This window comes from Elephas maximus, chromosome 5 (genome assembly GCF_024166365.1).
Source record: "Elephas maximus indicus isolate mEleMax1 chromosome 5, mEleMax1 primary haplotype, whole genome shotgun sequence".
Taxonomy (NCBI): Eukaryota; Metazoa; Chordata; class Mammalia; order Proboscidea; family Elephantidae; genus Elephas; species Elephas maximus.
Genome location: NC_064823.1, coordinates 151,408,407 through 151,552,585, shown reverse-complemented (window position 1 = coordinate 151,552,585; position 144,179 = coordinate 151,408,407). Strand labels below are relative to the sequence as shown.

Sequence of the window (144,179 nt, the reverse complement as noted above, 5' to 3'; positions counted from 1 at the left end):
CCATAAGGTTTTCTTTCTTCCTTTTTTTTTTTTTTTTTTTTTAAATTGTACTTAAGTGAAGGTTTATAATGCAAATTCATCTCCCATTCAATAGTTTGGTCAATGTTCAACCATTTCAAGAGGTAACATATAATCAGGAACTGATGGTACTGAAGGAAGAAGCCCAAGCTGCACTGAAGGCATTGACAAAAAATAAAAAGCTCTGGGAATTGACAGAATACCAACTGAGATGTTACAACAATCAGATGTAGCACTGAAAGTGCTCACTTATCTATGCCAAGAAATTTAGAAGATGGCTACCTGGTCAACGAGATCCATATTTATGCCTATTCCCAAGAAAGGTGATCCAACTGGATATGGAAATCATTGAACAACATCAATAATATCACATGCAAGAAAATTTTGCTGAAGAGCCTTCAAAAGCTGTCGCAGCAGTATATTGACAGGGAACTGTCAGAAATTCAAGATGGATTTAGAAGAGGACTTGGAACCAGAGATAGCATTGCTGATGTCAGAAGGATCCTGGCTGAAAGCAGAGAATACCAGAAAGATGTTTACCTGTGTTTTATTGATTATGCCAAGGCTTTGGACTGTGTGGATCATAACAAATTATGAATAACATTGCAGAGAATGGGAATTTGGGAATACTTAATTGTGGTCATGAGGAATCTGTACAAGGATCAAGAGGCAGTTGTTCAAACAGAAAAGGGGATACTGTGTGGTTTAAAGTCAGGAAATGTGTGCCTCAGGGTTGTATCCTTTCACCATACCTATTCAGCCTGCATGCTGAGCAAATCATCTGAGAAGCTGGAGTATATGAAGAAGAATGGGGCACCAGGATTGGAGGGAGACTCATCAGCAACCAGCATTATGCAGATGACACAACCTTGCTTGCTGAAAGTAAAGAGGACTTGAAGCATTTACTGATGAATATCAAAACCCACAGCCTTCAATATGGACTACACCTCAACATAAAGAAAACAAAAATCTTCGCAACTGGACCAATAAGCAACATCATGATAAATGGAGAAAAGATTGAAGTTGTCAAGGATTTCATTTTACTTGGACCTACAATCAACACCCATGGAAGCAGCAGTCAAGAAATCAAAAGAAGCATTGCGTTGGGCAAAGCTGCTGCAAAGGACCTTTTCAAAGTGTTGAAAAGCAAAGATGTCACAGTGAAGACTAAGGTGCGCCTGACCCAACCTATGGTATTTTCAATGGTCTCACATACATGTGAAAGCTGGACAAAGAATAAGGAACACCGAAAAACAACTGATGCCTTTGAATTGTGTTGGCAACGAATATTGAGTATACCACAGACTGCCAAAAGAATGAACAAATCTGTCTTAGAAGTACATCCAGAATATTCCTTAGAAGCAAGGGTGGTGAGACTGCCTCTTACATACTCTGGACATGTCAGGAGGGATCAGTCCCTGGAGAAGGACATCATGCTTGGTAAAGTACAGGATCGGTGGAAAAGAGGAAGAGCCCCAACGAGGGGGATTGACACAGTGGCTGCAACAATGGGCTGAAGCATAACAATGATCATAAGGATGGTGCAGGACCGGACAGTGTTTCGTTCTGTTGTGCATAGGGTTGATATGAGTCGGAAGCAACTTGATGGCACCTAACAACAACAACAACAACAACAAGGCTTTTGAATGTGCGGATCATAACAAGTTATGGATAAAATTGTGGAGAATTGAAATTCCCGAACAATTAGCTGTGCTCATGAGGAACCTGTACATGGATCAAGAGGCAGTTGTTTGAACAGAACGAGGAGATACTGCATAGTTTAAAATCAGGAAGGGTGTGTGTCAGGCTTATATCCTTGCACCATACCTATTCAATCCATAGGCTGAGCGAATAACCTGAGAAGCTGGACTATATGAAGAACAGGGCATCAGGATTGGAGGATGACTCATTAACAATCTGTTATGTGTTATGTGGAGGACACAACCTTGCTTGCTGAAAGTGAAGAGGACTTGAAGCACTTACTGATGAAGATCAAAGACCATAGTCTTCACTACGGATTACACCTCAACATAAAGAAAACAAAAATCCTCACAATGGGACCAATAAACACCATTATGATAAATGTGAAAAGATTGAGGTTGTCGAGGATTTCATTTTGCTTGGATCCACAATCAACACCCTTGGAAGCAGCAGCCAAGAAATCAAAAGATGCATTGCCTTAGTCAAATGGCTGTAAGAGATCTCTTCAGAGTGTTAAAAAGCAAAGATTTCACCTTCAGGACTAATGTGCACCTGACCAAGCCATGGTGTTTTCAATTGCCTCATATGCATGCAAAAGGTGGACAAGGAATAAGGAAGATTGAAGGAGGATTGACAGCTTTGAAATGTGGTGTTGGTGGATAATATTGAATATACCATGGACTGCCAAAAGAGGGAAAAATCTGCCTTGGAAGAAGTACTACCAGAATGCTCCTTGGAAGCAAGCACGGTGAGACTGCGTCTCACATATTTTGGACATTTTATCAGGAGGGATCAGTCTCTGGAGAAGGACATCGTGCTTGGTAAAGTATGCAAAATTATATATATTATAATATTTACCATAGTTATCTTCTTTTTTTTTGCATACCTCTCGGTGTCTTCCTTTGTTTTGGTAATGTTGCGCTGACTTTCCCCATATTGTGTGTAGCCTTTCTTTTTACCGATGTTAACAGATTCTTTTTACCGATGTTAACAGATTTGTACTCTGTGGTTAGTGATTTTCCCTCCCTCTCCCTCCCATCCTTGTTGTTTGTTGTTTTTGTTAGGTGCCCCAGATTTGGTTCTGACTCTTAGCGAAACGTACTATAGAATGAAACACTGCCCAGTCCTGCACCATGCTCACAATTGTTATGCTTGAGTCCATTGTTGCAGCCACGGTGTCAATCCATCTTGTTTAAGGTCTTTCTCTTTTTTTGCTGACCTGCACTTTACCAAGCGTGATGTCCTTCTCCAGGGACTGATCCCTCCTGATCACGTACCCGAAGTTTGTGAGACAAAATCTCACCATGCTCGCTTCTAAGGAGCATTCTGGTTGTGCTTCTTTCAGGACAGATTTGTCCGTTCTTTTGGCAGTCCATGGTATAGTCAATATTCCTCACGAACACCACAGTATAAAGGTTTTTGATTCTTCTTCAATTTTAGTTATTCATTGTCCAGTTTTTGTATGCAGATGATACAATTGAAAATACCATGATCTGGGCCAGGCACACCTTAGTCTTCAAGGTGACATCTTTGCTTTTTAACAATTTGAAGGTTTCTTTCACAGCAGATTTGCTCAACGCAATGCTTCTTTTGATTTCTTGACTGCTGCTTCCATGGGTAAAATGAAATCCTTGACAACTTCAATATTTTTTTCATTTATCATGATGTTGCTTATTGGTTCAATTGTGAGGATTTTTGTTTTCTTTATGTTGAGGTGTAATCCACACTGAAGGCTATGGTCTTTGATCTTCATCAGTAAGTGCTTCAAGTCCTCTTCATTTTCAGCAAATGAGGTTGTGTCATCTGCATATTGAAGGTTGTTAATGAGTCTTCCTCCAAACTGGATGCCTCATTATTCTTCATATGGTCCAGCTTCTTGGATTATTTGCTCAGCATTCGGGTTGAATAGGTATGGTGAAATGATACAGCCCTGACCCACACATTTCCTGACTTTAAATCACACAATATGCCCTTGTTGCATTGGAATAACTGCTTCTTGATCTATGCACAGGTTCCTCATGAGCACACTTAAGTGTTCTGGAATTCCTACTCTTTGCAATGTTATCCATAATTTGTTATGAGCCACACATTTGAAAGCCTTAGCATAGTCAATAAAACACAGGTAGACATCTTTCTAGCATTTTCTGCTTCCAGCCAGGATTCTTCTGACACCAGCAATGATATCCCTGGCTCCATGTCCTCTTCTGAAACAGGCCTGAATTTCTGGCAGTTCCCTATGGATATACTATTGCAGCAGCTTTTGAATGATCTTCAGCAAAATTCTACTTGCATGTAATATTAGGGATATTGTTTGATGCTTTCTGCAATTGGTTGGATCACCTTTCTTGGGAATAGACATAAATATGTATCTCATCCATTCAGATGGCTAGGCAACTGTCTTTCAAATTTCTTGGCATAGACTAGTGGACACTTTCAGTGCTGCATCTGTTTGTTCAAACATCTCAGTTGCTGTTCCATCTATTCCCAGAGCCTTGTTTTTCGCCAATGCCTCCAGTGCAACTTGGACTTCTTCCTTCAGTACTGTTGGCTCCTGATCGTATGCTACCTCTTGAAATGATCGAATGATGACCAATTCATTTTGGTCTAATGACTGTATTCCTTCCATCTTCTTTTGATGCTTCCTAAGTCATTTAGTATTTTCCCATGGAATCCTTCACTATTGCAAGTCATGCTTGAATTTTTTCTTCAGCTCTTTCAGCTTGAGAAATGCTGAGCATATTCTTCCCTTTTGGTTTTCTACCTCCAGCTCTTTGCACATGTCTTTATAATACTTTACTTTGTCTTCTCGAACTGCCTTCGAAATCTTCTGTTTAGCTCTTTTACTTCATCATTTCTTCCTTTTGCTTTATCTACTCGATGTTCAAGAGCAACTTTTAGAGTCTCTTCTGAAATCCACTTTGGTCTTTTCTTTCTTTCCTGTCTTTTTAGTGACCTTTTGCTTTCTTCATGTATGATGTCCATGATGTCATCCTACAATGCATTCGGTCTTCAGTCATTAGTCTTCAATGCCTGAAATCTATCCCTGCGATCATCTCTAACTTCAGGTGGGACATACTCAAGTTTGTACTTTGGCTCTCATGGGCTTGTTTTACTTTTCTTCAGCTTCAGTTTGAACTTGAATATGAGCAATTGGTGGTCTGTTCCACAGTTGGCCCTTGGCCTTGTTCTGACTGATGATATCAAGCTTCTCTGTCGTCTCTTTCCACAGGTGTAGCTGATATGTTATTGTGTATTCCATCTGGCAAGTTCCACAGGTATATTCACTGGTTTTGTTGCTGAAAAATTATGTTTGCAGTGAATAGGTTATTGGTGTTGCAAAATTCTATCAGGTGATCTCCAGCATCATTTCTATCGCCAAGATCACATTTTCCAACTTCTTTGTTTCCTTTCTGTTTGTTTCTAACTTTTGCATTTCCATGACCAGAATTTGAATGCATCTTGATTGCATGTTTGATCAATTTCAGACTGCAGAAGTTGATAAAGATCTTTGGTGTTTTTATCTTTGGCCTTAGTGTTTGGTGTATAAATTTAAATAATAGCCATATTAACTGGTCTTTCTTATAGGTATATGGATAATACCACATCACTGACAGAGTTGTACTTCAGGGTATATCTTCAAATGTTCTTTTTGAAAATGAATGTGGTGTGCTTCCTCTCCAATTCATCATTCACATCATGGGAGACCATATGATTGTCCAATTCAAAATTGCCAATATCAGTCCATTTCAGCTCATGAATCCCTAGGATACTGATCTTCAAGCATTCCATTTCATTTTTTAAAAATTCAAATTTTCCTAGATTCACACTGTGTACAGTCCATGTTCCAATTACTAATGGATGTTTTCAGCTGTTTTTTCTCATTTTGAGTCAGGCCGGATCAGCAAATAAAGGTGCTGACAGCTTACTCCATCCATGTCATTAAGGTCAACTCTACTTTGAGTATGCAGCTCTTCACCACTTGTATTTTGGGTGCCTTCCAACCTGAGGGGTTCATCTTCCATCGGTATATCAGACAATATTATGTTGCTATTCATAAGACTTTCACTGGCCAAATTTTTCAGAAGTAGATCGCTAGGTCCTTCGTCCCAGTCTGTCTTAGTTTGAAAGCTCTGCTGAAACTTGTTCACCATGGATGACCCTGTTGGCATTTGTAATACCTGTGGCATAGCTTCTGGCATCGCAGCAAAACCCAAGCCACCACAGCACGACAAACTGACAGACAAGTGGTGCAAAGCAATGTTAATTAAAAAGATTAATTGAGAAAAACAAGAAAGGGAAGCAATGTGGTATCACAGAAAGGACATTGGATTTTGTGTTGGGGCTGAGACTGGAATACATACTTTGATACCCATTTGCAGTATTTATCTTGTTTCACTAATCTTAGTTTTTTAATATAGAAAATCTAGATGAGAATAATAATAATCCTTACCTCACATGGTTTTCATGTGGGTTAAATGTTATACTGTAAATGATGTCATGGACAGGATAGTTTATACTGGCCATCACTGACAGTAATAAGTTCTCAATATAAGTTTAGTTACTTGATTACAGGCAAGTTCAAATCAACATTGATGGTATTTAGAAGAGGTAGAGCAACTACTTCCATCTTTTCCCTCAAGTCAAAGGGATAGCCTTCTGCAAAAGTCAGAAAGAAATGGAGCTATTTATTTATTTTTTACTGGATTAGTATTTTTGTAATATGTTTTGGGAGATAGTTTAGGGTCATTGGGCTCTTTTTTGTTTGAATCTCTGTATGTTGTTTGAAGCACTTTCTCCCTGGTAACCTCCTGTGATTTGGTAGGGCCCTCCCAGGCAAAAGGAAAAAGGAACTAGATGCTTAAGTCTAACTCAAAAGGAAAACTCTAGTCTCAAGAGGGAGAGTGAAAGGAAATAGTTAAATTTCCTTTTAGGCATGCTTAGTTCTGGAGTCAGATTCAGGGATTTAGGGTACTCTGTCTGTTTAGGGGAGGAAGGAACTCACATATATTATTATTTCTATTGTTGTTTTAATAGCAATGCCATCAACTCCACTTCCAGCAGCCATCAGTCAATGAGAACTTTCTAGATGCTTTATGCATGTATTTTATTTAACCTGTCCAATGGCACACACACAAAAGACAGATATTATTAGTATTTCAACCCATAAAAGAGAAAGTTTTGAGAAGTTGATAAACTTACTGAGGACACGCAGCAAAAATGAAACCAAGGTCTATTTGATTCCAAAATGCATTTTCCCTCTCCATTACCATACTCTATAACAACCAATGTACAATTGGTGCCAACAAATGCACAAAGGGTGGCCTGATTTATTAAATCCAGGACAAGAGTCTTATCAATAGTCACACTTGGAGAAAACAGAGCTGAAACATTGCTTTCCTTCCTTATCCTCTAGATGAGGGAAATGGTGTGGAAAGAGAAGGGCTGGATTTAGGGAGTAGGCTTGATTGCCAAGGGGGGATAAATTTGCTTCCAAGCTCTGAAACTGGAGTCCTGGGAACACTGATTTTTAGGCTCTGCTGAAGCTTAACTACCTACTTTGCCAGGCCTGAGAGACGTGTCAATGAGTCATTTTCATGACCTTTTACAAAGTTAAGCCTTTTATTTGGCCCTTCATGTTGGCTTTTTAAAAAGTTCCTGGTGGAAACAATAGGAACAACGTAATGGGTGTGGAAATCTTGGGTGCCTTCCTAACAAGAAGAGTTAAAGTCTGAGAAATTTCATAGTCAAAAAGCGGTAAAATACCTGGAATAAGCAAAGGTATAGAGATAAAGCTTAATAGTGGTTACCAGGGGCAGGAGGGACAAGAAAAGGGGAGGGGAATCATTGTTTAGGTTGCAAAGTGTTTTCGTTTGTGGGAATAGAAAATTTGGCAATGGGTATTAGTGATGGTTGTACAGCATGATTGATGTAATTGATTTTATTGAATTGTACACACGAAAAATGTTCAATTGGCAAATGTGTTCTTTATATTTTTACAACAATAAAAATTTTATAAAAGAAAAAAACCAAAAAGCAGTGGGTTTGGTTTTGAGGAACACTGAGCATTAAAGCAAAGTGGTGTGTGCTTAGTCCTATACTCTAACAGGGATTTCTATGAGGTTTGGAAATGGAGTTCCTAACTACCAGCACTTGATACCTGCTGCTGTTGAGCCGATTCTGATTCATAGCAACCCTAGTGCTGGAAGAAAAGAAAAAAAAATTTTTTTTTTTCATAGGCAGCCCCAATTAAAATGCATATCTGGCCAAGGGCAGGTAACACACTGTCCTATAAGGAATCATGACCGCTGTATCTGAGAACTGTTTCTTGGATGCCAGGAAGCCAGCAACCTGAGAAAAATGCTGAGATAAGCAATCAAGAAACAATGGATGCTGAGATAGGAGGGCTGAGTCATCAGATTGAAATCAAACCTGGTCAGGAAGTGAGAGGAAATGCCCAGTCAAGGGCAGGGGCTAGAATGTTGCCCTAGGGCAGTGGAGAATTTGCTTCCAGCAGGTAACATTTAGAAATGTTTGTCACAACTGGAGGAAAGGGCAACTACTAGCATCTAGTGGGTAGAGGGGCCAGGGATGCTGCTAATCATCCCACAATGCACAGGAGAGCAACTCCCACCCCCACCACCCCACCACCGCCACAACAAAGCATTATCCTGCCCAGAAGATAATAGTGCTGAGGTTAGACACCCTGGTTTAGGAGTACTAGGTGCTAAGTCTGGAAAGTCAAACTGGGTTTAGGAATCACCAAGGAGAGGTGCAGGACGAATGACTGGTGACAGAACACTGAGGGCAGTTCAATCTAAAAGAGAGTTACACTGTGCCCTGTGGGTGTATTACTGCAGCCGGAGGCCTGTACCCTGTTCTCTGCCACCACTGGACTGCCTGGCTGCGTATCCCACCTGCTCAGTTGTGTGTTTGCGAGCTTTGCCTGACAATATCTACAGAAGCTGACCTGAGGAATGGGGCCCAGATGGAAGCATTTTGTGGTATAATTTGTGGTGCTCCTTAGTTTTGAGCTTCAGTCATAAAGACTCATGCTCAAATTCCAGCTCTTCTACTTACTAGGTATCTTAGTGTCCCAGGGCTGCCATAACAAAACACCACAAAATGGATCGCTATAAAGAAAAGAAATTTATTGTCTCACAATTCTAGAGGTTAGGAGTCTGGGTTCAGGCTGTCGGCCATGGTGATTCCTTCTGAGGGCTCAGAGAGAGAAATTGTTGCATGCCTCTTTCTTAGCTTCCCTGAATTCCAGCAATCTTTGCATTCCTTTGCTGCTTGTAGATGTATCTTCATGTGGTGCTTCCTGCTGTGTGTAGCTCTGTGTCTGCTCTCTTCTTTTATAAGACACCACTCAGAAGGGATTTGGACCCACCCTACTCTGGTATGACCTAGCTAACCTAACTGATAACATCTGCAAAAAAATAATGTATTTCTAACCGAGGTCATTTTCACAGGTGCAAGGATTAGGACTTCAGCATATCTCTTTGGGGTCAAGATTCAATCCATAATGCTGGGCTTGGCTTGAAATAATTTATTTAATCTCTCTTGTCCTAACTTGTATCAAAACTTGTATCATGTGGGCAATAATACTGATATCACGTGGCTACATAGAAAATTAAGTGAAATAATACATGTAAAGAATCTAGAAAGCCTTGAAATTATTTAAAACATGATACATGATATTATGTGGTTTTAGTCGCCATGTAGGTAAGATAGAAAATGCTGGAGTGATGCTGGGGCATGGGGGAGGGTGCACTAATCTCTGCAGCAAGTGGACCTGAAGACCAATGAGCAACGTGAGGCAATGGCTTGTGCAGGGGTAGGGTATTCTGATGATTTTTGATGTTAAATAATCAGAATCAAAGATCACTCAACAGTGATCTGAAACAAAGCTGAATTTATTTACTTGTCAGGCAAGGGAGAACCACATCACTCAGATGCGAGTTTAGCAGGTCTCCCTGAGCAGAAATTTAAAGGGCTGGATGGATAGCAACATTGGAGAAAGTACACTGAGTAAGGCTCTCTTCTGAGTTCAGGGCTCTGGCTGGCTCAGGATTGTGAACTTTTCAAGTTTTGCATCATCTCTAACACCAAAAAACCTGGTGTCTGACAAGCTTGGAATGGACTATATAAAATTTCATTGCAATTTCAGTTGACAAATTTATATGCAAATGCTTAAAGCTTCAGAAGTTTATTCTTCAACAATGTTGACAATATCATTGTTTTACCTTTGTATTAGGAGTCCCTGGGTGACCATTAGCAGAAAGGTTGCTGGTTTGGACCTACCCAGAGTCTCCCTGGAAGACAGCCTAGTGATCTGCTTCCAAAAGGTCATAACCTTGGAAACCTTATAAGCAGTTTTATTCTGCACACAGGGGGTTATCAGGAGGGAAAATTGACTGGAAGACAACTAACAACAACAGTCTTTGTATTAAGGCTATGGTAGTTGGGTCCCCTGGGAAGCTGACTCAGATAGACTTCTGTGTGAAGGATGTTTATTCAGGTGTGTCCTTGGGATCCACATCAGTGAAAGGGAAAAGAATGAAACAGGAATGGGCAAAGGTAGAAGTTGAGTTGTGATGCAGGCCCAAAGACAACTTAGCCAGACCCAAAGGAACTAGCTAGAGTGACACTTTAGTATTATTCCTTCTGGGCTGAGATAGCCAGGACTTTATACTCCCTCAGCAGCCATTGGATGTGGGCCACCCTGGAAAAGCATGACCTTGAATAAGGTGGCTCTCTCCAGCTGAGGTATTTTTTTTTTTTTCTCCAGCTGAGGTATTCCCCAAGAGGCTGCCTGTTGAGGGCTGTCCACTCTCAGCACTCCTGGCTGTTGGACCAACACACCCTTCATGGGAAAAGGATCTGATGGCTTATCAACATGTTCACATCACCATTTACCAGTCTTTGCTCTATACTTAAAACAACTCTGTAAGGTCAGTTAGGGGGTAACAACTGGCTTCAGGAAGTCAAGAGGCTGAGCCTCAACTCATTGTTGGCATGGGCACAAAACTCACATCGGAGCTCTCTGGCCTCACTCAGTCTCTGCCTTAGAAGGAGAAGGGGTAGGGACAGAGATAGAGAACACAGGACAAAACACAGACTTGAGCTAGTTCTAGACAAAAACAAGATGTATCAGTTTCTTTACGTAAGGCGTGCATTCTCAACCAGGGTGTTATAGATTGAACTGTGTCCTCCAAAAATATGTGTTGTGAATCCTAAACCCTATACCTGTGGTTGGAACCCTGATGGTGCAGTCATTAAGTGTTCTGCAGCTAATCAAAAGGTCAGCAGTTCAAATCCACCAGTTGCTGCTTGGAAACACACTGAGATAGTTCTACTCTCCTATAGGGTTGCTATGAGTCAGAATCAATTCATCGGCAACAAGTTTGATTTGGTACACCTATAAAAAAAAAAAAAACACCTATAGGTCTGGGTATAGTTATAATCCCATTGGGAATGGGTTTTCTTTGTTATGATAATTAGACAGTATTAGTGTAGGGTGTATCTTAAATCAATCTCTTTTCAGATACAAAAAGAGCAGATTGAGCAAACAACCGAGCAAGGAGAAATGGGGCAAGATAGATGCCGTGCCACCTGATCACCAAGGAATAGAAGCTGAGAAGAGACAAAGAACTTCCTCCAGAGCCAATAGATACAGAAGGCCTTCTCCTAGAGCTGTCTCCCTGAATTTGGACTTTTAGCCTCTATAACTGTGAGAAAATAATTTTCTGTTTGTTAAAGCCACCCACTTGGGGTATTTCTGTTATAGCAGCACTAGATAACTAAGACTGGGGGCAATAAAAAAAAAATTGATTCTATGGGGGAGGTGAAGAAACCATATTTTTTAATGTACAAAACACACACACATCTATCTATCTATATAGATAGATATATATGCAGTACGTAAACAGATAACAACATGTATATCTATGGTATTGAATTTCGTGGGGGGGATGATTAGAGAAAAAAAAAGTCTAAAATGGCTCCTGGCAAGGGGTGATAATGAAAGAAAAATGTAAGGAATCATTGAAGAAAGGAAGAAAAAGAATCTCCAAGCTCCACACTTTCAGCATAGCCCTCCTGTTATAAGGACTAAGCCTGTCCAAAGTCTTAGAGAAAAGTCACCAACTGGTGGCATGTAGGCCTAGCATGATAATACAATGTTTTTTTTTTTTTTGTGTGTGTGTGTGTGTGTTTGCTCACTCACATTAAAATGAAACTGAAAAAGATTCTGCTTAAAGCACATCTTAAATATGAGAGATTTTACATAACCAAAAGCACATCTTAAATATGAGAGATTTTACATAACCAGGATATTCCACTTCTCTTGAATAAAGTACTATTTAGCCACCCTAGACCCCAGACCCACTCCCTACCTCCAGCTACCTGCATGGAAACAGTGGTGTGACAGTGATCTCTTGCTGCCGCTTCACATGGGTCATTCATTCTCCTCTGCATGTTGTTGTTGTTGCTAACTGCTGTTGAGTTGGCTTCAGATCCTGGCAACCTTACGTATAACAGAATGAAACATTACCAGATCCTGTGTCCTCTTCATGACCATTGGTATGTTTGAGTCCATTGTTGTGGGTAATGTGTCAATCCATCTCATTGAAGGTTTCCCTTATTTTTGCGGGCCCTCCACTTTACCAAACATGATGTCCTTTTCTAGCTACTGGTCTTTCCTGAAGACACGTCCAGAATAGGTTAGCTGTAGTCTCCCCATCCTTACTTCTCAGGAGCTTCCTGGTTATATTTCTTCTAAGACTGATTTATGCATTCTTTTGTCGGTCCACGGTATAGTCAATAGTTTTTGGAATTTGAGCATCATTTTTTCTTCGGTCTTCCTTTTTCATTGTCCAGCCTTTGCATGCATATGAGGCAATTGAAAAGATGATGGCTTGGGTCTGGGGAACCTTAGTCATTGAAGTGACATCTTTATGCTTTTTAGAATTGTAAAGAGGTCTTTTACAGCAGATTTGCCTGATAAATCATTTGAATTCTTGACTGCTGTTTCCATGGACATAGATTGTTGATCCAAATTGGATAAAATTATCAACAACTTCAATTTTTTCCTTCATTTATCATGCTGTTGCTTATCAGTCCAGTTTGGAGGATTTTATTTTTTTCACACTCAGGCTGTAGCTTTTGACCTTCAACAGTAAATGCCTCTCGGCATAAGCCCTGCTAATCACATTTGTGGCAGGTGTGCCTGCCTAACTTCATGCACTTGTATTACTTGCTTGGTCTGTGTAGAAATCTGAGTTTGCAGCCTTGTACTGAAACGTTAGAGCTGGAAGGGACTGCCTAGCCCCAAATTTCTCAGTTCTGGCTGCCCGTAAGGGGAACTTTTAAAAAATACCCACAGGGATTCTGATTTAGTTCTCTGGGACTGGACCTAGGTGTCAGCATTTTGTAATAACCCTCCAGAGGATTCTAATGCGTACCAGCGTTGAGAACATGGATCTAGTGTAGTCCCTCATTCTATCCATCAGGGAACTAGACTTAGAGGGGGAAAGTGACTTACTTAAAGCCATATAGCTATTGTTTGGGGAGCTGGAATTGAAATCATGTCTTGTGACCATGGTCTAGAGTATGTTCCTTTACCTCACACTCCCTTCTTGAAATCTGTGTGGGAAAGGATGAAGCAGCAGGTAACCTGGTAAAAACACTGGACTTGGAGTTTATTTCTGAGGTTAGCCAGTGATGAGCATTTGATGTCTTTAATTAATCTACAACCTAATAGTGCCTCCTCTTCCTTTGGTTTTATAACAAGATAGCGTGGGGTCAGGGAAAGAAACAGCAAAAGAGGAAAGAACACAGCTTACGTTGAGCTTCTGTACGTCAACATTGTGCCAGGTACTTTATTGTGGGGGTTTAGTTTATTTTCACAACAACTCAAAACACCAATGTGCTGTGGATTCAGTTAGGACTCATGGCAAACCCAAGTGTCTCAGAGTACAATGTGCTCCATAGGATTTTCAGTGGTTGATTTTTCTGGAAGTAGATCACCAGGCCTTTCTTCAAGGCATCTCTGAATGGACTCGAACCTTTACTCTTTCAGTCAGCAGCTGAGTGTGTTAAATATTTGTACCACTCAGGGATTCCATAATACCCTTGTTGTTGTTAGTTGCTGTCGAGTTGACCCTGACTTACGGTGATTTTACGTATAACAGAATGAAATATTGCTCGGTTCTGTGCCATCTTCATGACTATTGCTATGTTTGAGTCCGTTTTTGCAGCTATTGTGTCAATTCATGTCATTGAGGGTTTTTCTTATTTTCTCTGTCCCTCTACTTTACCAACCATAATGTCCTTTTCTAGCGATTAGTCTTTTCTGATGATATGTCCAAAATAAGTGAGATGAAATATCACCATCCTCCCTTCTAAGGAGCATTCTGGTTGTCTTTCTACTAAGACTGATTTGTTCATTCTTTTGGTAGTCCTGGCAGGTTGCTATTACTATCTCCATTTCAAGATGTAATAACATATCATTAACATAACAAAGACAACTTATTCCCAGTTGAGATTATAACCATAGGCATAGAGGTTAGGATTTACAACATCTATTTTTGGGAGACCTAAGTCAATCTATAATAGTCTATAACTGAGATACCTGAAAAGTCTCTGAGAAACTGATTCCTTGACCACCTTCCTTCTGCCCCCATGCAACATGACATTGCAGAGTCTTACACAGGTATTTATTATCTAAGATCTGCAGGCACATAAGACAGGGCTGCCCTGGATTCCCATGGTCTGGAGGAAACCTTCAGGGCAACGAAGAACTGCCTTGATCTGAACTTCTTGATCTCAACCTGGGCAATGTTTTTAACCTTGGCTGTACCCCAGAATCTCTTGGAAATTTTTATAAAGCACCGATGCCGATTTTACCTGCAGAAATTATGATTTAATATTCTTGATGGGACCTGGTATGGTATTTCCTGTACGCTCCCTGGGGGTTCCTCATGTGCGCTAGTGTTTTAGAACCACATCTTGCAGATTCATCATCTGCTGCTCCCATTCCCCAAGACGTCATGCCTTTTCCTCTCTGCGTAGCCTTTACCTCTGCCATTCCTGCTACCTGGTCTGTTCTCCCTTCCTTGTCTGCCTGTTTTTGTGCCATTGAATTGATCCTGAATCACAGTGGCCTTATAGGACAGAGTCACGCTTCGCCATAGGGTTTCCTAGGCTGTAATCTTTGCTTGAGCAGATCACCAAGTGTTTCTCCCTCAGAGCTACTGGGTTGGTTTAAACTGCCCACGTTTTGCTTAGCAGCTGAGTGCTTAACCACTGCATGCCGCCAGAGCTCCTTCTCTGCCTGGTGAGCACCAATTCACCCCTTAAGACCTGAATCAAGTATTACCCATTTGAATGTTTCAGAAAGCCTATCCACCCTGATGCTAGACCCTCATTTATGTTCCTATAACATTTTATGCACATTCCCTATCATGGCAGTTTCAAAGAATTATGGGTTTTTGTTTTCCAATCTGTTTGTTTGAGGGTCGTGACCTTGTCTTAGTCACTTTTGTCTCCCCAACACCTGGTAGAGTCAGTGCCTAGGACAGGATAAGCACTTGGTGATGATTTGGTTGTATTAAACTGAGGTACTCAAAAGAGCTATTATGTCACCGAGGTTGAAATATCCATTACCTATTATTCTGGTCTCTTTGTTTTGCTGGTGTGCTTACTGTTTGGCATACCAATGTGTCTCATTTGTGCAAGCACTGTATTCCCCCTTGAATGTTGAAGTATTTTTCTAATTGCAAGGATTACTTGTGGCCAGAGAGTGCTGTTTCTTGGTGTGCCAATCAAAATTTAAAATGAAGATTGCAAGGGCTATAATTAATGGTCTGTAACAAGTCTGAGTATAGTAGAATGCTAAAAAGAGTCTGGGGATAAATACATGCCCACAACACATATTCTGTCTTGTAGTCCTTTCTAAAGTCACACACCTTTTGATTTTTAATTAAGGACAACATCCATCTTCTAATTGGAATGTCTCTTTTTTTGGTTTATAGCAGAAAAAAAAAAGAATAGTAATACAATTTTGTCATATGAGAGGAATGAGTGCTGGACATCAGAGCAGGCAAAGGGCAGGACAGATAATCAGCAGGTAAGCACTAGGAGGGCGAGGCTGTTGTTTATGGCAGTGGCCAAGGTGGTTGCTTATGGCGGTGTCCATTCTGAGTACAGGCTCATTGCCTGTAACTTTTCTATTGTAAATATTTCTGCTGTTATTCCTGTTAACAGGACTTTGGAGGGTCCACTGTTGTCATGAGATAAAAAGCAACCAAATAAGAGAAGCAAAGCATTGATCAATGGAGTTATGAAGCTTCTGCCCTCTGAGGAATCTGAGAGGGGTTTTGTCTTAAAGGTCACTAGAGAAATAGAGCCAGTGAGAAATAGAGACACATACATATTGTGGTGGAGAAAAAAAATGCAGTCTCAATTCCAAGTAAAAGAGATTTTTATTAAGCAAAGACAAACACATTCATTCGAATGAGGACCTGCCAGCATGCACTGGACACAAGAGACTAGCAGAATCCACTGAACAACAGTCAAGGAGTAGTAAATATATTATTACAGGAGGAAGTAAATTAAGAGAAATTCTGATTGGCTCTTCATTGATACATCACTGTCAAAGATAGGGTAACAAAAAGGGGGACTTTACATTGATAGGTTCAAAGGGTTTCTGTTGACTTTGTTACCACTTTATGACTATAGGGGCTTCACAGACTGGTCACAGGACATTTGCCAGACATTCATTTCTGGATGTAGAGTTTACATTACAACTTCTTAGGAATAAACTGACAACATTTTTCTTGGTAGGCAGAACTCTCTTAACCTGTTCAGTTTTCTGGTCCTACAGGTTTTCTATACAAAATGGATTTCTAGGTCTGGACCCCACCCGGCCTTTTTTACTCTCATCAAGACCTCATATAGTTTTAGGGTCTCTATATCAATATCATATATATATATAGAGAGAGAGAGAGGGAGCCCTGATGGTGCAGTGGTTAAGCACTTGGCTGCTAACCAAAAAGTCGGCAGTTCAAATCCTATAGCCATTCCTTGGAAAATCTATGGGACAATTCAACTCTGTCTTATAAGGTTGCTATGAGTTGAAACCAACTTGATGGCAGCAGACTTTATGTATATATATATATATATACACACAAATAGAGGGAAAGATAAGAAAGAAAAGAACGTACTTCTATTAAGGAATTGGTCCACGTGATTGTGGGTTGGCTGGAAGGTCCAAAGGCTGTCAGTCAGGTGACAGGCTGGAGACCCCTAAAGGCTTGCATCCCAAAATCTGTAGGTCAGGTAATGAGAAGAGTGAAGAGCAAGACGCGTGTTCTGACAAAATGTCTATTTATAGTCTGGAGGAAGAACACACACTAGAGTGTGTTCTTAATGTCCTCAACTGATTGATTGAGGCCCACCCACTTTACGGAAGGTAATCTGCTTTACTTGAGGTCACCAAATTTAATCACATGTAATTATTTCATAACAGCAACTAGTGTTTTACTAAACAACTGGGCACCATAGCCTAGCCAAGTTGACACATAATATTAACCATCACAGGTTTGGTAACAAGTGTGGGTTGGGTAGAGTACAGACCATGTAGGTGACAGAAGTTGGGTGCCCATGAATTCCTAGAGGACAGGAGGAAAAGAGATAACAGTGCAAGAAATGTTTGTTGTTGTTGTTGTTTGTTGCTATGCAGCCAGTTCCCACTCATGGCAACCCCATGTGTGCAGGGTAGAACTGCTGTATAGGATTTTCAAAGGCTGTGAACTTTGTGAAACAGATCACCAGGCCTGTCTGCTGAGATGCCACTGGGTGTGTTCGAACCGCTAACCCTTCAGCTAGAAGTCCAACACTTAACTGTTTGCACCACCCAGGAATGTATGTCAGGCCAAGACTGGGCATAGCTGAAAGGGAATGGTGTGCTGGGGCCTGCTATAACACAGTCAAACCAGATAAAAGCTTATATTTCTCTTAGGTAACTGAGTTTAAGCACTCAAGGCTGATATGGGCCTTTCTTATTGCCCTGCCATCCTCAATATGCAGCTTCCATCTGGTGGCTTAAAATGTCTGTTCCAGCTCCATCATGTCCATATTCCAGCCAGGAGGAAATAGACAAGGGAAGGGGAGGGCACGCTTATTTCCTATTAAGGGTCTGACCCAGAAGTTTCAACTCAGTGCTTTCACTCCCAGACTCTTGACCAGAATCTAGGCACAAGGCTATACCTACCTGCAAGGGAAATTAGGAAATGAGCTCTTCTAATGGATATTCCTGTGTCCAGCTTTATTATTACAGGAGAAGGGGAGAATAGTTATTAGGGAAATAACCAGCAGTCTTAGTCTCCTAAAAAAAAAAAGTCTCCTAGTAGGTGCTAATCTGGCTGCTGCCCAACTCTGCAAAATACGGTGAAATTCCAGAAGTGCTAGGGGCAGGGTGAATTCAGAAGGTGGCATATCTCATTGTCTTATACACCATCTCAGGACAAGGAATAAAGCATCAGCGATTAAGCCTAAACATACTAACGTTTACAAGTTGCCTAGAAAATCTCAATGTTTATAAATAATGGAGACCTGGTGGCCCAGTGGTTAAGAGGTCAGGTTGCTAATCAAAAGGTTAACAGTTCAAATTCACCAGCTGCTCCTTGAAAACCCTATAGGGCAGTTCTACTCTGTCCTACATGGTCACTATGAGTCGGAATTGACTCAATGGGAGCTGGTTATAAACAATATTTTTTGTTAGGTGAATGTGTCATATAATGTTTAATATTAATTTAGCTTCTTAGTAAAATTTCATGGTGAGAGTGTTTGTCCATAAGTACTAGAAAGTAGTGCATGTGGGCAGGGGTGCAAAGAGGAGGAAAAGGGTTTTAAATTTCCATAAAATTAATTACCTGGAAGAAGACATAAAAATTGCATGAATGGAGGTGCTTTACGTATAATTAACAGTTCTTATTTTGAAAGCGGCTTCATGATTTTATATATGCATGAGGATAAATGATAAAAGTAAATATGACATATACCTTTCTATTTTAATTTGTATGTATTTAATATGATCCTAGTGTATTCATGTGATATACTCCAGGAAAGTGTCATTTCCATTTTGTATAATTTGGGGATTAGATGCAGAACTTGAGTCTGATCTACGCAGTATTAGATAGAACTGCTATGGGAGGGGTGACTCAGGAGAGGTTGAGGGTATTTTCCAGGTGGAAGGAATGTAAAAAAAATGTGCACCTAGAGAATGGACTTTGGTGGTTTTTAAAACAGATCTGCAAATTTTTCGACATTCTTCCCGTGAAGGAGTGTAGTCTGATTCTCCTCCCCTTGAATATGGGGTGGCTTTCGTGACTTGCTTCTAATGAATTGAATACAGCAACAGTGCCCCTCTATGACTTCCAATGTTAAGTCATAAAGGCTATGTAGTCTCCACTTGGCCGTTTCTAGGGATGGTTGCTCTTAGGATCCAGCCGCCATGCTGTGAGGAATCCCAGGCCACATGGAAAAGTCCAACTATGTATTTTGGCCATAGCTCCAGCTGAGGTCTTAGCCAACAGATGTGTGAATTAACCACGAAACATGTGAATAAGAAAGCCTTCCTGATGACTCCAGGTCTTTCCACCATTTGAATACAACTGCCTGAGAAACCCTGAGTGTGGGCGACTCACGTAGTTGGGCCCCGTCAACTCCCAACCTGGGAGATAATAATAAAAACATGATCATTGTTGTTCTATGCCACTAAGTTTGGGGTGGTTTGTTTTACAAAAATAAAAGTCGGAAACAGAGTTTGAAGCTCAGAAATAACAAAGGTGTAGAATCCCATGGCTGCTATTTACTGGCAGTGACATTGGGCAAATCACTAGATATCAAAAGCCTTCTCTATAAGATGGGGCTAATAATAGGTACCCTGGGGAGTTGGAGGATTAAATTGAAAGGATCCATGGAAGATCTCTTTGTAAGTTGTATGAATGTTCACTATGACTGTGCGATTTGACTAAATTATTCAATTTGCCAGTAAGTGGCAGAACTGGGGTTAGGGTGTTCTTCAAAGTGGAAATTTTAAAAAGTCATCTGTTCTCTTGGTTCTCAGAAAGTTTGGAGTCAAAGCTATGTTAGAGATTCTGGCAATGATCAGCGCACTACCAAATGCCCTTCTAGTCATGCTGGCAATCTCAATATCTTCAAGACAAGTTATACAATTTCCCAAACTCAAGCCTTTATTCATGCTGTGACCGTCTCCTGAAATGGTTTTCTTCATGTTCTTCCCCTCTCTGGCCTTTCAGGGCCTAGCCAAAAAAATCTCTTTCATGACTCCCCTATTTTCTGATTTGCAGGAGAAGGCAGGCCCTGCAGTATAGAGATGAAAGCAAAGGTTTTGGTGTTAGACACATATGTGAGTGTTAGTCCATGATTCCATGATTTATTAGCTTTGAACAAGTTTACTTTACCTTCCTGGACATCAGTTACCTTGTACTTAAAATGAGGATAGTGATGATGATGATGTTACCTTATAGGGTGGTGGTATGGATTAGAGAGAAGATGTGTCTGGGGTGGCCACGTCATGGGGCATTGACAATTGGTAGCTCCTTTTTATATCATTGCCACAATCCAGTGCAATTTCCTTCCTCAGAATTCCTTAAATGGCATCTTATCAGTTACAGTCATTGACATCTATCCTTTCACATTGAAGTCTATCCTAGACTAATGTTTATTTTCCATTCCCATTCTTTATCTAAAGTCATGTTGTTGTGGTTAGGTACCAGAGAATTGGTTTCACTCATAACGACCCTATGTAAAACAGAGCCAAACGCTGCCTAGTCCTTTGTCATCCTCATAAACATTGCTATGTTTGAGCCCATTTTTGTAGCCACTGTGTCAATCCATCTTGTTGAGAGTCTTTCTCTTTTTCACTGACCCTCTATGTTACCAAGTATGATGTCCTTCTCCAGGGACTGGTCCCTCCTGATAACATATCTTTATGTATCTAATGTTTTCTTATTCCTGGGAGATGATGAATGAGCCTTACAGCTATTAGGCAAGGCTACCTAATGAATGAATACCAATCGAGGGGAAAAAAAAATAAAGAAGAATGCTTAAAATATTTTAGGTATTGTGTGTGTTGTGTGTGTGCGTGTATGGAATCTTTGGCAGGTAAAATGGGTCTAATTTCCATGATTTTTAAAAAATTCTGCTTCCATTTTTCCATTTACCATTGAGTCTAGTCTGACTTATGGTGATCCATGTGCTTCAGAGTAGAACTGTGTTCCACAGAGCTTTCAAGGCTGTGACCTTTTGGAAGCTAGGTCTTTCTTCTGAGGTGCCTCTGGGTAGATTCAAATAACCATAGGTGGGTATTAAACATTTTCTGATTTTAATTAGTGAACTGAAGCTCTGAGAAACAATGTGACTTACCCAGGTTGACGCAGCTTGCACAATGGGGAAACAGGTGCTGAGCCTATGTATCACTGCCTCCCTTTCTCTCGAGCTGTGCTGACTCTCCTGAGAAAGTCCTAGGATATAATGGATGTGAAAGTCCTCCACAGGCTGCCGGGTGGAATATGAATGTAGGGGATTATTGCTATTATTTCTAGGGCAGGTGAGCTATAACCTGTTGTGGAATCATATATCAACTAGGAAATCCTATTGCTGTTCACTGAATTGTACCCCTGTGACCCCAAAGATAATGTATTTCCCAATGTACTTAACTTAATACTATGGGCTGACCTGTGCCTTGAACTAATCTGGGTGAGTAATATTTAAATGCAGCCCCTGACAGTTTATAACCCAAGGTGACTCACTCCCCCCCCGTGGCAAGCTGCCAAGCCTAGGAGGGAAGAAGAGTGGAAAGTGGGGATGAAGGAGATTCGGTTTGGGTGGTGTTCCTTCAAAAACAACCTATGGTTTAGATTTATTTCTGATAGCTTGGTGAAAGGAACACCTTTGTTCATTTTGATTATCAAGAGTGTTCTTTAGCCATCTCCCATGGCTGCCCTTGTATTGTCAATTTCAACTGTCTCCACTGGGTCAGAACTGTTCCATGTTGATTCAAAAACCCAGTGGGGGATCCTCTGATGGGCATCTGGTAATGTGGTTCAACGACCTGCTGGATCTTCCATGTGCCTGCAAAAAGGAACATGCTTGCTGGACACTTCTGCAGGCCAAAATCAGTAGGGAGAGGAAGAGTAGGGAGTTTATGCCTTAATCTCTTAGACACCAGACTGAGAATACATTTGAACCAAAGAGCTGGGGTGTGTTTGAAATAGAAGAGAGCTTAGATATCATTAATGCAAACACCCTAATTTTACAGACTCTGAAGAATGAGAGATTTGCCAAAGGTCAAATTATGCAAAGGTGTTATGCAGAAGTACCCAATGAATGAAGGCTACCAATCAGAAGAAAAAAATAAAGAAGAATATATTAAAACTAGTTTAGATCTACTCTGTGTGTATGTACATGTGTGTGCGTGCCTGTTTGTGTTTTTATGTTTAGGCTTTAGCAGATAAATTGGGGTTTATTTCATGATTTAAAGAAAAAAATTCTGCTTCTTTGGAGCACTACTAATAGGTAAGTGGGATGTTTCTTATCCCCAGAGCCCCATTCTTTCTGTCCAGTCATGCTGCCAACTACCAAGGGTGACATCTATCCAAGTGAAGAATGGCCCAAATGGGCCGTGCTTAGAGAGTCATGTCTCTTTTTAGTCAATCAATCAGAAAACACACAAGCTCACCTTTGAACCTGACGCAAAGCTTGGAGCTGTGAGTGGCACCTGCAGTGTGCACGGTGAGGTGGCAACTTCAACCGAGGTATGAAGAGCTAAGCTAAGGCAGCAGGCAACACCCTGCAGAACTGTTGAATAATGGGAAGAATGCACTATTTAATTTGGGGATCAAACTTGGGTCATTGCCTTTCATGTTATTCAAGGTTGACAGAAAACAAAACAATGCTCTAAGAATCCTTGACCTTTGTGTTGAGCTGAGGGTGCTAATTAATCACACTTGTTCCTCTGTGGGTTCTGAACCAATTGAAAAATAGCCCCAGGAACCAGATAATGATTAAAAAGAAATCAACTTCATTGCTGGTAATGCTTGAATTGTACAATAGGGCTTGACTTGGTTAGTGGAAATAGACCAAGCTACCCAATGTTGGGCCTTGAAAAAATCATATTACTTAGGGCAGAATGTGGAGACTAGAGTATGTGAAGCCTGGAGGAAGACAGAGATAGAGATGGAGTTAGGGTTAGAGACAGGGAGAGAGATTTTCCCCTGTCCCTCTGGTAGGGTAAGTCATCCCTTCTGGGGAGAAGTGTAAAAGATATGGAGAGGATAGACGTTTCTACTTTGTAGGTCAAGGAAGAAAAGATACCTCTATACCTTTAAGAAATAAAAGTAGATACAAGGAAAGCATAGGAGTCCCTGGATGGTACAAATGTTTAAAATGCTCATCTGTTGATGGAAAGGTTGGCAGTTCAAGTCCATTCAAGGCTCCTCTGAAGAAAGGCAACTGGTTTACAAGGAAAATACAGAGACATAAATAAAACTATTGAGGAGGCACTAGAATCCATGCTGCAGAGATAAAGAGAGGACACAGGCTTCTCAGTTTGGACAAAGGAAAGCTTGATGCTGCTAAGATTAAATAGAAGCCTGAGACCAGAAATCCAGGGGTCTGTGAAGTAAGGATGATGCTGGATCTGGGAGGATGAGGAGTGGCTTCCCTGGGAGAGGGACAAGGCTAAGGTTTTGAACAGCAATAAAGAAGAGTTAGGGGAGGATGTGAGTGTCCTGGTTATTTGCTCACCTCTGGAGGCTGTGAAAGGGCCTGGGGCCATTGATGGGAGGGAGAAGGGGTCCTGCCTCTCATCAGATGGAAAGAAAAGCAAATGTGGTGAGGACTCAGTTGGTACCCAGGAGTTATGTTTTGCCTTTGATTCTTATTCTAAATGGGGTATAAATTTGCTTGTAAGCGAAAACCCATTGCTGTTGATTCCAACTCAAGTGAAAAGCAGGGATAAATATGTGAAAGATCTTTTTTTGTTTGTCTGTTTAATGGAAACCCTGGTGGTGTGGTGGTAAAGGTTGGCAGTTCGAATCCGCCAGGCGCTCCTTGGAAACTCTCTGGGGCAGTTCTACTCTGTCCTATAGGGTTTCTATGAGTTGAAATCGACTTGACGGCACTGGGTTTGGTTTGGTTTGTTTCATACAAAGAGAGGAGGGGCCAAGTCTTTTATGGTTAGCTTTAAAACCCAAAATCTCAAACAGCTATAAAACCAAACAACAGCAACCACAAAATCCATTGCCTTTGAGTCCATTCTGACTTTCTGACTCAAAGCAAGCCTATAGGACAGAATAGAACTGTCCCATAGGGTTTCTAAGGAGAAGTTGGTGGATTCGAACTGCTGATCTTTTGGTTAGCAGCCTGAGCTCTTAACACAGCCATATTAGAAGTAAATCTGTTGTTGTGGTTAGCTGCCACTCATGGCGACTCCATGAACAGTGGAATGAAACCTGCCTAGTACTGTGCCATCCTCATGATCAGTTGTGGATCAGACTGTTGTGATTTATAGGGTTTTCACTGGCTGATTTTCAGAAGTAGATTGACAGGTGGGTAGTGGCTAGACATGGGTGCAGTGGCCAGGAATCTAACCTGGGTTTCCCACATGATGTCAAAAATTCTATCACTGAATTACCACTGCCTGTAGAAGCAAGGCACTCCCTCCCTAAACCCCACCTCCCACAGGGCAAAAGCGACCTGCAGAGAATGCCTGGTTCAAAGGAGGGGCTTCACTTAATTTCCACAAGGCTAGCCATGTACCCCTTATTTTAATTCTGTGCTGGAAAAAGACCGGTAACGATACCTGTCATTTGTCTAGAACAGTGGTTCCAAAGCGGAGATGAATTTGCTCCCCAGCGACAGTTGGCAAAGCCTGGGGACATCTTTAGTTGTCACAACTGGAGGAGAGGTGCTACTGGCATCTAGTGGATAGAGGCCATGGGTGCTGCTAAACATCCCACAATGCACGGGAGGGTACCTTCCTTTCCCCCCAAAACAAAGAATTATGTAGCCCAAGAAGCCAATAGTGCTCAGGTTGAGAAACTGGATCTCTCTCTCTTCTTCTAAAGGCATAGTCTATGTTTCCTCTTTGTACATGCGTATGAGAATGCTTACTGTTGCCTTATTTTACTGATCAGGAATGTGAGATTAAGAAAAGCTGAGTGATTTAACTGACTGTTCAGAAATTCAATACCAAGCCTGGTTGTCTGACTCCTAAGGCAATTTCTCTTTGTTCGCACACCGAAGAGTGTGTTGAAGTTACCAATAAGGAAGATGAAGAGAAGGAATGAGCGTTTATCCAGTGTCTGTTGAGTGCTGGGAGGTTTAGCAGTGGTAGAAAGTGAGTGGATCTGAAGGCAGATAGGTGGTGGCTTCTGATGTCAATCTGGTCGCTTACAAGTGGTATACTTTGGAAAGTCACATGACTCTTCTGAGCCTCAGTTTCCTCATCTGTAAACTGGAGAAAAAAGTACTTCAAATGGTGGCTGTGAGTCTTAAAGATAATCAAGTATATAAAAGCACTTTGCAAACTGACAAGCGCTGCTCAAATTTCAGAGGTTGTTACGTTATTTCTAACTAGTCAGTGCTGCTGTGGATTTTAGTTTGGTTGAAAAAAATTCTTCTAGTTCATATTCACAGTGGTAGCAGCTTTGAACCTCATGTTCTCACTCATCCAACACTTTAAAATATAGAGGCTCCTAGAAACAGAACCAAACCCATTGCCGTCACAGGAAAAAAATCCCTCATCTAATTCAAAGAGTCACCTTCTCAGTAGCTTATTGGCAAGGGGGTGGAGAGCATTCCTTTTGTTGGACTTGCTTATTTCAAGAGGAAGAAAGAGAGTTACAAATGAGAAGTGCAAATCTGAGAAGACACTAGCAATGTGCCTGGTTTTAGTAAGCTCTCAAATAAGAAAATCCAGTCCCTCTGCCTCCAACACTCACATTCACACAGTATTTTTAGTGTCCAGGTCTAGTTTAAAATGTTGCTGTCCAAGATTCAGCTCAAACCCTCCTCTCTTCCCCTCCCCTCCTCCCCACCCCGCCCACCCCACCCTATCCTATCCTACCCCACCCTATCCTATCCCATTCCACCCTATCCTATCCTACCCCATCCTATCCCATCACACCTCTCTGTTTATTTCCTTTATTGAGTCTATCACTATTTGTAAGTTATTTTATTCATGTGCTTACTTGGATTATTAACTTTTTCCCTGGATGATAAACTCCAAGAGGGCAGGTCTTATTCACCTCAATATCTCCAATGCCTAGCTCAGTACCTAGCACATAATGGGAACTTAAGAACTCTTTCAGAATAAATGAATGAATCCCCAGCTCCTGAGCAGTGTTGGGAGGCAGAAGCAGTGGTCATTGTTTGCAGGAGGTGGCAGCTGGGTTAGAGATGTTGGCAGCAGCAGTGTGCAGGGGCAGTGCCGCTGAGACAGGAAGGGCTGACAAATGAACTCACCAGGACTGTGGGAGGCTGAGGTGTTGTGGGCGTTAGTCAGTTTCACCTGTCCACTTGGCTAGGCTATGGGGCCCAGTTGTTTGTCAAACACTGGTCTAGATGTTGTTATGAAGGTATTTACATGAGATTAGCATTTAAATCATTTGACCTTAAGTAAATCAGATTACACTCCAAATGTGGGTGGACCTTACCTAATCAGGTAGAATTAAGAGTAAAAACTGAGGTTTTCCCAGAGGGGATTCTGCCTCAAGACTGGAATGTGGACACCCTGCTAGAGCTTCCAGCCTGTCACCTGGCCTGTAAATTTTGGACTTTCTAACCCCCAAAATCATGTGAACGAATTCTTTAAAATAAAGCTGTCTATAAATAAATTTTTTATTATAAATATGTATCTTATTGGGTTTTATTTCTCTGGAGAACCCGAACTGATACTAGGGGTCTCAACAACTACTTCCTGCGTGTGCCTGGGGCCACCAGCAGCACAGCTACAGGCCTTCAGGTCCAGCAGGCACAGAGGCCAAGAACACTGAGATCTCTGGCAAGTAGAACATGCCATAGTGCCTAAAGTGGGGTGTGGAGTTCCCAGAGAGGAGAAAAGGGTAGGAGGGATTCTGGAGGCTTCTAATAACAAGTCTGGTAAGAAATTACAAAGACCTTCTCAATGGTCTTTTCTTCAACTAGTGGCCTGGGAAATAATTCTCATAGAAGAAATCTTAAAACACAAACAAATGAGACCTTGTCTCCAAAGTCCTTTAAACCTCCAACTTTTATTGCTTATTAATATATTCATGTATTTGGCACTGGGCTAAGCACTTTGCCCACATTATCTCATGTGGTCCTCCCAAAAGAGTGTTGAGGTGCCTCCTACTGTTTTCTCATTTTATGTATGGGAAAACTGGAGCTCAGAGACATGAACTGATTTTCCCAGGCTATTAATAAAAAAAAAAAAAAAAATTTATTATTTTTTTATTAAGTGGTGGAACTGGGATTTGAGCCTAGTGAGTCTGACTCTAGATTTGGTGCTTTTAACCAATAAACTCTTTTATTGACAATTGGATATGAAATGTTTAACTTCGACAAGAACAAATTTTTAGAACCATATAAAAACATTGATTGCATAAAGCTCAGTTTTGTCCTGAGCCCATTTGTATTACTCTCACTCTACACAGCTAGCAAAAGGTTAATCATAGCCAGTCCCTTCCCATCAACTCCCATAACTGTCTCTCTAAGCTTTAGATCTCTATAGCTGGCTTTCAGATGACATCTTTACCTGGCCGTTCCACAGAAACTTCAAACTCAACATGTCCACAACCAAATTCCTCCTTTTCTCCCCTAAGCCTTCTTTCCCTCTAATGTTCCCTGTCCTAGTTAAACAACACCCTTACCCACACAGCTATCTGATTAAGAAATCTAGAATCATTTTTCCTAACACCTCCCTCCCTCCCTCCTTGTATCTTTTCAAGTCTCCTTCCCTAGTCTTGTTCCCTTAATGTTTTGTCCATTCCCACTGTCACTGCTGAAGTTTTTTTTGTTGATTGTTGCAGTTTTTTGTTTTTTTTTTTGACTAGTCTCCTTATCTGTGGTAACATCCCTCACAAGTCTACCTTGTTGCTGTTGTTAGTTGCCATGGAGTTAGCTCTGAGTCATATTGACCTTTTGTAGAACAGAACAAAATAAGAACAAAATATTGTCTGGTCCTGTGCCATCTTCATTATCTTTGGTATGTTTGAGTTCACAGTTACCAAAGATTTTTAAAATTAGTGTTAAAATGGAAACCTGACTCTATTACTCCCCTGCCATTTCTTCCTATTCTGAATTCCTATAGCCTTATAATCAGCACTTGGCAGACAGTTTCCCATTTTATAGTTTTAAAAAAATATCACCTGTGTATCTCGTCTTTTCCCTTTCTTTCTTTGCTTCTTCTTTTCGTTTTGCCCATGAGTTTTCTTTAGCCTTTTTTTACCCCAGCCTCTGAAACTAAAGTTATAATATAATATTTATCTATATATATACTTTTTTTCCTACATAATCTCATTTATTTCTCACAACACTACTGAGAGACAAGTAGAATTATCTGCATCCCAAGTGGGACATGGGATGAAATTCCAGCTTCAGTTGCCTTCAGATTGACTCTGCCTCATGGCAACCCCATGAAACTGTGCTCTGTAGAGTTTCAATGGCTGAATATTCAGAAGCAAATTGCCAAGCGTCTCTTTCAAGTCCCTCTTGATGGACTCAAACATCTAAACTTTCAACTAGTAGCTGAGCGTGTTAACTATTTGCACCATTGCCCAAATTCACAGGGCTAGGAAGTGCCATGGTTGGAACTGGGTCCTTGGCTTTCATGTCCTTTGTTCTGCTCTGCATCACTGGTGGTTGAAAGTGGGCATCCCTGGCACTTTGCATCTGCTTTCACTATTTCAACGGATCATAATACATGGTCAATAATACACTGCTCCTTCATTCAGTCTAATTGGGACAGGTGGTGTTCAATCAAAAGGTGGTAGAGGTGACAGAGAGAGGTCTACTGAGGCAAGCATTCAAAGTTTTTTGGGAATGAGTCAGTATATTTTATGCAGTTAAGGAACCAAACCAAAAAGAAAAAAAAAGGAGCCCCGGTGGCACAGTGGTTAAAGAGGTTGGCTGCTAACTGAAAGATCAGAGGTTTGAACTCACCAGCCACTCCTCAGGAGAAAGAGAAGTAAGGCCTTCCATTATTCTGACGACTTGTCAAGTGGAGATCAGTGAAAAGAGCTTCTCCTGTAATTGTTTGTGGGTTTACCTGCCTCCTTAGACTTTAAAAACCCCAAAGGCAAACACTGTTCCTCATTCTATTTGTTTCTACCACTCAGCAAGTAGTTATATAATATATGGAGCAACGAGTCCCTGGGTGGCAGAAATGGTTAAACACTCAACTCCTAGCTGATAGTTTGGTGGTTCAAACCCACCTAGAGGTGCCTTGGAAGACAGTCCTGGTGATCTTCTTCTGAAAGGTCACAGCCTTGAAAACTCTATGGAGGTTACGAGGGGGGGAGGGAGGGAGGGTGGGAGAGGGTTTTTTTTATTGATTAATCAGTAGATAAGAACTGCTTTAGGTGAAGGGAAAGACAACACTCAATACATGGAAGGTCAGCTCAATTGGACTGGACCAAAAGCAAAGAAGTTTCCGGGATAAAATGAATGCTTCAAAGCTCAGCGGAGCAAGCGCGGGGGTCTGGGGAACATGGTTTGCGGGGACTTCTAAGTCAATTGGCAAAATAATTCTATTATGAAATCATTCTGCATCCCACTTTGAAATGTGGCGTCTGGGTCTTAAATGCTAACAAGCAGCCATCTAAGATGCAGCAATTGGTCTCAACCCACCTGGAGCAAAGGAAAATGAAGAACACCAAGCCCACATGACAACTAAGAGCCCAAGAGACAGAAAGGGCCACATGAACCAGAGACCTACATCATCCTGAGACCAGAAGAACTAGTTGGTGCCCGGCCACAATCGATGACTGCCCTGACAGGGAGCTCAGCAGAGGACCCCTGAGGGAGCAGGAGAGCAGTGGGATGCAGACCCCAAATTCTCATAAGAAGACCAAACTTAATGGTCTGACTGAGACTGGAGGAATCCCGGCGGTCATGCTCTCCAGACCTTCTGTTGACACAGGACAGGAACCATCCCTGAAGACAACTCATCAGACATGAAAGGGACTGGTCAGCGGGTGGGAGAGAGACGCTGATGAAGAGTGAGCTAATTATATCAGGTGTACACTTGAGATTGTGTTGGCAACTCTTGTCTGGAGGGGGGATGGGAGGATAGAGAGAGAGGGAAGCCGGCAAAATTGTCAAGAAAGGAGAGACTGAAAGGGCTGACTCAAGACGGGGAGAGTAAGTGGGAGTAGGGAGTGAGATGTATGTAAACTTATATGTGACAGACTGATTGGATTTGTAAATGTTCACTTGAAGCTTAATAAAAGTTATTATAAAAAAAAAAAAAAAAAAAAACTCTATGGAGTAGTTCTATTCTGTACATGTGGGGTTGCCATGAGTTAGAATGACTCAATGACGACTAGCAACAAGAACATATGGAAAATTTAGAGATGGAAGGGCCTTTGTAGAGCATCTATCCAGACCATTGTTCCCAAACACCAATGCATGGTTTGCTACATATGAATATTATCTGTACTATCTACTATTTATCTACTATTTATCATTTGGGAGCCCTGGTGGTGCAGAGATTAAGAGCTTGACTACTAACCAAAAGGTTGGCAGCTTGAACCCACCAACTGCTCCTTGGGAACCCTATAGAGCAGTTCTACTCTGCCCTGTACGGTCGCTATGAGTTGAAATCGACTCCATGGCAATGGGCTTGGTTTTAGGTTTTATTTATCATTTGTTTACCATTATTATGATAAGTGATTTTACAGGTAAAGTAATTGAGGTAAAAAGAGATGAGGGGACTTTACCCCACAAGGAATTAGTGTCAGAGCTACGTTTGAACATCAGCAGTTGGATTTCAGATCTGGGGTGTGCAGCCAGCCCTTCGTGCTCCATACTGAAGGCTCTTTCTGCTTCTTGAGCAAAGGAGAGATGCTGTAATGAGATTATGAACAGGGAGCTAACCAGGTTCCTGCAGCCCTCCGTGAGGTGAATGCAAGAAGCTTTGTGGGGGAAGCTCCAGCAGTGCTTCCTGGAGGGAAAAAGGGAGCTTTGGAGAGAAAGAAATTAGAAGAGCCTCCCAGGAGCTGAGCTGAGGGATTGCAGCACCCAGGACGGACTGGAGGGGAAGGGATTTCTCTCTGAACCAAGCTGAGAACACTTGCCATCCATTTCAATTCTACATTTTGGAAAGGAAAGATAGAAGCCCTCTTCAAAAAGCTTTTGTTCTCTTTCCTTCCAAAATGAAGGACAGCAGGGGAGAAAAGTAGCATCTGAGATGCTAATGAAAGGAAGCCCGATGATTGCAGGAGCAACAAAAAGATTTGCCAGGATTTGTTGAGGCCCCCGTGTGTCTTCTACTTGCAATTCCTCCTCAGCAGTCTGGATGGGGAGATAAATACATTTTTTTTTAAAAAAAGTTCAACATTCAGGCACTTTTGCAACTAGGGAAAGCAGAACCTGGGAGGCTTAAAATATTAATCATGTATCTAGGCTTGCCAGAGAAAAGAGGTTGGCGTTCTGCAGGTGGAATGCAGAGAGAAAATCCCCTGCAGGAATGAGCGATATGGAGGTGGGTTTCACTCATGTGTACCAAACGCAGACATAAAGCTTGATTCATACTTAATGTGTACCTAGATTCAAAGGCTACTCCTTACAGAGAAGGCTGCAGGCCAAAGCAGTCCTCCAGGGCATTCCGAGACCTCATTAGACTATCATTAAACAGCCAGCAAGGTTCAGCTGAGGCGATAGGCTGAGTCCGGAAACACAGATGAAAAGCTTTAGGAATGCTGAATTAAGAACAAACCAGGAGCTTTCAGAGGTAAGGGTTTAATGGTGCAATCCTTGAATCTCCAGCCCAGAGCCCAGGAGAGAAGATCATCATGTATGGGCAATGATTTTACGGGTGTTATATCCTTGGAGGAAACCCTGGTGGTGTAGTTGTTAAGTGCTATGGCTGCTAACCAAAAGGTCAGCAGTTCAAACCCACCAGGAACTCCTTGGAAACTCTACGGGGCAGTTCTACTATAGGGTCCCTGTGAATCAGAATCAACTCGGCAATGGGTTTGGTTTGGTTTTGGTTTATCTCCTTGGAGCTCCACAGTGGCCCAAGGAGGTGGACTTGGCAAGAATTATTATCCAGGAGCTCCTGGGCTTATCCCCTGTTCATCCTCAGGGATCCCTCTCAAGCCAGATCTACTTCCTGTGTTCATCTTGGTTTCTTATCTCAGGCCTCAGAGGGTCAATTTCTTTCTGATTTTCTTCAAAATTGTTGCCACCCACCAGCTTGCTTTCCAAATCAGTTAAGAGTCTGTTTAGTTCCCTGTTTTTATGCTGCCAAGGATGAGCCCACAGGCTCGCTCTTTTTTTATTGTGATGAAAATGTACCTACATAACAAAACATACACCATCTCAGCAATTTCTACCTGTGCAATTCAGTGACATCAGTTACATTCTTCAAGTTGCACTACTATTCTCATTATCCTTTTCCAAATTTTTCTACCACTGGTAATATATACTCACAGCCTCTTAAGCAAAAACGCTCCCTTTTCCCCTCCTTCCCACCCTTTGTAACGACTAGTCATCTTTGGTTTCTATCTATTTGTTTATTTCATGTAAGTGAGATCATACAGCATTTGACCTTTTGCAACTGACTTATTTTTCTCAGCATGATGTTTTTAATTCTTAAGTTTCATCCATGTTGTGGTGTGCATCAAGACTTCATTTCTCTTTATGGCTGAGCAGTATTACATTGTGTGGGTATACCATATTTTATCCTTTCATCTGTTGATGGACATTTTTGTTGTTTCCGTCTTTTGGCTATTGTGAAACATGCTGTGATTAACCTTGGAGTACAGGTTTCTGTTTGCATTTCTGCTTTCACTTCTTCTGGGTATAGGCCTAGGATTGGAATTACTGGGTCATATAGTAGTTCTATGTTCAACTTTTTGAGGTACTGTACTTTTCCACAGTGGCTATACCATTTTCCACAGGATCTTTTTTGAATTAAAGATTTTAATTCCAATACCTACAAAGAAAGTGACAGAAAAATGAGACTAACAACAGTAAGAAGCAACTAATATTCTAGAATATTAAGATTCTTAGAATTTGGTTCTTGGTTTTTAGAGCCTATCTTCTTTTTGGGATATTTCCAGAAGCTCCCAAGGACTCAGTATTCTGGTTTTATTCCTGATTGTCCATAATCTTCTCCTATCCCTTCACCCTGGAACTTGCACCTTATTTTTTAAGTAGAATAAGCAGCTTGTTTTTCTTGACCTTGCCTGTGGCCTGTTTCAAACCTCTATGCCCTTATTTGCCTTGCTCACTCTGCTTTGAATGTCTTTATCTGAAACCTATCTTCTTCTCTTGAAGAAGCTTTTTCACTCTTCTCTCCATCTCTCAACCCTTCTGGAAGAATTCATAAACACCTGCCTGGGGTAGGTGTTTACTTCCTCCTCAGATCAATTACATTCTTCAGGACAGGGACTTAATCGCCAGAACCTAACATGATATCTGGCACACAGTAGATGTCACTTTTGAGAAAGTAATGGGTTATGACTTCATATAATATTCAAGTCCTCCCATGAATGCAACATGACTTGGTCTTGTACAAAAAGCATTGGACTTGAGGACTCAGATTTAAGTTTCAGCTTTGCCACCTGCTAGCTGAGTGATGGTGGATGCTTTTCTTAAATTTTCTGAGCCTTAGTTTGCTCACTTATAAGGTGGGGATCAAAAACATCTATCTCGTAGCTTTAGCTTTTTAAAATTTGTTTTCTTCCTTTCTCTTTCTCTCACTTCCTCTCTCCTCCCTCTCCTCCACCTTTTCTTTCTTCCTTTTGCCTCCTTATTTTATTTTATTTTTTTTGGATTATATGTTGTTTGTTACAAACAACTGCATCTCTGGAGCAGATAGGGAATAAAATTCTGGGGAACATTCCTAGAAACTATATATATTTGTGTACATTCTAGTAATGGTCCTGGCCTTTGGCTGGCTTGAAATTTCAAAGAGATGTACAGAGTGGTGGGATATCATGCTGGCAAAATGTTTTCTCAGTATGACACTGGTCACTATAGTACTCAACATAGTTTCTCACCATGCAGAATCAGAATCCTGGTTTGTCTGCAAGCCAACGGCAGAGAAAAGTAAATGAGAGATGCTAATTAATCTGTAACAGCTATAAATGTCTTTGTATTCTCAGAATCCCTGTATCACCATACTTTTTTTTTTTAATTTAAAATTCATAAAATTGGCTCAAGCTTTACCTATTGAATTGTTTCACTTGTCCAATTCCTTGTTCAGACTCTTTGGGTCTTTTGAAGGAGGGTGGCTTTGTTCCCCTTTATCAAGCTTGACTCTAGGAGCCCTGAACGTTGACTCCCAAGACTCTGGCTCTCAGGGTCATTCTCCTCCCAAATCCCTCTTCCTCAGAGGCACCACGCTGGGGCCCACACTACCCTTTTCATTCTCTAAGTCTCCAGGGATCCACCAGAAGTCCCAACAGTCTTACCTCCCCCCGACATCTGACTCCCCAAAGAAAATTCTGAAACATGCACACAGACCACTCTTCACATTTACCCACAGTAGGAATAGATGGCTATTAGGAAGGGTCCAGAAACTGGTAACCTAAAAGCTCTTATCCCACCATCTATAGTGTAGGTGGGAAATACCTTTCATTCTTTCATGATGTTAAGACCCACAGATCTGACATCCCACCCCAGGCAAGGTGCTCAGAGAAAATTCTTCAGCAGTAGTAAAGACACACACACAAAAATAAGAAAGCACAATTTCAGTTCTCAGTGGGTCATTTGTGCTACATGTTGATGAACAATGAGAAATACAATTGTCACAGGAAGACAGAAAGTTCAGGTCTGTATTTCTAGTTCTTCCTTTCCCTAGCAGACCTGTGTGAAAAGCCAAGTCATGATCAGGCTTTTGCCTGATGAGAATGCAATTGTGGAGCAAAGAAAATTTATTGGATTTGAGTTTACTGACATCATGGAATAGTCTGATATCTCCATCTTCAGAGTGCTTTTGCCAAATGGAAATGAAACAGGTTCCTCACCTTCCTTCCCAGAGATCCATGATTTTGTAAACCCCAGTTGGTGCTATCAAGGTCTCAGAAAATGAGAGATTAGGAGAAAGCAATTAAAAATTTCACTAAATATATTTAAAAAAAAAAAAAAACAGTGAATAAATATTCTAGAAGATATTCACTTCTTTTAGCGAGCCAGATTCGTAGCTATGAAACCCTGCTCCAATAAATAAGCCTTCTCCTGGATGAGTTCCTTTCCTTCTTCAGAAAATACTATAGCAGCATTGCAATCTGCCAAACCTGAATATTTCGGCAGCTTTATGTTGTGCAAAGCATACTTCTTTTTCAACTTTTGAAGACAGCCCTTTTTGGTATGGCATTTGTTGGCCTTTGCACTTGTATTTTCTCCTTTTTTCATAAGTCTTGGGGAAATGTCTGGCCATTTCACAAATTACAGACATGCTCTCTGGGCCTGACTCTCTGTTGGATGTAATTTAGATAAGGTGGTAAGTGAGGGGCTTTCTGTGGAAGTAAAATTTGAACAGAGATCCAAATGAAATGAAGGAGAGAGCCAGGCAAAATTTGGAAAAAGAAAATTCCAGGCCAAGGGAGCAGCCATTATAAAAACAGTAAGAAGGCAAGGGCTAGAGAAGACTGAGTAAGATGGAGAGAAGTAGGAGATGAGATGGGTTGGGCTAAATCAGGTAGAGCCTCATGGGCTGTGCAAAGATTTCGGAGGAGAGGTGCCTGTCCTCAAAGCGATTGCCATTATGGATCCCAGTGCATTGGCTAAGCTGCACAACCTTGGACAAGGCTTGGATCAGATTACACCCTTTGCCTCTGTGATTCTCTTTGTCTGTGTTTCCATGGTGGCCATTTGTCTTCTGATTAAAATATTGTTTTCTCTAGATATGCTAATATCTTCCTAGAGGTCAGCCCCCATCTTGCTGGCCTGGGACAACTCTGTCTTTGGAAGGTGACTCTGCAGCTGATTTTCTGGTTTCACTCTTTAGAGGGCAATTTTGCTGCATTTCCTAGTTCTTGGGGAGCATATCACTATTACTTTCCTACCCATGTACCAACTACATAGGCATGGTCTACACAGTTGCTTTAGGGATCCAAGCCAAAAAAAAAAAAAAAAAGATTTTAAAAAGAATGCTGTTTGAAGTCCAGGGATGTTGGGAGCTCTAAGAGCAGAAGCCAGACTGAAAAGAAAAAAAAAAAAAAAATCAGCATTCTCTGAGAGGGAGAGTTAGGAATAAACACTTACGTCATCCCTTCCCTCCCCTGCATTGATGCAGTCCAGACGGATGATGGCCCTGCGTTTTGGATTTGCCTGTTTTTCTCATTAATTCTCCTCTCATCTCTGCTTTTATTATCTACAATGACAACTGCATACTATCCCTAGGCAGCTTCTAAAGTCATCTAACTGTCATTAGAGCAATAAAGGCTCTCATCTTTCTCCACAGTAAACAAATTAAACTGCTCCCTGGTGTCTGAATCTCTTGATTAAACAACAGTGTCATTGTTGCCTATACTGCTTGTCCTTTCCACACCTACTGTGTGCCAGGTATAGTATATTGTTTTACATACAATATTTCATTTAATCCTTGCAACAACACTCCCAAGCTGAGAATTATTGGCCAGATATGCAAAAGGAGAAATGAGTCCCAGAAGTGAAGTAATTGTTCCTAGTCGAAGTCGGGTGAGAAGTCAACCCCTGATGCTAACCCAGACCGGCACACTCATAAACTTATGCCTCATCATGGTAGCTTAGGCTTCCCTGCTCCTCTTGACTGTTCTAGACATCTTGCTTCTCAATGACTTTCCCTCCTCATTGAAGAATATGCTCGTTGTTGCTTTCTCTTAGAGTATATCCTCAAAGTCTTGAAGGAATCCAACTTCTCCCCCCTTCTGGTTACCTAGAGTCATAGACTGTCATTGCTAGAGATCATTTTATTTGGGGATTTTCAGTCTTGAGTCTCCAAATGGTAGGCTTCAAGGTATTTTCAATATTCAGAAATATCTAGTTAGATCATAGTTTTACTGTTAGTTTTGTACTAGTCGAATATGAGAATATAAATATAAAACTATTAGATTTGTATGTGCAAATATAAAAATAACCAATTACTCTTTCTGAAATGTAATTTGTCTAAATAGAAAATTTTACAACATTGGTTTCATGTAGGATAAGTGGGGAAGACAGAGTTTATAACAAAGACTGTTGGTGAAAACTCTCAAAAATAATACCAATTTGGTCCCATGTTCTCTTTTACAGATGACTCAACCAATATCCAATGAGAGAAAAGTTGAACACAAGCTAACTTTGCTAGTTTGAAAGAGACTTTAAAGCTTATGCAGTCCAACTGTTCTATAAGTGGTAGACCAATTATTGATAGGGAATTTATTGCTGACCTCGGTGTTCTCTTCCAATTTAATAACACTGACTATTAAAATTTCTTGCTGTAGTTTTGGTCCTTCTATTCAAGTTCTCTGGAGCTCTGCACATTGATGTGGAGTTATGGCAAGTGTGGACTCACTGCTAGATATGCTAGTACCAGAAAAGTGAGTATAGCCTATCTCAACAGCACACATGGACCATGATTGATAAGTCAACTGTTTTCCTTTACAAGGCCCGTATGACTCTCTGTATTTTGAACTTTTGTTCAGCCATATGGAAGAACCCTGCTCCTGGCACAATGTTTAAGTGCTTGGCTGCTAACCCAAAGGTTGGAGTTCAAACCAGCCTGTGGCTTCATGGGAGAAAGACCTGGTGATATGCTCCCATACAGATTATAGCCAAGAAAACCCTATGAGGCAGTTCTACGTGAAACACGGGGTCACTATGAGTTGTAATCAACTCAATGGCACCTAACAACAACTGGCCACATGCCCTAGAACTTTGAACTGCAGATATACTTAACTACCGAAACTTCTGCCCATGATCTATGCTTCTTTCTAGAATAGCTTTTTACTTACTCTCCTCTTCAGATTTAGCGCCTCTGGGAAGCATTTCATGACTAACAGGACCAGGTGAGGCCCTCTGCTACCTGCTTGCATTGTAACTTGAGTGCTTCCTTGCCTAATTATATCCAATTAACCTTTTATTTCTCCTCCTCATTAGGTCTGTGGGTTCCTAGCGGCCGGGGTGATATTTTATTCACCTTCTTAGCTCCAAGGCTCAACACTTGATCGAGATATGTAATAGGTGCTCAGTAAAGTGAATAAATGGACAATTTTGATTATTTTGTTTTAATGATATCTCAACCCTCTACCTTCTTTCCTCCACTTACACAGAATTCTGGTGTCTGAGAGAATAGCATTGTGTGGGCCCTTTTTCTGTGCCTTTTCTAAGCCCATTCACCAACCCACAACTCATATTCTCTCTTTATTATAAGAAAGGAAAAGTCAGGAAGGAAGGGAAGTAGAATGAGGAGCAAGTACCGGAAAGAGTAACTGGGTGTACTGGGCTGATAGTGTACCTCCAAAATTCATGCCCTTCCTGGAACCTCGAAATGTGACCTGGTTCGGAGATGGAGCTGTTGCAGATGTAATTAGTTAAGATAAGGACATACCTGAGTAGAGTGAGCCTTTAATCCAATATTATGACTTTATGTCCTTATAAAAAGAGAAGAGACCCAGAGACAGAGGTACAGGGGAGGATGCTATATGATGGTGGAGGCACAGAATGGAGTGACTGATGTATCAAGGAGCATCAAGGATTGCTGGCAACACAGGAGCTAAGAGAAAAACTTGGAACAGAGACTTCCCTAGAGCCTTCAGGGAGAGCATGGCCATGCCAACACCTTGATTTCAGACTTCTAGTCTTCAGCACAGCAAGAGAATATGTTCTTGTTATTTTAAGCCACCCAGTTGGTGGTAATTCGTTACGACAGCTCTAGTAAACTAGTACATGAAGGAAGAGGTAATCATATTGAAAGCAAAAACTTTACAGATAAGAAAGCTGAGACCCAGAGAATGATGTGATTTACCTAAAGGCACTCAAAATCCAAATCGCATTGCCACCCAGTCCATCTCGAATCATACGTACCTGGGGAGGCTAAAATCCCAGTTTTCTGGCCTCTGTCTCTGTGCCTTTCCACTATATCATGAATATTGAAGCAAATACAAGAGCAAGAACAGATCTTTAACATACAGGCAAAAACATGCTGGCTTATTTCCAAAGATGACGAACAGTCTCACTGTCAGGGTAAAGGGGTCATAGCTGAAATTTTAAAAATCATTCCTAATTCAAACCTATCCTCTAACTGGAGCAATGACTCAGGCCAGTTTTGCAGGCAGCATGTTTTCTTTTGAGATTTCTCATCCGATCTGTTCTCTCTTCTCCTAGATTACATAAGGGGAATGATGAATTTCGTGACTGGATCCCAACTTCCCAAGGCCCAAAATAATCACTGTTCTGTTTTCTATGGGAGATGAAGATATGTATTAGGATTTTAACATTCTTTGAACATTCACTTTAAAAAACAAGAGACATCCGTGGCAGGTGGGGCTTGCAAATGATATTTCTAATCAGACGTTCATCCAGAAAGTAATTAACTTTAGGGAAGTGCCTTCCCTGTAAGGCCCCAGAGGCTTCAGAAAGCACTTCTTACTCTCGACAGTCTCTCAACATCCCTTTGTCTTTGCCTCCTCCTGTGCCCAAGAGCCCAGAGGGAAATGACAAGCAAGTCCTGCTAATAAGGGTGAGGATCACATTTCACTGACTTGGAGCTCTGAGGCAAGAATCCTTTCTTCTGCCTGTCCTCCCACCACCCCAACCCCAGTACCCTAAAGTTTGTGTTTTCTCATGTTTTCTAAACTGCTTGGAGCCCTGACAAGTTTTGCAGTGTTATCTGGTCTTTTGCCTTGGCTTATCTGCCACTCCTTTTAGGAAATCTAAAGGAGGAAAAACTAAAAGTCTGTGTTTTGGAGTTCGAATCCTGGTTACTGTATATCCTTAGAGGGGCTACAATCTCTGAGTCTCAAGTTCTTACCTATAACCTGGCATAATAAGCCAACTTACAGGGTTGTTATAGGACTGTTGAAATGACTTTTCAAAATAGTCTCAAGGAAGCACACATTTTGGTGCCTTCTTTCTGGAAGTTTCTCAGCAGAGCATTTATTTTCTGCCCTACTCTTTATTCTATCTCTTTTAGGTAAAACCAAGTTTGGGCATAGTTTGGGTAGGTACTGAATCATATGCTAAATTTATGTTAGTTGATTTAGTCACTACCTAATGAACATTTCTACTTTGATTTGATTTCTTCTGAGAAATTGATCTTAGAATCATAGTCTTAGAGCTAAAGGAAACCTTTTGTCATTTATTTCACTTTCTTTCTCTTCATCATCAAATTCCAGTCTTCCCCCTTCATTATGAGACCCCAGCCACCATTCTTACATCTCCAATCCATTAATGTCCCAATGCCCAAGTTCTCTTTCTACCATCTCCTTTCTAAAATACCATCTTTCCATATCAGTCATCTTGGTATTCATAGGACAAAGTTAAACTCTACACTTGGCACAAATTGCCCTTCAGTACCAGATCATCACTTACCAATTGTCCTCGTATACCTGAGATTGTCCTAGTTTTAACGTTGAAAGTTTTGCATCCTGAGATATCCCTCAGTCCTGGGAAAACCTGGACAGATGATCATTCTACTACCTCTCTACGTCTTTTGTCTACAGATACCATAGCAGCTGTCATCAGATTGACTCTGACTCATTGTGACTCCACATGTGTCAGAGTAGAAGTGTGTCCTAAGGGTTTTCAGTGGCTAATTTTTCAGAAGTAGATTATTATGCCTTTTTTTCTGAGGTGCCTCTAGGTGGACTTGAATCTCCAACATTTCAGATAGCAACCCGCAGCATTAACCATTTGCATTACCCAGGGACTCCTGTCTATAGATACTCTCTGGCTAGTACAGATTTAATTTTGTCTTGCTAATTATGTGTTGCTCTGGAGTTAGCTTTTTTTTTTTTTTGTATTATCAGGCCCTCTGGTAAATTATTTGTCTCTTAAAGGTTTTTTTAAAAAAAAAAATTTTTAGACCCAGATAAACCTGAGTTTGAGTTTCAGCTCTGCTGGCCTTGGTCAATGACATGTCTTATTAAGCATTAATCTCCTCAAAAGCAAAAGGGGACATAAAGCTATATATCCGTTGGTTGCTGTGAGGGTAAATTTGATATAAATAAACCATCTGACAGAGTGTCTGGCATATTCTAGGTGCTGCATAAATGGCAGATGTTTTTTCACTGGCAGGTATGTTTGTATACTCTGGAGTACGTGTGCTCAGTAAATACTTTGAAAGAAAGCTCAAGGCTACAGAGCTCAAATCTCTTGGGCCATGATCTTTCTATCTTGCCATTTTCTCTCTCTGACTTAAAAAAGGAATCAATTCTTTGAGAGGTTAGTCTTACTAAAAACTTGCCTTGAAGCCTTGCCAAGTAATGTAGAGTATGACTGGGGTATTTCCTATGGACCTTAACTACTGGAATTTTCCACATGTCAATAATTTTCTACCCTCCAGCGGTTTTGATCTGGTTGGATTCAGTGCCTGGTTGGTGAAAGGGAAAAAAGAAAATGAATCCTTTCTTGAACACCAGTTCTCAAGAACTCAAAACATAAACTCATTTAAAGTTGGTGTGGCATCATTAACTGAAGGCTGAGGGCCATCTAATGCCTTTCCCTCCATATCAGCTCCCTCAAAGAAGCAGAAGTTCTGTGTTTGGAGGAGCTGAGAACGAGTGAGGGTGTCACCCAAGCCCAGAAGGAAGCAGGGAAAATCCTGATTATGGTCAAAAGAATGTTGCTGACTCTTCGTTTTCCCAATGATCCTCATTGTGGGGGTCATTTGTTCTTTTTATCTGGTGGGTATTTGATGTCATGATGAGATTAATAATTCACAGAGTCTGGGAAGTACTTTTCCACTGAGGGCTGTGTGCAGAGGAGAGCAGAAGTGCTGGCAAGAGCCCGAGGGCTCCTGACAAGGTCGAATGCCTTATGCTTCAGCAAGCGCTCCGAATAGTCCCCAGTAACCCCTTCCTTGCTGTGACCGACACATAGAAAGGCAGACATTCTTGAAGGATTTCAGGTTTTCTTGGACAGGGTTTAAGTGAATTTAATCAAGTACACATCTAAGAGATGGCATGTAAATGAAAACAATAGCAACAAACATAAATAAAATTTTAATTATTAGTTCCAAGCAATAATTCAAGAGATGCTATGAAATTGTACATGATTCATTGCTAGAGGTGATGAGAAGGTTACTGTGGTTTGGTTAGCCAGGGGAAGAGAAAGAGTGATCTACCGTTAGTACTAGTATTAGTTTTGATTATTCATATCTACCTTTTTTTTTTTTTAGTTCCAGACACTCTGAATTATATTTAATATCTTCCTTGCTTTCTACACCAATCTTGTGAGGTAGACAACCTTAAACCCATTTTATAAATGAAGAAACCAAGGTTTAGAAGTCAACAGGCTTTTGCAAGGCAATTGAGATTGCAAGAGGTGGAGCCAGGGTTTTGCACCCTGGGTAGATATGTCTCTGGAGACTGTTTATTGTATGTGTTCTATCACATTTTGGTAATAATTAAAACTCAATGATCATGAGGAGGATTCTTAGAATTTTTCAGGGATTGAAGCTTTTTTTAAGACCATCCATCTCTATCATCCCGCTTGGTTCTCACAGCACTCCTATGAATGGATAGATTTGGGGTTACTATCACCCCCAGGCAAATGAAGAATTTGTACAGGAGGGAGAACTTGAGTGGCTTCTCAAGGTCAACAGTCAGGTGGTTAATAGCAGAGACACACCTGGAATGCAAGACTTTGAATTTCACAGATGGAGTTTGTGACATGTCCAGTAGAAGACTAAAGGGGTCACATCACTGGTAGCTGCCATTTTTGGATCTAACCTGACTCAAAAGAGAAGAGTTTGGAGACTGGTGTGAACTCAATGTTCTACCTTCCCTCTTAGTCTCCTTTACCAGCCCACAATGGCTTCCTGAGCAATAGGGAGCAATTAGTGGTGATAAGGCTGCCACCTTTGTTCCCACCTTTTCTAACTCAGACTGCCTAGCTGCCTGATGATATTAAGATCTTTCCAATAAACGTTTAATGAATTAATTTTCTACCTTAGTCCCCCAGGGTCAGGTTCTGCAGTTTGTAGCTGAGAACTCTGACAGATACAGCATTTCATCAATGCTGTGTTCAAAGCAGCTGCACAGTGCTGATATATAGGCTCACCTTAAACTAACCCTTACTCTTGCCCACTTCCCTTTTAAAAATTATAGTTTGTGAAAGTATAACCTGTAAGTTCTACGCTTTTGTTAACCCATCATTTCAACTATGTTTCATTTAAATACTTCATGTAATTACCTAGTAAAGATGGCTCTTGGTACTCCCGAGGAGGCTGCCTATAGATTTGCCCAAGCAGGAGAGGAAAACATAATAAATATGGAGAAAAGGAAAGGACAGGTCTTGGTGGCTCTTTGACCCATTGGGATTTCTTTGGCCAACACATTTTTTTTTCTCTTATTTTCTCATTGTTAATTTTCCCCGCCTCTATCTATTCCTATTCTTCCTCCCTGTCTTTCCATTCCTACTCTTTCATCCTTTCTCCAAGCAGAAGACAAATGAGGGGTACTTGGGTCTACCACTACCAGTTGCCATTGAGTTGCCTCCAATTCATGGAGATCCCATGGGTCAGAATAGAACTGTGATCCATCGGGTTGTCAGTGACTGATTTTCTGGAAGCAGATTGCCAGGTCTTTCTTCCAAGGTGCCTCTGGGTGTACTCGAGGCACTAATCTTTCAGTTAGTAGCTGAGTACATTAACTGTTTGCATTATCCAGGGAAGCAATCTAAATACCAGTTTGAGCCCCTTTGTCCTGAACTTGCTCTATGCTGTATATCATGCTACCACATGCATCACTTCATTTAACCTTCCTCAGATCTTTTGGAAGTGGAGATTATTATACCTCTGTTACAGGTGAGGGTACTGAGGCTCAGAACATGGTGGCATTTGCTCATGGTGAGTTGGCTGCTCAGCATGCATCTCACCTTTCCCAAGAGGTTGAAAGCATCAAATGAAAGGCAGCACAACTCAGGCATAAGAACAAGATAGTAGAAAAGTGAAAGCCTTTTGGAGTCCTTGCTCTGCTACTTACCAGTTGTGGATTCTGAACAAGTTTCACAAACTCTGTGAGTCTTAGACAACACTGCAGGAGTCCGTAGGTTGGAAAGTCAGTGGAAGAGAAATACAATTATGGCATTTCACTTGAAATATTTCTCTTCCCTCACATTCAGCTTGCTTCTCCACGCTGCCTCCTGCAATGCTTCTGTGAGCTGTGAGGTCAAGTTTTCTTCCCCAGCGGGTGGTGATGCCCAAGTTCCAGAGGGTTTATGCACCAGCTGGATTCTCATGGCCCCTCTCACAGAGAGAAGATGTGTGCCCAGAGCAGTGAGTTCTCTCTCTGTGAAAGCTCAAGTTACCCACGAATATTCCTCACTGATCACATTTCTTCATACAGGGAGTTGGAGTATTCATAAGAAAATTGGTAGAGGCCAGGTCAAAGCCCATTTTCAATAGTGACCCTTGACTTTGCCTGTAACTGGTGAGGACTGCGAAGGCAAGGGTAACCCTTCTACTCTGAGATAATCATTAATGACATTGTTGGGCTTTCAGGGAGATTATGTGGGGTTCTATTAAACAAAGCTGGCGTCTCTGGGTGGTACGAATGGGTGATGTACTCAGCTGCAAACTTAAAGATTGGAGGCTTGGAAGAAAGCCCTAATGATATACTTCCCCCAAATCAACCATGGACAAGCCTGTGGAGCACAGTTGAACTCTAACACACATGGGGTCACTGTGAGTCAGAATTAACTTGTGGAAAATGGTATAAACAGAATGGAACTTTGGTATCAGATACACTTAGTATTAACTATTAGCTCTGCTACTTACTCATTGGTGATCTTGGCTAAGTTTCCTGTATTAATCAGGGTTTTCTAGAGAAACAGAACCAATAGGGAAGAAAGAGAGATTAAAGAATTGGCAGTGATGCGATTGTAGGGGCTGGCATGTCCAAAACAAATAGGCCAGGCAGCAACAGGTTGGAAATTCAAGCAGGGTATCTGTGTCACAGTTTTGAGGCAGAATCCTTTCCTCTTGGAAACTTAAGTTATTGCTTGTAAGGCCTTCAACTGATTAGATGAGGCCTACCCACATTATGGAAGGTGATCTTTACATATAGAGTTCACTGATTGTAAATGTTAATCACATCTACAAAATAATTTTACAGCAACACTTAGACTAGTTTTGCTTGAATAACTGGGTACTATTTTTTTTTTTTTTTTTATAGCACCAGGTGCTTCTGGGAAGCCTTGTGAAGCAGTTCTATTCTGTTGTATAGGGTCACCATGAGTAGGAATTGACTCGACGGCAACGGGTTTGGTTTTTAAGGGTTATAGACTATTCGGAGCCCTGGAGGTGCAGTGGTTAAGAGCTCAGCTGCTAATCAAAATGTTGGCAGTTCGAATCTACCAGCTGCTCCTGGAAAACCCTATGGGGCAGTTCTACTCTGTCCAATGGAGTCACTATGAGTCGGAATTGACTAGATAGCACTTTTTTTTTTTTTTTAATTTAATAGCCTATCCAGGAGCCCTGGTGATGCAGTGGTTAAACATTTGGTTGCTAAACAAAAGGTCAGCAATGTGAACTCAGCCACTCCATGGGAGAAAGACGTGGCATTCTGTTTCTGTAAAGATTTACAACCTTGGAAACCCTATGAGACAGTTCTACTCTGTTCTATACAGTCAGTATGAGTTCAAATTGACGCAACGACAATACTTTTTTTGGGGGGGGGTGGTTTATGGCTTAGCCAAGGTGACACACAAAGTAAGCATCATATTACCTTAATCATTCTATGCCTCACTTTCTTTATCTAACCTGGGGACAATAATTCTAGAATCTTTCTCTTGAGATGGCTGTGAAGATTCAATGAGAAGATACTTGTAAAGCAGTTAGTCCCACCACTGGCTAACACTCAGTATTCAATAAACGCTTATATGATCAGTGCCCAAGACACAGTTGCTCTTGTTAGGTGAGGGTGAGTCAATTCTGACTCATAGTGACCCTATGAACAACAGAATGAAACACTGCCCAGTCCTGTGGCAACCTCCTAATCATTGTTATGCTTGAGTACATGGTTGTAGCCACTGTGTCAATCCTTCTCCTTGAGGGTCTTCCTCTTTTTCTCTGACCATCTACTCATCCAAGCACGATGTCCTTCTGCAGGGACTGGTCTTTCCTGATAACATGTTGAAAGTATGTGAGACGAAGTTTTGCCATCCTTGCTTCTAATGAGCATTCTGGCTGTACTTCTTCTAAGACAGATTTGTTCATTCTTCTGGCAGTCTATGGTACATTCAATATTCTTCATCAACACCATATTCAAAGGCATCGATTCTTCTTTGGTCTTCCTTATTCATTGTACAGCTTTCATATGGACATGAGGTGATTGAAAACACCATGGCATGGGTCAGGTACACCTTAGTCCTCAAAGTGACATCTCAGCTTTTTAACACTTTAAAGAGATTTTTTGCAGCAAATTTGCCCAGTGCAATATGTCATTTGATTTCTTGACTGCTGCTTCCATGAGCGTTGATTGTGGATCCAAGTAAAATGAAATACTTTACAATTTCAATATTTTCTCCGTTAATCATGATGTTGCTTATCCAGTTGTGAGAATTTTTGTTTTCTTTATGTCAAGCTGTCGCCCATACTGTGGTCTGTGGTCTTCATCAGTAAATGGTTCAAGTCCTCTTTACTTTCAGCAAGCAAGGTTGTGTCATCTGCTTATCACAGGTTGTTAATGAGTCTTCCTACAATCCTGACGCCATGTTCTTCTTCATATAGTCCAGCTTCTTGGATTATCTGCTCAGCATACAGATTGAATAAGTATGGTGAAAGGATACTACCCCGATGCACACCTTTCCTGACTTTAAACGATTCAGTATTCTCTTGTTTTGTACGATTAACTGCCTCTTTGTCTAAGTACAGGTTCTTCATGAGCATAATTAAGTGTTCTGGAATTCCCATTCTTCTCAATGTTACCCATAATATGTTAAGATCCACACAGTCAAATGCCTTTGCATAGTCGATAAAGCACAAGTAAACATCTTTCTGGTATTCTCTGCTTTCAGCTAGTATCCAGCTGAAATAAGCAATGATATCCCTCATTCTATGCCCTCTTCTGAATCCGGCTTGAATTTCTGACAATCCCCTGTCCATGTACTGCTGCAACTGCTTTTGAATAATCTTTAGCAAATTTGTACTTGTGTGTGAAATTAATGATATTGTTCGATAATTTCCACATTCTGTTGGATCACCTTTCTTTGGAATGGGTACAAATATAGATCTCTTCCAGTTGGTTGGCCATGTTGCTGTCTTCCAAATTTCTTGGCATAGATGAGTGAATACTTCCAGCACTGTATCTGTTCTTGAAACATCTCAATAATTATTCCATCAGTTTCTGGAGCTTTGTTTATCGACAATGTTTTCAGTGCAGCTTTGGCCTTTTCTTCAGTACCATTGGTTCTTGATCATACACTGCCTCCTGAAATGGTTGGATGTTGACCAGTTCTTCGTGGTACAGTGACTCTGGGTATTCCTTCCATCTTTTTTTAATGCTTCCTGCTTCGTTTAATATTTTCCCTGTAGAATTCTTCAGTATTGCAACTCCAGGCTTGATTTTTTTCTTCAGGTCTTTCAGTTTGAGAAATGCTGAGTGTGTTCTTACCTTTTGGTTTTCTACCTCCAAGTCTTTACATATTTCATTATAAAATTTTACTTTCTCTTCTTTAGCTGACCTTTGAATTTTTCTGTTCAGCTCTTCATTATTTCCTCCTTTTCCTTTAGCTACTTTATGTTCAAGAGCAAGTTTCAGAGTCTCTTCTGACGTCTGTTTTGGACTTTTCTTTCTTTTCTGTCTTTTTAATGACCTCTTGCTTTCTTCATGTATGATGTCCTTCCACAACTCAACTGGTCATCAGTTGTTTGTGTTCAAAGCATGAAATCTATTCTTGAGATGGTCTCTAAATTCAAGTGTGATATACTGAAGGTCTTATTTGGCTCTCGTAGACTTGTTCTACTTTTCTTCAACTTCAACTTGAACTTGCATATGAGCAGTTATGGTCAGTTCTTCAGTCAGCCCCTGGCCTTGTTCTGACTGATGATAGAGCTTTTTTATCATCTCTTTCCACAGACGTAGTTGATCTGAGTCCTGTGTATTCCATTTGGTGAGGTCCACATGTATATGCATAGTAGAGAATGATAAATAGGAATTCCATTTCCCACTGTTTGGTATTATTCTGTCATTTCTTAAGATGGCAAAATAGGAGTAAGATGTCCTAGCAGCTTTTCCTCAGAGTAAAGCTGGAAAATTTGCCCATTTGAATCAAGTTTCTGTATTAAGGGGCTTGATTTGCAAGAATAAGAGTTTTATGTAATATCTTCACTAAAAAATTTAACATCTATGAATTGCAATGTAATAAATATTGAGAGGTAGTCGGCTTTTCTTTTTCTTGTTTACAACGTGTTCCTGTGTACATCGTTGTTTTTGCTGTTGCTATGTGCCCTTCTGAAACCCTGGTGGCATAGTGGTTAAGTGCTACTGCTGCTAACCAAAAGGTCGGCAGTTTGAATCCATCAGGTGCTCCTTGGAAACTCTATGGGGCAGTTCTACTCTGTCCTGTAGGGTCAATATGAGTCAGAATCAACTAGATGGCAGTGAGTTTGCTTTTTTGGTTTTTATGTGCCCTTTGGTCACTTCTGACTCATAGTGACTTTATGTACAACAGAACAAAACACTGCACAGTCCTGCGTCATCCTCACAATTGTTGCTAGGTTTGAGCCCATTGGTGCAGCCAACGTGTCAATCCATCTTGCTGAGGGTCTTCCTCTTTTTCTTCGACTCTCTACTTTACCAAGCATGATGTCTTTCTCCAGGGACTTGTCCCTCCTGATAACATGTCCAAAGTGCATGAGATGAAGTCTCATCATCCTTGTTTCTAAGGAGCATTCTGGCTGTGCTTCTTCCAAGCAGATTTGTTTGTTCTTCTGACAGTCCATGGTGTATTCAATATTCTTCACCAAAACCATAATTCAAAGGCGTTGATTTTTCTTTGGTTTTCCTTATTTGTTGTCCAGCTTTTGCATGCAAATGAAGTGACTGAAAATACCATGGCTTGGGTCAGAAACACCTTAGCTCTTAAAGTGACATCTTTGCTTTTTAACACTTTAAAGAGTTCTTTTGCAGAAGATTTGCCGAATGCAATATGTCATTCTCTTTCTCGGCTGCTGCTTCCATAGATGTTGATTGTGGATCCAGGTAAAATGAAATCCCTGACAACTTCTATCTTTTCTCTGTTTATCGTGATGTTGCTTATTGGTCCAGTTTTGAGAATTTTCTTGTTTCTTTAGGTTGAGGTGTTATCCATACTTAAGGCTATACATTCAAGGTGGAAAAGAAACAGGAAAAAGGTACAGGAAGAGATAAGGTGTTTGAGAGGCATTTTACAGTGTATCCAGAAATAGTCCTATGATGACAAGCAGCAAGAACACGAACAACATCATTATTTTAAAGCTTAACAGCTTCCTGTGTGGAAGTTGGGTCTCCCTAGCTAGATTGTAATTTTGTCGAAGATACAAACTGAGATTCAAACCTCTGTTTGTCCCTTACAGGCATGTGTAGTGTCCCTTTGCACTCTACTGATGCTGTTGTAATTCTTTCCAGTTGGTTCCTCTGTACCTTTCTGTGCCTGGAACACTGGATCTCTCTCTAAAAAAAAGGCAGCTTAGTTCCAATTATGCAATCATAAAACCTCTAAATCGAAAAGGTCCTAAATGTAGTTTATCATGAAAACAGCCCATCTGCATCTGCTACTCCGTCTTTGTGGAAATGACAACTATTGTCAACAATAAAGGTTACATTTATGGAAAATATCATTTTTGATAAAGATCATTGCCAGTGAGAGTATTGTGATAGATATATTTACAGTAATGACAAAAAAAAAGAAAATAGTTACTGAGGCTGCTTATATACACCCTAATACTTCCTGAGATTTGGCTCCTTGATTTGGAAGTTTAGGGTCATGTTTTCATGAGACATCCCAGTTTAATTGACCTAGTAACATGTTTAGTGCTTATGTTCTACCTCTTAGTTTGTGACTTAGTACCTGGGGTCTGAAAAGCTTGCAAGTGGGCATTCAAGATACAGTGATTTGTCTCTATTCTCCTGGAACAACAGAGCAAGAAGGAGAGTCAGGAGAAAGAAATGAAATGTGTGGCTAATTGCCTACATGAATAGCTGCCTCCTTTGCTATGAGACCAGAAGAACGGGATGGTGCCCAGCTACCATTACTGAATGTTTTGGTCGAAGATTCTATAGAAGAATCCTGATCAAAAGGGGGAAAATGGAGAACAGAATTTCAGTTATCATGAACTCCATACTTTTTGGTGCCATAGAGGCTGGATGGATCCCTAAAACTATTGCCCTGAGATAATCTTTAAACTTTAAACCAAAAATACCCCATGATATTTTTTAGCTTAACTCTTAAATAATGTCTGCCTTGAGAATTGTGCTCTTTTAAGATCTATCTATATGGAATGATATTGACAAAACATCTCAAAAGATTAGGTAGAAAACCTGGGGGGCAGTGAGTTTATGTTAATGGAGAAGGAACAACTCAAAAAGGAGGGTGAGAATGGTTGCACAACTGGAAAAATGTAATCAATGTCACTGAATTGTACATGCAGAAACTGTTGAATTGGTGTATGTTCTGCTGTGCATATTCTCAGCAACAACAACAAAAAAATAAATTATATTAAAAAAAGGTATAATAGAAAATATGAATTTACGTGATAAACAATAAAAACAACACTACATGTATTTTTTAGAAGCAAAATAAATGTTTTAGAGGACATTTGATGGCAACCTGGATGGATGGGTGGAATTCTAAAACACATCTGATTTGTCAAAATTATGCTCTGGCTTTCCCCTCTATAGATGTTACTATTATCACAGTTGTATCAGTGGTGAAACTAAGGCTTAGAGAGAAAAAGTATAAGGTTCATTGTTTGCTTGCTTGATCTTCTTCGATGTTATCTATTAACAATAGTAGTGGGTTACACTTCAACATGAAGTAAACAAAAATCCTCACAACTGGACCAATAAGAAACATCATGATAAATGGAGAAAATATTGAAGTTGTCAAAGATTTCATTTTACTTGGGTCCACAATCAACACCCATGAAAGCAGCAGTCAAAAAATAAAATGACAACATTGCATTGGGCAAATCTGTTGCAAAAGACCTCTTTAAAGAGTTGCAAAGCAAAGATGTCATTTTGACAACAAAGGTGTGCCTGATCCAAGTTATGGTATTTTTAATTGCCTCATATGCATGCAAAACTGGAACAACGAATAAGGAAAACCAAAGAAGAATTGATGCCTTTGAGTTATGATGCTGGCGAGGAATATTGAATATACCAAGGACTGCCAGAAGAATGAACAAGTCTGTCTTGGAAGAAGTATAGTTAGAATGCTACTTAGAAGGTAAGGGGGCCAGGCTTTGTCTCACATACTTTGGACATGTTATCCGGAGGGATCATCACTGGAGAAGGACACCACGCTTGGACAAGTGGAGGGTCAGTGAAAAAGAGGGAGACCCGCGACGAGATGGATTGACACAATGGCTGCTACAATGAACTCAAACACAGCAAAGAATGCGAGCAGGGCCTAAAACTGGGCAGGGTTTTGTTCTGCTGTACATCGGGTTGCTACGAGTTAGAACCAGCTGGATGGTGCTAACACTAACAGTAGTTTGGGAGAACAATTTGAATACTCTTTGACATGCTATATTGTTTTTTGTTTCAAAGTTTCCAAGGGATCAATGCTGGGTTTGGGTGTTGTTTTGTTAGTGACTTGACCAGGAACAGTCAGACTTTGGCAGAAGACTCACGCAAGAGATAAGAGCAGAATGGAAATCATAGTGTCATGTTCTTTTTTAAAAGCAACAAACAAACAAAACCCTTTCATTTTGAGCTATTACTTAGAAGTAAATTGTAAAATAGTATGAAAAATTCCTTTGTGTTCCTCACCCTTTTCTCTAATGTTACCATCTTATATAATCAGAATGCCATCTTCAAAACAGAGACATTAACATTGATACAATATTATTAACTAAATCTTTTTTTGTTTATTAACTAGACCTTTTTTTGAAATTCACCAATTTTTTTCTATAGCATTCTTCTCTTTAGGATTCAATTCAAGGCCCCACGTTGCATTTGACTGTCATTTCTCCTTAGTTTCCTCTAGTCTATAACAGCTCCTCAGATATTTCCTTGTCTTTCATGACTTTGACACTTCTAAAGAATGCTGATCAGTTATTTTGTAGCATATCTCTCAATTTGGATTTGTCCAGTGTTTCTCTATGACTCGAGTAAAGTTCTTTTTTCCAAGGATACCACAAAATTGATGAGCCCTTCCCAACTGCAACATATCACGGGGTTCATGGTATTGATATGTCTTATGATTCACGATGCTTACCTTGGTTAAGCTGTTGTTTGCCAGATTTCTCCCTTGGAAACTTACTGTCTTTTCCTTGGTCAATGATAAATACCTTGGGAGAGATACTTTGAGATTACGTAAATCCCTTTCTGCTCAAACATTCACTCTTTAATTTTGGCAGCCATCAATGACTCTTGACTGTAATATTTATTACTGTGGTATTTGCCTAATGATTCTAGATTTTGCTCTTTCCTTCTACGTTTATTAATTGTAGTCCTACTGTGAGGAAGAACTCTCTCTTCTCGTTTATCTATTTGATTATTTATTTATATTGGTACAACTCATGGGCGTTTATGGAATTTCATGGGTTAAAATCTAATACTACCACTACTTATCTTGGTAAAGTAGTTCCCCTCAGTGTACAGGGAACAGCTTTGGAAAGACTGCAGTGTAAGCTGGAGGTGCAGTGTAAGCTCAACGCTTAAGTTAAAACTTCTCCATTATGAGTTGCAATATTTATACCAGCAATATTTATATTCAGGCTTACTGGTGGATACTGAGATAGAACATAACACCAGAGAGCAAGAGAGAGAGAGACTGAGTACCAACCAAAAGGCGTGTGGAAGCAGCAACGGGAGAGAACAGAATCAGCTCTGTCTAGAACTGCTTGTAGAGTAAAGGCAGGTGTCAGCGGACCTTCGTGCTCTTCTGGAGAATGTAAGACAAAGAATAAACTGTTTGTTAATTACCTATATTCCCAAGAAAGAGCACTTAGACTTTTAGCAAAATTGGTAACGTGCAAAAACAAATATTTATCAAGGGTTCTTTGGTGATGATATTTATCTCTGGCCAATAGGAGTCTTGTAGATGCTGTTTCGTTTCAAAGTAGATGGAACACAGGGTTGTCTAACATTTACTGAATCTGTCTTGTGAACATTTAAAGCCGGGAGAGTTTAAAGAAAACAGAAGACACGCCAATGCCCTGGAAAGACTTATACGTAATAGGGAAAAATGAGGGGAAAAAACCAATCCACAATGCTGGATTACCCAATTGCCATCAAGTTGATTTCATCTCATAGTGACCCCATAGGACAGAGTAGAATTGCCCCACAGACTTTCCAAGGCTGTGGTCTATTGTAGCCAACTGCCACATCGTTCTCCTGTGAAGCAGCTGGAGGGTTTGAACTCTAGACCTTTTAGTTAGCAGCTGAGCGGTTAACCACTGTGCCACCAGGGCTCCTTTGATGCAGGATTAGAGATCAGAAATTCAAGTTCTAGTATGGACTTTGTATCCTGCTTAGTTTCCTTATCTGTAAAATGAAGCTATTGTATTTGATGGTAAGGAGTCCTGGTGGTACAGTGGTTAAAGCCCTCAGCTGCTGACCAAAAAGCCAGGGGTTCAAGTCTATCAGTTGCTCTGTGGAACAAAGATGTGGCAGTCTGCTTCAGTAAAGATTATAGCCTTGGAAACCCTATGGGGAAGTTCTACTCTGTCGTATACCATCACTATGAGTGGTGATCAACTCGACAGCAATGGGTTTTGGTTTGTATTTGATGGTCTCTGAAATCCCTTCCTTTCAGTCAAACGTGATGCTCCATTCTCTCTAACGTGTGTGTATTTCCTGTTGGTAAGTGCATGGGTTGTATTAATTTATGAGGAACTCCTAGAATCTAAAGCACTGCGGCCCCAGGGCCCATAAACTGCGAGGTGCCCCCTGGAGGATCAAGGCAAAAGCAGAGCAATTACGGAGCTCAGCAATGCTCTGGGAATTCCTGAAGACAAATGCACCAAGCCATTCTGTGCTTGATGCTTCAGTTTAATTGTCCGCACTCAGTTGCTCTTGGGCATATGTGCTAGAGAGTTTGGTTTGAAGCCCAGCATATGGTGGCTTTGGAATAAAGTTTGGATCCTTGGTAAACACCACGGCTCATGAGTCTTTCCAGTTCTGGCAAGTGATAGCAGAGTAGAATAAGGGGACTATTCTAGTTAGGGGTATTACGTAAGTGCAGTCTGCTTTTCCCCACCAACTGAGAGGCTGACATTTAGCATTCAAAAGCTTGCATCTTGTTATCTACTTTTTAAAATTCTTTCTTCCTCTCATTTTCTGCTCTCTTACTCTCCCCTCCTCTTCCTTTCTTTCTCTTTTATTTATTCTAATGTGTTTTCTGGGGGTAATTTGGTAATTTGTGACCCAGAATATGAATAGAGATTTTAGAGTAAGATAAGTTTGTATTTACTGGAAAGCCATGAAAAGAAGAGAGATCACAAGCCATGTTAATCTTCCTGTTACTAGGCCAGAAGCCGGTCTCTGCTGAGAAGCTACCCCCCCTTGGGCATGCTCTCCACCTAAAGAAGAAAAAATAAATCAATTTTGCTCAGTAGAACCCAAGACCTCCGCCCTTTGCCTCTGTGAATTCCTCCATTCAGAAACCAGAGTCAGAAAGAATCTTACAGACCTGCTAGTTCAATGATTTTCCATATTGTGCCCTGAGGTGGGCTAGAGTTTTTGGAAGTACTTCCAAGTTGTTGGAGGTAGTAAGAGGCTGGATGGGTGGGTCTCTCAGTCCCTCAATCCCACCTTAGGTAACATAGCATGGTGGCTAAGAGGATGGACTGTGGAGCTAGGCTTGCAGGATATAAATCTTGGTTCCTCAGTTGTTAGCTATGAAACCTGGGGCAAGTTACTTAACCTTTTTGTGTCCACTTCCTTATCTGTAAAATGGGGATGATAATAATAATAATACAAAGAAAATGTTGAAGTTGTCAGGATTTTATTCTGCTTGGATCCACATCAATGCCCATGGAAGCAGCAGTCAAGAAATCAAATGACATATTACATTGGGCAAATCTGCTGCGAAAGACCTCCTAAAAGCGTTAAAAAGCAAAGATGTTACTTTGAGGACTAAGGTGCGCCTGACTCGAGCCATGGTATTTTCGATCACCTCATATGCATGTGAAAGCTTGGCAATGAATAATGAATATTGAAGAAAAATTGATGCCTTTGAATTATGGTGTTGGAGAAGAATATAGAATATACCAAAGACTGCCAGAAGAACAAACAAATGTGTCTTTGAAGAAGTACAGTCAGAATGCTCCTTAGAAAGGAGTATGGTAAGACTTAGTCTCACGTACTTTGGACATGTTATCAGGAGGGATCAATCCCTAGAGAAGAGCATCATATTTCTGAAATTGGAGGATCAGGAAAAAAGAGGAAGACCCTCAGTGAGATGGATTGACACAGTGGCTGTAACAATGGGCTCAAATATAGCAAGATTGTGAGGATAGTACTGTACTGGCCAGTGTTTCAGTCTGTTGCTCATAGGGTCTCTATGAGTTGGGATTGACTAGACAGCACCTAACAACAACAACAATAAGAAGAATAGTACTTAGCTCATAGAATTATGTGAAAAGTAATGAGTTAGTACATAGAACATGCTATGAACAGTGGATGACATATAATAAATGCTATATGTTTGCTATTATTATTAACAACGTCTGTATCATCATCATCACTGATCATCACTGCATACATCAGTTCATCTGATGAAAGAGTTGACCTGTTAAGGGAAACTAAAACACGCACACATACACAATGCTATTTTTCTAATTTTGTCCAGAGCAAAGAACTCTGTTTTGTAGTCAGCTAAGCTCTGCTTAAACATGCCTGGTGATAAAGAGCTATTATACCAACTTAAATGGCTGCCTGCTTTGTTGGTAATAAGCTCTTTCTAATGAGCTGAAATCTACTTCCTTGTAGCTTCTACCAACTCGTCTTACTTCACTTTGGAATCATGCTGAATTAATCTCTTTTACTTCTCCGTGACAGCCGGCCTTCCATCTGACCCAAGAATTAGCTGAACATGGTGGATGAGGTCTAGTCTTTTTCTTACATACTTCCAATGAAAAGTGTGGTCACTAGCTTCCAAGGCAAATTATCTGCTAGTTGGTCAACTCTGATGGTGAGAAAGTCTTCCGGCAGTCAAACCAACTTGTCTTTCCTTTTAACTCGTACCCATTAGCTTCCCTTGAGCTGCTTAAAATTCTAACTTTCTCTTCCAAATGTGCTGTAAGATAATACGAGAGGTGTTCTTCCCGTATGTTCTCCAGGCCAATGGTCCTTTTCGCTGCTCCTTATGGGGAATCTCCCCAGGATTCACCAAACTGGTCTGTCCAAATAAAGCTGAAGTAACAGTACAGACAGCTTCTCCTGTCCTGGCATTATTTGGAGGCCTCAGAGTTTTACATTACATGAACCCCTAAGCTCTCCCTTTCTCATTCATCTGCTTGGCTTCCCTTTTGTCAATGCCTGCTGTGGAGAAAGCACTGGACCTCCTGCCACAGCTGGAGACAGAACATTGATGCCTCTGCAAAGGCTGCTACCTCTTCAGAGGCCAGATGAGACATTTTCTCACTCCTCAAGGTGTCAGAGCACTACTGTGCTTTTTGTGGAAGTCGCAGCTAGCTAACACCACCTCCCCTGGGCAGCAAAGCAGTGATGCTTTTATCCCTGTGTCTCTGGGTCAAGTTGCGGCAGTCACTTTCTTTTAGGGCTGACACAAGTCCTAGGGGGTGGGGGATGAATAACTATGCAGAACACTGTGCTGCCCCTTTCGGCTCCCACCCCCAGACATATATGTGTTATGGATTGAATTGTGTCTTCCCAAAATATTTCTTGCAACCCTAACCCCTACACCTGTGGATGTAATGCCATTTGGGAATAGGATTTTCTTTGTTAGGTTAATGGGACTCTATCATTGTAGGGTGTGTCCTAAACCTAACCACTTCTAGTTATGAAAAGAGCAGATTAGTCATAGAAGTAAGCACATACTGGGAAAAACTGATGCCGTGTGAGGATTACCAAGAACAAAGAAAGCCTTGGGGCTACCAACAAGGAAGGAATTGACATGGCCGAGACCTCATTTGAACTTTTTAGAGTCCAAATCTGTGAGAAAATTAAATTATGTTCTTTAAAGCCACCCACTTGTGGTATTTGTGTTACAGCAGCACTAGGAAACTAAGACAATGTGGAAAAATACTTTTCTTGTTCTTTTATGCATAGGGGTTGCTGCCTGTTGCCCCATCACCTTGCTCATGGATATCTGACCCAGCCTGAGCTGCAGTTGGGAGACCCCATTACACATGACAAGGGTTCTGGGACTGTCACCATCACATTTCCTCTCTTTTACTTGAACTAGGAATTAATTCATATGAAACAAATGATGATGCAAATGTCCATGCTGTGTCCAATCTGTGTTAGGGACGGAACTGCTCCAGGAGAACATGAGTGGGGGCAGTCAGGGTGGGCTTCCTGGAGAAGGTGGCATTTGACCTGAGGAGGGTTTATTGAATAGAGAAGGTGAGCGGCAGACTCTAACTGTGTCTCTTTGGGATTCTAGTGAACGTGTGTATGTGTATATATTCAATATACTTTCCTGGGATATATGAATGCAATATAAAGTGATTACTTTGGGGAATAATTAAAATAATTTGGTTTTAAATTAGAACCATTGACTTGGAAGGCTATTTTCTAAAAGTGATTTACCCTAACATAAATAAACAAACAAAATCCATACTGTGTATGTAGTGCAGGTGTGGTGGTTAAGAGCTACGGCTGCTAACCAAAAGGTCGGCAGTTTGAATCCACCAGGTGCTCCCTTGAAACCCTATGGGACAGTTCTATTCTGCCCTGTAGGGTCACTATGAGTCGATCGACTCTGTGGTACCAGGTTTGGTTTTGGGTTAGTGCAATCTCATTCAAATTGCTATATTTAGTTAGCATTTCCATATCATTAAGGCTGACAGTGACTGTTTATTTTTCCACAGTGCTCTAGTTTCAACTAAACAATCTAAAAACGAAGCTAAGACCTTTGTTTTATCATTTTTCAGTGCACTCATTTTTGTTTTAATTGGATTAAATGTAGGCTCTACACTTTAAGTCTTTTAAAACATCCCCAAATACAACTAGTTGTTTGTTATATGTGGGGGGTGTCTTCTCTTCAAATCCATTAACTAATTCATTCATTTGTTTATTCATCCATTCATTCATTCATCTGTGCATAGAGAAAATACTTATTAAGCGCATAATATGTGCAAGGCAATAAGCTAACTTCAATGGGGTATGTCAAAAAAGATAAGATATCATCCGTGCTTTCAAAGAACAGATAGACAAGTAGGGGAGAAGCTTCCCTTGTAAATTGATAGGAATAAGTTATATTGTTTTAATGAAAGTATAGGGAAGACTTCATATAGGAAGTTTTATCTATGAAAAAGCCTCAGAGGAGAGTCTTCTAAGAATACAACAAGGCATAAGCCAAGACCTGGGAGCTTGGAAGTTCAACACATGTTCACAGAACAGCAGATATTTTGGTGCTTGTGAAGAATATAGTAATTTAGGAAAACTAAGGTCCACAGTGTGGCTTTTCCATGTTACCGAAGGCTTTAGAAGACAGGCTAAGGAGTTTTCCCTGTGTTGACTGCATTGGGGCCTCTGAGGAGTTTGGAGCAGAAGAGTGACATGATCAGAGCTGGGTTTCTGCATTTCCCTTGTGCAGCTCTCCTTCTGGGATGTGTATTCCAATCTAACGCATCCAGAACCACCCCGTGTCATAAGTGCTATTAACACCCTTACTTTGCAGATGACAAACCAAGCACAGACAGACCAAGTAGTTAGAACTTTACGCTAAAGATGGGTGCTTTGGAGAGAGTCCCACCTTCTGTTCAGCAGCATCTAAAGCTGTTTTGATTAGGACTCCAACCTCCTGGGGAAGGAAAAGAAATAGAAAAGAAATAAACCTTTTCAGGAATAGACTCAATGGCAATGGGTTTGATTTGGTTTTATGTTCTCCCATGGCTATGGCTCCTCTTGTGTGGACCACTCCTCCCTTCCTCCCTTAGGACTAAAACTCCATTGCCATCGAGTCAATTCAGACTCATAGTGACCCTATAGGACAGAGTAGAACTGCCCCAGAGGGTTTCCAAGGAGCGGATGATGGATTTGAACTGCCAACCTTTGGATTAGCAGCTGAGCTCTTGGCCACTGCACCAACAGGGCTCCCCCTTAGGACTAGCAGTTATTAACGACCTCTTGCTGTTGTTGGTGCTGGGATGCATCAACATTCCTTTTGGATTCCCTTAACCTGACTGACACTTATATAAACAGTTGCATCATTACAAATTCTCTTCTAAAAATCACAGCTCAGGGTTCTGTTTCCTGTCAGGAACTTGACTGATAAATGTCTAGTTTTAGGTACTGTTTTTTTTTTCTTACTTAGTAGTTGTATGGCCAAGGACAAATAACATAACCGTTCTGATCTTAACATTTTCATCTACAAAATAGGATTGCAGGAGATTACCATATTTATTGGGCACTTATCATATGCTAGGCACTTTATGTAAGTTACTTTATTTACTATTTATATTAACTTTTATGTGTTTCACCATTATATCCACAAGACTAAACAGGTACTTCCCATATGCTAGAAACTCAGTAAGTGTTTATTGAGCGCATGATGCAAACATCAGATTGGTCTCATTATCTTGTTGTTGTTAGGTGCCGTAGAGTCTGTTCTGACTCATAGTGACCTTATATACAACAGAATGAAACACTGCCCGGTCCTGCACCATCCTCATAGTAGTTATGTTTTAACCCACTGTTGCAGTCACTGTATCAACCCATCTGTAACTAAGATAATGAGGGGTCATTATCTTAGTTATAACCAAATTGATGCTGGGAGATGTCAAGTCACCAGATCAAGATCACAGAGTTAATGAATGGCTCAGCTGAAATTCCAAGCTAAAATTTGTTGCCGTGGAGTTGATTCTGACTCATAGTGGTCCTACAGGACAGAGTAGAACTGCCGTATAGTGTTTCCAAGGAGTGGCTGGTGGATTCAAGCTGCTGACCTTTTGGTTAGCAGCTGAGTTTTGTCCTAACTGCTGTGTCATCAGGGCTCCAGGATTGTAAGCTAGGCTGCCTAATTTGAAAACCTTTACTCTTGTCAGTGAGAAACCTGGCCTACCTGCCTAGCCAACCTTCCAGAGCTGTTGCAAGAGTTAAAGAAAATAATGAATGTGAAAGCTTGTTATGAATTCTGAAATCTCCTAAAACATACTGCATCATCATTATTTTTATGCATACGTTTTAGGTCCTCTTTCCTACTGTCCTGTGCCAGAGTTCCCTGCAGCCATTAAAGACTCAGTCCCATGTCAGTATTGTGATGTTGTTAGGTACCACGGAGTCTGTTCCAACTCATAGCGACCCTACAGTTCTATGTTAGTACTAGCCAAACCTAAATATGAAGGTTGGTTGCCAGAGAGAAAAAAAAAGAAAATTATTTAGGAGGTTTCTGCTTTTTATATTATTGTCACAACTGTAATCTTCTAATAACGTGGCTAATTGGGAATTAATTCTTCAAGATTCAATATTTAACATTAAAAGTAAAAATTATTTTGAAATGAAAATTAGGGCTTTAGATCTGGATATCAGTCAGAAAAGTATTCTGAGAATACAAGTTTAGAAAGGGTATAGAGTTGTTCTCTGATTCTCAAGTTACAAGTAAATGGAAGTCATGGAAGTCACAAGAAATTGTTCTTGGGACTTTGGGTATAGATTGAGGTTTTGAACCTTGGGACATGTTATTGACTGTTTCCATAATGAAATTTTGGTCTCCTGGTGAGTCTGCAAGATTGGCTGGAGCCAAGAGGCAATGCCCTCTTTGATGAGGAATTGGTTGAAAGAGCTTTATAGAAGTTATATACAACTTGGTATCCACGTCACTTATTCCTCTTTATGTTGCTTGTACATCACTTTAGAGAGTTCAAAGCATATAACATGGCACAACAATGGTGATGAGACAGATTTATACCTTAGATAATGTCCTTTGCCATTAGGAATATCCTTTTATTCGGTGGAGCCCAGACTTAATGACCTGTGGTTCCATAATTTTGGATATCTATGATTCTACTTACTACTTGTAGAGTAGTTGAAACAAAACAAGGTCACAGAGAAGAAAGTGACTCTAAATGATGAGACAGGTTTTAGCAAACACAACCAAGCTTCTGTATCAGTATTGTTACTTCAAGTGACTGCCCTGAGAAGCTAAGCCCTTACTTCACTGACAACTTTGGTGAACTACATTCATATCTGAAACTAATGAAACAACAATAATAAGAAAATCTTAAAGGTTATCAGAGTTTTTCTCCACAGCTGTAAAACTTCTTTTCTATGTCTAATATTTCGTGATGTTTCAAAGATCTCACTCTCAGTAACTTTTCATTCATTTTTTTTTCATTTATACACCCAAAAAATATTCATCCAGCACTTCTTAATGTGTCAGGTATTGCTCTAAACACTGCTGCTCAAAGATGGATGTCACAGTTCATTCCCTTGAGGAGCTCGCAGCTTAGCAGGGTGGACAAGAACACGTTAATGAAAAGGAATGGAAAATGCACCCAGAAGAATAAGTACAAGGTGTTTTGGAAAACAGAGAGGGGCACCTTGGCATTCTGGGGATCAGGAAAGTATAACCAGAATAGAAAAATATTTGGCTGAGTTTTGAAGGACACTCAGGAGTAACCCATGTAGAAAGGTTTGGAAATCAAGAGCAGCATAAAAGAAGGCAAGGTCAGGTCCTCAGCAGGGAGGAAACTGGCTATTGGAATCCCTTAGGCAGGTGCTGACAGATCTTCTAAATGGAAGGGTCATGAGGATGTGGACCTTGTCTTGCTTGCTGTTGCTCTCCATTGTTGGGCACACTGAAGTTGTTTAATATATATTTGTTGAATGACTAAATAACACCCCTGCTTTACAGTGGTATTTTTTTGGTAAGACTTGCAGCTCTAGGGTCATACATGACAAGATGTTATGGATTGAATTGTTTCCACCCATAAGTTATACTCTAGTATTAACCCCTATACCTGTGAATATAACCCTTTTTGGATATAGAGGGTTCTTTTTTTTTCTTATATTAATAAAGTCATACCAGAGTAGCGTGGGTTCTAAACCTAATTTCTCCTGAATGTTGTTGTTAGGTGCCCTTGAGTTGGTTCCCACTCATGGTGAACCTATGTGCAACAGAACGAAACACCGCCCAATCCCGTGCCATCCTCACAATCACTGCCATGTTTGAGCCCATTGTTATAGCCAGTGTGTAAATTCATCTCATTGAGGGTCTTTCTCATTTTTGCCAATCCTCAACCTTACCAAGTATGATGTCCTTCTCCAGGGACTGGTCCCTTTTGATAACATGTCTAAAGTACATGAGTTGAAGTAGACTTTTATAAAAAGAAAAAACAAACAAAAAAACACAGATTCATACAAAAGGAAGTAACCCATGAAGAACCATCTATAAGCCAAGGAACGGCAAACGTTACCAACAAGAAGGGACCTGCCCCTAGAGCTGATGTCCTGATTTGGACTTCAGCCTCCAAAACTGTGAGATATACATTCTGTTCTTTGAAGCCACCCATTTATGGTTTTGATGTTACAGCAGCACTAGATGACAAAGACAGGCAGTATAGCATCATAGTTAAGTGCATAGCAAGGGCCAGATAATGAAGGATTCATTGCTGTGACCAGAGGCTTCACATTTCATAGTAGGCTTATATTGAATCAGAATGCCCTTGCATGTTTTTTCCATCATTAGTGGAGTTGTTGCTAAGCAAACAACTTTCCCTGATCTCAGTGTTATACTATCCAAATGAATAATCTGAAATCTGTCTGTGTTGGGCATCAAGACTCTAAGGACAGGGAACAGAGTCACCAAGGATTATTCAGTAGGATAGCAGTAAAATATTCTTTAGCATGCAGTACTATTGAGCTTTATGGTTCATTTTATTCTTCGCACTACTATGTCTTCATTTGTAACTGCATTTTTCTTTAAGCTACTGCCTGCCAATTCTATGATTTCACTAGGATCCAGCCCCCAAGTGTCCCTCAGGTCCACACACATCAAAGCCATTCTGTCCCTTTCATGCCCTCATTTATGAAGCCCATCCTGACGCTCATCCATTTTCTGTGACACGATTTGTCGTTAATGGATTTATATTGCTCATCGCTCTCGAGTCCATCGTTTGAGAACTATTGAAGTGCCCTCAAGCTCTTCTGGTTGCTGAATTGGAACTTGTTCATCAGTCACTGTTGGCACCATTTAACTGGTCTGTTCATTTGCCAGGAAGTGTTTGAGGTCTTCATTTCCTCTTCTCCCTGAGAAATCTCACATTTATGGAGCAAGGTGGAAGGAAAAAAAGGTGAAATTGGAGGAGGTTGTGAGGAGCACGGAGTACCTGGGTGGTGCAAATGGTTAAACACTCAACTATGAACTGAAAGATTAGTAATTCAAACCTATCCAGAGGCTTCTTAGAAGAAAGGCCTGGCAATCTGCTTTCAAAAGTTCGCAGCCTTGAAAATTCTATGGAGTGCAGTTTTAGTCTGCACACGTGGGGTTGCCATGAGTTGGACTGGTCTGATGTTTGGTTTTGGGAGAAGCACAGGGGTGTAATTAACGCTTCTAGATTCTAGGGAGGAGGAATGTGCAGAAGTTGTTATACAAAGAAAAGGATGTAAGAGATCATTTAGTCCAAACTTCCCATTTTATAGATCACCCAGCATGCCTGTTTGCCCAAATACTTTTGTCCACTTAATAATCTGAGGATCAGTGAGGGGTGGAAGATGCAAGGGAGAGAAAATGGAGAGGAGAAAGGAGAAGAATAGAGGAAAGAAAAATAATAAAAAAAGAGAAACATAGAAAGAAATTAGGATGATTTATTTTAGATTCCATGGAAGTAACAGTCAAGAAATCAAAAGACTCACTGCACTGGGCAAATCAGAAGACTGAAGAAGAATTGATGCCTTTAAATCATGGTACTGGTGAAGAATATTGACTATACCATGGACTGCCAAAAGAATGAACAAATCTGTCTTGGAAGAATTACAACCAGAATGCTCCTTAGAAGCAAGGACGGCAAGACAACATCTCACATACTTTGGACATGTTATCAGGAGGGATCAGTCCCTGGAGAAGGACATCATGCTAGGTAAAGTAGAGGGTCAGCAAAAAAGAGGAAGACTCTCAACAGGATGGTTTGACACAGTGGCTGCAACAATGAGCTCAAGCATGACAACGTTGTGAGGATGGCACAGGACTGGGCAGTGTTTTGTTCTGTTGTACATAGGGTCATTATGAATCGGAACTGACTCGATGGCACCTAACAACAACAACAACAACAACAACAATTTTACATCTGCAAGAATTAAAAAATAATCAATGAATTTTATTTACATCCTGACTGTGAAAGCTGTAAGCATGAATAAAGGAGAATAGTTTTTTTTAATGAATCAGAATTTCAGAGCTGGAAGGAAACTATGACAATAGAAGTTTGAGCTCAAATTTGATTAAAAGCTTATATAGTAAGAACAACATGCTGGAGTTACTGGCAATGATAGGAATCTTGTCTCAGGGGTCTGAACTTCTGGAGAGGTCTTTCTCAATTGTTCTCTGCATCACCTTTGTATATATGTGGTGTGGCCACTAGGAACCTGGATTTTGAAATGAGAGGAGCTGGGTAGGAATCCCAGTCTTATACCTCTTCAGCTGTGTGTTTTCTGATAAATACCTCTACTCTTCTGATTTCTGGATTGCTGTTGTCTCTACAGTCAGCATTCTCAGATTTACTGCTGTGTTGATATTAAAGGAGCAAACTTAAATTTAATGAACACATAGAGAGGGATTTTTATTAGGCACCATCGAGTCAGTCCCGACTCATAAAGACCCTATGAACAGCAGAATGAAACACTACCCCATCCTGCGCCATACTTACAATCATTGTTATGCTTGAGCCCATTGTTGCAGCCACTGTGTCAATCCATCTTGTTGAGGGTCTTCCTCTTTTTCACTGACCCTCTATTTTATCAAACATGATGTCCTCCTCCAGAGACTGGTCCCTCCTGATAACATAAAGTACTTGAGACAAAGTTTCACCATTCTTACTTCCAAAGGGCATTCTGGCTGTACTTCTTCCAACACAGGTTTGTTCGTTCTTCTGGCAGACCATGATATAGTCAATATTCTTCGCCAACACCACAGTTCGAAGGTGTCAATTCTTCTTTGGTCTTCCTTATTCATTGTCCAGTTTTCGCTTGCATTTGAGGAAGTTGAAAAGATCAAGGTTTGAGTCAGGTGCACTTTAGCCCTCCAAGTGACATCTTTGCTTTTGAACACTTTAAAAAGTTTTTGGAACAGATTTACCCAGCGTAATGTGTCATTTGATTTCTTGACTGCTGCTTCCTTAGGTTTTGATTGTGGATCAAAGTAGAGAAGGGTACTGGGAATTTATTAAAACAAGATAAAGAAAAAAGTACCTATATTTATTAATCTTATTGATTTGAGCTTCTTTCTTGTTCCTCTCTGCTTTAGTTTCCTAGGGCTGCCATAGCAAACTGCCAAAAGGTAGGTGGCTTTAAAGAACAGAAATCTATTTTCTCATAGTTCTGGGGGCTGGAAGTTCAAATTGAGGGCATCAGCAGGGCTGTGCTCTCTCTTTATCGGCTCTAGGTGAAGATCCTTCCTTGTTGCTTTCAGTTTTTGGTAGCCCCCAGCATTCCTTGCAGTTTGTTGACTTGTGGACTGATCTTCATGCAGTGTCTCCCCTCACGTGTGTTTCTCTTTCTGCGTCTGTTCTCCTCTTATGTAAGACATGATTGGGAAGTGATTCGTTACTGGCAGCCATTGGAACAGACTTCTACTCTGACACATACTTACTGTAGTATAATTTAAGTGATAATGCCTTCAAAGAATAACCAATTTTCCCAAACAAAGTCACATTCACAGGCACAGGTGTGGACCGCGACATATCTTTTTGGGGGACACAATTCAATCCATAACACTTGTAGTTATAGCCAAACAATGGATGTGAAATCCTAAATGGTAAAGGTCTTTTTTCCTTCAATTGTGACTTTGTGCACTATTTCTTCTCAATAAACAACAACGACAAGAAAAAAAAAATTGAGATTACTTACAACCCAAATAAGTGCTGTCCATAAATGAAAATTAGAGCAGAAGCTTGCTCCTGTGCAAGAGGGCTTTATCTCGAGGTCCATGTCCCTATGGCAAGTTCCACATGAGGAATGGAATGCTCGGAGTTGAGTTTAAGGCAACAACCCTGGTGTGGTATGGGATTCAGGGCTCAGGAGGATTGGGGAGGGGATGGGATGCTGTTTGGAGGTTCTGCAGATGGAGGTTTCCCTAAACTCATAGCCAGCCAATGTGCAGAAGGCCCTGCTCCTACTTCTCCAGGGCAGGATGGGAATACCCCCAAAAGGTGTGGACTGTAAAGTATTCCTGGATTCCTCTGCAATTCTCTTACTTTGCTGAAGGTTGATTTGTGAAGGGTGGGCTCTATGCTCTGCAGGTACCCTGGGCAGGGCTCTCAGAGGTTGAGAGAGAGGCCCAGGCCATATTTTTGTGAAGCTCCCTTTAAATTGAAATAATGAAGAAATATGACAACAGGGCTATAAAAAATTGTAGCTTATTTTAAATGCTTTATATTGAAACATTTAGATTTTTATTTCAATCAAGCTTTTTGCAAGTACAAAAATACAAAGGAAGACAATAACTTACTAAATTACTAAAAATGTTAGTTCATAGGGAGGTATATACAATTTTGGAGTCCTTGGGTGGTGTAAACCTTGGTTCTCAGTTGCTAACTGCAAGGTTAGAGGTTTGAGTCCACCCAGAGTTGCCTCATAACAAAGGCCTGGCAATCTACTTCTGAAAAAATCAGTTACAGAAAACCCAATGGAGAACAGTTCTATCGCATCGCAGACGAGGTTGTCACGAGATGAAGTCGATTCTCCTGCAACTGGTTTTCGGTACAAGTTTACATTTTATGGTGAATGCCTTCCTTAATCCTGACCGTCTCTGGCTGTGAGTGTGTGAGTAACCTGAATAACCCCATCTGGGCCATGGTGATGTCCAGGCCTAGGTTAAAGGGCCGTTCTTGCCTCTGTCTCCTGCTTCCCCACTCCACCCTTGTTCCACTGTGGGTGATGGGCCTTGATCTTGGTGTCTGAAAAGAACTGTCTCCAACCAGCTAACTTGCTTCCAGTTGACACTTGGCTCACAGGGCAGCAGTAACGTGGGGAGTTAGCCCATTACATGAGCTCACAATTTAAAGTACCCTATCTGCTAAGTGGACTGGGCAGTGTTTTGTTCTGTTGTACATAGAGTTGCTATGAGTCCAACCAACTTGATGGTACCTAACAACAACAACAACATCTGCTAAATGTCATCCTTAATGATAAATGATAATAGCCAGATACTTACTACTTGGCTGACTCTGGAGGAGACATTCCCCTCTCCTTACGCCATCAACAAGTCTTTAATAACTCATCTATAAAGTGGGAATAATTAATATTTTACCTATTTGAAAGCAGAAACATAAGTCACCTGACCTCTTGCAATCCCTCCAGCTCTGAATCCCAATAGTCTGAGGAAGGGGCAGCATGCCATAGAGCAGAGGTTTTCGTAGTGTGGTCCTCTGACTGGCAGCATCAGCATCATTTGGGAACTTATGGGAAATGTAGGTTCTCAGGCCCTATCCCAGACTGAATGAATCAGAATCTCTGATGTGGAGCCCAGTAATCTGCATTCTAACAAGTGCTCTGGAAGATTCTGATGCATGCCCAAGTGTGAGAACGCCTGGTTGGGAGCAGGAGTCCCTGAGTATTGCAAACAGTTAACACGCTCAACTGGTAACTGAAATGTTGGAGGCTTGAGTCCACACAGAGGTGCCTTGGAAGAAAATCCTGGTGATCTAATTCTGAAAAATCAGCTATTGGAAGCCCTGTGGAGCACAGTTCTACTCAGACACATACGGGGTCACCATGAGTCAGGGTTGACTCGATAGCAACTTTTTTTTTTTTTTTGATTTAGAGTCAAGGAGCAGTTCCCCTTCCCTATGGGATGGATTAGTCATTTAACCTCTCTGCAATTCAGTTTCCCCATCCATAAAAGTTGGATAATTCTACATAATTCTACCTCTCTCAGAAGACTGGCACGAGTTTTAAGTGACCTAAGAGCACCCGAGACACAGTACGTGTTCGATAAATGCTAGATGAAATTGAAGGACCAGAAAGGTTGAAGAGGAGGCTGGGGAAAAAAAAAAAAAGCATGAGAACACCAGTCTTCGTTTTTCCTTATATAACAGTTTTTTCATTACATAATTTGCAATTTGCATGTAAAACATCTCACCCCGGGGCATCATAAAAAAAAATAGAAGCCTTGAAAAATCCAATATTATGCAGACAGCCAGGGATTCTGGTTGCTAAACCAGGCTTAAAAACGAATGTTCCCCCTTTAAGGAAGTTTCATTTGCATATTCAGCACAGCAGCAATAAATTTCGGCTTTCTTACCACCCCCTGCTGTACACGGGCTTATTATTTTTATCAATAGCAAAGCTATTTATTTTTGAGTATTTGGAGCCTTTTTTGAAAATCCCATTTCATCCACACTGTATTTATTATCAACAGAGTAAACAGCTCATTTAGAGAGAGAAAAAAACTAAAACCAATTTTAACGGTAGAAATGTGATTAGAGTGTCTAATTAGATCCCAGAAAGTACACTTTCCATTAATAATTGGGAATACTTTCTATGTCAATTAAAAAAGGATTAACAATGAAGGTTTGAAAATCTGAACTTAGACATAGCCTGAATTTTGATGTTGTTTTCATTAACAGGCTATGACAGCTGAAGTACTCAGAGAACACAAAAGCGATGCTTTTTCACCTTAGAAATTTTCCAGATATTCGGAAGGCCTCTTTGTGCTCACAGGTAGGGCATGGTTGGCCTGCTTTGAAAGTATAGGGGACAGACCTCTGAGCCCCAGGTGTGAGTTCAAAATGATTAGAAGACGCTATTCAGGTGGGATGAGAGAGTGAGTGGTTTCAATGCTACACCTTGTGTTGAGGCCAACCCTTTCCCAACCTCCTACCTCTTCAGCACTCCAGGGGCAGAATGTTTTCCTAAAACTCTCAGATACCAACTTGGACTAGAAATTTCTCCCTCTCTCATTGCCTGTTGCACAGAGTGGCAGAGATTCCTTTTTAGGGTGTGTGTCTGTTTGTGTGTTGGTTTTATACGCAAGCGTGAGTTTGAAGTGAGGGCAGTATTGTGGCCAAAATCCAAAAAGAACTTGAGTCCTACAGATAGTGTTGAAGGTCAGAAATGTCCACATCCCGTGGAGGAAGGAAGGTCATGAGAAAGGAGGCGATTTTTCTGTTCTTTGGACCGAGGGCACAAGTGTCTGGCTCTAAAAAGGACAAGGCTGAACAGTCAGAATCAAGGTAGGCCTGAGAATGGAAACAGTAAGACAGAGCAGTGTGAGTGGGACCAACACCACTGTTCTATTCAGTGGATATTGATTAAGTGCCTATGGTGTAGAAAGGCTGTTTTTTATGAAGCTGATAATTAACTCATTATAACCAACTGTAGTTGAGTCAGTTCTGATTCATGACAACACAGTATGTACCAGAAAGCAAGTGGGTTTTTAATGACTGATTTCAGAAGTAGGTGCCAGGCCTTTCTTCTGATGTACCTCTAGGTGGACTTGAATCTCCAACCTTGAGGCTAGCAGTCAAGCACTTTAACTGCACCATTCAGGAATTTCAATGACAGTATAAACGAAATAAACAAACCTGTTGTCATCTGGTTGGTTCTGACTCAAAGTGACCCTATAGGACAGAGTAGAACTGACCTACAGAGTTTGAAGTCTGTAATTCATACGGAAGCAGACCATTATATTTTCCTCCCAAGGGGCGGCTAGTGGATCGGAACAGATGACCTTTCGGTTAGCAGTTGAGTGCTTAACCTCTGTGCCACCAGGGCTTCTAGCAAGAACAGTATGTTGTTGTTGATGTTAGATACTTTGAGTTGGTTCCAACTCATAACAACCCTGATAACATGTAGGAAGTCTCACCATACTTGCTTATAAGGAACACTCTGGCTGTACTTCTTCTAAGACAGATTTGTTCATTTTTCTGTCAGTAAATGGTATATTCAACATTCTTCACGAATACAATAATTCAAGCGCATCAATTCTACTTCGGTCTTCATTTCTCATTGTCCAGCTTTCTCATGCATATGAGACGATTGAAAATACCATGGCTTGGCTCAGGCACACCTTAGTCCTCAAGGTGATGACATCTTTGCTTTTTAATACCTTAAGGAGGTGTTCCGCAGCAGATTTTCCCAAAACACTGTGTCGTTTGATTTCTTGACTTCTGCTTCCGTGGGTGTTGATGGTGGATCGAAGTAAAGTGAAATCCTTGACAACCTCAATGTTTTCTCCGTTTATCATGATGTTGCTTACTGGTCCAGATGCGGGGATTTTTGTTTTCTTCATATTGAGGTGTAATCCATACAGACGGCTGTACTATTTGATCTTCATCAGTAAGTGCTAAAGTCCTCTTCACTTTCAGCAAGCAAGGTTGGGTCATCTGCAGATCACAGGTTGTTAGTTTTCTGCCAACCCTGATGTCCCATTCTTGTTCATATAGTCCAGCTTTTTGGATTAACTGCTCAGCATAAAGATTGACTAATTATGGAGAAAGGGTACAACCTTGATGCATACCTTTCCTGACTTTAAGTTACTCAATACCCCCTTGTTCTGTTCGAACAAATGCCTCTTGGTCTGTGTATAGTTCCATATGAGCATGATTAAGTGTTCTGAAATTCCTATTCTGTGTAATGTTATCCATAATTTGTTATCATCCACACAGTAAAATGCCTTTGCAAAGTCAATAAAACAAAGGTAAACATCCTTCTGGTATTCTCCGCTTTTAGCCAAGATCCAGCTGACATCAGCAACGATACCCTTGTTCGTTCCATGGCCTCTTCTGAATCTGGCTTGAATATCTGGCAGTTCCGCATCAATGTAATTCTGCACTTGTTTTTGAATTATTTTCAGCAAAATTTTGCTTGTGTGTGATATTAGTGATATTGCTCGATAATTCTTAATGTTTTATTGCATTGTCTTTCTTTGGAATGAGAACAAATATAGATCTCTTCCAGCAGGTTGGCCAGGTAGCTGTCTTTCAAATTTCTTGGCACAGATGGGTGAGCACTTCCAGCGCTGCTTCCCTTTGTTGAAACATCTCAACTGGTGTTCCATCAATTCCTGGAGCCTTGTTTTTCGCCAGTGCCTACAATGCAGCTTGGACTTCTTCAATACTATCGGTTTTTGATCATATGCTACCTCTTGAAGTGGTGGAACATCGATCAGTTCTGTTTGGTACAGTGACTCTGTGTATTCCTTCCATTTTGTTTTGATGCTTCTGTGTTGTTTAATATTTTCCCCATAGAATCCTTCAATATTGCAACTCTAGGCTTGAATTTTTTCTTCAGTTCTTTCAGCTCGAGAAATGCTGACCACGTTCTGCTCTTTTGGTTTTATAATTACAGGTTTTTGCACATTTTATTTAAGTACTTTGTCATCTTGAGCAACCCCTTTGAAATCTTCTGTTCAACTCTTTTACTTCCTCATTTCTTCCATTCACTTTAGCTACTCTACATTCAACAGCAATTTTCAGAGTCTCTTTTGACATCCATTTTGGTCTTTTCTTTCTTTCTTGTCTTTTTAATGACCTTTTGCTTTATTCATGTATGCTGTCCTTGATGTTATTCCACAACTCGTCTGGTCTTAGATAACCTAATATAAGGGTAGGAGAGTGTGTTTTTAGTATTTACAAAAACCTGTCCATATTTTCATACATTTCACACTCATCTCAGCCCTGAGAGGTAAGCAAGGTAGGTTTTGTTACCCATATTTTAGAAATGATGAAACTAAGATGACTAACGCATAGACCCCCCTACCTGTCTGCCAGTTTATTGTACTGTGGTGGCTTGAATGTTGCTGTGATATTGGAAGCCATGCCACCACTATTTCAAATCCCAGCAGGGTCACCAATGGTGGACAGGTTTCAGTGGAACTTCCAGACTAAGACAGAGTAGGATGAAGGACCGGGCAGTCTACTGAAAAAACTGGCTTTTGTACATGCTGTCAGGAGGGACCTGTGCCTGTAGAAGGACATCATGCTTGGTAAAGCAGAGAGTCAGTGAAAAAGAGGAAAACCCTCAATGAGATGGATTGACACACTAGCTGCAACTATAAGCTCAAGCATAAAAGTGAGTGTGAGGATGGTGCAGGACCAGCTAGTGTTTTGTTCTGTCGCACATAATGTTGCTATGAGTTGGAACTTTCTTGACGGCACCTAACAACAACAATGTATAGACCTGAGAAACTAACCCAGATCTCTGGATTCCATTTCCAGTTTTCTTTATACTTTACCCTGGATAGGCCCAGACTATTTCACCTCCTCTTTCTGTACAGATATGAAAGTCAGAAAGGGAGTGCAATAATTTCCCAGGTTGCTGTAACAAATATGACAAACTAGGTAGCTTATAAGAATGGAACTTCATTGTCTCACAGTTCTGCAGGCTAACAGTCTGAGATCAGGGTACCAGCTGTGTTGGTTCCTTCTGAGGCTTTGAGGGAGAATATGTTCCCTGCCTCTCTCCTAGCTTCTCCTTGGCTTGTACTTCCAGCATCACATGGCATCCTTCCTCTGCCGCCTTGTCTCCATGTATTTTCCACTCTTTTATAAGAACCCCAGGTGTATAGGTTTAGAGCCCACCCTACTCCTGTATGACCTCATGTGAACCTAACTGATAATATCTTCAAAAACCTTATTACAAACGGGGTCATATTTATAGGCACAGGCATTAAGTCTTCAACATATGTTTTTGGGGGACACAATTCAATCCACAACAAGGAGTTTATGCCATTCCACTTTTCGTAGGAAGCACTGGAGCCCTGAGTGTAAACCTCACTCATTGATCATATGTTATTTTAAGAAACAGTGATAAATTAAAGTTCAAAACTCATTACTTTATTCAACAGTATTGTTAGAGTACCTGCCATGTGGCAGACACCATGCTTTTTCTACAAAGATGTATTAAAGTATGAGGTACCAAACCAGAAAAAAACAAATCCATTGCTGTCAAGTCTATTCCGACTCATAATGACCCTACAGGATAGAGTAGAGCTGCCCCATAGGGTTTCCAAGGCTGTAAATCTTTATGGAAGCAGATTGCCACACCTTTCTCCTGAGGAGCAGCTGGTGTGTTCAAACCGCTGAACTTTCAGTTAACATTTGAGTGCTTTAATCACTGTGCCACCAGGGCTCCTAATGTATAGCACAATACCACTTAAGTAAGAATGCAATAGCACTTACAGAACAATGCAATCCACAGTTCGCGTATGGAGGATGTTTTGAAGGACATGAGATTGGACACCTGAAGGGAGAGGAAAGGCTGAGAAATGGAATGGTGTTGCAGATTGAACTGTGTCCCCCTAAAAGGTTTTTTGAAGTTCTGTTGTGAATGTGACTTTGTCTGGAAATAGAGTCTTGGAAGATATTATCAGTTAAGTTAACATGAGGTCCTACTGGAGTCCGATGAGTCTTAATTCAGTATGTGTGGTGTCCTTATAAAAGGGAGTCCCTGGGGAGTGCAAAAAGTTAATGTGCTTGGCTGCTGACTGAAAGGCTGGAAGTTCAAGTCCACTCCCAGGCTCCTCAGAAGCAAAGCCTGGTGAACTACTTCTGAAAAATCAGCCATCGAAACCCCCCTGGAGGACAGCTCTGCTCTGACACACATGGGGCTGCCATGACTTGGAATTGACTCAAGGACAAGTAGATTTTTTTTGTGTGTGTGGTTGTTGTTATAAAAGAGACCAAACACCAAACCCACTGCAGTCAAGTTGATCCCAACTCAAAGCAACCACAAAGATCAGCAGTTCAAATCCACCAGGAGCTCCTTTGAAAATCTACGGGGGCAGCTCTCCTCTGTCCTATAGGGGCGCTGTGGGGTGTAATAGACTTGGTGGCAACGGACTCGCCTCTGGACTGTGAGATAAAATATTTCTGTTGTTTGAAGCCAACCGGCTTGTGGTGCTCTGTTATGGCAGCCCTGGGAGACTAATAGAGATAGGGATAAAAAGATAAAGAAAATTGTGGCAACACCTGGACTAATGTTGGCGCTGAACCACAACCTGAGGTAAATGATGCTATTATTCAAATTATGAGCCCCTGCAATTCAGAAAAGCACAGATAAATAAAGACATTCTCCTGCCCTCAAGGCTTTCATTCCCTCCTTGGAAGAAATACACAAATACTTGCAGTAAGTGGAATTCTCACCAAGCCTTGGATTTAAAATGATAGCGGTTCTTAAGCCCTCTGCCTGTGGGTGGAGTTGCTTCTGGGTGGGGGAGAGCTTTGTTTGGTGTTAGCACTGTTGGGCCTATTAAAGTGAAGTTGCAAACTCTTGGAGTTGAAGTGTGAACGTGCTCCCACTCTTGGCTGTGACGTGGTTTTGGGAGGAAGGCTGGCAGCCCCTGCTATTCTTGGCTGCGGGGACTCTCTCCTACATGAAATCTCCCGAGGAACATCATGTTCTAGCATGTTGTAAATGAAGGAAAGAGAGCATTTAATGGCACCCGAGACACCAATAACTTTGTCTTTTGTGCATAAGCAGAACTTTGGAGAAGGAGCGAAACAAGAGGGAACCAAGGCCCCTACCCCCAACCCAGATACCTGAGGGGGGAAAAATCTTCTTGGTAATGGTGATCATTTGAAGTGGTTCTTAAAGTGTCTCTTTTTTTGTTCCTCCTTGGAAATCTCTCAGTGGCTATGTCTCTTCAGCAGTTTATCACCTCTTCTCTTTCTGTTGCCTTTATCTCTGGATCACCCTGTCTCTGTCTCTGTCTCTGTCTCTGTCTCTCGTTCTCTGACTCTCTTTGCTTCTTCTCTTTCTGACTGATTTTGTCTCTTTTTCTATTCCTTGTTTTTGTCTGTCTCTGACTCTCTGTTATTCTCTCTCTTCACTTGTCTTACTCTCTCTCTCTGTTTCTGCCTTTCCGTGTCTCTCTGTGACTCTGTCTGCCTCTGACCCTTTCCCTGTACTCGGCTTCATTCTCTACCCACCCCCACCCCATTTGTCCTTTCTGTCCCATCTTGTTCTTTCTCTTAGCTGTGACAGGATTCTAGAAGAGGCTGACCAGCTGTCACCAGGGTCCCTAGAGATCGAAAAGAAGCAATATTGGTCTAGTGAACAATTATTGTTTAAAACCATGGCAGTACCATGTGATTTTGTTTTTGCTTCATCTGCTACCCCAGTCCTTTAAATGTTTTGATCACACCATATCTATGCATCTGTGTCAAAGCGCCCTAGAATGGCAGAGCTGAAAGGCCCCTTGAGTACATAGGGTGTCGTTTTTTTTATCTCTCAAATGGAGAAACTGAGGCCCAGAAATAAGGGAGTGACTTATCCAAGAGCATACAAATAATTTATCCCAGATATAAGACTGAAATAAGCATTTTGACTGTCTTCAAAGGTCAAACAAATATTTGATTCTTCAAGCTATCTACCAATCATCCAATAAATATTTGATAAAACTTACTGTCTGTAACATATTACACTAGGTTCTAGGACAATACAAAAAATATAATCCACAGTGTATACTTTTGAAATCCTATAATCTATATGAGGAAGCTATGTGATGGAGTGTTAGGGAACGTGTAAATAACTTTTTTCCCCTCCTAAATTTAGAACCAAGTGAGAAATGCTGTTGTTGTCATTAGGTGCTGTCGGGTTTGTTCTGACTCATAGTGACCTTATCTACAGCAGAACAAAACGCCGCCCAGTCCTGCACCATCCTTGACATCATTGCTGTGTTTGAGCCTATTGTTACAGCTACTGTGTCAATATATCTTGTCTATCAGTTTGTCATACCATGGTGGCTTGTACGTTGCTGTGATGCTGGAAGCTATGCCACTGGTATTTCAAATACCAGCAGGGTCACTCACGTTACGTGAGTTTCAGCGGAGCTTCCAGACTAAGACAGACTGAGAAGAAGGACCTGTTGCTCTATTTCTGAAAAAAAATTGGCCAGTAAAAACCTAAGTGAGAAATAAGACTTGGGAAATTGTCAGTTTTATTTTTGATGTTGGTAAATGATTGGAAAATGTGGCTTTAGAACTGGAGCCAAAGAAACTTGCTAAAATTCTCAGCCTCAGTTTATACTTAAAGAGCTTTCACTTGAAGGAAATTTTAGGCATACTGGGCAGACACAGCCATGTAGGGTCATCACCTCATATCAATTCTGGGCAGAAAAGAAAGGGGAGAATGAAGCTGCAAGGCTCGAAGATTCTTAATAGATGAGCTACAACAAAAAAAGAAATATGGACCACTGGATAGCAGACCATCATCATCACCCACCACCCTCCATCTGCTGGGGAGATAGGCAGGGAAGCTACCCCATGTACCTGTGAGACTGGGAGAAAGTGAAATCTTCCTATTTGTCCTGAAATCTTTCCAATCTTTTTGTTTTCTTAAACTATTAAGCTTAATCACAAATCTTGTGGTCAACCAGGGGTGAGGGGTCTCTTCCTTGTGGGACATCAGTAACATATAAACAGAGTAGAGCTGCCATCTCCCTGGCCATCTTTCTGCATTCTCAGTAGGAGAGCTATCAAACCCCATGGGTGAATCTTGAGGGTGTGTGATAAATTCCTCAATTTTACAATAAATTGTAGCCCTCCAAAATTCAACCCACCTGATGACAACGTAAGCAGGCATACTTTATATAAAATGTGGTATTAAATTGCAGGAGTGAGGGGTGAGTAGGATAAAAAAAAAATCTGAGGAAAGTGATATGACCCTCACTGAGATCTCAAGTTAGGGAGGTGGCCAGGAATATGGTAGCAATGAGGAAAATAAGATCAAGAAACACTGCCCTAATACTAACTTTGACTCTGCCCTAATACTAACTTTGACTCTGATACATATTCCCCTTGGTCCACCTGTGGACAGTCTAGCTCTTGCCCCAGATAGCTCTGAGTTCAGCAACAAAGAGAAAGGGAGGCACTCATATCCAGAGAACAGTATAGCCCTAGTTGTTCAAGAGAAGAAAGGGGGCCCACCGGAAATGTTATTTGTATTGCTGGAAGCTTAGCTGAATCTTCTGGGAAGAAATAGAACACTATACAAGGAAATGGTATACTAGTGGCTTGTCCCCCCAGGCAAGTATAGGAGGGAATATATGCAATAAGAAATATGACTGGAGGCCTGGAACTTTTAAAGCCTGGGGAAAGATCAGGAGTGGGACAAGGAGGTAGTGAGTGAGGTGCTGAAGGTATAAAATTTAAGGACTTGTCTTAGTCTTGGTTCTCTAGAGGAGCAAAACCAGTGAAGTGTGATAAATATACATAGAGAGATTTGTGGAGCCCTGGTGGTGCAGTGGTTAGGAGCTTGGCTGCTAAGCAAGGGTCAGCAGTTTGATTCCACCAGCTGCTCCTTGGAAACCCTGTGGAGCAGTTATAGTCTGTCCTGTATAGGGTCACTATGAGTCGGAATAGACTTTATGGGAATGGATTTTATAGAGAGGTTTAGGTAAAGAAAATGACTCACACAATTTTGGGGGCTAGTAAGTCCAAAATGCATGGGTCCAGTGGCAGGCTGGAGGGCTCTGCTGGCTCATGGGGCTCTGGAGGCTGGTGAACCCAAAAATCTGTAGGTTGGATGGCCAGCTGGAGACTTCTGGAGGCTTATGTCTCAGAAACTGGAAGTCAGGTGTCAGGAAAAGCCAGAAAAGTGCAGGGTCGAGAAAGAGATTTAGATTTGCTGGAACACCCATTTATATACAGAAGGTAGGCCACACCCCCAAGGAAACTTCCATTTCAACTGATTGGCTGCTCACATTAGATCACAAAAGGGGAAAGTATGACATTATGGAAGAGCACGTGCCATGCCACTAAGAATCATAGTCTAGTGTCTTAGGCTGGGTTCTATAGAGAAGCAAAACTAGAAAGTGTATGTGTGTGTGTGTATATATATATACACACATATGCATAGAGAGAGAGAGAGAGATTTATATCAAGAAATGACTCACGTGGTGGTAAAGACTGGAACGTCCCAAGTCCATGGGTCAGGTTGGAGGCTTCTCTTGATTTTCCTAGCCTCAGAGGCTGGTGAACCCAAGATTAGCCAGGTGAGAGAACAGGGCTCTTGCTCACAGGCTGCGAAGATTGATGAATCCCAAAATTGGCAGGCAAGACTGCAGGCAAGGTGGTATCTCACATCCCAAGAACCAGAGGTCAGATGAACAGGAGCCAGCTGTGGGGTCCAACACAAGCAAAAATCCCCCGAGTCTTGCCAGAATGTGCATTTATATTCCATTTAGACCACACGCCCCAGGAAACTCCCTTTCAACTGATTGGCTACTCACAGCAGATCCCACCATGGGGGTGATCACATATCAGACCTCAACAAGGAAGTGATTACAACATTACACTACTGCCAAAACATTAGATTGAAGGTTCAGCCAAGTTGACACACAATCTTAACCAACACACACATTTACAAAGCAAAAATACTCTTAACAATTACAGTCCTCAATTCTACAACTGGTCACATGGTTGTAGCTGGTATTTAGAACTACCTTTTTCCACCAACCATTCTGTATGCCCTCTGCCCTCAGCAAACACCTTAATTGGTTGTGGCTCTTTGTCTGGTGGAGTGACGGAAACCTTCATTCCTGAAGGGCCTGGGCCATTCGTAATCATGTCAGAATTGGCTTGCTGTAGTTTTTCATTGGCTTTAATCACGGGGCATTGTAGTACTAAGAGATGCCCTAAGGGATCTCTTGCATTCCAGACATACTCTTCTTTACCTCCATTATGTAATATCAATCTAATTTCCTTTTGGTAATCAGGATCAATCACTGCAGCCAGTATGGTAACTCCCTTCTTTGTCTGTTGATCCAGAGGCATGAGGAACCCAAAGTGGCCGAGTAGCATTCTTAACTTCCAGTTCAGTGGAATCGGTGATAAGTCTCCAGGTAGAAGCATTCTTCCCTTTGGAAATAAGACCTCTAGACCAGCAGAATATAAGGTCTCAGGGGCAGGAAGCAAAAATCTTGGGTGTGGGTCACTAGAAGTAATAGTAAGTGGTGCCACACCCATCTCTACTCCTCGATTCCTGGACCCATGAATCCTGGCTATGGGAGAGGCAGCACCATATATTGGATGCTGGTTTAGAACATATATAGCCTCCTGGAGAACATTGCTCAAACCCTGCAAGGTATGGACACCTAGCTGGCATTGTAATTGTGTTTTTAGAAGGCCATTCCATCCACATATCAAGCCAGTTGTTTCAGGATAATAGAGAACATAGTAAGATCAGTGAATTCCATGAGCTTGGGCCCATTGCCATACCTCATTTTCTGTGAAGAAAGTCCCTTGATCTGAGATGATGCTGTGTGGGATGCCATGATGGTGGATAAGGCATTCTGTAAGTCCACGGATGGTAGTTTTGGCAGAAGCATTGTATGCAGGTTAGGCAAATCCATATCCAGAGTAATTATCTATTCCACAAAGGACAAAACACTACCCTTTCCATGATGGAAGTGATCCAAAGTAATCAATTTGCCACCAGGTTGCTGGCTGATCACCTCAAGGAATGGTAACATATTGGGGACTCAGTGTTGGTCTCAGCTGCTGGCAGTTTGGGCACTCAGCGGTGGCTGTAGCCAAGTTAGCTTTGACGAATGGAAGTCCATGTTGCTGAGCCCATGCATAACCTTCATCCTTGCTGCCATGGCCATTTTGTTCATGAGCCCATTGAGCAATGATAGGAGTAGCCGGGGAAAAAGAATGAGTGGTTTCCACAGAATGCGTCATTCTATCCACTTGATTGTTAAAATCCTCCTCTGAGGCCACCCTTTGGTGAGCATTCACATGAGATACAAACATCTTCACTTCTTTGCCCCATTCAGAGAAGTCTATCCACATACCTTTTCCCCATACCTCCTTTTCACCAATTTTCCAATCGTGTTCTTTTAAGTCCCTGACCATTTAGCCAAATCATTCGCCACAGCCCATGAATTAGTATACAATTTCACATCTGGCCATTTCTCCTTCCAAGCAAAGTGAACAACCAGGTACACTACTTGAAATTCTACCCATTGTGAGGATTTCCCTTTACCTCTGTCCTTCAGGGAGGTCTCAGAAAGGGGCTGTAGTGCTGCTGCTGTCCACCTTTGAGTGGTGCCTTCATATCATGTGGAACCATCTGTAAACCAGGCACGAGTTTTCTCTTCCTCAGTAAACTGATCATAAGGAACTCCCCATGAGGCCACAGGTGCAGACTGGGAGATGGAAGATAATGTGACAGGAGTAGAGACCATCAGCATTTGGGCCACATCCTCATGCAACTTATTAGTGCCTTCAGGGCCTGCTCAGCCCCAATCTCGTATATACCACTTCCATTTAGTGATGGAATGGTGCTGTGCACATCAGGCAACATCCAAGTCGTGATGGCAGCTCAGGCTACATGGTGACTCATGGTTAAGCATTCAAGCTCTACTAAGGCCTAGTAACAAGCTGAAATCTGTTTCTCAAAAGGAGAGTAGTTATCTGCAGAGGATGGCAGGGCTTTGCTCAAAAATCCTAAGGGTCTGCACTGTGACTCACCAACAGGGGCCTACCAAAGACTCCAAACAGCATCTCTATCAACAACTGACACTTCAGGTACCACTGGATCAGCAAGATTATATGGCCCAAGGTGCAGAGTGGCTTGAACAGCAGTCGAAACTGTTGCAAAGCCTACTCTTCTTGTTCTGGGCCTCTGCTCAAAACTAGCAGCTTTTCGAGTAACTTAATAAATGGGTCAGAATAGCACACCCAAGTAAGGAATATATTGCCTCCAAACCCAAGAGGGCCACTAGACATTGTGCCTCTTTTTTAGTTGTGGGAGGAACCGGATGCAATAACTTAATCTTTACTTTAGAAGGAATATTTTACATGCCCCATACCACTGGACCCCTAGAAATTTCACTGAGATGCCTGGAAGTTTGTGGGATTAATTCCTACCAGAAGGATGACTATGCAAAGGCATTTGACTGTGTGGATCATAACAAATTATGGATAACGTTGGGAAGAATGGGAATTCCAGAACACTTAATTGTGCTCATGAGGAATATTTACATAGATCAAGAGGCAGTTGTTTGGACAGAACGGGGATACTGATTGGTCTAAAGTTAGGAAAGGTTCGTGCCAGAGTTGTATTCTTTCACCATACCTATTCAGTCTGTATGCTGAGCAAATAATACGAGAAGCTGGACTATATGAAGAAGAATGCGGCATCAGGATTGGAGGAAGACTCATTAACAACCTGCGTTATGCAGATGACACAATCTTGCTTGCTGACAGGGAAGGGGACTTGAAGCACTTACTACTGAAGATCAAAGACCACAGCCTTCAGTATGGATTGCACCTCAACATAAAACAAAAATCCTCACAACTGGACCAATGAGCAACATCATGATAAATGGAGAAAAGATTGAGGTTGTCAAGGATTTCATTTTACTTGGATCCACACTCAACAGCCATAGAAGCAGCAGTCACGAAATCAAAAGACACATTGCTCTGGGTAAATCTGCTGCAAAGGACCTCTTCAAAGTGTTGAAGAGCAAAGATGTCACCTTGAAGACTAAGGTGCGCCTGACCCAAGCCATGGTATTTTCAATCCCATCATACGCATGTGAAAGCTGGACAATGAATAAGGAAGACCGAAGAAGAAATGATGCCTTTGAATTGTGGTGTTGGTGAAGAATATTGAACATACCATGGACAGCCAAAAGAATGAACAAACCTGTCTTGGAAGAAGTACAACCAGGATGCTCCTTAGAAGCAAGGATGGCAAGACTGCGTCTTACATACTTTGGACATGTTGTCAGGAGGGATCGGTCTCTGGAGAAGGACATCATGCTTGGCAAAGTACAGGGTCAATGGAAAAGAGGAAGACCCTCAACAAGGTGGATTGACACAGTGGCTGCAACAATGGGCTCAAGCATAGCAACAATTGTAAGTATGGTGCAGGACCAGACAGTGTTTCAATCTGTTGTGCATAGGGTCGCTATGAGTCGGAAGGGACTGGACAGCACCTAACAACATAACAACAACAATTCCTACCCTCTAGCATACAAAAAATGTTTTACCAATTAAGCCCAGAGTCATTGACACTTCTTCCTTACTAGGTCCAATCAGCATAATATCATCAATGTAATGGAACAGTGTGATGTCTTGTGGAAGGGAAACTTGATCAAGGTCCCTGCAGACTAAATTATGACTTAGGGCTGGAGAGTTGATGTAGCTCTGAAGTAGGCAACTGAAGGCGTACTGCTGGCCTTGCCAGCTGAAGGCAAACTGCATCTGATGGTCCCTCAAAATAGGAAGGGAGGAAAAGGCGTTAGCCAGATCAATAGCTGCAAACCAGGTACCAGGAGATGTGTTAATTTGCTCAAGCAATGAAACTACATATGGAACAGCAGCTGCAATTCGAGTCACCACCTGGTTAAGTTTTTGATAATCCACTGTCATTCTCCAAGATCTTTCTTTTTTTTTGGACAGACCAAATAGGGAGTTGAATGGGGATATGCTGGGAATCACCATCCTGGCATCCTTCAAGTCCTTGATGGTGGCAGTAATGTCTGAAATCCATCCAGGAATGTGGTATTGATTTGGTTTACTATTTTCCTAGGCAGAGGCAGTTCTAATGGCTTCCACTTGGCTATTCCTGCTATAATAGCCTTTACTCCGTTTGTCAGGGATGCAATGTGGGGGTTCTACCAGTTATTGAATGTATCTATTGCAATTATGCATTCTGGAAATGGGGAAATCACTGTAGGATGGGGAAATCACTGCAGAATGGGTTCAGGGACCTACTGTGAGATGGACATGAGCTAAGACTCCATTAATAACCTGACCTCCATATCCTCCCACTCTGACTGGTGGGCCACAGTGACATTTTGCGTATCCTGGAGTTAGTGTCAGTTCAGAGCCAATATCCCCAAAAAGTCTAATTATTTCCTTTTCTCCAGTGAACAGTTACTCTCTTAAAAGGCTGTAGATCCCTTTGGGGGAGGCTGGAAGAAAGATTAACAGTATAAGTTTTTGACGGTGTATCAGAGTCCTTCCTCAAGGGACCCAGCCTTCCATTTCATTCAAGGGGTTGTTGATCTTTATACTCACTCAAGTCTGGAAATTGATTGAGAGTTCATGACTCTCTGTTCTGACGATTCCAGTTAGACTGCTGCTGACTTGATCTAGAATTCACCTGCTTGTACAGATCAAGTAAATATTTAGTAGATTTCCCATCTATTTCACTCCCAGGGACACCATGACTAAATAGGCAACATCATAAGTCCTTAGGAATCAGACTATTCTGATTACTGCTTTGACACCTCTGTCCATTATGGTAACCACTCCCACCTTGTCTTTATCGATTGAGTGCAGCCACTTTGTCCGTACTACCAAGGGGTCCAATCAACCCCATTGTAATGAGTTGTTGTAATTCAGTTAGGGCAGTTCCCACTACCAAATCTGACTTACATAACATAGCAATCACTGCAGTCTTCAAGGATGCTGGGACTCCCTTCACAAATTTATTCTTCACCATTGTGGTAAATGGTATGTCCTCTGGGTACTCCATGTATAAGTCTGTGGGTCTAACTTGATAAATCCACTCTAACATACCTATTTCCCTAAGCCTCTGGATACCTTTTTCTACAGTATACAAAGGCAGGTCTGTTACTTCAGCTTCATTTAGCATAGGCCGCTGTGTAATCCATGCTTTAGTGACCCAACCAAATAAACTATTAGATGCTTTCCTAATTTCTCTAGGTGAAACACTGAATGAAGAATCTGCGCTTAGTGGGCCCATGTCCATAAACACAGACTGATCCATCTTTATGTTTCTTGCACCATTATCCCACAACCTTGTTAGCCATTCCCGCACATATTTCCCAGGTTTCTGTTTGTACATATTAGAAAAGTGAAGCAGTTCTTTTGCAATGTATCATACCTCCTCCTGGGTCACACTTTGTACTTCACCTTTTGGGGGTCGCTAGGACTTAAGTCTAGTTATACGTATAGAAGACAAAATCAGTGGGGAAGTATTTTGTGGAATCTGTACATCGAGCAAGAGGCAAGATTTGAAAGGAACAAGGGGATACCGCATGGTTTAAAATCAGGAAAGATGTGTGTCAGTGTCATACGCCCTCACCATACTTATTCAATATGTATGCTGAGCAAATAATATGAGAAGACGGACTACATAAAGAAGAATAGGGCATCAGGATTGGTGTAAGACTCATTAACAACCTGCAATATGCAGACGACACAGCCTTGCTTTGCTGAAAGGGAAGAGGGCTTGAATCACTTACTGATGAAGATCAGAGACTACAGCCTTCAGTATGGATTGCATCTCAACATAAAGAAAACAAAAAACCTCATAACTGGACCAATAAGCAACATCAGAATAAATGGAAAAAAGCATTGAAGTTGTCAAAGATTTTACTGTACTTGGATGCACAATCAAGGCCCATGAAAGCAGAAGTCAAAATATCAAACATATTGCATTGGGCAAACCTGCTGCAAAAGGCATCTTTAAAGTGTTTAAAAGTAAAGAAGTCACTTTGAGGACTAAGGTACACCTGACCCAAGCCATGGTGCATTCAAGTGCCTTGTATGCTTGCAAAAGCTGGACAAAAAATAAAGAAAACCAAAGAACTGATGCCTTTGAATTATGATGTTGGCAAAGAATATTGACTATACCATGGACTGCCAGAAGAATGAACAGATATTTCTTAGAAGAAGTACAGCCAGAGTGCTCCTTGGAAGCAAGGATGGTGAGGCTTTATCTTACATAATTTGGACATGTTATCAGGAGGAGCCAATCCCTGGAGAAGGACATCAGGCTTGGTAAAGTAGAGGGTCAATGATAAAGAAGAAAACCCTCGACGAGATGGTTTGATACAGTGACTTCAACAATGAGCTCAAACACAGCAACGAAAGTGAGGATGGAGCAGGACTGGCCAGGGTTTCATTCTGTTGTACATAGGGTCACTATGAGTCAGAACCAACTTGATGGCATCTAACAACCATTTCTGAACCTTTTGATCAAAGATTCTGTAGAAGAATCAAAAGAGGAAAATGCAGAACAGAATGTCACTTTCTCATAGACTCCAGACTTCCTGGAGCATGAAGATTTGATGAACCCCTGAAGCTATTGTCCTGTGATAATCTTTAAAACTTAAACCAAAAACATCCTCTGATGTCTTCTTAAAACCAAAAAACTGTTTATCTTGATTATTTAAAAAAAGTCTGTCTTGAGCATCAAACTGTTTTGAAATCTATATGAGATCAAATTGACAAGGGTAACTTGAAAAAAAATTTTTTTTTTTTTTAACGTGATAGATTAGATAGGAACCTTAGTGAGCTGGGAATTTATGTTGATTGGGGAGAAAAACTCTGAAAATAAAGGTGAGAATGGTTGCAGAACTTGAAGAATGTAATCATTGTGACTTAACTGTACATGTAGAAATAGTTAAATTGGTGTATGTTTTGCTGTGTATATTCTCAACAACAACAACAAAGTAAATAAAGTAAAATTAAATTAAAAGGATGTGCTGAGGCAGATTGTTCAGATGAACAAACAGTCAGACAAGAATGAATTCTTCCCTAGGGTGCAGGTTTCCAGCCCAGAAGCAGGGAGATGTGGTCTCTTCATTTAATTAGCTATTTGGCTCTTCATTGGAAAAGTTGTCTTCCTTAAGGTGAAACTAACTGCAATGGCTGAAATAAAACCCGTCTCTCCTCTCCATATTATCTTTCCAGGTATATGGTGAGAAAATCGATTACCAAGCTAAGATGACACACCTCCTTTTGACGTGGCCAGGACTAGAATCCCCATCATTTATCTAAATCACCTGCCATGAGGTAAGGATTAATGGGCTCCTATTAAAGAAACTGGAAATCTTGGTGGCCTAGTGATTAAAAGCTGTGGCTGCTAACCAAAAGGTAGGCAATTCGAGTCTACTAGGCGCTCCGTGGAAACCTCTGGGGCAGTTCTATTCTGTCCTCATAGGGTCACTATGAGTCAGAATCCACTCGATGACAGTGGGTTTGGTTTTGGCTTTTGATATTAAAGAAACTGGCCAATGACGCAAAATGGTAGTGAGTGTGGCATGAAAGAGCGACTCTTTCCATGTGGAACTCAGTATTTTTGCATCAATGCTCTCCTGACATGAGTGGCTGTGATTATGTAGACACAGACGTGACTCTGTATGCATACGTTTCAGCTACGTGTGTGTGCATATGTGTGCATGCGTGCATGATGCTCAGCATATGTGTGAGTGGGTGAAGGTGATTTTGCTTAATTATATACCTCATTCAGCCAGACAGAGGAAAATAGAAATTAATGTCTATTATTTCACTAATTGTACCCCTTCTTCTGAATTTTCATAATGGCGTCTTTGAATATGCATGCCTTATAAACTGTAGCCATAATTACAGGGTCTCCTTCTCTGACATTCCTGTTTAGAGGAACGTTCATAAAATGCTCCTTTGCCAATTACCACGTTTCAGAAAACAACAACACTTTCCACAAAATGTCCTTCTGCAAATATGGCCTCCCCCATATAAAAATTTAGACAAATAAGGATGTATTTCCTTTGGAAGTTTCAAGTTGGTCTTTGTTCTTCCTTTGTATTTTATTAATAGGTTTCTTTTTTCAGGTACTTTAATGCATATTGCTAAGTGAAAGAAGTCAGTATGAAAAGCTACGTGCTATATGATTCCAACTATATGACATTATGGAAAAGGCAAAACTATAGAGATAGGAGTTCAGGGGGAGAGGAGGGTGAATAGATGAAACACAGGACATTTTATGGCAATGAAACAATTTACATTCGTCAAAACCAGTTGGAGTGTTCGAAGGGTAAACCCTAATATGAACTATGGACTTTAGTCAATAATAATGTATCTATATTGGTTCATCCATTGTAGCAAATGTACCATAGGAATACAAGGTGTTAACAATAGGAGAAATTGTGTACAGGTAATAGAGAGGTATGTGGGAATTCTGTATTTTCTGCGTATTTTTTTTTGTAAACCTAAAACTTCTCTTAAAAATAACATCTATTTAAAAAACTGGTTAGAAAAATATTTTTGGGACATGGAAATATGAGCCTCTTGAAGTGACTTTGAAACTGAAAATAACTGATGTTGCAGTCACTTAACGCCTCTCTAGAGGGTGCGTAGTGTGTGCTTAGACCTTTGCAAGGCTCTGTGAAGGGAGGTACCGTTGGAGGAGGCAAAGTCAGGCTTCTCAGCTCATTCTCTGCTCTGTGCCTCCTGAGGCCATACCCCTCTTCACTGCCTTTCTCTACCCTTTTCACCTGGGCCTCCCAAACCTAGCTTCCTTTACATCTTCAGGATTGCTTCCTTGTCAGGTTTATTTGCTTGAATTTGTGTGAGTGTCTTAACCTCTCTGTGCCTCAGTTTTCTTATCTGTATAACTGAGATAATCATGGTGTCTACCTCCTTGGGTTACATAAGGATTAAAGGGGTTAATATATGTCAGGCTGTTTAGATAGTACGTGGTGCTTTATAACTATAAGTGATTATTGTTGTTGTGGTTGTTGGTGGGTGTTTGGGGGTAGTGGAGAGAACAAAAATAAAAAGGGGGAGACAGAAACTCTCAAGTGAGTCAGAGTAGCAGGGAGGGGAATGGATGTCTTGGCGTCTCAGATTCTTCCCAGGGGCTGCTTACTGTTGGGGATGGGTGTTGTTTCTTTCCTCCACTCCATCCCCTCCTGCCCCTCACTTTAGCACAAGCCTAGGGTGGCAAGGCTTCTACTCACTTACTCTGGACACTTGATCAGAAAAGACCAACTGCTAGAAAAGGACATCATGTTTGGTAAAGCAGGGGGTCAGCAAAAATGAGGGAAAACCTCAATGAGATAGATTAATACAATAGCTACAACAAAGGATTCAGACATCATAAAGATGGTGCAGTACCCGGCAATGTTTTGTTCTGTTATGCATAAGGTCACTAAGAGTTACGGTCAACAGTAACTAACAATGTAGGGTGACAGCATAAGAAAACACATCCAATCCCTCTAAATACATCCCAACCCTCTTACACAGCTCAGAAGCTGTACCTGAGGGGACTAGAGTACAGAGCCTTTTAAAGCCACGGATGTGCTTTTGTTCTTTTGGCCTTCCTCCATCTTCCTCTTTGGTGTCATGTGTATTAAACACAAAATATAGGTCCTTTGGAGCTTCTCGGCTTCCTCATCCTGGAGGCAGTTTGCATGAGTAGACTTAGGGATGCTCTGCTGACCCAGCCACTCCTGTTTAGTCTAGAAGTAAGGAGCCTTGTTAGCAACCTGAGGCCTTAAGATCTAACACTGTTTTCCTGAGAAATCTGCACTGGAAGGAATTGGGGTTGACATTGGCTGTTTATACAGCTATGAAGAAAGCAGTACATAGTTTCTTATTTGGCGGTCAGTCTTTGTGTGCATGTAGCATTCTTGGTCAAGATTCCCAAGTTTCTACCTCTTAAATAAGGTAGTGAAAAAAGAGCTGTATCTACCTGTTTATACAGTGTCTAGGTTAATCCACTACACTCTAGTGACTACAGCAAACTACTTTCTTGTTCCCTGTGACTATAAAAAAAATTTTTTTTGGGGTCTGAATTTTTTTTTTAAATTGTGATCTAGGTGAAAGTTTACATAGCAAAAATTAGTTTCTCAGTAAACAGTATACGAATGGTTTTGTGACATTGGTTGCAAACCCCACAATGTGTCAACATGCTTTGTTTCTCCACTCCAGGTTCCGTGTTTCCATTTGTCCAGTTTTTCTGTCTCTTCCTGCCTTCTCTTCTTTGCTTTTGGGCTAATGTGCCAATTAGTCTGGTATACATGATTGACCTATGAAGCACGTCCCTTATGTGTGTATTGTTGGCCCTACAGACTTGTCTAACCTTGGGATGAAGGGTGAACCTCAGGAGTGACTTCAGTACTGAGTTAAAAGGGCATCAGGGGGCCATACTCTTGGGGGTTTTCCAGTCTCTGTCACGCCAGCAAGCCTGGTCTTTTATTTTTTTGCATGAATTTGAATTTTGTTCTACATTTTTCTCCTGCTCTGTCTGGGACCTTCAGCTGTGATCCCTGCCAGAGCAATTAGTGGTGGAAACTGGGCACTATCTCGTTGTTCTGCACTCAGCCTGATAGAGGTTGTGGTAGTTGTAGTCTATTAGTCCTTTGGACTAATCTTTCCCTTGCCCTTGTGTCTTTGGTCTTCTTCATTCCCCTTTACTCCAGTCAAGTATAAAAATTTTTACTACCTCTTCACTGGGTGACCCTTGCTCAGCCTTCAGCTTAGATGTTACTTCCCCTGGAATTTTTTCCCCTGATTCTTCAAGAATGGATTCTGTAACTCCAACTCTCTGGCCATGCCTCTCATATGTACCCACCACCTACAGCACACATCACAGTGGGTTGTAACTACCTGCTTACTTACTGAGTGCTCCAATAGGTTTGAGCTCCTTGAGTGCTAGGCCTGATCTTGTAAACTGCTGACAATTACCGCTGAATACAGAGCCTGGTTCATTGTTAGAGTTCAACAATTCAATGATTATTTGTTGACAAGATCTAATTCATGTACTGCTTCCATCTATAGAAAAGAAAGAACGACCCAGTTCCGCAAAAACATGAGGGGAAAAAAGTGTTCAAGGCAATGTAAGAGTAGGTGTAAAGGCCCTGAGATGGAAGCAAGTGGTGTGTTTAAGAAAGAATGAGGACCAACGTGGCTAAAATGTGGTGAACCCGAGGAAGAATGGGAAGAGAGGAGTCCAGAGAGAGGTAAGGACTAGGTCAGGTAGGGTGCTATGGGTCACTGTAAAGAGCCTGGAGTATTTTATAAATACAATGGAAAGTCTTCGGAAATTCTTGTCAGGGGAGTGGAGCAATCAGATTTGTGTCAGCTGAGTAGAATAAATCGGAGGACAAACATGGAAGCTGGGAAGCTATGGTAATTCTGATTTTCTATTTGGCGTCTTGATATTGGTGTGCTTCTATCAATTTAAGATATAACAAAAAAGAATTTTAGTATTAAATGGTTTATTTTCAACAATCTGTTTGTGAGATATTTTGAAAAACCAAAAAGCTCTTTTGTTGTACTCTCAGACTGGAAGTTGTGGCATTTCATAACAAATTTCTTTTCAGAGTAGGCTGTAATTTTCTTTTATTACAAAACCAGTATTGAAGAAACAAAAATGAAAATGAAGGTGAAGAAAGAAAACAATTCACATCTTCTTCCAGAAAATCGTTTGTTTTTTTTTCCTTTTTTTTTTTTTTTAATGTCTTTTATAGCCCTTGACCATGAACATAAAGAGTTTGGTTAAAGTTATAATCAGGATGGATATATACTGTATTGAATTCTGTTTTTTTCACATAATAGATACCATAAACTTTTCCCATGATCCATATAAATGTTCAGCTCAGTGTCTGACATTTAATAAGCAATAAATGTTAAAATGTTAGCTCTTTCCAATCCTCTTCCTGCTTCTATTTCTATTATTATGTTAGAATAAGGTCTTTGTGATGATTTTTTAAAAACAATTTCAAGGCATTTTATCAAGTGATTAATACATATTTTTCTGAATTTTTATACTCCGTTGGATATTCAGGCTGCTTACATTTTTTTTTTTTTTCCCAATCTTACACAAGGAATTACTTAGTTAAAATACTTTGTATTTTTAATCTTTATTCTTTTGGATTATTGCCTTTGAACTCTGGCTTCCAAAGAATAAATTTCTCTTTTTTGGGGGGAGGAAGAAAAGTAGGTTTTTTTTTCCCAAAGAAAATATTGCACAGATTTGTTGTTTGCCTTTAGGTTTCATGGAGTTGATTCCGACTCATAATGATCCTGTGTGTAACAGAAAGAAACACTGACTGGCCCTGTGCCATCCTCATGATCATTGTTATGCTTGATCCCATTGTTGCAGCCACTGTGTTGATCTACCTCATTGAGGGACTTCTTCTTTTTCCCTGATCTTCTACCTTTTTTTTTTTTTTTCTACTTTACCCAGGATGATGTCCTTTTCCAGGAACTGGTCCTGCCTGATAACATGTCCAATGTATGTGAGAAAAGTCTCGTCATCCTTGCTTCTAAGAAATATTTTTGCTGTACTTCTTCCAAGACAAATTTGTTTTTTCTTCTGGCAGTCCATGGTATATTCAATATTTTTCACCAACATCATAATTCAAAGGCATCAATTCTTCTTTGGTCTTCTTTGTTCTTTGTCCAGCTTTGTCATGCATATGAGGTGATTGAAAATAGCATGGCTTGGGTCAGGTGCACATTAGACCTCAAGGTAACAGCTTTGCTTTTTAATGTTTTAAAGAGGTCATTTGCAGCAGATTTGTCCAATGCAACGTGTTGTTTGATTTCTTGCCTGCTACTTCCATGGGTGTTGATTGTGGATCTAAGTAAAATAAAATCCTTGACAACTTCAATCTTTTCTCCATTTATCATGATGTTGCTTATTGGTCCAGTCGTGAGGATTTTTGTTTTCCTTATGTTTAGATGGAATCCATACTGAAGGCTGTGGTCTTTGATCGTCATCAGTAAGAGCTTTAAGTCCTTTTCACCTTCAGCAAGCGAGGTGTGTCATCTGCATAACACAAGTTAATGAGTCTTCCTCCAACCTTGATGCTGCATTCTTCTTCGTATAGTCAAGCTTCTTGGATTCTTTGCTCAGCATACAGTTTGAATAAGTATATGGTGAAAGGATACAAAGTGACACATGTCTTTCTTAACTTTAAACTACGCAGTATCCCCTCGTTCTGTTTGAATGACTACCTCTTGATCTATGTAAAGTTTCGTTATGAGCACAATTAAGTGTTCTGGAATTCCCGTCATCACAATGTTATCCATAATTTGTTATGATCCACACAGTCGAATGCCTTTGCATAGTCAATAAAACACAGGTAAACATCCTTCTGGTATTCTCTGCTTTCAGCCATGATTCATCTGACATCAGTAATGATATATACTTTGTTCATGTCCTCTTCTGAATCAGGCTTGAATTTCTGGCAGTTCCTTTTCGATGTACTGCTCAAACACTTTTGAAAGATTTTCAGAAAAACTTAGTGAGTGGTGGGTGTGTGTTATATTAATGATATTGTTTGATAATTTCTACGTTCTGTTGGATCACTTTTCTTTGGGATGGGTACAAATATGGATCTGTTACAGTCGGTTAGCCAGGTAGCTCACTTCAAATTTCTTGGCATAGACAAGTGAATGCTTCCAGAGCTGCATTCCTTTGTTGAAACATCTCAGTTTGTATTCCACCAATTATTGGATCCCTGTTTTTCACCAATGCTTTCAGTGCAACTTGGACCTGTTCCATTGGTTCCATCTCTTCTTAATCATATATTGCATCCTGAAATGGTTGAATGTCGACCAAATCTTTTTGGTACGGTCACTCTGTGTATTATTTCTATCTTCTTTTGATGCGTCCTGCATTGTTAAATATTTGCCCTGCAGAAACCTTCAATATTTCAACTCAAGGCTTATATTTTTTCTTCAGTTCTTTCAGCTTGAGAAATGCTGAGCATGTTCTTCCTTTTTGGTTTTCTATCTCCAGGTTTGCACATTTCATTATAACACTTTGTCTTCTCCAGCTGCCCTTTGAAATCTTCTTTTCAGCTCTTTACTTCATCATTTCTTTCTTTGGCTTTAGCTACTCTAGGTTAAAGAGCAACTTTCAGAGTCTCTTCTGACATTCATTTTGTTCTTTTCTTTCTTTTCTGTTTTTCAATGACCTCTCTCTTTCTTCATGTATGATGTCCTTGAAGTCACTCCACAACTTGTCTGGTCTTCGGTCATTAGTGATCAATATGTCAAATCTTTTCTTGAGGTGCTCTCTAAATTCAGGAGTGATATACTCAGGGTGGTACTTTGGCTCTCATGGACTTGTTCTAATTTTCTTCAACTTCAACTTGAACTTGCATTATGAACAATTGATCATCTATTCCATGGTCAGCATCTGGCCTTGTTCTGACTGATTATATTGAGGCTCTCTGTCATCTTTTTCCACAGATGTAGTCGATTTGATTCCTGTGTATTCCTTCTGGCAAGGTCCACATGTATAGTCAACATTTATGTCATTGAAAAAAAGCATTTACAATGAAGAGCTCTTTGGTTTTGCAAAATTCTATCACATGATCCCCTGCTTCATTTCTATCAGCAAGGTCATGTTTTCCAACTACCAATATTTCTTCATTATTTCCATCTTTAGCATTCCAATTGCCAGTAATTATCAATGTATCTTGATTGCAAGCTTGATCAGTTTCAAACTATAGAAGTTGGTTAAAATCTTCAGGTTCTTCATCTTTGGCCTTAGTGGTTGGCGAGTAAATTTGAATCATAGTCGTATTAACTGGCTTTCTTTGTAGGTGTATGAATATTTTTCTACCACTGACAGTGTTTTACTTCAGGATAGACCTTGAAATGTTCTTTTGATGATGAATGCAATGCTATTCCTCTTCAATTTGTCATTCCTGGCATAGGAGAACGTATGATTTTTTGACACAAAATAGCCAACACCAGTCCGTTTTAGCTCACTAATACCTAGGGTATGAATGTTTAACAGTGCCGTTTCTTCTATGATGACTTTCCTTGATTCATACTTCATACATTTTGTGTTCTGATTATTAACGGGTGTTTTTAGCTGTTTCATCTCATTTTGAGTCATACCACATCAGTAGATGAAGGTTCCAAAAACTTGACTCCACCCATGTCATTAAGGTCAACTGTACTTTGAGGAGATAGGTCTTCCCCATCTGTATTTTGAGTACTTTCCAATCCGAGGGGCTTATCATCTGGCACTATATCATACATTGTTCTGCTGCTATCCATAACGTTTTCACTGGCCAATTTTTTCAGAGGTAGACTGCCAGGTCCTTCTTCTTAGTCCGGAAGCTGTGCTGAAACCCTTCCACCAAGGGTGACCCTACTGGTATTTGAACCACTGGTGGCAAATTTCCAGTATCACAGAAACAAACAAGCTACCACAGTCCAACAAACTGACAGACACATGGTGTTACACAACCCTAGACTTCCTTAGGGAAACTTGAAAGTCTTGCTTTAGGATAAATAATCAGGGGTAGAATTACAGCTGTCAACTTGTGTATGTTTTTAAAAAGTAGAAACCATTTACCCTGCTTCCAAAAAACTATAAACAAACCAGTTTTACAACTGCATTGCCAGCAGTGGATATTATCACTTTAATATATTTTGCTAATGTAGTACGTATACATGGTATATCATTATTATTTTAATTGACCTATTTTTGAATATTAGAGAAGTTTATCATTCCTATGAATAATAAAGAATGATGATTTATTGGGCATTTACTATGTAGTAGATCATCTGTTTGTTTGGAGACCTGGTGGTACAGTGGTTAAGAGCTCAGCTGTTTGAATCCACCAGCCATTCCTTGGAAGCCCTATGGGACCATTCTACTCTGTCCTATAGGGTCGATATGAGTCCTAATCAACTCGATGGCAACGGGTTTGTTTCTTTCTTCTTCTCTTTTTTTAGATAATTTGTTTCATGCAGATTCTCATTTACTTCTCATGACAGTCCTTTTTGATGATGTTATTGTAGAACCTATTTTATGGGTGGAGAAACTGAGGCTGAGAGTGATAATGAAGCCAAGATTGAAACCTGAATCTGTTGGTACCTTGCTACTGATTGCAGGCCCTTTTGCAGGAATTGTATATGCATTGCCTATTTATCCATTGTAAAGGTGATGTTTTTCTCACTAATTTGGATTTGCTCTTGTTATGCTGTAGATGAATATTTATTTTCTTGATATAGTTAATGCAAACATTTTTCCCAAGGACTTTTAAGAGATTCATTTAGCAGGAAAAATTAAAGCTGAGGGAGCCATAAGTTGAGCAAAGTCGATGTCTAATTTCTTTAGGTGTGGGGTTCCAAGAAGCAAAAGGAGACATTTTTACAATATTTACTTATAAAACTTCCCTGGGATTTCAAAACGTGAGTGAAATTGAGAAAAACCTCATAATAACTGCAAGAGTTGAGAGATCCCCTGTTGATTGCTTTAGGCCCTAATAAAAATCTCCACCATGCAAATATTTGTCCTATTCCTTTCCTCTTACTTTCAACATGAGTATAATAAATATTGTTTTTGCAAATGAGAAAAAGATACAAGGTGTAAAATAAATTTGCTGACATCGTGTAGCTTTTAAGTAGCAGAGATTAAACAGATGCCTAGAGGAGTCCAAAGTATATGCTCTGTCTGCAATATTATATTAAATTGCTAAAGAGGAGTTTATTTAGCACAAATTATAGGCTAAAGAAAGCTCCCAATTGAGTGTCACAGGGAAGCAAGATATAGATCACTTCAACAGTAAGAGACAGGTTGGGAAATTAGATCTGTTTGTTGTGGGAGGGAGAGAAGGTTTGGGAGAGATTCACCCCTTCCTTTCTTCCTCCCTTCTTCCTTTCCTTCTTCTTTCCCATCTATTTGTCCACCCATCTACCCCTTCATCCATCCATCCATCCATCCATCCATCCATCCATCCATCCATCCATCCATCCATCCATCCATCCATCCATCATCCACCCATCCACCCATCCACCCATCCACCCATCCACCCATCCACCCATCCACCCATCCACCCATCCATTCATCCATCCATCCAATTATTCATCAAAAATTTATTGACTGCATTGTATTAGGCACTGAAGAGATTGAGACGAATGTACCATGCCCTGTCATTAAGGAATATACACCCAAGTGGGAAAAACACATAAACAAATGATTGTAAAGCAGAATGATATTGTTTGGTATTACTGTGATGAGAATACAGGGCTTGTCAGCCATGGGTACTAGTCAAGTGTTTGTTGAGTGACTATGAAGCTCAGAGGTGGGGTATCAGAATCTGACTGGGAAGGGAGAGGCTGCGGAAAGTTCTTGGTGGAGAGATTAAACTTGAATTGAACTTTTTGTTTTTTTTGGAAGGGTTCATAGAAGTTAATTAGCTGGAGGGGCTGGGAAGGGGGAGTGTACTATGCAAAGGGAACTGGAGTCTGAATATTTGGAAGTGTGAAATAAGATCTGAAAGTAGTCCCATAAGGATAGTGTGAACAGGATGGGGTAGGAGATGGGGACAGAAGGATTCCAACACTCAGACCAAGATTAGGTTAAGGTTACTGGTATTGGGAGGGACTTTCATCCACAGGAGAAAAAAAAAAAATATATATATATATATATATAGAAGTCATTTTTTTTTTTCTTTTTTAGATCACTTTCTCAGTCCTGCCTGAGAATTTCTCCCTTAGATGTACATTTCTCTCCAGATCAGTGACCGTGCTATGTGAAAGGTCTTCTGACCTGGCCCCACACCAATTGGAATCAGTAATTGATTGCCATGGCAGGGGGTAAACTGGTTTGTGGAGGAGAAAATTGGCTTCCAGGCTCCTAAATATAAAAATACAAGGCTGAAGAGGAGAGAGTTGATTTAGGGCTCTAGGGAGTCTGAGAAGAGAGTGACAGTCCCTCCCAGTCACACCTCACTGGCTCTTGATGACCTTCACTAACTTTTCACCTGAAAAGCCAGAGGGCAGTTCCTTTGACAGCCCTTTCAGCATCCTTCATGCAAGCTGTAGCTTCAGTGTTAGAAGGACTTCTTCTGAGGCTTAACTGGTGTAGAATCTGTAAAGAATACTGTTATTGTTGTGTGCTGCCCTGTCAATTCCAACCCATAGCGACCCTATAGGACAGAGTAGAACTGCCCCATAGGGATTTCAAAGCTGTAATCTTTACTGAAGCAGACTGCCACATCTTTCTCCTGCAGAGTGGCTGGTGGGTTTGAACCACCGACCTTTTGGTTAGCAGCCATCAGGTCTTCTTGTATGGAACATATATTAATAATAACAGATATTATTTAGTGGGCATTTCGTATGTGCCAGACTCTGTTCCAAACTATAAACATCACTGAACACATGTAATTATCACAATAGCCTTATATTGTCGGGGTTATTACCTCCATTTTACAAATGAAGAAGATAAATTTTAATGAGATTAAGTGACGCACCCAAAGACTACGATTGATCAATTCATTTCTGTTATGTTGCCAACTCTTTGGAGTGTCCCTTTATGTGTGTGTCTTCTCTAAGTCCCCTCTCTGACACCAATGGCAAATGTAGCACTTCTTCCCCTGACCCTGACTGTCAGCTCTAGGTCAGACTTCACAAGTTAAAAGGCATAGTCCTCCAGACTGCCAAGTCTGCCCAAGACTTTAGATGCTAGCAGCAATCATGAGGGTTCACGGGCCTCCCTCATTTTTGACCTGCCAGCTATGAATTTTGGTGTTTCCTCTAACCCTTCACAATACCAGGCACAAGCTCAAGTGTTCCCAGGAATCCCACGCTTCTGATCTGCTGGCTACAAATTCAGGGATTCTCATTATCATTTCACTTTGATAATTTGCTAAAATGACTCACAAAACTCAGGAAAGTGCTATTTTTATTAACACAGTTTTATTATAGCAAAAAGAATACAAATTAAGAGACACACAGGGTGAGGTCTAGGAGGGTTCCCAATGTGGAGCTTCTACATCTCAAAGGATGCACTGCCTTTTCCCACATGAAGTCTATCACCAATCAGGGAGCTCACTGAGCTTCCAAGCCCAGAGTTTTTATAATGAGTTCTCATTACATAGACACTGTCCATGTAGTCAAAATCCACATTCAACATTGCTTCCCTTAGTTCGGGCTAACACCACAAGGTATGTGCCAACCCATACTGAAAAGTCACCTCATTAGCATAAACCCTCAGGTGTGCTCTGGAGCCCTCAGAGATAACAAAGTTACTAATCAGTGGAGAAAAGTTGTAGTTGGTTGAAATGACGCATACTTGACTACAAACCTAAAACTTTATGTGTCTGCCAATTTATCATACCGTGGGGGCTTGCATGCTGCTGTGATGCTGGAAGCTATACCACTGGTACTCAAGCTTCCAGACTAACACAGACTAGGAAGAGGGACCTGGCCATCTACTGCTGAAAAGAATTAGCTAGTGAAAACCTTATAAATGGCAGCTGAATACTATCTGATATAGTGCGGGAAAATGAGCCCCACAGGTTGGAAAACACTCAAAAGATGATTGGGGAAGAACTGCCTCCTCAAAGTAGAGTCGACCTTAAAGACGTAGATGGAGTCAAGATTTCGGGACCTTCATTTGCTGAAGTGGCACCACTCGAAATGAAAAGAAACAGCTGCAAACATGCATTAATAATAGGAACGTAGAATGTAGGAAGTATGAATCTAGGAAGATGGGAAATAGTAAAAAATGAAATGGAACTCATAAATATCGATATCCTAGGCATTAGTGAGCTGAAGTGGACTGGTATTGGCCATTCTGGACCAGACAATCATATGGTCTACTATACAGGGAATGACAAAGTGGAGAGAAAAGGCACTGCATTCATCATCAAAAAGAACACTTCAAGAGCTATCTTGATGTACAATGCTGTCAGTGATAGAAAAATATCCATATGCCTACAAGGAAAGCCAGTTAATATGACTATTATTCAAATTTATGCACCAACCCTAAGGCCAAAGATAAAGAAATTGAAGATTTTTACCAACTTCTGCAGTCTGAAATTGATCAAACATGCAGTCAGGATGCATTGATAATTATTGGTGATTGGAATAACAAAGTTGGAAATAATAAGGATTGGTAGTTGGGAAATATGGCCCTGGTGACAGAAACTATGCACCGGAGGTCACATGATAGACTTCTTCGTTGCAAATTCCTTTTTGAACAACATAAACGGCGCTTATACGTGTGGACCTCACCAGATGGAATACACAGGAATCAAATTGACTACATCTATGGAAAGAGATGGTGAAGAAGCTCAATAACATCAGTCAGACAAGGCCAGCAGTTGACTGGAGAACATACCATCAATTGCACATATGCAAGTTCAAGTTGAAGCTGAAGAAAATTAGAACAAGTTCACAAAAGCCAAAGTATGACCTTGAGTATATCCCACCTAATTTAGAGGCCATCTCAAGAACAGGTTTGACACATTGAACTCTAAATGACCAAAGACCAGATGGGCTATGGAATGACATCAAAGATATCATACGTGAAGAAAGCAAGAATTCATTAAAAAGACATCAAAGTGGATGTCAGAAGAGACTCTGGCAGTTGCTCTTGAAAGTCAAGTAGCTAAAGCGAAATGAAGAAATGCTGAAGTAAAAGAGCTGAACAGAAAATTTCAAAGAGTGGCTTGAGAAGACAAAGTAAAGTATAATAATGACATGTGCAAAGACCTGGAGTTAGAAAACCAAAAGGGAAGAACATGCCCTGCACTACTCAAGCTGAAAGAAATGAAGAAAAAATTCAAGCCTTGAGCTGCAATATTGAAGGATTCTACAGGGAAAATATTAAATGAAGCAGGAAGCATCAAAAGAAGATGGAAGGAATACACAGAGTCATGGTACCAAAAAGAATTGGTTGATGCTCAATCATTTCAGGAGGTAGCATATGAACAGGAACCTGTGGTACTGAAGGAAGAGGTCCAAGCTGCACTGAAGGCTTTGGTGAAAAACAAGGCTCCGGTAATTGACAGAATACCAACTGAGATGTTTCAACACACAGATGCGGTGCTGGAAGTGCTCACTTGTCTATGCCAAGACATTTGGAAGAAAGCTATCTGGCCAACCAACTGGAAGAGATCCATATTTATGTCTTTTCCAAAAGTGACCCAATGGAATGTGGAAATTATCAAATAATATCATTAATATCACACACAAGCAAAATTTTGCTGAGGATAATTCAAAGGCTATTGCAGCGGTACATCAACAGGGAACTGGCAGAAATTCAAGCCATATTCAGAAAAGGACATGGAAAGATAGATATCATTGCTTATGTCAGATGGATCCTAACTGGAATGCTGTTTAAGTGTGTTTTATTGACTATCTAAAGGTATTCAACAATATGGATTATGACAAATTATGAATAACATTGTGAAGAACGGAAATTCCAGACCACTTAATTGTGCTCAAGAGGAAGGTGTACATAGATCAAGAGGCAGTTGTTCGAACAGAAAAAGGGAATACTGTGTACTTTAAAGCCAGGAAAGATGTGCCTCAGGGTTGTATCCTTTCACCATACTTGTTCAGTCTGTATGCTGAGCAAATAACCTGAGAAACTGGATTATATGAAGAAGAACAGGGCATCAGGATTGGAGGAAGACTCATTAACAACCTGCGCTATGCAGATGACACAACCTTGCTTGCTGGAAGTGAAAAGGACTTGAAGCACTTCCTGATGAACATCAAAGACTACAGCCTTCAGTATGGATTCCACCTCAACATAAAGAAAACAAAAATTCTCACAACTGAACCAATAAGCAACATCATGATAAATGAAGAAAAGATTGAAGGTGTCAAGGATTTCATTTTAATTGGAGTTACAATCAACATCTATGGAAGCAGCAATTGGGTAATCAAAGGATATATTACATTGGTCAAATCTGCTGCTAAAGACCTCTTTAGAGTGTTGAAGCAAAGATGTCATCACCTTGAGGACTAAGGTGTGCCTGACCTAAGCCATGGTGTTTTCAATCATCTCATACGCATGGGAAAACCAGGCCATGAATAAGTAAGACAGATGAAGAAAAGATGTCTTTGAATTATGGTGTTGGGCCACAGATATTGAACATACCATGGACCACCAAAAGAACAAACAAATCTGTCTTGGAAGAAGTACAACCAGAATGCTTCTTAGAAGTGAGGATGGCTTAGTCTCACATACTTTGGACATGTTATCAGGAGGGATCAACCCCTGGAGAAAGACATCATGCTTGGTAAAGTGGAGGGCCCACAAAAAAGAGGAAGACCCTCAAGGAGATGGACTGACACAATGACTGCAACAATAGGTTCAAATATTGTGAGAATGGTGCAGGACTGGGCAGTGTCTTGTTCTGTTGTTCATAGGCTCACTATTAGTCAGAACCAACTGACAGCAACTAATAACAAAAGCAACGTAGTAATACAAAGTCTAAGGACTGAAAAATTAAAAAAAAAAAAAGCTCCCCTGTGATATAAATTAAAAAACCAACACGTAACGGGTCAGAGAGGAAATACACCAAGAACCTTAAAGAGTCATGACAGCTATAAGGTCTGCAAACATTAGCCCCCCATCTTTTTCTTTTTTTGGTAAATTGGTGAAATTTATGACATTTTTCCAGTTGATGATAAAAGAGAATTACGGCTACTAGAATGGAAAGGGTGGCTTTTGTTTTACTCCATTCCTTTTGAAAAGTCATAAACAGCTTTGAAGAAGTTCCTCATATTTTGTTTCTTCTTTTCTTCATCACCTTCTTCCCCTTTCTTCTCCCAAGTCCATGGCCATGACTATCCATTCCAAGGGTTCTATCAGTGTTGAGGAAGGAAGAAAGATGAATGCAGTTCTAAATTCAGTATGTGCATACTGAGATTATACCGTTTTTGTTTTTATGCATTTCTTATTTAGAAGCTAGTTTTTTTTTTTTTTACCTAGTATGGATGGACATTGAGTCTGACTGCCCCGTGCTGTTCTCAGACAGCTTCGGTCACTTCTTAGCTGTGTGTTTGTGGTCAAGTTCCATTAATCCTCTGTGCTTAGGTGTCATCATTCATAAAATTAAGCTAATAATAATATGGAAGGCATAGTATTGTTCCAAGAAAAAGTTAAGTTCAAGTGTGAAAAGCATGCCCCCCACAAAATATTCAGTGTATGTATCCTCTGAATAGTTCCCAGTTAAAGCAAGAGTTCTCAACCTTGGACGCGCATTACATTCTCTCAAGGAGCTTGCTAGAAATACAAAAGTCCAGTCCTCACCCCTGATATTCTGATGAATAAACTCTTAAAGCTTGGGGGCCATATTTTTCCCCATAATTTTTTAAAATCTTTTAAAAAATTATTATACTTTAAATGAAGTTTACAGAACAAACTAGCTTCTCATTAAACAATTAGTACACATATTGTTTTGTGACGTTGGTTATCAATCCCGTGACATTTCAACCTTCTCCCTTCTCAATCTTGGGTTCCCAATCACCAGGTATCTTATCCCCTCCTGCCTTCCAGTCCTTGCCCTTGGGCTGGTGTGCCCCTTTAGTCTCTTTTTGTTTTGTGGGCCTGTCTAATCTTTGGGTGAAGGGTGAACCTCAGGAGTGACATCATTACTGAGCTAAAAGGGTGTTTGGGGGCCAGTAAGTCTGGTTTTTTTTTTTTTTGTGAGTTAGAATTTTGTTCTATATTTTTCTCCGGCTCTGTCCAGGACCCTCTATTTTGGTCCCTGTCAGAGCAGTCAGTGGTGGTAGCTGGACCATCTTGTTCTGCTGGACTCAGTCCGGTGGAGGCTGTGGTACTTGTGGTCCGTTATTCTTTTGGACTAATCTTTTCCTTTTATGTTTAGTTTTCTTAATTCTCCCTTGCTCCTGACAGGGTAAGACCAGTGGAGTATCTTAGATGGCCACTCACAAATGTTTAAGACCCCAGGCGCTTCTCACCAAAGAATGTAGAAATATTTTCTTTATAAACTATGTTATGCCAGTTGAGCTAGATATACCCGGAGACCATTGTCCCCGCAGCCTTCGGCCCAACATTTCGATCCCTCAGGGAGTTTGGATGTGTCTATGGAGCTTCCATGATCTTGCATTGGTCAAGTTGTGCTGGCTTCCCCAGTATTGTGCACTGGCTTACCCTTTACCAAAGTTACCACTTATCTATTGTCTATTTAGTGTTTTCCAACCTCACCCCTCCCCTCCCTCATAACCATCAAAAATTGTTTCTTTTTGCATGTAAACCTTTTCATCAGTTTTTATAGTAGTGGTCTCATAAGATATTTGTCCTTTTGTGATTGACTTATGTCACTCAGCATAATGCCCTCCAGATTCATCCATGTTGTGAGATGCTTCCCATGTTCATCATTGTTCTTTTTCGTTGCATAGCACTCCATTGTATGTATATATCATAGTTTGTTTATCCATTCATCTGTCGATGGGCACCTAGGTTGTTTTCATCTTTTTACTATTTTGAACCATGCTGCAATGAACATGGGTGTGCATTTGTCTATTCATGTGATGGCTCTTATTTTCCTAGGATATATTCTTAGGAATAGGATTGCTGAATCCTATGGTATTTCTGTTTCTAGCTTTCTAAGGAACCACCACATAGTTTTCTATAATGGTTGTACTATTTTGTATTCCAGCCAGCAGTGCATAAGAGTTCCAATCTCCCAACAGCCTCTCCAACATTTATTTTGTTTTTTTGATTCATGCCAATAATGCTGGGGTAAGATGGTATCTCGTTGTTTTGATTTGCATTTCTCTAATTGCTAGTGATCACCTACATTTCCTCATTTGTCTGTTAGCCTCTTGAATGTCTTCTTTGGTGAAGTGTCTGTTCATTTCCTTTGCCCTTTTTTAATTGGATTATTTGCCTTTTTGTCTTAGAGGTGTTGGATTTTCCTGTAGATTTTAGATATTTGACCTTTGTCAGATTAGTAATAGCCCCCAATTTTTTTTCCTGCCTGTAGGTTCTCTTTTTACATTTTTGATGAAGCCTATTGATAGGCATAAATTTAATTTTTAGAAGATCCCAGTTATCTAGCTTATCTTCTGGAGTTTTTGTGCTGTTAGTTACGGTTTGTATCCTGTTAATGCCATGTATTAGGGCCTCAAGCATTGATTCTATTTTTTCCTCTATGGTCTTTATAGTTTTTGGTTTTGTATTTAGGTCTTTGATCCATTTTGAATTAATTTTTGTGTATGCTGAGAGGTATGGGTCCTGTTTCATTTTTCTACATGTGGACATCCAGTTTTCCCAGCACCATTTGTTATAAAGACTATCTTTTCCCCATTTGATGTACTTTGGGCCCTGGTTGAAGGTCAGGTGAAGGTAGGTAGGTTCTCAATTCTGTACCATTGGTCAACATATGTGTTGTTGTACTAGTACTAAGCTGTTTTGACTACAGTAGCTGTATAGTAGAATCTGAGGTCATGTAGTGCTAGTCCTCCTGCTTTTTTCTTCTTCAGTACCTACCCACGGCCTCTTCTCTTTCCATATAAAGTTAATGATTAGTTTTCCCATCTCTTTAAAGAATACTGTTGGTATTTGGATCGGAATTGCATTGTATTTGTAGATTGCTTTGGGTAGAATTGACATTTTCACAATGCTCAGTCTACCTATCTGTGAGCATAGTATGTTTTTCCATTTATGTAGATCTATTTTGGTTTCTTGCAGCAGAGTTTTGTAGTTTTCTTTGTATAAGTATTTTACATCCCTAGTTAGATTTATTCCTATTTTATTTTCATAAGGGCTATAATAATTTTTTTTTTTTATTATAAATGGTATTGTTTTCCTGATTTCATCGTTCTCTTTATTGGTTTATAGGAATCTGACTGATTTTTTTATGTTTGTCTTGTATCCTGTCAATCTGCTGGATCTTTCTATTTGTTCCAGTAGTTTTCTTGTGGAGTGTATTGGGTTTTCTATGTATAGTATCATATCATCAGCAAACAAGGACAGTTTTACTTTTTCATTACAAATTTGGATGCTTTTTATTTCTTTTCTTGCCTTATGGATCTAGTGAGGACTTCCAGCACAATGTTAAATGGGAGTGGTGATAAAGGGTATCCTTGTCTTGTTCCTGTTCTCAAGGGGAATGTTTTCAGCCTCTTTCCATTAAGAAGGATGTTGGCTATTAGTTTTGTAGAAATTTACCTTCTATGGCTATTCCATTGAGAGTTTTTATCAGGAATGGGTGTTGGACTTTGTCGAATCCCTTTTCTGTGTCAACTGAGGTGATCACGTGATTCTTTTGTTTTTGTGGTGGATTATGTTGATTGCTTTTCTAATGTTGAACCATCCTAGCATACCTGGTAGGAACCCCACTTGGTTGTGGTGTATTATTTTTTTTGATATGATGCTGGATTCTATTGGCTAGAATTTCACTGAGAATTTTTGCATCTATGTTTATGGGAGACAATGGTGATTAATTTTCTTTTTTTGTAGTGTCTTTACCTGGTTTTGGTATCAGGGTTATGCCGGCTTCAAAGAATGAATTTGAAAGTATCCCTTCCTTTTCTCTTTTCTGAAATAGTTTGAGTAGCACTGGTGTAAGCTGTTCTTTGAATGTTTGGTAGAATTTTTCAATAAGCCATCTGTGGCAGGGTTTTTTTTTTTGTTGTTGCTGTTGAGACTTCATTATTATTATTACCTTTTCAATCTCTTCTCTTTTTATGGGTCTGTTCAGATTTTCAACATCATTTTGTGTAAGTTTGGGTAGGTAGAGTGTTTCTAGAAATTTGCCCATTTCCTCTAGGTTTTCAAATTTGTTGCAGTATAATTTTTCATAGTACTCTGTTATGATCCTTTTTATTTCAGTTGGGTCCATTGTAATGTCCCCCATTTCACTTCTCATTTGGTTATTTGCCTCCTTTCCTGTTTTCCTTTTGTAAGTTTAGCCAGTGGTTTGTCTATTCTTTCGAAGAACCAAGTTTTGGCTTTATTGATTCTTTCTATTGTTTCTCTATTATCTATTTCATTTATTTCTGCTCTGGTCTTTATCATTTCCTTTCTTCTGGTGGCTGTGTATTTCTTCGGCTGTTCTCTTTCTATTTGTTCAAGTTTTGTAGCTAGTGTTTTAATTTTGTCCTTTTCTTCTTTTTTGTTGTGTGCATCTATTGCTATAAATTGACCTCTGAGGACTGCTTTTGCTGTGTCTCAAAGGCTCTGGTATGATGTATTTTCATTCTCAGTTGATTCTAGGAATTTTTATTCCATCTTTGATTTCTTCTATTACCAAGTGATTTTTAACCAGGGTGTTACTCAGTTTCTATGTCATTTTTTCCCCTTGCTTTCCCTGTTGTTAATTTCTACTTTGATGGCATTTTGATCAGAGAAGATACTTTGTATTATCTCAATTTTTTTTTGGATTTTGTTGAGGGTTGCTTTGTGGCCTAAGATGTGATCCATTCTGGAGAATATTCCATATGATTTGGAAAAGAATGTGGATTTTGCAGCTGTTCAGTGGGCTGTTCTATGTATGTCTATAGGTCAAATTTGCTGACTGTGGCCTTTAGATCTTCTGCATCTTTGTTGACTTTTTTTCTAGATGTTCTGTCCTTTATCAAGAGTGGTGTGCTGAAGTCTCCTACTATTATTGTGGAACTGTCCATTTCTCTTTTCAGTGCTGTTAGAGTTTTTTTTAAATGTATTTTGGTGCCCTGTCATTGGGTGTATAGATATTTATTATGGTTGTGTCTTCATAATGGATAGTCCCTTTAATCATTATATAATGCCCTTCTTTGTCTTTTATGGTGGATTTTGTTTTAAAGCCTATTTTATTTGAGATTAGTATTGTCACTCCTGCTCTTTTTGGGTTGTTATTTGCTTGACATATTTTTTTCATCCTTTGATTTTTAATAAATTTTTGCCTGTGTTTCTAAGGTGTGTCACTTGTTGACAGCACATTAATGGATCCTGTTTTTTAATTCATTCTGTCTCTTGCTGTCTCTTTATGGGTGCACTTAGGCCTTTTATGTTCAGCATAATTACGGTAGGTGTGAGTTTATTGCTGTCAGTTTGTAGTGCTTTTTTTGTGGTGCTGACATTTTCTTTGTTCCTCTTACTCTCTTGTGCTGAATTCCTTTTATTTGTGAATTTTTTTTTCTGTTTCTTTTGTTTTTGTAGATTTTGTTTTTATTGAGACGTTATGTTTTTCTTTCTTATTTTGATAAGTAGGCTTGTTAACTTTCTTTTTGGTTACCTTGAAATTTAGCCTTATCCTCCTAAGTTTGAACCAGTTTTTATAACTTGGTATAGCCTTGCCTTCCTTTCCAATAGAAAGTTCTATACCTACACCACTTATTCCCTCTTTTATTGTTCTGATGTTCCTGTAATTTACAGATTAACCTCTCTGGTTCCCTGTTGTAAACCTTTTAGTTTTGATTAATCCTTGGGATTTCGTTACCTAGGTTGTTATGTGACTGATTCAGTCTTGTGTCCTAGATTCAAGCTGTCATCTGATGTTGTTTGTTCTCTAACTGAAAGATTCCTTTTAAAAATTCTTGCAAGTTTGGTTTTCTTTTTACATTTTCCTTAATTTCTGTTTATCTGGAAATGTCCTAATTTCACCTTCATATATGAGCAGAGTTTTGCTGGATATATTATTCTTGGTTGGCAATTTTTTTCTTTCAAGGTTTTATGTGTGTCATCCCATTGCCTTCTTTTCTGCATGGTTTCTGCCAAGTGATCAGAGCTTAGTCTTATTGTATCCCCTCCGTATGTGACCTCATTTTCTTGAGGTACTTTCAAGATTCTTTCCTTGTCTTTGGTTTTCAGGAGTGTGATTATGATATGTCTCAGTGATTTTTTTTTTTTTTTTTTGGTCTATCCTATTTAGGGTTCATTGAGTTTCTTAGATAGTCAGCTTTTCATCTTTTATGATATTAGGGAAATTTCCTGTCAGTAATTCTACAATGATTCTCTCTGTGTTTTCCATTTTCTTTACCTGTTCTGGAATTCCAATCACTTCAAAATTTTTGCTTTTGATTGTATCCCACATCATTCACAGAGTTTCTTCATTTTTCTTAGTTCTTTTCTCTGATTTTTCCTCAAATAAACTGATATGCATGTATTTGTTTTCAATTTCACCGATCCTGTCTTCCATTATTTCAAACCTGCTCCTCAGACCTTCTATGACACTGTCCATTTCTGAAATTTTGTTGTTTATCTTTTGGATTTCTAATCGCTGTTTTTGTATTATTTCTGGTTGTGAATTTATTTTGACGTTCTGTTCCTGTATTATTTTCCTTAATTCTTCCATGATTTTGTCGAATTTTCCCCCATTTTTGTCTTCATTTTCGTTCAGCTCTTGGATATCTCTGAATATTAGACATTTGAATGCCATACCAGGTACTTCCAGTGACTTTTTTTTTTTTTTACTGGAAGGTCATCTGGTTTTTTTTTTTTTTTTTTGATGCCTACTGGGACCATGTTTTTTTTTTTTTTTAATATGTTTTGATATTGTGTGCTGTCTTCAGGACATTCAGTAGTGATTTTCTTCATTTATTGAGTGTAGATTAGTTTGTTTCATCCTGCTTTTTTGTTTTATTTGCTTACGTCTGAGCAGGTGAACTGGGCATTCTTTGTTGTTTGCTTGTCTGTGGGCACAATACTTCTCACCACCTTGCCCAATGGGCTGGGCCAGTTGTTCAGCTATGGTGCAGCAGTGCAGGTCCAGTGGAAGGAGAGGGGCTGGAATAAGTTGTTTGTTGTATGTACTGGGGTCAACAGGATGGGGCCATGTGTCAGTGCAGGCAGGTTCCAGTAGACTGTGCTTATGCTGCTTGGGGGTGTGGTGTTCAGCACACAGTTTGAATAGGCAGGAGGGAGGGGAGGATATGACGTGTGGAGCCAAGTAGTTGTGGGAAGGAAAAGAGAAAAACAGAAGCCAAAAAAAAAAAAAAAATGCTGTGGGAGCCTGCTGTTGGAGTGGCACAATCTTGTGGAAAACCTGTGCCTGTGGCTTTCCAACCAGGTGGTGAGGCACAGCCCATGAAGCAAGGACAGATATGGCACATGCAGCTAGAGGGGTGGTAGAAGGGGAAGGGAGGAAGGGAGGGAGAGGCAAGAAACTAGACAAAAATAAAAAAGTACAAAGAAAGGCACATGCTGCTATGTGGTCTGGAGAAAAGAATGAAAGGAATGTAGAGAGAGACAAGAAACCAAGAAAAAGAAAAGAAGAAAGAAAATGCCCCAAGGGAGCCCACCAGAAGTAGATCCCCAGCCAACCAGAACTTTACAGCTCATCCTGAAGGAGTGGAGATGGCACACAGTGCAAGGTGTTCAGAGGAAGGGTAAGGAGGGGAGGTAGAGACAGACAAAAAAAAAAAAAAGGAAAAGAAAAAAGATATTAAGAAAAAAAAAATGACCTAAGGCACCCACCAGAAGTGGGTCCCTAGTTGTATGGCACTGTACAGCCCATCAAGAGAGAGTGGAGATAGCACTCATCACCAGGTGTTCAGGAGAAGGGTAAGGAAGGAAGGTAGAGGGCGACAAGTAGTCTAGAAAAGAAAAGAAGAGAGAAAGAAAGGAAAGAATAGGTGCCCAAGGGGAGCCCACTGGTGTGGTGGCTCAGCCTGGGCAAGCGACTCCCCACCCAAGTGACACTGCACAGCCCATCTAGAAAGTCCAGAGATGGCAGGTTTTCAGGGGAAAAGAAGGTAAAGATGGTAGAGAGAAACAGGGAATTGTGAAAATAAAAAATGAAAAATCCTCAAGGGAGCCCACTGACTTGGCAGTGCAGACAAGGGAAGTGGCTCCCAAGCTGCTAGGCACTTCCCAGTCTGTCTAGCAGGGGTGGAGATGGCACACAGCACCAGGTATTCAGGAGACAGGAAAAGAAGGAAGGTAGAGACAGAGACAAGAAATCGAGAAATGGAGAAAATTAAAAAAAAAAAAAAAAAGGAGAAAACAGAAAAATGAAAGAAAAAATGCCTCCAAGGATCCCACTGGCATGGCAGCTTGGACTGGGGAAGCCATTTCACAGCCTGTTAAGAAGTGGAGATGACAGACCAAGCCAGGTGCTTGAGTGAAAGGAAGGGAAAAAGGTGAGAGAGAGAGAAGAAGCCAAAAGAATTTAAAAAAAAAAAAAGCAACAACAGTTACAAAAAATGGTACCGTAGGAGCTGGCCAGCAGGATCAGGGTGAATCCAAGTGGCATGGAGCTGATGCCTACTCAGTTGAATGACCTTGGCCCACTGGGAACAGGTGGAGGCAGAGCAGAGGGAAGAAGGGTGGGGGTGGGAAATCATGTACTGCTGGTTACCGGGTGCTCTGTTTCCTGCTGGGAGCTCCATGAAGCTGCTTTCCCGTACTCCCTGTCTGCCTATCTCCGACAGGAGTCCAAGATTGCAAATCTGTGCTGCATTAGCTGATAGGGGACCTCTACTCCATATCTATCCTATTTCTCTGCCAGCTTCTTATTCCATTCAGTGCTTGGTTGAGTTATTTATCTCTTTATTCGACGTGTAGCATTCCCAGATTGATGTTTTTCTGTGTTTTATTTAGTTTTTCAGGTCTTTGCCATGGAGGGACAGCATGGTGCTTCTGTCTATAGCACCTTGCTGGCTCTGCCTCCTTTTCCCCTTAAGTTTGATTATAGAACTCTTATTGGTTAATCCGGAAACATTAGAGAATGTATAATATTACAATTAAAGAGAAACATGATTTTTTACTTGACAAAACATGTTATTTCATGGTAACAAATCAATTTTGATGACTACAGAGTATATTTCATGTCACTCTCACCTTGACTTTGGCTGACAGTCTCAATATATTTAAGGAGAGATGTGTCTGTTAGAAAAGTCCCTGGGTGACACACAGTTACTAAACGAAAAGTTGGTGGTTCAAATACACTGTGAGAAACCTTGGAAAAAAGACCTGGTGGTCTACTTTCAAAAATATCAGCCACTGAAAACCCTGTGGAGCACAGTTCTACTGTGACACACATGAGGTCACAAGGAATTGGCTCAACATCAACTAGTTTGGTGTGCATGTGTGAAAAAGGAGAGAAAGGCATATTTAGCAAGCCTTACTGGAGTCTGGTCTTGGGGAGAAAATCATCCAGCTCTTTAACATACCCTTTGGGGAAGTGGATAGTAATTACATTAACCGTAGTCATAATGATGGCCAACACATATCAGTCATTTACTTTTCACCAAACTTTGTCTAAGTGTTTTTACATACAGTATTTCATTTTGACTTCACATCAGCCACATTAAATGTATTTATTATCACCACCAAACACATAAGGAAACTGGAGTGACTTCTCCACTTTGACACAGCTATATATGTCAAATCTGGGATTCATTCAAACTGAGATCTGTTGGAATCCAGAGCCTGAAAGGTCACTTTATCCTGGGGCCCTACTCTTCCTGAATCTTTTAAGTAATTCCCTTTGTTATAAACCTATGCTTACCAAGCAATCTTTTAAGTATGATTTAGTTTCCCACATAGCGAGTCTACAGGGATAGAAACTGCTGATCAGCATACATGAGTTTGTTCTACTTGATGGCTACATTTTTCACTACAATTTAACAAATGGGCATCTGTTTGATATATTGGCTTCATAAGCTTGGTTAATGCGATCCCAGTCCAGGGAGCTGACAAATCAAGAATTTGAGCTTGTGCATCTGAAGTCAGACTATGGATTGTGGTGAAATGCCCCCTGTGTGGATTTGTCTAGTAAGCTATCTAGCCTTATATGGATGATACTTCATCTCTTTTCAGACTTTCTTGGAACCGGATCTCATACAAAACAAAATAATACTCACTCCACATTTTTTATTTATCAGGGGTCCTGAATAATTTTACCATCATCCTGAGGGCATGTTTCCTCTAAATCCACATATCCCACATTGATGCTTTTTTCACTAATTAGACTAGCACTAGTTGAAGTTAAAAATAAACTCAAATCTCATAAGAGAAGTTTCTTTCTCACTCACATAACGCCCAAAATGAGCATCACTGATTAGAGGGATGGATCTTCTCCAAGTGCTGATTCAGGATTCAAGACCTACCATATTGGATTTTTGCCGTCTTCAAAACAGTGCCTCTAAGGCCAGCTAGAAAGAGTATGCAGGATACCATGAAGAAGATTTTTATTAGTCAGTTTTGGAGTGGTGCCTATCACATTCCCTCACATTCCATTGGCGAGCATTCAGTCACATTTGAATGCAATGGAGGCTAGGAAATGCAGTCTAACATAGTGCCCAAGAGGAAGGAACAGGCTTGAAGAGCAGCTAGTCAATTTTTGCCATACTCACCAGTTATTATTTCTAGTTGGGATTCCTCCAGACCTCTAACTTTGTATACCAAACTTGCTTTTGTACATCTCTTATCTGTGTGACTCATAGAATATTCAGTTTTCAAAGCTAAATTCATTACTTCCTCCTCTTAACTCTAAAAACATCTTTGCCTTTTCCGTAATCTCTCTTTAGTGTCCTTTTAGGACACTATCATTCTCCAAGACATATGACCTGGAAACCTGGGAATCAACCAAAATCCTCTTTTCTTCCCTCATTGTCTTAATCAGTATTAAAGTCCTGTAATTCTTTACACTGAATATAGTTTGAATGTCTCGTTTCCAGCACCACTACTAGAACTTAGTATAGCTTAGTGGGTAAGAGTGTGGTGTCTGGAGTTAGGCTGCCAGGGTTAGAATTCTGAATCTGTCACATTTTAGTCTTGTGACTTGAACAAGCTACTTACATTTTTGGTGATTTGATCTCCTCATTTGTGAAATGTGGGAGACTATAAAAAGGAAGCCTACCAAGGGACTGAGAAGTAGCATATGTTCTCTTTTCTTTTGGTCCTGATGGAAGGCAAAGACTCCTAATTTGTCTGCCTGCCTCGAGCTCCACTCCTCTCCTTCACATCTTCTTCATTATCTTGGGAGGGCTCAAACCCTCCAATGATACCTTATTGTCATCTAAATAAACGCAGATTTATGTAGATGGCAGAGTTGACAAGTCCAAACTTTTGATTTCCTGTCTGACACTAACTCTTATATTTTACATTCTAGAAACCCCAAAGAATTATTTGAGATCATATTAGTTCCTGAATTATGCTTTATTGTTATCTCTTTAAGTGTTTTTTTCCCTGAGTTTTAGAAAGTCAAGAAGTAGGACAGGTGGTTGTTTGTTTAAAACCCCCATTTATCTCCCGGATGATGTGAGTGTGAGCAGGTATGTCATAATGTTAGAATGATACGGTTCTAAATGGATTTGTCATCTCTGAATTCCATAACAATCGCAAGGAGAGAAACCAGGAAAATACTAGAATGTATGGTTAACTGTTCGTTACTAGTTGGAACAGACCTGATGGCAACATTTTTTGTTTGTTTTTTACCACATGTTATGTCTGTGACTTATTGTTAAGCCACTTGATGAATGCATTTCTGATTAAAGATTTCAGTTGCACAGTGGTTAAGCACTCAGCTATTAATTGAATGGTTGGCAGTTCAAACCTACCAGCTGCTCTGTGGGAGAAAGATGTGACAGTCTGCTTCCATAAAGATTACAGATTTGAAAACCCTACGGGACAGTTCTACTCTGTCCTACAATGTCCATGTGAGTCAAAATCGACTCAATGGCAATTTTTTTTTTTTAATATGTCAAAATCTTTACAAACATTATTCAAAGAGAATGGAGAGAATAAAAGCAAAGGTATGTGCAGAAGAGAGTGAGAAAAAGAAAGGAAGAGAGAAGAGATAGAATCACTATACATTTCTAAGGGAGTACAGTTAGGCACTCGTACGTCCTGAGGAACACTGAGAGCTTGAATTCATATAGTACTTCTAAGTGAACTGTGATAGGCTGGCTTCTAAAATGACCCTGATTGGAGCGTAGTTCTAATCTAACCACAGGGGATTGTCCTGTGTTGGAGTCATCTCCATGGCAACTGGTTTTTGATTGTGTGACAGGAAAAATCAGAGACAATGTGTAATAAAAGAAAGGAGCTTCTTTACTTGATGCTTGGAAAACTGAACCAACCAGGTAACAAAAGTAACATCTTATAGATCTGAACAAATGGTTTGTAGACAGAGTTCATAACATTCTAAGCCTAAAAGGAGAGTTTTATATGTGTGTTCTATGCAGTCACAAGAATTTCTGGTAGTCTGTCGATTTATACGGCACCCTGCTTGCACAGTGGTTAAGACCTATGGCTGCTAACAGAAAGGTGAGCAATTTGAATCTGCCAGCTGCTCCTTGGAAGCCTTACGGAGGCAGTTCTACTCTGTCCTATAGAGTCACTATGAGTCAGAAACAACTTGATGGCAACAGTTTTTTTTTTTTTTTGTGTGTGTGTATGATTTATACACTTAACAAATTACCTTAAAATTTAGTGGCTTAAAATAACCACATTTGTGCTATCACAGTTCTGTAGGTCAGGAATCCAGACACAGGCTAGCTGTGTCCTCTAGCTCAAAGGATCTCTCACAAGGCTTCAGTCAAGGTGATGGGCAGAGTGGAAGGCATCTCAAAGCTGGGCTGGCAAAGGATATGCTTCCAACCTCATTCATGTAGTTGTTGGCAGGAGCCAGCTCCTTGTGGGTTGTGGACTGAGGGACTCACTACCTTGCTGCTTATTGGCCAGGGGCCACACTCAGTTCCTTGCCACATGTGCTTACAACATGGCACCTGACTTCCACAGAGGAAGAGGATAAGAGAGGGCCAGCAAAACAGAAGTCATAGTCTTTTCTATTCTTTTTTTTTTTTTACAAACAAGTTACTAGGTCCATTCTAGACTCAGGAAGGAAGGGATTACACAAGGAATGAATACCAGGACTGATTTTTTTGAAAGTAGATTGCAAGGCCTTTCTTTCAAGATGTCTCTTGGTGGAACTTGAATTTATAACCTTTTGGTTAGCAGGTTAGTGTGTTAACCATTTGCACCTCCCAGGTACTTTCCTCTCTCATAAGCTTTCCAGATTATAAGAAATACATTGTCCAATACGCAGGTTACATTAAAGCTCATTATTATCTTGAATAGGGTTTGGTGTAGGATTGATGTTCGATAAACATTTATGGAGGGGAAAAAGAAGAAGAAAGCAAATGGAAGCATGAACCACATAATGCTATGTAAAGAGATTTAATTAATAGGAGAAATGTAAAGGAAACTTTAGATGGACCGTTCATACATTCATTGGTGGCTTTGGTCTCTTTGAAAGATAGACAATACCAATATGGGTGAACCAAGATGCTCTGTACTATCGGTTGCTGATGGATAGCTATAATTTCTCCCTCACTTATTTTTTCTTAACCCTTAATTGGGGTTTCTTTATTTCAGGTACTGTTCTTTATGTGTTCCATATGCTATCTCACTGAATCCTTATAACAACCCTATAAGGTTGTTGTTGTTGTTAGGTGCCGTAGAGTCGGTTCCGGCTCATAGCGACGCTATGCACAACAGAACAAAACACTGCCCGGTCCTGTGCCATCCTTACAATTGTTGTTATGCTTGAGGTCATTGTTGCAGCAACTGTGTCAATCCGCCTTGTTAAGGGTCTTCCTCTTTTCCGCTGACCCTGTACTCTGCCAAGCGTGATGTCCTTCTCCAGGGAGTGATCCCTCCTGACAACATGTCCAAAGTATGTAAGATGCAGTCTTGCCATCCTTGCCTCTAAGGAGCATTCTGGCCACACTTCTTCCAAGACAGATTTGTTTGTTCTTTTGGCAGTCCATGGTATATTCAATATTCTTCTCCAACACCCCAATTCAAAGGCATCAACTCTTTTTTGGTCTTCTTTATTTATTGTCCAGCTTTCACATGCATATGATGTGATTGAAAATACCATGGCCTGGATCAGGCACACCTTAGTCTTCAGGGTGACGTCTTTGCTCTTCAACACTTTGAAGAGGTCCTTTGCAGCAGATTTGCCCAATGCAATGCGTCTTTTGGTTTCTTGACTGCTGCTTCCATGGCTGTTCATTGTGGATCTAAGTAAAATGAAATCCTTGACAACTTCAATCTTTTCTCCGTTTATCATGATGTTGCTCATTGGTCCAGTTGTGAGGATTTTTGTTTTCTTTATGTTGAGGTGCAATCCATACTGAAGGGTGTGGTCTTTGATCTTCATTAGTAAGTACTTCAAGTCCTCTTCCCTGTCAGCAAGCAAGGTTGTGTCATCTGCATAAGGCAGGTTGTTAATGAGTCTTCCTCCAATCCTGATGCCGCATTCTTCTTCATATAGTCCAGCTTCTTGTATTATTTGTTCAGTATACAGATTAAATAGGTATGGTGAAAGAATACAACCCTGACACACAACTTTCCTGACTTTAAACCAATCAGTATCCCCTTGTTCTGTCCGAACAACTGCTTCTTGATCTATGTAACGTTCCTCATGAGCACAATTAAGTGTTCTGGAATTCCCATTCTTCGCAATGTTATCCATAGTTTGTTATGATCCACACAGTCGAATGCCTTTGCATAGTCAATACAACACAGGTAAAAATCCTTCTGGTATTCTCTGCTTTCAGCCAGGATCCATCTGACATCAGCAGTGATATCTCTGGTTCCACGTCCTCTTCTGAAACCAGCCTGAATTTCTGGCAGTTCCCTGTCGATATACTGCTGCAGCTGTTTTGGAATGATCTTCAGCAAAATTTTGCTTGTGTGTTATATTAATGATATTGTTCTATTATTTCCACATTTGGTTGGATCATCTTTCTTGGGAATAGGCAAAAACATGGACCTCTTCCAATCAGTTGGCTAGGAAGCTGTCTTCCATATTTCTTAGCATAGACAACTGAGCACCTCCAGCACTGCATTTGTTTGTTGAATCATCTCAGTTGATATTCCATCAATTCCTGGAGCCTTGTTTTTTGCCAATGCCTTCAGAGCAGCTTGGACTTCTTCCTTCAGTACCATAGGTTCCTGATCATATGCCACCTCTTGAAATGGTTGAATATTGACTAATTCTTTTTGGTATAATGACTCTGTGTATTCCTTCCATCTTCTTTTGATGCTTCCTGCGTTGTTTAATATTTTCCCCATGGAATCCTTCACTATTGCAACTCAAGGCTTGAATTTTTTCTTCAGTTCTTTCAGCTTGAGAAATGTCGAGCATGTTCCTCCCTTTTGGTTTTCCATCTCCAGCTCTTTGCACATGTCATTATAAGACTTTATTTTGTCTTCTTGAGAGGCCCTTTGAAATCTTCTGTTCAGTTCTTTTACTTCATCAATTCTTCCTTTTGCTTTAGCTGCTCGACACTCAAGAGCAAGTTTCAGAGTCTCCTCTGACATCCATCTTGGTCTTTTCTTTCTTTCCTGTCTTTTCAGGGACCTCTTGCTTTCTTCATGGATGATGTCCTTGATGTCATTCCACAACTTATCTGGTCTTCGGTCACTAGTGTTCAATGCGTCAAATCTATTCTTGAGATGGTCTCTAAATTCAGGTGGGGTATACTCAAGGTCATATTTTGGCTCTTGTAGACTTGCTCTGATTTTCTTCAGTTTCAGCTTTAACTTGCCTATGAAGAATTGATGGTCTGTTCCATAGTCAGCCCCTGGCCTTGTTTTGACAGCTGATATTAAGCTTTTCCATCATCTCTTTCCACAGATGCAGTCAATTTGATTTCTGTGTGTTCCATCTGGTGAGGTCTATGTATATAGTCACTGTTTATGTTGATGAAAGAAGGTATTTGCAAAGAAGAAGTCGTTGGTCTTGCAAAATTCTATCACTCGATCTCCGGCATTGTTTCTATCACCAAGGCCATATTTTCCAACTGCTCATCCTTCTTCTTTGTTTCCAACTTTTGCATTCCAATCACCAGTAATTATCAATGCATCTCGATTGCATGTTTGATCAATTTCAGACTGCAGCAGCTGATAAAAGTCTTCTATTTCTTCATCTTTGGCCCTAGTGGTTGGTGCATAAATTTGAATAATAGTCACATTAACTGGTCTTTCTTGTAGGCGTATAGATATTATCCTATCACTGACAGTGTTGTACTTCAGGATAGATCTTGAAACATTCTTTTTGACAATGAATGCAACACCGTTCCTCTTCAAGTTGTCATTCCCAGCATAGTAGACTATATGATTGTCTGATTCAAAATGGCCAATACCAGTCCCTATAAGGTAGGCACTAGTAACCTTGAAAACTGTTCATAATTTAGTCTCCTGTTCCAGCGAAGCCTATGGGAGGAAGGGAGCTGCCTTTCCAAGAGGTTGCCATCATTCTATTTCTCAGATTCTCTCTGTCAGTTTTCTGTCTTTTGGAAAATAATTTCTGAGCTAGGACTATTCAGTTCAGTGCTTCTTCTAATGGCAGTTCAGTGGGCTTCCCTCCCAACTGTCAATGTAACTATGATCTCCATATTTTTCCCCCCTTGGAAGGAACAGGAAGCAAGAATGGAGGCAGATCTAGAAGTGGGCAGGTGTAAAAATGGCTTGGGGACAATGTCTGACCTCCTCTAACTTCACAAGGGGGAAGGAAGATCAAGATCAACAACCCCAGGATGATTCCTATGAGAAGGAGGTCAGAGATGCCTCCTCTCTCCACCATCTTTAGCAATTCTGACACTAACCATCCCTCCCGTGACACTCACTACTTCTCTGTTGGGTTTGATAATCCACTGCAGTGGCCACGTAGAACTTACAGATCACACTCACAATTATGGGGTTTATTTTATTACAGAAGTACAAGGTTATAATTCAGGCTAAGGAACACTCAGGATACAGTTCTTCCATCAAGACAGCCTCTTCCCAGCTGTGCTCACAGGCACAATTCTTCCAAGCCCTAGGCCTCTGCCCAAAGGCACTTAGCTTTCTCTCCATGGGCCAGGAAGCTCACCACACCATCTTCTGCTGCCGGGTCTCTCCTGCCAGGTCTCTGCCACTGCTTCTCACTATCTTCAATGTTACAGCTCTCTTTTCTCTCAGTCTCCTGGTTCAAAGAGCTTCTCAGTGCGGGGATCCTGCATCCGAAAGATGTGTTGGCTCCTGTCTGTTCTTCCTTGGTGGTGGTAGGATCTTCTCTTTCCTGCCTTCAGGGTGGCTCATTTCAAGTCCAGAGGGATGGCAAAGCTGACCAATTCCCTTCATGGGCTACAATTACCTTAGCTGCACATCCCTGCCCAATCACTTGGGTAGGAGTTACAAGACCATGGGTAGAAAAGCCACCCAAAAGTGATCCATTGCATGTTTAAGGAGTGTGACTGGCATTGTAGTGAGTGAAAATAAATGTCTTTAGTCATAAAAAGGAGACTAAAAAAAGCTAGGCAAAGAGGTGAAATCATGAAGAACAATGTTTATTAAACAAAAAAAATACATAAAAATAAATACTAACTATGCAATTTTGTGCCTCCTGGGAACAGATATAAGTCTAAATTATAAAGAAAGCAAAATAGACACAGAGACACACACACATAGGGGAAGACAGACAACATGTGAGAATTGCCTACAAACAAAGAAACGTCAAGGATCGATCACCTTCAGACACCAGAAACTAGGAAAGAGGCTTACAGAAGGAATCAACATGGCTGAGAACCCTGATTTGGACTTTTAGCCTCTAGAACTGTGTAAAAAAAATACATTCTTTAAAGCCAACCACTGGCGGTGTTGATGTTACAGCAGCACTAGACAACAAAGACACTTCCCTTTTAAACAGACCATCCTCAAAATCTGACCAAAAAAACCCCAAAACTTTTAGCTCTTAATGCAGTAAGAAGTAGGGAGGTATGTTTATGATGAATTTATGGTTTCTTTTCTTCCTTCAACCTCCTCTGTCTCGAAAATGACATCTTTATCCACCTAGTAATTCAAAGCAAATGCCTGGGAGAAATTCTCAATTCTTCTTTTCCTTCAGTGCCCACAACTAATCCTCCTCCAAACCAACACTGGTAGGACATTGAAATCCTGATGGAGTCTGATTTATCCTAATGAGAAACATCCAACTGGCCTTGCTGGCCCTCAAACTCTGGAAGCACACATTTGAAGAGGACCTAACTCAGCCCAATTTGACTTATTACCTTCTGTAGTGAGAATATGCTCCGTGTTTTTTTTATGATTCATATCTTTATAAACCCCATTACATTCTTATAAGACCCTGTTTAAAAGTGGTAATAACCAATATTGTAGGTGCATCTCAATTTCAGTGATGGAATCATTGTTGCACACATCTTAATTTCTTTGATTTCTAGACAGCCTTGGCAGTTGAATTTGAAAAATAGCTCTGGAGATGAGAATTAGCCTCTTCATCTCTCCACTGAAACACAGTAATCTTAATTTTGTCACTTGTACTCTGTAGGGATAAATCATGTGTTTGGACCTTGATGCAAGCCCCCTAAAGCTCATTCGAAGCCAGCATTAAATCTCATGTATAAAAATCTGTTTGATTTCTTTCAATTATGTCATTGCCATGTACTCTGTAGTGGCTGACACTCATTTGTCCCCTCTCTGGGAAAAACATAAAAATTCATTTCAGGCAATGAAATTCAATTTGTCTTGAAAGCAATTCTGTAAAAAATAATAATCCGTGCAGCATTATAATCTCCTTCTTCAATGTTATTTTGAGCCTGGGCAGCTTTATCTGGCATTGTTCTCATATTATAAAGATAAATGGGAAATTCATGCAACTATTAAGGCAACTGTTAATGATAATGGAAGGTAATTAAAAGCCCAAAGTAGAATTTGGAGGAAACTTGCTCCAATCCAGAGCAAATCAGAATAATTTCTTTGTTTAACTTGCTATGATAGATGTTATTATTAGTTTTCAATTATTTATTCCTTCCCCATCCTTCCTCCAAGTCTTTGGCTTTGGTTGCTATATTTGCCCAATTACAATAAAACTGAGCATGAAGGTGCCAGTGGATGCCTCAGTGGATCCTCTGAGAGCCTAACAATTTTGGCTTCCATTTCTCCATGTAAGGAGTTCTGGTGGTGCTGTGGTTAAACGCTTCGCTTCTAACTGAAAATCAGCAGTTCAAACCCACTAGCTGCTCTACAGGTAGAAGATGTGGCAATCTGTTTAAGTAAAGATTACAGCCTTGGAAACCCTAGGAGGCAGTTCTACTCTGTCCTATAGGGTCTCTATGAGTTGGAATTGACTCAATGGCAGTGGGTTATTCTTCTCTGTAGCAGCTATTCTACCTCCTTAAGTTGATCAGGATTCATTACCCTGGCCAATATAGTAATTCCTTTCTTTGCCTGCTATGTACAGGTAAGAAGAGCCCAAGAAGACAAGATGCTATAATTTTAACGGGATACTTCACATGTGTCCTACACAGTATCTCCTTGTTCTGTTTGAACAACTGCCTCTTGGCCTATACACAGTTTCCTCACGAGCACCATTAAGTGTTCTGGAATATCCATTTGTCATGATGTTATCCATAATTTGTCATGATGCACATAGTGGAATGCCTTTGCATAGTCAATAAAACACATATCTTTCTGATATTCCCTGCTTTTGGTCAAGATCCAAAGATCCATCTGACATCAGCAATGATATCCCTCATTCCGTGTCCTCTTCTGGACATAGCTTGAACTTCTGGCTGTTCCCTGTCGATGTACTGCATTTAATTGTTTGCAAAGGTCTTCTTTTATGGAGCCAACATTAACAGTTTTCCTTTTTTTTGATACAGTTTTCTTGTACAAGTGTAGAAAAAACATGAAAGCAAAGCTGTTAGTGTTGGCTCTATTAGAAGATCTTTGCAAACAATTAAATGATATCATCAGTTCCTTCAACTTAAATACAAAACAAAACAAACCACCCCAAAAGCTCATTTAAGATCACGCCAATAACTGTTTAACTGTTTATTAACTAAGTAAATGAAATCAGAGTAAATCTTTGGTAATTCCAAGTCAAGTATTATAATGACATGTGCAAAGAGCTGGAGTTAGAAAACCAAAAGGCAAGAACACACTCAGCTTTTCTCAAGCTGAAAGAACTGAGGAAAAAATTCAAGCCTTGAGTTGTGGTAGTAAGGATTCTATGGGGAAAATTCTAGACGATGTAGGCAGTATCGAAAGAAGATGGAAGGAATACACAGAGTCATTTTACCAAAAAAAAAAAACTAATTGAAGTTCAACCATTTCAGGAGGTAGCATATGGCCAAGAGCTGATGATATTGGAGGAAAAAGTCCAAGCTGCACCTTTTTTTTTTTTTTTTTTTTTGGTTGGTTTGCACTGAAGGCATTGGGAGAAAAAAAAAATCTCCAGGAAATGTCCAGGAGACATTTCAACAAACAGATGCAATTCTGGATGTTCTCACTGGTCCGTGCCAAAAAATTTGGAAGATGCCTACCTGGCTAACCAATTGGAGGGGATCCATACTGGTGCCCATTCAAAAGAAAGATGATCCAACAGAATGTGGAAATTATTGAACAATATCGTCACTACCACACGCAAGCAAAATTTTGCTGAAGATGATTCAAAAATTGTTGCAGCAGTGTATCAACAATGAACTGCCAGAAATTCAAGTTGGATTCTGAAGAGGACATAGATCAAGGGATATCACTGCTGATATCAGATGGATCTTGATGAAGCAGAGAATTCCAGACAGGTGTTTGCCTGTGATTTATTGACTATGCAAAGATATTCGACTCTGTGGATCACAACAAATAATGGAAAGCATTGTGAAGAAAGAGAATCCCCAAACACTTAATTGTGATCATGTGGAACCTGTGCATAGACCAAGAGGCAGTTATTTGAACAGAACAAGGGGATACTGCATGGTTTAAAATCAGAAAAGGTGTGTGTCATGGTTGTATCCTTTTACCATGCTTATTCAATCTGTATGCTGACCATATAGTCTGATAAGGAACATCATGATTAATGGAGAAAAGGCTGAAGTTGTCGAAGATTTCATTTTGGTTTGGTCCACAATCAACACCCACGGAAGGGAAGAAGCAAACAACATATTGCATTGGGCAAATCTGGTGCAAAAGACCTCTTCAAAGTGTCACAAAACCGAAATGTCACGTTGAGGACTAAGGTGGGCCTGACCCAAACCATGGTAATTTCAATCACCCCATATGCATGAGAAAGCTAGACAATAAATTAGGAAGACTGAAGAACTGATGCATTTGATCTGTGGTATTGGCAAAGAATGTTGAATATACCATGAACAGACACAAAAATGAACAAATCTGCCTTGGAAGAAATACAGCTAGAATGTTCCTTAGAATCAAAGATTGCAATATTTTTCTCATGTTATTAAGATGGACCAGTCCCTGGAGAAGGACATCATGCTTGGTACAGTAGACAGATTGACACAGTGGCTGCAACAATTTGCTCAAATTTTACATAGCAATGATTGTGAGAATGGTGCAGTACCGGGCAGTGTTTTTTTTTTTTCTATTGTACGTAGGGTCACTGAGTCGGAACCAACTCAACAGAGCCGAAGAACAACTACCAAGTGTTATACACTGATGGCAGTAAGGTCTAATCCGGGTTTAAAAATGGCTCCAATTAACTGGTCAGATGTATTTTCAGAAATATATTTTTGTTGTGATCTGCAAACTAAGTATGGCATCAATAAACATATGAAAGAATGTTAGAGAGGAGACTCTGTTCCTATTGCTAGCTTAGAAATCTTCATTTGTAAGCATTGTTCAAAGTAGCCCAAAGTGACCAATTGTTATTTGCAACATTTGAAAATTTTTGGCAACAAGGAAACACTCCCAAGTGAAGAAAAGTGACAATTAATTAACACCTACTAGTCGGTGAGGTCTTTATGAGTTGGAATGGACTCCTTAGCATACAACAACAACAGTTACATTGGTCACAGGTTACCCAAATTCTAGACGTTCTTTTGTTGCATGACTGATTGTAAACTTGAAGTTGTCAAGGATTTCACTCTACTTGGATCAGCAATCAATGCCCATGGAAGCAGGAGTCAAGAAATAAAACTACATGTTACATTGGGCAAATCTGCTGCAAACGACTCTTTAAAGTTACTTCATATGCATGTGAAAATGGACAATGAAAAAGGAGGACAGAAGAATTGATGGATTCACATTGTGGTGTTAGCAAAAAATATTTAATATACCGTAGAATACCAGAAGAACAAACAAATAAGTCTTAGAAGAAATACAACCAGAATATTCCTTCGAATTATCCTGGGACACATCATCAGTAAAGACTAATAGCTACAAAAGGATGTCAGATTTGTTAAAGTGGAGGGTCAACGTAGTCAAGGGAAACACTCAGTGAGATGGACTGACACAACAATGTACACAAATATACCAAAATCATGGAGGTGGCCCAGGACCTGACAATGTTTCATTCTGTTATACTTAAGGCCGCCAAGAGTTGGAGCCAACTCAAGTGTAACTAACAACAGTAACATTAACAGTTACATTGATCACCAATTACCCAAATTCCAGGAGTTCTTTTGTAGGGTGGCTGATTGTAAACTGGAAGAAATAGTCAATAAAATGATTTTTATTGCATAGAAGAGAAACATGGAAAGATAAAACAGAATGGAACAGAAAGCAAACCAACATCTCCACTTCAGTGAAATCTTTCTTCATATGCCTGAGAAAGCTAATCACCTCAGTCTTTGCTTGCCCAATGTAGTAAACGTATTTCTGTCTAGAGTGTCAAAAGCCCATGATTATTGTCTTAGTCTGGGTTCTCTAGAGGAGCAAAACTAGTGAAGTGTATATATGTATATATATGTATTTATATAAATATATATACAGAGAGATTTATTTCAAGGAAATGGCTCATGTAATTGTGGGGGCTGGCAATTCCTAAATTTGTGGGTAAGGTGTTAGGCTGGAGGTTTCTCCTGACTCACATGGTCTCAAGGGCTGAAGAACCCAAAAACTGGCAGGTCAGAGGGCAGTCTGCTGGATCACAGAACTTCAGAAGCTGCCAAATCTCAAAATATGAAGGTCAGACAGTGGCTGCTGGCTCAGATCCCAAGAACCAGAGGTCAGGGGATGACGAGTCAGACTCAGGATCTAGAGAGAGCTAGCTTTGCCACAACATTTATATATATTGGATGCAAACGACACCCTCAAGGAAACTCCCTTAGTCATTTAGTGCTGCTGTAGCAGAAGGTTTGGGTAGCAGAAATGCCACAAGTAGATGGCTTTAACAAACAGTTTATTCTCTCACAGCCTAGTAGACTAGAAGTCCAAATTCAGGGGCAGGCTTTCTTTTTCGGCTCTGGAGGAAGGTCCTTGTCATCAATCTTCCCCTGGACTAGGAGCTTCTCCACACAGGACCTCTGGTCCAAAGGATGTGCTCTGTTCCTGGTGCTGCTTTCTTGGTGGTATGAGGTCCCCCACTCTGTGCTTGCTTCCCTTTCCTTTTATCTCTCATATGATAAAAGGTAGTGCAGGCCACACCCCAGGGAAACTCATTTACATTGGATGAGGGATATGACCTCAGCAAGGGTGTTACATCCAACCCCAATTCTCTTTTAACATAATCTAATCTTGCCTCAGTAACCACAGAGATTAGGATTTACAACACATAGGCAAATTATATCAATAACAACATGGAGGACAACCACACAATACTGGGAATCATGGCCTAACCAAATTGACACATATTTTGGGGGAACAAAATTCAATGTATAACATGTAGTAAAGAAATAAACTTGTATTGTGTAAAGCTACTCACATTTTGACGGTTGTTACTTGGCGTAGCGGTTAAGTGCTACGGCTGCTAACCAAAGGGTCGGCAGTTCGAATCCGCCAGGTGCTCCTTGGAAACTCTATGGGGCAGTTCTACTCTGTCCTATAGGGTCGCTATGAGTCAGAATCGACTCGACAGCACTGGGTTTTTTTGGTTACTGCATCATAGCTAGTCTATCTTGAATAAGACACCCCCCTCATAGATAGAGTGAAATTTAAGGACATAATAGATAAAAGAAAAAAAATAAATAAAGCTTCCAGAATGAGAAAATCTCTTATAAGGGAAAATGATTCCGATTGGTATCAGATTTATGAATAGCAATATTTGGTGCAAGAAGACGAGGAAGTAATTTTTAGCAGCAAAGTAGGGGGAGAAAAAAAAACCTAGAGATTTATATCCAAACAAACTGTCATTTAAATTTGTGGGTGCAATAAATTATACTCAGGTATACAAAGCCTTTAAAAAATTGTCACTTAAATACATATTTTGAAACACTTTTTCAGAAAGTGTTCAAGTAAATGAAATAAATCCAGGAGGATGCTGCAGGAGTTATAGAAAGTAAGGATGATAAAATAACTCAGTAAAGTTCATTCCAGTTTAAAAAGGAAAGATCAAAGAAATTCAAGAAAAGTAGAAAGTATATTAATAACAATCTGGAATTAAAATTCTAGGCAATATAAACCCAGTGGGCCTGGGGACAATCAAAGGAGTCCCGGTGATGCAATGGTTAAGTGCTTGGCTGCTGACAGAAAGGTTCGTGGTTTAGACCCATCAGCCCTTCCTTGGTAGAAAAGACCTGGTAATCTGTCCTTAGAAAGATTACATCCTAGGAAACCCTGGGAGGCAACTCTACTCTGTCCTATAGGGTTGCTATGAGTTGCAATTGACTCGATGTTACATCAATACAACAACTGCAAGGGACAATCAAAGGACCATTGCAATGTACTTGTATTGTTTCAGAAAAAAGAAAAAATGATAATCTTAAAAAATCAACAGGGGCAATTCAAATAAGCACCTATCATCAGACCATTTGAGATGGATTGACACGGTGGTTGCAACAATGGGCTCAAGCATAATAACAATTGTAAGGATGGTGCAGGACCAGGCACTATTTCGTTCTGTAGTACCTAGGGTTTCTATGAGTTGGAACTGACTCGACGGCACCTAACAACAACAACATCAACATCATCAGTTAGAGGTACTCTGTTGTTGCTCGGTGCAGTCGAGTTGATTTCGACTCATAGCAACCCCATGTGACAGAGTAGAACTGCCCTATAGGGTTTTCCAGGCTGTAATCTTTCCATAAGGAAAAAATATAATATATAAATTTTAAACCCTTCAATGAAAATTTGATTTATCCATTTGAAAATAGAAAATGAGGAAACAAAATAAATAAAAAGAAAATATAATAATGAAGCATATAAAATACAGTGCATAAATTAACAAATTATGAATAATGAAAATAGTTTATGCTTACCCATGAAAAGGCAAAATCCTATGGATTGGATAAAAGAACATGATCTAGGAATATGCTGTCTATCAAAAGACAAACTTAACAAAGAAAACACAAAAGTTTGAAAAAAAAAAAAAAGGTTTAAAATTATGCCAGGCAATTATGAATAACAGCACCAAAAATGCGCTAAGGTAGTAATCTTAATATCTTAAAAAAGGATAATTTTGCAAAAAAAAAAATCTCTGTGGATAAAAGGATGTTTCATAAAGATGGAGAAAAAAATAGCATTAGAAGCTATAACCATCATGAGCACACATGTATCATTAATATAGACTTAATTATATAAATCAGTGAATACCAAATAGTTTGAAAAACAGATAAATTAACATTTATAGTTGGATAATTTAACACAGTCTCTCAGAGAGAGACAGATTAAGCAAAATGATAGTACTTTGAATTGTGTAATTAATAAAGCTGAATTGTTAACTATGTCTGTGAACTCTGAGCGCTCAGAGAATGCATATAGTTTTCAAAAAACACCTGTGGGATATTTACAAACACTGACTAAGTAGTATTCCACTAATTAAATCTCAATATTTATTCAATCTTCAAACTCTGGTGGTGTAGTGGTTAAAAGCTACACCTTCTAACCACAAGGTCAGCAGTTCGAATCTACCAGGCACTCCGTGGAAATCCTATGGGGCAGTTCTACTCTGTCCTGTAGGTTGCTATGAGTTGGAATCGACTTGATGAAAATGGATTTGTTTTTTTTTTTGTATGGACACAATGCAGTAAAATTTGAAATCAGTAGTGTAAATATAAATAAAAAATCCTAGAAGTACAAACTAAGTAACATACAACTAGATATTTTTTTATTGTGTTTTCAGTGAAAGTTTACAATTCAAGACAGTTTCTCATACAAAAACTCATACACGCATTGTTATGTGACCCTAGTTGCTCTCCCTACAATGTGACAGCACACTTCTCCTCTCCACCCTGTCTTTTCTGTGTCCATTTGCTTTTTTTTTGATTCAACCAGGTCCTGTCCCCCTCTGCCTTCTCGTTTCGCTCCCAGACAGGAGCTGCCCACATAGTCTCACGTGTCTACTTGAGCCAAGAAGCATTCTCTTCACGAGTATCATTTCATATCTTATAGTCTGGTCTAATCTTTGTCTGAAGATTTGGCTTCGAGAATGGTTTTAGTTTTGGGCTAACAGAGAGTTCAGGGGCTATGACCTCTGGAGTCCCTCCAGTCTCAGTCAGACCATTAAGTCTGGTCTTCTTACTAGAAATTTGAGGTCTGCATCCCATTTTTTTCCTACTCCGTCAGGGATTCTCTCTTATGTTCCCTTTCAGGGCAGTCATTGGCAGTAGCCAGGCACAACAACTAGATAATTTTGAGTTATAAAGAAAATCATTTTAAAATTAGAAAATATTTAGAAACAACTGGAAATGAAAACAGCACAGAGCAAAATTTGTGGAGCACAATTAAAGCATACATAAAACTTTTTATAACATTATGGTTATAAATGCACTTATCAGGAAACAAGAAAGATTGACAACAAATAAATTTTAAAACTAAAGATATTAGCAGTTAGGAGCATTCCCTCTAAAGTTCAGAATAAGTTATCACAATTACTGTTTACACAGACTAGACGTCTTGCACCTCATTATAAGAAAACAAATAATAGGAACAGGAATTGAGGGAAGAGCTAAGAGAGACCTTCTTTGTAGATTTTATCACCAGCCTAGAAAAACGAAGAAAATGAACAAAGAAAATTGGAAGTAGAAATATATAACCACAAAACCAGTTGCCGTCAAATTGACTTTGACTCACAGAGATCCCAGGTGTGTCAGAATAGAACTGTGCCTCGTAGAGTTTTCAACGGCTGATTTTGCTGAAGTAGGCCCCCAGGTCTTTCTTCTGAGGTGTCTGAACCTTCAACCTTTTGGTTAGCAGCCAAGTACTTTAACTCTTTGCGCTACTCAGGGGCTAAAAATATAGAGGCAATATATACAAAACATAACCTAAACTCACTGCTGTACAGGCGATTCCGATGCATAGCAACCCTACAGGACAGAGTAGAACTGCCCCATAGAGTCAACAAGGACCACCTGGTGGATTCAAACTGCCGACCTTTTGGTTAGCAGGTGTAGCACTTAACTACTACTCCACGGGGGTTTCCGTACAAAGCATACTTATTAGTAAATAACAATAAAAATTGTCAACAAGATATATCATTTTACTGTACATGAGATATATCACTGATAAGTTATCAGATTGGTAAAAATTAGAAAGCCAAAATAATGTTGGATATACCAGGCATGCTGGCACTCAGAAATCCAGGGCACTGCCAGTGGCCATGTAGCAATTTGTCAAATTAAGCATACAGATGCTCTATGAGCCAGACATTCTGGATAAATATCCTAGAGAAATACTCATCTTAGGCTCATAGCACAGCATATATGAGAAGGTTTATCACATTTTGTCTGTGGCAACAGCACCAAGGAAATGGGAATGTAAGACAGATAATGTGGATACATGTTGTGCGATACCATGCAGACACGAGAAACAGTGAACTAAATGTACACTTATAAACAAGGACACATCTTTCATGACACTGCATTGAAAAAGTAAGAAATAAAATGAGATCTATAGCATAATAAAGGAGCCCCAGTGGCTCAGTGGTTAAGTGCTTGGCTCCCCTGGAGAAAAGACCTGGTGATCTGCTTCCGGAAAGATTAACCATTGCCATTGAGTCGATTCCTATAGTCAACTCTACTGAAAAGAGTGGAACTGTCCATAAGGTTTCCAAAGCTGCAATCTTTATAGAAGCAGACTATTTTATTTTTCTCTCGCAGAGTGGCTGGTGGGTTCAAACTGCTAACCTTTCGGTTAGTAGTCAAGAACTTTAACCACTGGACCACCAGGGCTCCTTCCCAGAAAGATTACAGTGGCAATCTGCTTCCATACAGATTACAGTTTAGGAAACCCCTATGGGGCAGTTCTACTCTGTCCTATAGGGTCACTCTCAGTTGGAATTGACTCTACAGGATCTAACAACATAGCATAACATTACTTAGGCACATTAAAATATAATAAAACTGTTTTGCAAGGACACATAAAATAAAAATACCCACTGACCACATTAAGGGATAGGGCAGGTAATGGACATTAGGACTGGTCCGGGGCATAGCAAAGGTAAAGAGCGCCCAGAGGAAATCTCTAAATTGTGCCCCCATCCCCAATTTCAAGATGAATAGATGTTGATAGCAGGGATGTGTCAGTAGAAATGCCTTCTGTCCTCTTGTCAGGCACATTTCATATTGTGGAGTCTTGGAATGACATTCCATGCCTCTTCTAGCACTCCCTTGGACTTGCACCCAGGGGTAAGTGTGCCCCTCTGTCCCCCACCCCTTGCTACATGTCTGGGAATGGTGGTAAGATACCAGGAAAGACGGAATACTTTTTCACTCCTTTCCTTTCAAATAAGGATGTATATCAACACTGAAGGGGATGTTACCTTCTAATCTGTCTGTTTGGAGTTTTGCTGCACCTGCTTTGTCTCTAGAGAGTTCATTGATTCATTCACCAGGTATTTGTCCTGATTTTATTATGTGCCAGGCATTTTCTGCCTTAGAAGTCTAGATGCATTTTCTCCTCTAGATGTCTATACTATACACAATACATTTTTATGTGGAGCAAGGCTCAGTGACCAAATAAACAAGAACATATCAGGTAGCATTAAGTCCAAAGCAGAGTATTCCTACAAGGCAAAGAGTGATGAGGAGGGAAGTCTACACGGAAAGGTCAGGGCAGATCTATTTGAGGAGGTAAGCCAAGTAGCTGATGTTAGAGATGACAGAGTGGCACAGCAGCTTGGAAAAGTTAGACATTTAAAAAAAAAACGTCTTTAACCTCCACCTCATAGGAATCAGCTTTGTGCTGATCCATATTGTCATAGATTGAATTGTGTCCCCCCAAAGTATATGTCAACTTGGTTAGGCCATGATTCACAGTATTGTGTGGTTGTCCTAGATTTCGCGATTGATATAATTTTCTTATATGTTGTAAATCCTAGTCTCTGCCTGTGGTTAAGGAGGCAAGAGTGGATTACGTTGAAGAGGATTAGGGTGGGATGTAACACCCTTGCTCAAGTCACCTCCTTTATCCAATGTAAAGGGAATTTCCCTGGAGTGTGGCCTGCACCACCTTTTATCTTACAAGAGATAAAAAGAAAGGGAAGCGAGCAGAGAGTTGGGGACCTCATACCACCAAGAAAGCAACACCGAGAGCAAAACGTGTCCTTTGGGCCTGAGATTCCTGCACAGAGAAGCTGCTAGATCACGGGAAGATTGATGTCAAGGACCTTCCTCCCCAGCTGACAGAAGAGAAAGCCTTCCCCTGGAGCTGATGCCCTGAATTCGGACTTGTAGCCTACTAGACTGTGAGAGAATAAATTTCTATTTGTTAGAGCCATCCACTTGTGGTATTTCTGTTAGAGCAGCACTAGATGACTAAGATATTTACAGAAGAAATTATTCATTTAGGAGGTGACATTTGAATTGAGACCTGGATGATGAGAAGGAGCCAGCCATACAAAGATCAGAGGGGAAACCTTCCTGGGCTAATGCACCATCTAGAACCAGGGTCCTGTGGTGGGAACAGGCCAGCATTGGTAGAGTAGTAGGGCAAGTAGGCACTGCAGAGAGGAAGGTGGGGACCTTAAATTTCAAAGACTTTACAGGTAATGAGAGAGAATCAAGACTATACTCCAGGAAGCAAATGGAGGATGAGATTATTTTTAGATTTATAATTATTTTGGGGGTCTCCATACTCCAATATGAGTATAAACTGACGGACTTTCCTCTGAAGTCCCTGAGTAAACATGGCTCTCTGCATTGGGAAACCAGTGTACTATACTCACTCCTTTTTCCTGAAACACTGTTTTGCATAGTCCCCGTCCGATATCCCTTTAAACTCCTTCCAATGTGTCCCAAGACATACAAGCTATGACCCAACTTCAATAGTTTGTTTTGTTGTTGTTGTTGATGTTAATCTTGAACACAGCACTTACATTCTCTGAGCTTCAGTCTCTTCACCAGTAACCTATATCCAACTTATATCTACAGCTAACCTGTATCTGCCTTGTCTCTCCTATCACTTGGCTGCATGTCTTTGATTTCCGGTCACATTGTCTTCCGCCACTTTTCTAAGTTGCTCTTGGTCTTGCTTCTAATATTTGGAGTTAGAGCCAGAAAAGAGATGCCAACATTCAGTTTTGCTAATGTGCCATCTTCACTCTTCCCCTATATAACTTTGTAGTTCATACATGATTGTGAGGTGTTATCTGCGGGAACATTCTTTCTTTAAAAACTTAATCAGTTACATTTTTGTCAAACGACTGCAGAAGGGTTAGAGGATTTTTGCTTCTTGCATTCTGGCATTTGATTGAGATAAAAAAAAATTTTCTATGCTTTAAGGATTGTTTCCCAAATGAAGTATTCTCTTCTCTATTGCCTTTGACATTTGTTGCTATCAGATTCCTCTTTTTTATGTGCATAAACTGCTTATTTGATTTGACCTGGTTCTGAGTCAAAAAATTAATTCAGAAGGGACTCTGCCTTTGGAAATGGTATTGAATGAAAGCATTATGCTAACATACGCTGAAACCTAAAACTGCAAATGCAGAGAAGAAAATGGTCTTGCAGCTACTTCCCTCATTGGGAGGATTGGAGGCATGAGACTTTATTCTAATAAAATATGGTGTGTTTGCAGCTGGGGCTGGGATGAAATCAAGATACGTTAGGAGAAATTGACATTAACAGTGCAATATAACAGATGGATGGAAAAATGAATTTTTATCAAGATGATCCATTAGTGTTCTGCAGCCCAGCAGAGGAGAACAATGACCTGGAACAAATCAAGAAGAATGATGCTTGACTTGTATTTTCTTTTTCTGAAGGGTGACCCATATTCATAATCTTTACTTAGAAATGCATTTGCTTCTGGTGGGTTGGATACTTTTTTTTTTTTCCAATTATTCTCATTTTACTTTTTTGTGGGGCTGGGGATGTGGATGCCGAAGGTGGTTTGGTGTAAAGGATTTGGTTCTTCAAATTAGATTAAATGATAAAAGAGAAAACAAGGACCTTGGAGTAGAGCCCTGACTAAATGGCAGAGTTCTTTGCAAAAGAGGACAATTAATCCCTAAACTGGGTAGTGCTGAGCAGCTCCATCATCAACTATTAGCCTCAAATCACCTTGGGTAACTTTAGCATCAATATTTAAAACCAGGTCTACTACAGTCCCTGTTTTTAACCTCAGATTCTCTATACTTCCTCACTCTCAGGCTTCTTGTCTACTGTTTAATTGATCTCTGGAATTAACAAGGAGAAGAAAGGAGAAAGAAAGGAGAAAGAAAGGAGCCGTGAACAGAATGTCTTTAATTTTTCTTTTCAAACTAGGCTGAATGAACAAGTCAGTGGGGGCACTCTGCCAACTCACTGAGGGAAAACTTGGAGTTTTACTGCAGATGAAGAATCACTGGATTGCTTATCTCCTTGCCAAGGAATAAGTACCTTGAGATATGTCTGTGGTATTTACCTATCACTTCCTTGCCTCTGGCTGATGTTAATGATAGTAACCTGGGAAGTGGAGGTGGAGGGGGAGAGGGAAGTTCCCTCTGTTGTCCCTTGGACTCATCTAGAATCAGTACTATTGTAGCCTGTGGATGTATACTTGGATTGAAAACCCAGCCTATCAATCTCGATCAAATTCCCTGCAGAATTTCTCTGTGACCAAAATAACAGAGTCAAGTGGCTACCAGAAGGAAGTGAACAAGAAATGTTTTAGTACAATTTTAGACATGGGGAGAAACCTCAGAGATTATCTAGTTCAACCTAGCCTGGGATGGAATTAAGGCAGTTGAAAAGGGAGTTGGGCCACTATCAAGTGAGAGGTAATGTGCTTAATTTTCATTCTAAATTGTTCTGCATGACAACCCTCCAAGAGAGGATTGTTACCATCCACCTTTTTTTAGATACAGAAACTGAGTCGCAGATATATTAAGGGAATGCCCAAGTTTTCTCAGCTAGTCAGGGGTGGAGCTGATATGAATCCATGAATGTTTGATTCAAAAGCTCTTATGGATTGAATTGTGTCCCCCCAAAATACGTATTGTAATTCCTAACTTCCACGCCTATGGTTATAATTCCATTTGGAATGGGTTGTCTTTTTTATGTTAAAGGGGCAGGATTAGTGTAGGGTGTGTCTTGAGTCAATCTCTTTTGAGATATAAAAGATATTAAACAAGCAAAGGAGAGAAGCAGAGATGGGTGAAGAGAGAAGCCAAGCTACATGATGAAGATCACCCAGGAGCAGAAGCTCAAGGAGACAGGTACCTTCCTCCAGAGCCCAGAGACCGAAAGCCTTCCCCTAGAGCCGACAGCCTGATTTCAGACTTCTAGTAGGGCCATTGTCTAGATGGTTTTAGAGAAGAGAGGATTATTTCCAAGTCTTGAGTGTTAATATAATTTGTTCTACTGAGTTTTGGGCTTGCTTGGTGCCTCTTATCCCTTATTTCCCTCCAATTTCTCCCATTTGTAATGGAAATGTCTACCTTGTGCCTGTTCTCTTTTTGGAAGCAGATAACTTGCATTCTAGATTTCACAGGTTCACAGATGAAGAGGAATTTTACCCCAGGACGAACTATGCCTAAAGTCTCACCAGCATTTCATTTAGACGATTCAGAAGATGAGATTTTGGACTTGGAGTTGATTTAAGACTTTTGGGATGATGTGATGGGGTAAATGTGTTTTGCATGAGGGAAGGACATAAATTTTAGGGGGCTAAAGGGTAGAATGTTACGGATTGAATTGTGTCTCCCAAAATATGTATGGTAATTCCTAACCAGGACTAAGGTGAGCCTGACCCAAGCCAAGGCATTTTCAATCACCTCATATGCATGTGAAAGCTAGACAATGAAAAAGGAGACTAGAAGAATTGATGCATTTGAATTATGGTTTTTGCAAAGAATATTGACTATGCCATGGACTATCAGAAAAATGAACAAATCTGTCCTTGAGGAAGTACAGCCAGAATGCTCCTTAGAAGCAGAGATGGGGAGACTTTGTCTTGCTTACTTTGGACATGTCATTGGGAGAAACCAATCCCTGGAGAAGGACATCATACTGGTTAATGTACGGAGTCAATGAAAAAGAGGAAGATCCTCAATGAGATGGAATAACACAGTGGCTGCAACAATGGGCTCAAACAAACCTACGGTTGTGAGGATGGTGCAGGATCACACAATGTTTTGTTCTTTTATAAAGTCTCTATGAAACAGGGCCCGCTCAATGACACCTAACAACAACAATGCTATTAGTGTGAATATGTATGTCATATATATTATATACTGGGTTTTTTGGGTTATATATTCCCTGAGCCTCAGTTTTCTTATCTCTAAAATGGGAAAGATATGTTCACCTGCCTGATCTACCTTACTGTGTTAGCAAAGCACATTTGTGGGCACAGATGTTAGAGGTTAGGTGGACATGGTGAAGATGGTGGGTGGAGGGAAAAATGGAGCAAATATCAGGATATAGGAGGAAGGACCCAGCTTTAGCAGAGGACAGATGCCTCTATATGACAGTGGTACCAGGATGCTGGTGAGAGGAGAGAGATCTTATTTTCCACAACTTGTATGCTGTATGAGATCAATACCGGTTATTGTCCACACGAGATGCCAAGTCAATATGCCCTGGGTGAATATATATATTGACCCTTAGCCATCTGTGATAGCTTTTTAATTTTAGGTTTAAACCTAGCTAGTCTGAATATAAGGTGGATCTAGTGTCCCAACCTGAGAAGCGAAAGAAATACCTAGGTCTGAAACTGGACCAGGAGAGAGAGTGGGAGTGGGAGGTGGTGGGGACCACATTCACTGTAAAAAGAAATCTCTTGCCTGTGTTTGGCTCCTTCTTAGGGTGTAGTGTTAAAGATGCTGCTCAGAGTCTGTTAGTCTACGTGCAGGCTAGGAGGTGGGGACTGGAAATATATGCTCTTTCTGGAGTCACCTCAACCCTGCATTGTTCATCATAATGAAAATATTGCTGGTGAAGGAATAATACATATTATTATGCAAAGACATTAGTAATTGAACTCTGAGACTTCTAAAAAAATGCTTATAATCCACTTATTCAAGAAGGCAAGATTCCTACTATTTGTAGCTAATCCTGATTCAGAACGCAGAGAGGGGAATATTAGATTCAGATGTGTAAGTGGGTTGCTTGAAAATATGTTTTAAGCAAAACCTTTAGGAGAACTTTGGGCACGAGGCCACCTGGACTCAGAGGGGAAAAGCTTTTCAGTGTTGTCTCTCTGCTGCATCTGGGCAGTCAGGAGAATCACTGTAGTTACACCAGGTTCAAAGCTACTTGAGAGGCAGTCGTGGTTCAGTGGTAGAGTTCTCACCTTCCGTGTGGGAGACCCAGGTTCAATTCACAGCCAATGCACTTCACGCTCAGCCACCACACGTCTGTCAGTGGTGGTTTGCATGTTACCATGATGCTGAACAGGTATCAGTGGAGCTGCCAGATTAAGATGGACTAGGCAGAAAGGTCTGGTGATCTATGTCCAAAAATCAGCCAATGAAAATCACAAGGTTCTGATCCACAACTCATCATGGTGTTGGTGCAGGACAGGGCAGCATTCCATTCTGCTGTGCACAGGGTTGCCATGACTCAGAGCCAGCTCAATGACAACTAACAACAAACCAAAAAACAATTTGAATTGGAAACTATGGTCTATTCACCTTCCCGCATGCTCCATAGAATCTATGAGGTACTCAGTAAATGTTTGTTACAGAAAAAATATTGCCATAGACTTGGCATTATTTACCCTTTAGATGCAGAGAAATGTGACCGGTGAGAAAATGGGGTTGGGGGTTGCAAAGAAACAATTATTAAAGGATTTATTGTTACCCTGTCCTCTAAATTTTCTTCCTCTTGGAATTAAACTCTCTCCAGAGTCCTGTTGCTGAAGGGCCCTAAAAGAATTTTTCTTATCAGGGGGCATTTCAGAGCTTTTGTTCCTCTCTGCATTCCCAGCTCTGTTTGATACAACCCTCTGCTTCTGAGAAGAGAGAGGATTTGCAGCCGCAGAGCTGATGGCGCGCACACTGCAATTAAAAGCAAACACGTTTCCACTTCAGTCACAGCCTGTGTGTGCTTTAAGGAGGGAAAAAATCTATTAAAAATATAAATGTCAAACTCCTCAGGGTTTTGATCTATATATTTCATGCAAAGCAGGTTCCTGCCAAAGCTTGAATCTTGAGAAGTTGATAAGGATGCTTTGTTCCTTGGCTGGGAAGCTGAACTGGGAGTGTCCTGCTGGGCAGTGATCAAGAGCTGCGGGCTTTGGCAAGTACTGAAGCTGGGAAGCCAAGGTAGAGTCAGGAGAAAGCAGACGCTCTTGGGATATGTGGGTCATGGCCAGGAATCAAACAGCAGAGCAATACTGCTTGGGACAAGAGTGATTCCTGTCCTGTTCCCCACATTTTAGCCTTTGACCATAGGAGAGAGAGCCTCTATGTAAGTTTCTTCCCTTTTTGCCAAACTACCTGTTATGGATTGAATTGTATCCACTCAAAATATGCATTGGAATTCTAACTCCTTTCCACTATACCTGTGGAAAGGACCCCTGGTGGTGCACAATGGTTAAGCGCTTGGCCGCTAACTGAAAGTTTGGCAGCTCCAGCCCAACCATGGACTCTGTGGGAGAAAGACCTGGTGACCTGCTCCTGCAAAGATTACCGTCCAGAAAACCCTGTAGGGCCATTCTATTCTGTCATATGGGGTTGCTCTGAGTCAAAATTGACTCGATGGCACTTAAGAACAATGACAACAACCAGCGTAGGGTGGGTCCTAAACCTAATCACTTCTGAGTTATAAAAAGAGCAGATTAGACACAGGTATAAGCATAAACTTCATGTGAAGATCGTCTATTAGCCAAGGAACCAAGGAACACTTGGGGCTACTAATGAGGAGGGAATCAACATGATTGAGATTCTGATTTGGACTTCTAGCTTCCGGAACTTTGAGAAAGTAAATTTCTGCCCTTTAAAGCCTCCCACTTGTGGTATTTGTGTTACGTCAGCACTAGGTGACTAAGACACCATCTTAACTGTCCACTCTTTGGATTGACAAGAACCTGAGATTAATTGGACTTCCGTTAAATAATGGGCAGAATATCATGCTTTAAAAGTCTTGCTTCCTATTTTCACTTCCTGGGCATATTTGCACTGGGTATGATCATTCCTTCTGGCCTCCGGATCAGGCAAGACTTGTCCTGGTGGGGCAAAGCAAGCTTTCTACTTTCTCCATTCCAGCTCCATGTCCATGTGGCTGGTACTATAATGGAGTACTCAGAGCAGATCAAACACATCCAACCATTTAGATGCAGGGATGGAGTTTCCAAGAATCTCACTTAGGTATGCAGGCTTAGTCTTGAGTTTTGGTTTTCACTTACTCAAAGAAGCCTGCACCAAGTTGTAATGATTGAATTATAATGTATGCATATATTATAAATTATTGAACATTTGCCCAGCTCTGAGGAAAAGTGGTTATTTTGTTTGCCACTATGGCCTCCGGGGCATATGTCCCATGGCAGGATGAACTGGAAGTAGAACTGCGACTCAGGAGCTTGCCAGCTGTGCTATTTGAGATGAGAGCCTGGCATCTTCTGTGGTTCAGCTTATTTTTTCATAAATTGGGGAAGACAACCCCTAACTGAGTGAATGGAGATGAGGAAGAAATGAGCAAATACATATAAACAGAATTGTAATGGTGACTGGCACGTAGAAGATGCTCAAATAATGAGAACGTTCCTGTTATTTCTTTTGACCACCTTTTTACCTTCTTCATATAAAGGGTCACATGAGTTTGTCTATTTTTTATCTTCCCCATCCTAATTTTTAAGAGGGTGACTTTCTTTCTCCTTCTTTTCTTGACATGAGCACCTCCTAGAGGCGAGGGGAGTAGACAAAGCACAGACTTGACACAATTCTTCCTGGCATCTCTGAAACCTGCCAGCAAATGTGCTCAGATGGCTAGATCTGCCCATGGACTACATGGGCCATCAGAAAATAATTTACTTTTCCCTCTTGTTAAAGAAATGAAAAATGATGTTCATAAATCCTGCAGAAAAAGCCAATCTGAAACTAAGCTGCTCTGGTTATAATCTACTTTTCAGTTGGTTTATAAGGAAACAGATCTGATAATGTTCCGCTTTGCAATGTTTGCTGTCCCTAACTTTTCTTCAAGGAGTCCTGGTTGCTCAATGGTTAAACACTCAGTTGGTAACTGAGTGGTCATCAGTTCGAACCCACCAGCCTCTCCATGGGAGAAAGATGTCGCAGTCTACTTCCATGGATTTATGGCCTTGGAAACCCCACAAGTGCAGTTTTACTCAGTCTTATAGGGTTACTATGAGTCAGAATCGACTGAAAAGCAGTGGAGTATGGGGTAACATTTCTTCAGTTCTTTTTCAACCCAAGGACTGGGAGGCAGAATTGCTTTTATGTTAAAATGTCAAAGAATACTTTTAAAAAGACAATGATGACATGATTTTCTTTTTAAATTTCTTTTCCTTTTTTTGTACAATGTAAAATTTTCTTGGAAATTTTAGAAGTGTCTATTTATTTGCTTTCCTGGAAACTCCACTGGAACAGAAAACTAATAACTTGTTTCTTTGTTGTCTGAGAGTTGGAGAATTAAAAAATTCCTTATTGCATTATTCTGAATATTGTTTTTCAAAGAAAATCCTTTAAGAATCTAGTTCAGTCTTAACGGTAATAATAACACCCATATAGATAATGAATGGAAACCCTCCTTCAAGTATAAATGTAGTAACTGCTGTTAGCTTCTTCTCAATTGCTCTTATCAAACCCCCAGAGGTCTCTTTTGGTTGTTGCCTTGGAGCCTCCACTGCAAGATGGGTATGTCTTTGGGACATAGCTGTGGTAACATTGTCCTCTTCTCTCTCCTTCTCTTCTCTTTCCCCCTTTCCTTTCTCTTCTTTCTGAAAAACTGCAGTGAGTGGAGGACGTATCAGTAATGCTATATGACCCCTCCAGGCAAATGTGCTTCACTTAAAAAAAGTTGAAAGAGGAAAGAAGCTAGGAAAATATTTATTTGACTCTCTCAAGAAAGGATGGTTATTCTGTCTCCTTTGCCATGATACCAAAAGAACTGGATGGTGCCTGGCTATCATTACTGAATGTTTGATCAAAGATTCTGTAGAAGAATCCTGATCAAAAGGAAGAAAATACAGGGCAGAACTTAAAATTCTCAAGGAATACAGATTTTCTAGAGCCACAAAGGGTAGATGAGCTCTTAAAATTATTGGCCCTGAGATAATCTTTAAACCTTAATTGAAAAATATCCCCTGGAGTCTTCTTAAAACCAAACAGTATCCTGAAGTTCACCCTTCAGTCAAAGATTAGACAGGTCTATAAAACAAATAATAACACACATGAAGGACGTGCTTTGTAGTTCAATCATGTATATGAGACAAAATGGGCATGCCAGCCCAAAACCAAAGATGAGAAGGCAGGAAAGGACAGTAAAAATGGATGAATGGAAACAGGGAAACTGGGGTTGGGAAGGGGAGAGTGTTGACACATTAAGGGGTTACCAATCAATGTCACAAAAAAATTTGTGTATTAATTGTTTAATGAGAAACTAATTTGCTCTGTAAACTTTCACCTAAAGCACAATTAAAACAAAACAAAACAAAAAACAATAGTTTAGCTTAACTAGTAAAGAATGTCTGCCTCGAGCATTGTGACATTTTAAGAACTATCTATATGGGATTAAACTGACAATAGCCACTTTCAAGAACAGATAGGAACCTCAGGGGGCAGTGAGTTTATGTTAGTGGGAAGGAACAATTTGGGAAAGAAGGGTGAGAGTGGTTGTACAACTTGAAGAATGTAATCGATGTCACTGAATTATACATATAGAAATTGTTGAATTTATGTAAGCTTTGCTGTGTATATTCTCAACAACAAAAACAAAATAAAAAATAAATTATGAAAAAGAAAAAAAAAGTCTGGTTGTTGCCAAAGAGGCCTCAAACTGCATTTCTTAGAACAAGTCTAATGTCAAAATCCCATCAACCCTGTGAGCTAACAGAAATGTGAAAATGGGGAGAAATAGAACTCCTGTAACTGTCCACTCAGAGGCAAGTTTCCTGCCTCAGAAAAATCACGGGAGAGCCAGACTTCAGGTGGAACCCATGTGCTCCAGTGGAAGCCAGTTGGCTAAGAGCATCATGGTACTCATCCAACCCCTGCAGCAGGAGAAAGGTGTTGGTTCAGAGGGCTCTGTTGTTTGTAATGCAAAACACTTCCGTCTGAGTGCTGGCCCACACGGCACAAGAATGCATGCCTCAGCTTCAGGGCTTCTGGTCCCCATTCCTCTGCTCAAGGACAAAAGGTAAGATAAATAAATAAAGCAGGAACTTGAACTCAGGTCATCTATGCTCCACTTTGCTTGGTGAGCTCTCAGGTTTCCTCACCAGAGATATTGGTAATGTTTACTGACTAGAAGCAATTCTGGAAAGAGAGGTCTCTCTTGGGAAACTGTAAACTCATTGCCGTCTAGTCAACTCCAACTCATAGTGACTCCATAGGACAGAGTAGAACTGCTCCATGGGGTTCTCAAGGCTGTAAATCTTTTATGGAAGTAGGCTGCCATATCTTTCTCCAGTGGAGCAACTGGTAGGTTTGAACCACTAGCCTTTTGGTTAGCAGCTGAGCATGTAAACACTACACCACCAGAGCTCCTGTCTTGGGAAATAGATTGGGCTAAAACAAGTGTGAGTTAGTGACAACTGAAATATTTGACCTGCGAGGATGACAGTGGGTAACTAAATGATGTCTGACAGCAAGGTTTATTTCACATTTAACCTTCAGATTTTGCTACCTCTTCCATTTGTACATGCATAACTGGATTATGACCTTAAAAAAAGATGTGGGTGAAAACAAACTGGAATCTCCCTAAACCCTAATAATCCCAAACAAAAAATGAGCTTCTTAGTAAACTGAAATGATCTGTTAAACTGCTTCTCTCTTCTGGCCTGTGAGTTTTTTAAGGTCATGGACTTTATATCATTGTTTTCCCAGTGCCCAGCCCAAGCTGCATACTTTATCAGGTTCTCATGAAATATTTGTTCATTTGGAACGAACCCAAAACTCAAATCACTTTATAAGAGAAATGATTGGCTAAATGTTCTATTTCTGTGACTTTCTTACACACACAGACACACACAACACTCGTACTTCCTTTAGCTCACATGTGTATTTATTTATAAGTGTTTATTTATAAATATGTGATTTTTGAAACCCTTTGCATAGCCTCTGACTGATACAGGTTATTTCCAACCTTCACGAGAGCTTAAAGCACATGAGAGAAATAAGGTTAGGCTCAGGGACGAATAGACATTTAGATAAGAGTGAAATGGCGTAGTCAATTGTTGTAACACAGTTCCCAAAGACAATGTTCTACATCCTAGTTTGATGAGTAACATCTGAAATTTTAAAAGCTTGTGAGTGACTATCTAAGATACAACTAACTATTGGTCTCTTCTCATATGGAGCAAAAGAGAATGAAGGACATCAAAGGCTCAAAGAAGAAACTGGTCCAAGGAACTAATGCCACACAAACCACAACCTCTTCTAACCTGAGACCAGAAGAACTAGATGGTGCCCAGCTACCACTACTAACCATTCTGACCAGGGACACAAGAGCAGATCCCAGATGGAATGGGGGAAAAATGTAGAACAAAACTCAAGTTCCTAAATAAGGCCAGACCTACAAGACTGTTAGAGACTAGATGAACCCATAAGACTATCGCTCTAAGATACCCTTTGAGCTTGGAACTGAAGTTATTTCTGGAGGTCACCTTTCAACCAAAAAACAGACTGTCTTATAAAATAAATATCACCCATAATATCACCTTAAACAATTAACTATACGAGAACAAAAGGTCAGCATTTACCCAAAAGCAAAGATGAGAAGGAAAGAAGGAAAAGGAAAGCTAGATCAATGGAAACAGAATATACAGGACGGAAATAATGAGAATGACGACACATTGTGAAAAGTGTAACCAATGGCACGAAACAAATCATATAAAAAATATTACAGGAGACTCTAATTTGCTGCCTAAACTTTCACCTAAAACACAACAAAAAATTATTTAAAAAAAAAGGAGTGAAATTGGTTAATTCGTGGCAGAGACATAGTTATATTCAACCATAGGTTTGTAAGTGCTGTTGAATGGGACGTCTCACATTTTTTTCTTGTAAGTATTCAGGAATTGTGGGTTGGGTTCTCTCAGAGGCAGGCAGAAGTTGGAGTTAGGAGGATGAAGTCTTATTGCAATGAAAGGGAAAGCTGAGGGAATCAGGATTGGGCAGACATCTCAGACTCTGATGCAGATCTGAGATCACCTTGACCAGCCCAAGGGGGAACTCCTGAGCAGAGATTGCCTATTAGATGACTCCTGCATTTGACCTAAATGGTGAGGCCCTTGTGCCACTATCCTGTTCAGTCATTGGGTAGTTCTCTTTCCCCAAAAAGTGTGATCTTGGCTACCGTTCCCAAGCTCAGTCATTGACTAGGACAGCCTTGAAAAGAATGTGACCTTGGCTGAGCTGAACCTTGGAGGGCCTAACAGATGGAGGCTGTACTCTCACTTAGCTACACTCCTGGCACTGAAGGTGAGTTCATTCTTGAAGGCGGACTGGAGAACTCCATCTCCATGTGCACAAGAGGCAGGCATACCTTGGAGTTTATTGTGATCTTATACTTTTTTGGATCCACAAGTCTGTGCTCTGTAGCATTAGAGGGCCCTGTTCTCCAGAGAGGGGTGGGTATTACCACCTTGCCTCGCTGAGATTTCTAAGAAGTGGCACTATTC

General features: G+C 40.4%; 1 long non-coding RNA gene across 1 annotated transcript; it reads left to right on the top strand.

The window, feature by feature from the left end:
- The first annotated feature begins 69,767 nt into the window (after window positions 1-69,767).
- LOC126077294 (uncharacterized) lies at window positions 69,768-133,701 on the top strand. The gene is made up of 3 exons (XR_007517704.1): window positions 69,768-69,868; window positions 86,318-86,419; window positions 133,549-133,701. It is a non-coding gene; the product is annotated as an uncharacterized LOC126077294 (long non-coding RNA).
- The last annotated feature ends 10,478 nt before the right edge of the window (window positions 133,702-144,179 follow it).